Consider the following 144,179-nt stretch of genomic DNA (forward strand, 5'->3'; position numbering starts at 1 on the left):
TTTCCAATCTCTCTTGAGAATCCTCCCAATCAACCTTAAAATAACACTTCAAAATGAATAGTGGGGTGACTGAATGAACAAGAGGATAGAATGAAGCAATTTTGGAGACAAAGAGTAAACCACAAATTCAGAAGGGAGTTTGTGATAAAAGATAACAATGAGTTCAAAATAGCCACATGAAAATATTCCCCAAAAATGTGAATTAGACTCAGGCTCTGGAAGAGCTCAAAAAGAATTTTAAAAATCAAATAAGAGAAAAACGGAGAAGAGAAATGATGCAAAAAATAACACTTTAAAAACAGAATTGGCTAAATGGAAAGGGAGATTCAAAAGTTCATTGAAGAAAATAATCTCAAAATTAGAATTAGGCAAGTAGAAAGTGATGACTTCATGAGACAACAAGAAGCAATAAAACACCAAAGAATGAAAAAATAAAGAAAATGTGACATATCTTATTGAAAAAATTAATTGGCCTGGAAAATAGATCCAGGTGATAAAATTTAAGAAGTATTGAACTCTGAGAAAGCCATGATGAAACAAAAACATAAAAACATACAAACATAAAAAAACAACTTGGGCATCACTTTACAATGTTATCAACAAAATCTTTCCTAAAATTCTTGAATAAGAGGGCAAAATGTAAATTGAAAAAATTCACTAATCACCTTCTGAAATAAATCCTCAAATGACAAATATTTTAGCCAAATCAAAGTGCTTCCAGGCCAAAGAGAAAATACTTCAACCAGCCAGAAAGAAACAATTCAAATATGTTTCAAACAATTCATAGAACCAGTCAGGATAACACAGGACTTAGAAGCTTCTACATTCGAGGATCAGAAGTCTCATAATATGATATTTTGGAAGGTAAAGGAACTAGGTTTATATCCCAGAATTGCCTACCAGAAAAACTAAGTATATTTTTTGAGGGGAAAAGTTGACAGTCAATAAAATTAAAAATTTGCAAACAATCCTAATGAAAATACCAAACCTAAATAGAAGGCTTGATATTCAAATACAAAACTCAACAGAAGCATAAAAAGTAAACCAGAAAAAAGAAAATGTAAGTGATTTAGTATATTCAAATGTTTATATTGCTATATGGGAAGATATTTGTAATTCTTAAAATTTAAGATTATTTTAACTGAGAAGAGTGTATATAGACAGAGGTTATAGGACTAAGACTATTAGGATTACATGGCATCTCCCCCCCCCAAAAAAAATCAAGAGGTCAAAAACAGGATTGCACTGAGAGAAAAGGGAAGGGAGAGGTAGAATTGGGTAAATATCTCATCTAAAGAGATGCAAAAGAAACTATTATAGTGGAGGGAAGGATGAGAGTGGTAATGAGTGATGCTTAAACCTTATTTTCATTGGAATTAGCTCAGAGAGGGAATAATAAACATACCAATTAGGATAGATAGAACCTGTTCTTATCCTAGAGAGAAGTAGAAGGGGAATAAGACAAAGAGATGGGGATACAGAAGAGAAGGCCAAGTGGAGGGCATTATTAAAAGCAAAAACTTGTGAGAAGGGACAGAGTGAAGGAAGGGAGAAAGAGCAGGAACAGATGAGGAAAATAAGATCAAATGAATAAACAGTTTGTAATAATAACTGTGAATATGAATGAGTTGAAATTCCAGGAAGATGGAAGCATAAAGCAGAGTGGATTAAAAAGCCAAATCCTACAATATATTGTTTAGAAGAAAAACATCTGAAGCAGAGAGACACACATGGAGGAAACCTAAGGGGTTGAAGCAGAATTTATTGTACTTCAGCTGAAGTAGAAAAGGTAGGAGTAGCAATCATGATCTTAGACATCGCTAACACAAAATAGATCTATTTAAAAGAGATAAGGAAATAAATTGCATCTTGATAAACAGTATCATCAAAATGAAGCAATATCAATTTCAAACATGCATATACCAAATGGTATACCCTCCAGATTTTTAAAGGAGAAATTAAGTGAGCTACATAAGGGAGTAGTAAAATTATACTTTAGGGGGTGGAGTGGGAGGAGACATCAGTTTTCCCCTCTCAGAACTAGATAAATCTAACCCAAAAAGTAAACAGGAAAGTAGTTAAGGAGGGGGGTGAAATTATAGAAAAGTTAGATTTAATAGATTGCTAAAGAAATCTGAATTGGAATAAGAAGGAATAAACCTCCTCTCAGTAATATATGGCGCCTACACAAAAATTAACTTCATATTAGGGCATAAATAATTCACAACTAAATGCAGAAAAACAAATAATAAGTGAATTATTTTCAGATCATAATGTAATAAAATTATAAACAATAAGGGTTCATGTAAAGACAAATCAAATATTAATTGGAAAATACATAATGAATTATAAAAATGGGCTTAGTCAAGAAACAAATAACAGAAACAATAATTTCACTAAGGAGAATAACATTGAGGAGAAAATATATCAAAATGTATGAGATATAGCCAAAGCATTACTTAGGGTAAAATGTGTATCTCTAAACACTTAGTTCAATAAAATAGAGAAAGAGTAGATCAATGAACTGGGCAGGCAACTAAAAAAAAAAACAAGAAAAAAAAAACAAATCAAAAACCCCCAATTAAAGCCTAACTTCAAAATCAAGTTGAAATACCTCTAGACCATATAAAATACCTGGGAATCTACTTGCCAAGACAAACAGAGGAATTATATGAACAGAATTACAAAACATTTCTTTTTTTTTTAAATATATTTTATTTGATCATTTCCAAGCATTATTCGTTAAAGACATAGATCATTTTCTTTTCCTCCCCCCCACCCCCCATAGCCGACGCATAAGTCCACTGGGCATTAGATGTTTTCTTGATTTGAACCCATTGCTTTGTTGATAGTATTTGCATTAGAGTGTTCATTTAGAGTCTATCCTCTGTCATGTCCCCTCAACCTCTGTATTCAGGCAGTTGCTTTTCCTCAGTGTTTCCACTCCCATAGTTTATCCTTTCCTTATGAATGGTGTTTTTTTCTCCTGGATTCCTGCAAGTTGTTCAGGGACATTACACCGCCACTAATGGAGAAGTCCATTACGTTCGATTATACCACAGTGTATTAGTCTCTGTGTACAATGTTCTCCTGGTTCTGCTCCTCTCACTCTGCATCACTTCCTGGAGGTTGTTCCAGTCTCCATGGAACTCCTCCACTTTATTATTCCTTTTAGCACAATAGTATTCCATCACCAACATATACCACAGTTTGTTCAGCCATTCCCCAATTGATGGGCATCCCCTTGTTTTCCAGCAAAACCTTTCTTACACAAAAAAGTCAGATTCAAAATATTGGGAAAATATTAATTGCTCATATATAGACCAAACTAATATAAATTAGGATTAGATAGAAATTAGGGGAAAAATTAGGATTCTACCCAAATCAATTTGCTTATTCAGTGCCATAGCAATCAAACTAACAAAAAAATATTTCATAAAGTCAGAAAAATAACAAAATTCATCTGAAAGAAAAAAGGTAAAGAATATAAAAATAATTACTTAATAAAATTAAAGAAGGTGGTCCAGCAGTACCAAATTGAAAACTATACTATACAGTAGTATACAAAAGTCTAGTACTGGCTAAGAAATAGAATGGTGGATCAATGGAATACACTAGTTATTCGACATACTGGAGTAAATGACCTTAGCAATCTATTGCTTGATAAAGCCAAAGATCACAGATTTTGGTATATAAAGTCACTATTTCACAAGAAGAACTGGGATAACTAGAAAATAGTATGGCATAAAGTAGGTATAGACCAATATCTCACACCCTATTCAAAGATAAGGTCAAAATAGGTATAGGGTGTTAACATAAGTTGTATTACTCCAAGCAAATTAGGGGAAATATAGAACAATTTACCTGCCAGACCTATAGAGAAGGGAATAATTAATGATAAAACAAAAGATAGAAAACATTAAAAGATGTAAAATGAATAATTTTGATTATATTAAGTTTAAAATGTTCTTTACAAATAAAACCACTGTCACCAAGATTAGAATGTAAAAAAATGAAAAGGGAACAACTTTTTGCAGCAAATTTCTCTGATCTTTTAGATCTAATTTCTCAGATATATAGAGAGATGACTAAAATAAGAATGCAAGTCATTCCCAATTGACTAATGGTCAAATAATATGAAGAAGCAATGTTCAGATGAAGAAATCAAAGCTATCAATAATCATTGAAAAAAATCTGTCATTCTTGGTTAGAGAAATGGAAATTAAGACAACTATGTGGTATGAGGTACCACCTTGCACCTATCAGATTGGCCAATATGATGGTAATGAAAAATGATAAATATTGGTGGTGATGTGGCAAAATTGGTACACTAATGCATTGTTGGTAGAATTATGAACTGATCCAACTATTCTGGAGGCCAATTTGGAACTAGCCTAAAGGGTTATAAATCTATGCATATGCTTTCATCCTGAAATACTGCTATTAGGTCTGTATCCCAGAGACAAAAAAGGGAATGGGAGATGACTAATTTTCATAAAAATATTTATAACAGCTCTTTTTGTGGTGTCAAAGAATTAGAAATGGAAAGGTGTCTATCAATTGACTAATGACTGAATAAATTGTGGTATATGATGGTGATGGAATTCTATTGTGCTATAAGAAATGATGAATAGAATAATTTCAGAAAAAGCTGGAAAGACCTACATGAAGTCATGAACAGTGACATAATCAGAACCAATAGAATATTGTACACAATAACAGCAGTGTTATATGATAATCAACTATGAAAGACTTAACTATTTTGAGCAGTGCAATGATCCAGGACAATTCTGAAGAATTTATGACAAACAATGCTATCCACCTCTAGAGAAAGAACTCTTCAAACTGGTATAAAAATCAAAGAATAATATTTTTCTTTTTATCTTGTTATTTTGGGGTTTTGATTTTGTATCAGTATTCTTTTACAATACTGACCAATATGGAAATAAGTTTTGCATGACAATACATGTATAGCACAGATCAAATTGTTTACCATTTTTGAGAACAGAGAACAAAGAGAGAAAGGGATATAATTTGTATCTAATAATTTCAGAAAGCATATATTGAAAATTATTGCATGAAATTGGGAAAAATAAAATATATCTTTAAAATGCTATATCATTTGATTTCTAATATAAATCTGTAACATTGATTTTCCTCACTAAGTTCAAAAGATCTTTTGTTCAGTCCAAGGTCTGTATTCTATGACCCAGAGAAACTTCTAAAATTGGGATAATTGGGATTAAGATATGTTTTACTGTCTTTGTAAATAGAATATAATTAAATATAATTTGAGCTTTCCAACTAGGTCAGCAAGAGCTATCAGAAACTTGTGATCATGCATATTAGTCCCCATCACCACTATATAATGGATTGGGTTTGGGCTAGAAAATACTAGCTCACCTCCTCTTTCAGTATCTATCAATTAAAGATGTCTGTCTAGGAAGAGTTAAATCACTTTCAGGAAAAGGGGATCAGGGCCCTGAAGAGCAGTATCACTTCTAGTATCCTATTTAAATGATTCAAGACTTTATTTTTCTCTGATCACCAAGAGAGATTATTGACCATTAATTTATGATTATAGCTACTGTAACTAATAAATTGATTTTTCATGCTTAGAAAGGAATCAGTCAGCATTTTCTTCACAACATAGAAAGTTAATATTAATCTGTACCCCATCTTGCCCCCCAAAACAAAGTATTTTATTTTAAATCTGTTTGATCTTGACTGATGATGTGGATTGGCTTCTCCCTCCTAGATAGACTGGAGACAAGATCTTTGTTTATCCCAGTTACTTGGATTGCAAAATAACTAAATAAGCTAGGACAAAAAGGGACATCAAGAAAAGACTAAATTGATAGAGGGAACAGGCCATCAGACCCATTTTCCTGGAACCAGGAACTTAGGAAGGTATGCAGTCTGGCTCTGGACTGGCTTGAACTACTTACAGAGGATGTGGCTGAAAGAGATAACCAGCAACATATGACTTGTGCTTCTCTCTCTCTGTCTCTCTCTGTCTCTCTCTGTCTCTCTCTGTCTCTCTCTCTCTCTCTCTCTCTCTCTCTCTCTGTCTCTCTGTCTGTCTGTCTGTCTATCTCTCTGTCTCTCTGTATGTCTCTGTCTCTTCTCTTTCTATTCCTCTTTTTCTATCTCTGTCTCTTCTCCCTCTGTCTCTTCTCTCTGTCTCTTCTCTTACTATCTCTGTCTCTCTCTTTCTCTCTGTCTCTCTCTTTTCTCTCTTTCTGTCTCTCTTCTCTCTGTCTCTGTGTCTCTCTTCTCTCTGTCTCACTCTTCTCTCTGCCTCTATCTCTGTCCCTCTCTCTCCTCTTTCATAAATAATAATAAATTTAAGATATGGTCTCCACAAATTTTTAATTATAACAGTCACAGGAGCAATATCACTTTTAGTGACAATGGGGCAGGGACCCTGAAGAGCAGTATCACATTTGGTCTCAAGGGATTAGTGACCAACCACAATTTCCTTAGAATCATACCACCTTGAAAGCACTAAAACTTGCAAACCCCCAGAACTGTCATTGAACACCGCAGTGCAAAACAAAAACAAAAATAAACAAACAAACAAAAAACCCTGAAGCTTAGGAGAGTTCTCTCTCAGCCCTCAACCCAGAAAGGGACCACAAATTTAACATTAAGTTCAAAGTTAAGGAATGGGATGGGGGAAATGAGAAGAACAAATTTGCCCCTAAAAAGTTGCTATGATGAAAGAGAAGATAAAAAAAAACAAACAGAAGACAACATTTCAAAATCACTACCAACAATCTTCAAAGACAAATATTAATTTCACACAAGCCCAACAAGAATTCCTTAGAGACAAAAACATTTTGAAACTCAACTGAGAGTGGTAAAAAAAAATAGGTAAAGAAATTAGACTGACAAAAATGAAAATACAATTAACAGCTTTGTAAAAAAAAGGCACAAAAATGTTGAAGAAAATAAAACCTTAAAAGAGAATCACCTAAATTGGTGGGGGAGGGGAAAGGAACAAAACTTTAATAATTAAAGAAACACTTCTTCAAAGTTAATTTAGCCATTTAGAAATACAAAAAAAAAATCAATGAAGAAAATATTTTTTAAATTAGAATTTGACAAGTTGAAACTATAATTCCATGAGACATCAAGAAATGATTAAAAAAAGTCAAATAGAAGCATATTTCAAATGGCTTTCTCAAAAAATAACTGCTTAGGAAAATAAATCAAGGAAATTTAATTTAAGAATTCTTAGAGTGACTGAAAGTCATGATCCAAGAATAGCATACATGTATTTCAATAAATTACAAAGAAATATTTCCTCAAAATCCTTGAACAAGAAGACAAAATAGACTTTGAACGAATCTACACATTAATTCCTGAAAGAGATTGCAAAATCAAAATTCTCAGGAACATTTTAACCAAATTCCAGAGCTCCCAGGCAATGAGAAAATACTTAAAGCATTCAGAAAAAAACTATATGAATAATATGGATCTCACAAGATTTAGTAGCTACCACATTAAAAGTACAGAGGGTTTGGAATATGATTCTTTAGAAGACAAAGGGATTAAGATTGCAAGAAAGAATAAACTACCCAGAAAAATAAATATAATTATTCAAAGAGAAAAATGAATATTTAGTGAAATGGAAAACATTTAAGCATTCTTTATTCCAAAATAAACAAACAAAGATAGATAGAAATTTTGATTTTCAAATTCAAGATCCAAGAGAAGGACAAAAAGGTAAATATGAAGGAGAACTTGATGGGAATTAATAAGGATACATTGTTTGTATACCTATATGGGATGATCATATATGTAACTCTTGAGAAATTTATCATTACTCAAGCAATGAGAAGGATTCTACATGGACTGAGGGCACTGAAGTATCAATTATGTTAAGATGATCTATAAAAAATGTATGGATGAGAAAGAGGGAAGAAGTGGGAGGAGTAAGAAGGGAAAGGAAGGAGAGGAATCTTATCTTATCTCATATAAAAGAGGTATAGAAGGAAGAATTTTAAGAGTGCAGGGAAAAATAGGGTGCAGGCAATATTTGAACCTCACTCTCATCTCAACTGGTTTAAAGAGAAAAGAATATATATCCAAAGACACATGCTCAATTGAGTATGAAAATCTATCTTAACCAATAAAATTGGGAAAGGAAGAGTATAAATAAAGGGGTGGGGTAATAAAAGAGGAATCAGATTAAGAAGGACAGTGGTGAGAAGCAAAATAAGGCTTTTGAGAAGGGACAGAGTCAAAAGAGAAAGAGAAGGATAAAACAGAAGAAAACATAATGGAGGAAAATATACATTTAGAAAAATAACAACTATGAATGTGAATGGAATAAATTCAATCATAAAATGGAAGCTGTAGCAGAATGGATTAGAAACCTGAATCATTACACTTGAAACAAAAATACACAAAGAATAAGGTGCTAGAGAAGAATCTATTATGCTTCAGCTGATGTAAAAGAGACAGAAGTATCATGATCTTAGACAAAGGAAAAGGGAAATATAGACCTAATTAAAGGAATTAAACAGAAATAATACATTTTGCTAAAAGGCACCATAGAAAATGAAGTAATATCAATACTAAATATACATATATATGCACCAAACATAACATTAAAGTTCTTAAAGGAAAAGTTAAATGGGTTAAATTTAAAATAACTGCAGATATAAAATATTTGGTAGTTTGTCTGAACTAAATTAATATAATGACAAAAAATGTTTCACATGAAAAAAAATTTAAAGCTCTAAAGACCTGGAGGCTACATAGTATAAAAGAAAATAGTATTTAACTGAAGGAAGTACTTTTTTGCCAATAAAATATAGGTAATGGATGCTTTTTTCTGAAAACATACCAGGATAATATTTTTAACGCAACCAAAATTTGGTGAAAAACAATAGAAATATTATTTTTGTGGTCAATTGAGAAATAATTGCAAAGTGCTTATCATGTATTAGGGGCAGCTGGGTGATAGAGTATATAAAACACCAAGCTTGGAGTCAGTAAGATTCATCTTCATGAGTTCAGAATTGGCCTCAGACACTGGCAGTCACTTAACTCTGTTTGCCCCAGTTATTCAACTGCAAAATGAGCTAGAAAGGGAAATGACATACATATCCAGTATCTATGCCATGAAAATTCTCAAATGGGGTCAGAAAGATTCAAACATGACTGAAATGCCTGGACAACTACAAAATTATATACTAGGCATTGGAAATACAAAATCAAAGTTAGACAAATCTTGTCTTCAAATTGCTTTCATGCTACTGGGTGATTCTTCAAATGATTCTTCAAATCACTTCTGGTTTCATATAAACTAGCAAAAATTTAGGTTCCAAGTAAACTGTTTTTAGATTTAACATAGAAGAGAGAACCATAAAGAATGATGTGGTATGGGATTGGAATAAAAGGAGATTGTAGAGTTTCTCACTGAGAATGATGTGTATTTATTTGAGTATTATTGGGAAGGGAAGAGCAACTTGCCAGATAAAGAACTAATCTTAGAGTCAGGAAGATTTATGGTGAAAGTCATCTGATTACACTTGTTGGCTGTGAGTACTTGGACAAGTTATGGAACCTCTCAGTATCCCATGCAACTCTCTAACACTTAAGTTGAAGAACCATTAATGAGCAACCTTCATGGAAGGAATTTCTGCACTGGGAATTCTAAAATCCAGGGGCTCTATGATAAAATATAAACTATGTTTTTCATTAAATCTCTTAACAATCTTGCCCATTTTGATCTTTCCAATCTTCTTTTTATATGTAATTCCATATTTCTTTCCAGAATGGTTTTATTTATGTTGAGGTTCATAGAGAGAATATCGAAGTGCCTTTTTTCCCCACAGCCCCTCCAGTATTTGCCATTTTCATTCTTTAACACTTTTGCCAATCTCATGGTTATGAAATAGAACCCCAGAACTACTGTAATTTTTATTTATCTTATTATAAGTCATTTGTAGCATTTTTTCACATAACTATAGTCCACTTTGGTTCTTCTCTTCAGAATTATCAGTTCATATCTTTATTCATTTGTCAAATTGGGAATTATTCTTAATCTCATAAATTTATTTGCTGTCTCCATTAATAAGATATAACTTGGACTATGCCCAAAGGGTGATAAAAGACTGTCTGCCCTTTGATCCAGCTATAGCACTGCTGGGTTTGTACCCCAAAGAGACAATAAGTAAAAAGACTTGTTCAAGAATATTCATAGCTGTGCTCTTTGTGGTGGCCAAAAATTGGAAAATGAGGGAATCCCCTTCAATTGGAGAATGGCTGAACAAATTGTGGCATATGTTGGTGATGGAATACTATTGTGCTAAAAGGAATAATAAAGTAGAGGAATTCCATGGAGACTGGAACAACCTCCAAGAAGTGATGCAGAGCAAAAGAAGCAGAACCAGGAAAACATTATACACAGAGACATTATACACTGTGGTACAATCGAAGGTAATGGACTTCTCCATTAGTGTCAATGCAATGTCCCTGAACAATCTGCAGGGATCTAAAAAACACTATCCATAAGCAGAGGATAAACTATGGGAGTAAAAACACTGAGGAAAAGCAACTGCTTGACTACAGGGGGGAAGGGGATACGACTGAGGAGAGACTCTAAATGAACACTCTAGTGCAAATACCAACAACATGGAAATGGGTTCGAACCAAGAACACATGTGATACCCAGTGGAATCATGTGTTGGCTATGGGAGAGGTGGTGTGAATGGGGTGGGGGGGAGGAAATGAAAATGATCTTTGTTTCCAACGAATAATGTTTGGAAATGACCAAATAAAATAATGTTTAAAGTGGAAGAAAAAAAAAGCAAAGTTAAAAAAAAAAGATATAACTTGGAAAATATGGACGATTTCATTTTTGTCTTTTTATTGCCAGTGCTTGACACATCTGGCAGACAGTAGGCAGTTAGTATATACTTGTTGATTGATTTCCCAAGTTGAGAAGGAACAAGAGGACAGAAACAAGTGGATACAGCAAAAATATCCTCATTTCTCCATATACAGAAAAGAATGAATTCAACAGATGGCCAGGCGTGGTATTGTGAGATGCTACTGGAATACTTAAGTTGAAATTAAAGAAGGGCTTTGAATCAGAGAAAAAGGTTATGGATGCTGACAATGCTATTAGTAAAAATGGTAAAAATGGATACATAAGTCGGGATGGCAAAGATATAATGTCTTTCATTTTTAATATTGTATTTGGGACTAGCAGCAACTTTTGCTACCATGGGACTGTGAATTGTTCAATATTTACTTAACCCTCTGCTAATGAAAGAAGACATAAGTAAGATTTGTTTCTATTGTTCCTTAATAACAAATGTTAAGCTTCCTATAAGTATTCATTAAGAGATTCTACCTTTTGCTTTAACAAATTGGATTTGATTGGAGATGCTAATGAGAAGCAAAAGTACCACAATGTTTGGGGAAAGAAGGAAGATTCTGGACAAATCCAATGGATAAAAGACTACTCAGTTATCAAAAGGTTAGTCAGTCATGACACCCATTTCACTAAAAAAGTGAAATGCTTTATGTTTTTTAGGGATTTGTTCACATGCACCTTAAATTCACCTATCACTACTGAAAATCACACCCACACCGAGGAAAAGAATTATATTATCCAGGAGGGGAGAATTTAATCTTTTCTTTATGATAAACTTTTTTAAAATTGTCACTAAACTATTGCCTGAGTAAGTATGTTGCAAGAACTTGGATATCTCAAGGATGATCATTACCTTTGTATACGCAGTACACAATTTTTCACAACTTTTTGCAAAACCTCTGTCACCACCAGGACTATCTTCTTCACAAATCAAGAATCTATGTCTTATCTACCTGAGATTGGACATTAAGTAAAATGAACTACTTAGGTTAAACACAAGACCATGCTGTAAGGACACACAACAGAGCCATTTCATTAAAATGGTAGTGAATGGGCCCAAAATACTTGTTTGCTGGGTTTTCTTTTGGAATGGAAATTATGATTTAATTTCTTAGCACTAGACAATTTTCTCTCCCTGAGGTTCAATGTACCAGCAAACCCAAACAGAGTTCCTGGAGTGACAGATGTTGATTCTCTAGCTCCCAGGAGAGAATAAACGCCAGTGCCCTCAGCTCTACTACTGCAGAAGATCAGGGTCCTTCCCCTCCTTTTCTGGGAGTAGTAGATTTCTTGACGTCAAGCCTCAGAAATGCTGTAAAGCGCTTTGGCATCGCTAGAGCTGTGGAGAGCTGAGGGAGAGGGAAGCTGTGAGAAGAGGAAGGAGCCATTGCAGCAACAGCTTTGGGGGTTGGGTGAGTGGTGAGGAGGAGGTCTCTGGAGGAGAGGAAAGGGAGTACAGATCTTTGGGAAAGAGAGAAAGGGTCAGAAAGGACCCTGTAGATCGAGATTGACAACTCAGAGCCCCTGTGGCAGCAGTGCTGCAAAGAGGGGGTGGGGAGAGGCAGGAGGACGCTGCTGCATGCATGCAGCGCACTGACTCCCAAAGAGTCCAGGGGGAATGTGACATCAGCGCCGGGCGCTGGCGGCTGAAGGAGGCAGCAGCAGCAGCAGCAATCCTCGGAAGTGCCTCGAGTTCGGCGCCCCCTGGAGAAGACCCCCGACCCTTGCCTAGCGCAGGCATGTCGGCCAAGGAGAGGCCAAAGAGCAAAGTGACCAAGGACAGCGTCACCTTACTGCCTTGCTTTTATTTCGTAGAGGTAAGTGAAGGGCCGCAAACTGTGGCCATTTCTCTAGTCCTCGGGTCCAGCATATTGCAGATTTCTTCCTCCCTGAACTGCCCAGAGAATTCAGCACTTGGACAGCGCAGCGCTAAGTACACTGGTGGCAAGCCAGCTGTCCAGAGATACCTGCCTAGCAAGGGAGATTTTCCCTCCGTTTTATTCCTGAGTGAGAATGACTGGGTGTCTTAAGTATATGCACACTCTCTAGTGTTCGGTTCCATGCTTGTATGAGCTGAGGTGGCTTGTATAGATGGGATACCTGTGTGAGTGGAGAGTTCTCTGGGCCTTGAGAGAGGCTAAGTCAGTTGGTGATCATTTCTGTTGAGAGTGTTGTCTGTGCTTCATAGTTATTAGTGTTCCAGTGTTTCAAGTGGGTTCTGACCATTCACTGGGCATCTAGATCTCTAGAAGACCCCATTTTCTTCTTTTCAGGTTAGCTATGTCTCATTTGGGCACAGTAGTTGAATAGTGCACATTATATGATTTATTCAGATGGTGCGTTTTTTTTTTTTAAGCTTTCCTTATATCCTGATTAAGATGGTGCTCACGTCTACTTCTAAAATTGGGTCTGCACCATCTGGATAATAACCCACTGCCCCTTTCCAATGGAGAAAATTGTGCTAATAATTTACATCAGCTGACTTTTGAATGATTGATATATGCATATTTATTCCATAGAGAGTAAAATCTATGTGGGAGAGCAGATGACATATAGAAGAATATGGAATTAACTTTTAACTTGGAAAAAATGCTGAATTTAGAGGAAGAACAATTTATGAAAGGTTTTCAGAGACTGACAGCTAAGGGGATTCCATGCACTGTGGTTCATTGCAATAGGAAGACATATTTGATCAAAAGGTTTATTAAATGAGAGCTAAGGGTTGATGTAGGAGAAAAGACTTGTTGGATTAACTATTTGGATAGAAATTGATAAGGCATGGAAAATATTTTCTATGTGATTCAAGCTCCAGTCATTTAAAGAATTTCTAGTAAATATTTTTGTATTATTAATTCCTTTCTTTGGAAATCTAGCCCAATATGGAGGCTTTATGCTTAAAAAGATACTGAGAATAATCACTACCCTAAAATTTAAGAATGAATTTGGACTTTTTTGCAACTGACAGTATACACTGAAGTTTTTTTAGGGAGAAGTGACAAAAAATATGATTTTGGTGTCTTGTATAATTTTCACCTAATAAAAGAGTGAATCATTCAACATACAATCCCCTTACTCTCCTCTGTTCCACTTCAGCACCATCTACTCTCCCCACCACAAACAAAACCCTGTTCGTCCTATTTATTTGGTTTACTTGAAGAGTTTACTAAGGAGTCTTGTCAAAGAAAATGTATATAGAGGCAGCTGAGAGGAATCATAGATGTCATCTAGTCCAATCCCCTCATTTCACAGGCCAGAATGCTGAGGCCTAGAAGACAACTGACTTAGCCTAAGTTATACAGGTGGCAAAAGTAGGATTTAAACCCAGATCCTCAGATTCCAAATGCTATACTTTTTCTACTAAACCTCACAAGTTTCATAGTATAATACATAATGGGGAAAATAAGATTTTTTAAACACTCAGGTACTATGAAAATATACCATATTATCCCTTAGCTTGGATTCCAAAGGCCCTAAGAATGCACTAACAGTTTTTTTTCTTACATCAAGGGTTGATGGTTTTTTCCTTAATATTTATTATATTTTGTCTCAGGTTAAGAAACAATAGGATGATTCTGAGACTCCTATAAGGAAGTATATCTGAAGCCAATTTGGAATAGTGGATTCACACTTTAGTGTGGATTTATGAGCTGAATAGTTCAGGAAGGTACTGATGTTAGAAAAAGAGAGATGTGTAAATGGGGAATTAGGAAAATATCTTTAAATTGTTTTTATGCACTTTCCAATTACCTCTAAGAAGTGTCTATTCCCAATGAATGCATATCAACAGTGAAAATATTTTGTGGTAATTAACCACAAACTCTAAACTTTACCTATGATCTGTGCCTATAATTTGTGGCATGTACATCAATTAAAATTAGTGCAATGAGCATCAAGTTAGTACCTCACATGTGCAAGGAGCTATTTTGCTAACACTATCAACAACAATTTCTTAAAATATCCATCTTTCCTCACATAGTTGAAGATGTTTAGGAAGGTCCAAAAAAGACAAAAAAGTTCTAGTGTTCAATATATTCACTATGGTCTCTTCAGGTGACTTCTGTTTGTTCTATAATGTGCAATACTGCTCAATGCTAGGAGTTGTTTTATTTTAAGACCATTCAGATACAGAGAAATATGGAAGTCACTGCTTCGTATTATACATATACCAAGCCTATATTGAGCTGATGCTCAGAAATGTGGCAGTCTCATATACAAACACTATAAAACCTGTGTATCTGGTGGAATTCTACATATGGTAACAGAACATACCATCTCATATAGGATTAGAAAGCATGCAGAAGAATACTCCTTTGGAGTTGTGCTGAAACATAATGAGTCTAATGTTTGAAGTCAGGAAACTTGGCTTCAAGCCTTGGCTCTAATACTTATTAACTGAACTTTTTGGATGGTCCATTTCACTGTTCTGTACCTCAGGTTGCTTCTATCTAAAATTGGGAACATAATGTTGATAAATTCTATCTCAGAGTTATTGTAAAGAAAGAGTTTTATAGAGTGTACAATGCTAAGGTAAGGTGTTTTGGAATATTATTAAATTTGTATACATTTAAAATATGTTTCATTTTTTTTTCCTTTTGGGGGCAAATGATCTTAGATTAAACAGCCAGGTAAATATTTGAGAGTAATAATACCTTGACTTAAAGTTAATATCCCCAAGTTTAATTATTAAGAAATTAAAAAACAATAGTGACTTCTTTTTCCTATGATACAATGAAAAGAAGACTGACTCTGGAACAACTACCCAGATTACTATCTTGTGACTTTGGACAGATAAAGCTCATTTTTAAACCCTTATCTTCCATCTTAGAATCAATACTATGCATTGATTCCAAGGAAGAAGAGTGGTAAGGGATAGGCAATGTGGGTTAAGTGACTTGTCCAGGGGTGACCCAGCTGGGAAGTGTCTGAGGCGAGATTTGAACCTAAGACCTCCCATATCTAGGCCTGAATCTCAATCCACTGAGCTACCCAGCTGCCCCAGATCATTTAAACTCCTTCAGTCTGTTTTCTTCTCTCTAAAATGAGGGAAGTAGAACTATGTGGTTTTTGAAGTCCCTTCTAGCTCTACATCCTTGATCCTATAATCATCTAATCCCTATAGAAAAGGTCATTAATTTTTTCTAAAGCCCTTGATCAAAATTTAAGAGGAAAAAAACATAACCTACAGAAAACAGGAAAAGAGGAATTTCATTTGAAAGTTGGGGAAAAGGTTGTTAACTTAACTCCTCACCTTCCTCCTAGTACCTTATGTTGTTTGAAATTATTTACATGGTACCTTAACATAAAGAACTGGTATGATGGTGTCTCAAACTTTGGACCAAAAGAAGCATAGATTAAGTTTGAACAAAATATGGCAAGAGAGAGCAACTCTATTTTCTCTCCGCAGAGGTTGGTGTAGTGTTTATCTAATCTGAGAGAATCAAATCAAATAGGATATTCTCTGAGTTTGTTCTTAGTATACAAGACTCCTTGGAAGTTGAGTAGATTCTTAACCTTACTTATAGTAGACATGGAAATGGCTCTAGGAGTAGAGTTTATGGGTCACCTCTCTGAAAAGATGCAAGTTACTCCTAGTGTGTAAGCCTAGTGTAGGGATTAAAAAGATCAAAGATTTTGGGTAGGGCTAGAAGGGATCTCAATAGACATTGAATCCAACTCACCACCTGAGGAAATCTCAGCATAGGAGAGTGAAGTGACTTTATCAATGTCATAAGATAATATGTCATAATGAGGATTTGAATTCATGTCCTCAGAGTCTAGGACATACTTTGGTATAACAAAAGGAATGCTATATTTAGAATCAGAAGCCATAGGTATGAACCTTTGGCTGCTTCTTACAGCATGTTTGAGCTTGGACAATCATTTTAACACTGATCCTTAGTTACTTTAACTAAAAAATATGGGGCAGGATGGTAGGGGAAGGGTTGGATTATGTGATTTCTATGGTTCTTCCTCCACCCATCTCTGTCTATCTCTATCTGTCTGTCTCTGTTTCTTTCTTTAAAAGAGTAAAGTCCATCAGATTATTGAGTTAGTGGACTTGGTGTGTTTCCCTCCCTAAAAGATGTGAAAGCAACTTATTGTGCATTGATTGTTTTGTATACTATAAAATTATAAAGTCCAAGTTAGTCCCTAAGAAGAGATATGTAAACTTCTCCCTGCTCCTTTGAAGAGGCACAATTTATAAATGTGGAAGATAGCATATAAAATAGCATTGTGTGTTGATGAGTTTTATTGATTGCTCTTTTCCTTTTTGGAAAAAAATATGTTATAAGAAATATTTTCTGGGAAGGGAGAGTGGAGAGATGTAGGAGAAATGTAGGTGATATGAGACAAGAAGATATCAATAAGAATCAATTTTTTCAAATATCTTAAAAACAAAGTAGCTAATGTTTCTTAGCACTGTCATAATGAAGAGTCAATAGGAAAGAGTTTAGGACTTTGATATACTTATATTGAATGGCATCTAACTTATGGTTCATTGTGATGTGTTTTCCGTTTGTGTTGTCTTTGATCCTATGTTAATTCTGACATCATGGGAAAAAGAATCATATCATTAAATAAAACAAATAGCCAAGTCTAAGATATCTGAGCAGAAATGCAAGTTATCCTTCCACTAATGAAATATTTCTCAGACATTTATTGCACATTATTTTCCAAATGATGGCTATTATGGTTAATGTAATGAATGGCACTACTCATTTTTAAAATCTATCAAGCTTAATATCTTAATATTAAGCTTGAGATATCTGGAGGTTTCTGTGAATTTAGGCATTTCCTTTATGGAAAGCTAAGTAATCCACTAGGGGTCAGCTTCTTGGTCTTGGTCTTTTTCTATAACCTTCTTAGCAACTGTACTAATTGTTTCAGCCACTAAATTTATACATTTATTGTGAAAAACAAATGAATGAAAACCTGCTTTTTTGAAGCAGAAAGTTATATACTCTTAATATGAAGTTGTAGAGAAGTAGGTAAAGAATATGTGTTCTCACATAAAAGTTGTGTATAATAGTAATGCAATGACATTTAGATAAGAGTTTTATGTAATTCATTTATGTTGCTCCTTAATATTCTTAATAAAGTCCTTAATATCAATAAAGCATCTCTTCCTTTGTGATTCTGACTTCTCAGTTGACTATGACATCTCTATATGACTTCAAAAGATAACTCTTAAAAAATCAGTGCCTTTTGTTTTTTTTACACTGTATCAAATTCCAAATATAACCCTTCCCTCTTTGCTTACCTAGCATGTCTTGTCTTGAGACAGATTTTAAAAACAAGGAAAAGAAAAAAAAGTTCCTTAAAGCTAAGCAGTACATCAAACTCTAACAGCACTTTTATCTGCCCTACCTTTAATGATTTTGGGGGGGATTATTGCTCTCTATCTCTCTGTCTCTGTCTTTGCGCTTGTTTTTCTCCTCAAGAGCCATATGGTATTTTGCCCCTTCATTAGAATCATCACCATAATCTTCTTAGAACTCTATTTATTGATATATTTCCTTTATGCATCTACTAGGCTGTAATTTCCTGGAGATTCAGGAAGATAACAGTTAGATTGCGTAGTGGGTAGAGCCCTGGTTCTAGAATCAAGAAGACCTGAAATCAAATTCAGCTTTAGACACCATTTTTGTGACTGCATGCAAGACACTTATCAATGTGTGTCTCAGTTTCCCCATATGTAAAATGAGGATAGCATCTACATCATAGAATTGTGAGATCAAATGAGATATTTGCAAAAGGGCTTAACACAGTACCTGGAACATAGTAGGTTCTTTATAAGTGCTTCCTTCCCATATCATCTTATGCATTTAGCATGATCTTGAACATGATACAAGTTCAAAAATCCTTTTTGTATGAATACATAGAAATGTTTATCCACCAGAAAATGCTCATAGACATTACCAGTAATAACTCTTATAGAAGCTTCTATTTTAAAAGTCAAGCATCTATGTGGTAGAGGAAAAGAATGGTGGATTTGGGAGTTAAGAGTTTGGTGCAAGTCTAGAATCTGATGTTTATTAGTCATATGTTGATGGGTAAGGCATTAGAACTCTGACCTTGAATGAACTTTTCTGTAAAATAGGGATTATAATTATATTGTGTTGATAAAATTTAATAATGTAGATGGTGCTTTACAAACCTTATGGTGTTCCAAAAATTTACAGTGACATTTTAAGCCATTATACTTATCTGTACAATTAAAGTGTTAATAGTAACTATTAAAATTTAAAAATTCACTAGTACTTTATTGTATCTGAGTATGTATATACATATATGCCACATTAAATATATAAGGATATCAATATGCACAAATATGTATATGTTACTATACATGCATGTGTACATATGTACAGCATATATGTATTCCCCAAATCATATGTGTATGTGTGTGTTATTTTTGTGGGAACCTATAATTTCAATGCTATAGGAATTGCTGAGTGAAGAAATTTGTTCTGAGTATAGATTGCCAGTTGTTATAATTAGTAGTAGTATCTTGGAAGCTGAGAATAACGATCAATGATACTTGTGTGTGAAAGAGATTTAAGTGGAAAAGTTGATGCACAGAGACAGTCCCACTCTCTCGGCGTTTGGAAGCCTGGGTCCAGTGGCAAGAAAAATATAAAATACTATAGTCTTAAAGCGTTGCTATGTGATCCTAAAAGGTTAAGTGATTTGCCCAAGTTCACAAATATAGTATGTTTCAGAGACAAGTCTTAAATCAAGTGTTCATCTTCCCAGCTGGTCAATCTATCCACAATGTAACATCATCTCTCTTTTTTTTTCTTAGATTGTCCCATTTTCCACTATCTGTATGAAGATTAAGTCCAAAATGCCTTTTCTTTTCTTTTTTTAAAAGTATTTTTAAATCTCTTTTTTCTCTCGCCCACCTCCTCATCCACAATTGGAAAGGGGAAAAAAAGAACAAATCCTTTGAAACAAGTATGTATAGTTAAGAAAACAAATTTCTTCATTGGCCATATCCAAAAAAAATATATCTCATTCTATGACTTGAATCCATCATCCTTATTCTGGAGGTGGAAAGTATGTTTCATTATGGGTCCTGTGGAATCTTGGTTAGCCATTGCATTGATCAGAGCTCTTAAGTCTTTGAAAGTTTTTACTGTTGTATTTTTTATCATGTTTCTACTGATTTCACTCAACATCAGTTCATGGAAATTTTCTGAGGTTCCTCTGAAATCACCCCTTTATCTTATAGAGCAACAGCAGCAGTAGCAACAATTATAAAAGAGCTAGCACTTGTTTAGTATTTTAAAGTTCTCAAATCACTTTATAAATTTTATCTTTTTAGCTTCACAAAACCCTAGGATTGGGGTTCTATTAACATTCCAACATTTTAGAGATGAAATAACTAAAGAAAACAGAAGTTAAACAATAACAATAATTAATAATCATAATCATAGTAACTAATATTTATAGAGACTCTACCATGTGCAAAGTACTGTGCTAAGTACCTTACAAATATCATCTCATTTGATCATCAAAACAATCCTCTGATGTAAGTATATCATTATCTCATTTCTTGCCCAGGTTCACACAGGTAGTTTCTGAGGCTAGATTTGAACTCAGGTTATCTTGGTTCCAGGTCCTCTCCAAGGCTACTTCCTGACTCCATATGCCTTTGTTATCTACTGTAACATGTTTGGTTATTGTCGTCACTGTTGAGTCATCCAGTCATGTCAGACTCTTCATAACCCCATAGATCTTACTGGATTTTCTTGCAAAAGTCATGGGAATGGTTCGCCATTTCCTTCTCCAGTAGATTAAGGCAAAAAGGGGTGAAGTGATTTGCCTAGGTTCACATAGCTAGCAAGTGTCTACAGCCCTATTAGAACTCAGGGCTTACTGACTCCAGATAGCTTAGTTGACTCTATAACACATAGCTACCTATAATAGAATTGTTTTCCATTTTATTGATACATCATAAATTTTTCATTCTCCATTTGAAAAGTAGACCCCTAATTTCCAAGTCTGACACTAGAAAAAGAGATTTTATAAATACTTTTGTATACAAGAGTCTTTATCCTCTTTTTAAATCTCTTTCATAGATTATAGAACTACAATATTGGATCAAAGGGTCTATACATTATAGAGAATTGTTCTGTGTAGTTTCAAATTTCTTTCTATAATGGTTGGACTAATTCACAGCTCCATGGATTAAAATGACTATTTCCTCATGTTTTGCCATATTTTTATTCAATTTTACCAATCTTATGAATATGAGGCAGAACTTTAACATTTCTTTAATTTGCATTTCTGTAATCAGTAAGGATTTGTAGCACTTTTTTCCACATCGCATTTGGTAAGATGATGTTTAAAAAAACTGGTGAAGTAATAATGGAAAGAGTTTTGAATGCCAAGTCTGAAGATGAAGATACTAACCCTAGTCCTATCACCAACTTATTGACTTCCTTTATGAGCAAGAACATTTAATTACAGGATGGCTAGTTGGAGGTACAGTGTGTGGGCAGTGGAATAGTTATTTGCTCAATGAAGCTAAACATCTCTTATGGGAATTTGACCTGTGAATTTGACTTTATTGGTAGCATGATCTAATTAAGTTAACTGGTTTCACTCTGTACTGTTTGCAAAATGCATAATGGCTATACACTTAAAAAGATACTGGATTTTGAAGGGCACTGATTATACCCCAAAGTGTACTATGGAATTGAGGTGGGTGCAGTGAGTGGGTGAGATGGGAAATAAAGCAAAGAGAAGGGAAATAGAGGGATGCAAAGAGAAGCTACAAGAACGGGTTTTCATGGTTTCAGAAGGAAAATGAGAGAATGCAGCCAAGATTAAAGAAATGGGGAAAAGGCAGACTCAGTGCAATTAGGAGATGACTCAGTCTTGGAAAAGAAAGTTTGAGAAAACAAAAAATGAACATAGGATAGTTGCTGATATCCTTAGGTATTTGATAGACTTCTTATCCAAGAATTATCAGAAGTATTTTGGGTGATAATTATGCTATCTCCAGCATAAAGTATTTAAAATGTTGATCTCCAAAAATAGGGTTTTTTTCTCAGCCTCAGATACCAATATATATCAAATCATTCAAGTATGCAGCCATGGTATGATTCTATATTCCTCCTTTTCATCAAATCCATATAGCCAATGCTGTCATATCTTATTTTTTCTAATCCAAACAATATATCTTACATTTCAGTCTTTTTTTTTTTACAACACAGCCAGTCTTAGTGCAAGTCTTCATAGCCTGCCATAATCCAATATTATTATAAGACTTTTGTAATAACTTTATCACTGGGTTTCCTGATTCAAACCTTGCCCAATTCCAACCCAACCAACCAACATATTTTTCTAAAATTAAAATCTGATCATATTACCTTGCTGCTCATTAAATTCTAATAGCTTCCTATAACTTTTAAGAATAAATATAAACTCTTTGGGGAATTTAAAGCATTTTAAGCTACCTTGTGATCTCAACTCCTTTGGACTTATCATCTCTATACATATGACTCACAGATCTATATATCTAGTCTGCCTTCCCCAGTCTCTTCCTTAATCTCTGGTCACTCACAATAAATAAATGACTATTTCAAGCTGGATGTATCAGAGATATGTTAAATACAACATATCCAAATAGAACTCAATTCCTCTCTCCACCTCAAATATAACACATTCCTAAATTTTTCTATTTATATTGATGGCATCCCATTTTTTCAGTCCCCTGGGTTTGTAATGTCAGTATTACCCTCTCCTCTCCTTTACCCCATATTCCAGTCCCTAGACAAATCTTTTTTTTTTATTTTTTTAAACCCTTACCTTCCGTCTTGGAGTTAATACTGTGTATTGGCTCCAAGGAAGAAGAGTGGTAAGGGCTAGGCAATGGGGATCAAGTGACTTGCCCAGGGTCACACAACTAGGAAGTGGCTGAGGCCAGATTTGAACCTAGGACCTCCTGTCTCTAGGCCTGGTCCTCAATCCACTGAGCTACCCAGCTGTCCCCTCCCTAGACAAATCTTACAGTTTCTACCTCTACAATATACCTTATGTGCTAATCATCTCTATTCACATAGCCATTATATTAGGTCATTATCACCTCTCACTTGGATTTTTTTCAATGGCCTTCTAATTGGTCTCCTTGACTTGTGTCTCCCCCTTCCAGTTCATACTCTACAGTTTCCAAAGCAATTTTCCCTCATTATATCTTTGGTGAAAAGACCCAGAAGAAAGTTATGCCTAAACCTCCACTAGAATCATCTTATTTTGAAGACATTTTTTGTAAGTACTCTAGGGAAAAGGACATTTGGATATGTTTGCCCCTTCTTCACAGAAACACACACACATATACTTTCAGGTGAATGCTCTTTTATTTTAATGAGTATAATAAAAGAATTTCAATTCAGGAAGGTGTGTTCCTTTTCTGGAGGTTGACAGGTGACTACAAATTAACACAAATCCCTAAAGGGAGAACCTCACATGACTTTTAAGTTCTATAAAGATTAGACTTTTCCATTGAGGAAAAAGATTTGATATTCTTTTCCTTTTTCAGTTCTTTGTTGCCTTTGGGCTAAGGAAGGTCTTTAGCAAACATCAAGATATATATTTATGTTTAGCTATGGCTACTCTGTAAAATTTCATTTCTTTTTCAATTTAGCCACCATGCCTTTGGAAGTAAAGAAGAAGGTAAATTTCTGCATTTGTTTTTTAATTGTGTGACATGGATGTTTTCTAACATTCTGTAGTATATGACACTGGAAAAAGCACTTGTAAAGGAAAATCCTTGAACCTCCCTAAGACCATGAAATCTATCCAAAATTGGGGATCATAAACTATGCCCAAAACCTACTAGTTCATGTTTTGGGGATAGTAGTTATTTAAGTGAGGTGAGGGGGACTATTGGTGGAGCTTTAACCTCATTTTAATTAATCACAGAAGGCCTAGACAGCTTATTTATGTCAATAAATCAAAACTGGTTATCTTACAAATACTTTGTATAGAGTTTGCATATGTCTATATATGTTGTTATTTCTCTGAATAGAATATAAGGTTCCTATGTCAGGGATTATTTTTTAACTGGTTTCCCCAGAGTCTAGCACAGTCTTGGTATATACAAAGATATTCAAGAAAACTATAAGAAGAGAAAATGATTTTCTGGAAAGAAAGTTCAGAATTAAAAGAAAGAAAAAATATAAATGTAATAGCAAATAACCATTAACTACTTATTATTGGCCAATTATTGGACTTGGGGTAGGTCAAGTGGAGAAACAAAGTTTAGATAAGTATAATACAGTTGGTCAAGGAGATCACAGTCTTATGGGAGGAAAAAAAGACACTTGAATATCCCCCCTCAACACTATGAACACCTTGAGGTCAATAACTGTATTTTATCTAGTTCTTTACTGAATAAGAACTACCTGAGAACCTTTCCAGAATATAAATCCATTCTTGGTGTCACTGTGATTAAACTATGCATAGGGGAGATCACTTTTTAATAAGGTCCTGCTGGTACTTCAAAACCTAAGTATCCTTGGATATAGTCCAAGACAGACCTATTTCATAATGAATTTCTGCTTTCTAGTGAAGGGTGAGATATAGTTGAGGTCTCACTGTCACTTTAAACTCTTTTGCATTTACATTTCTATTACTCAATTAATGGAAGCCAGATGGAAACATTACCTGCAAGAAGACCATTACTAATAATCATGGACATTTTTCTTTTTTAAAAGATGATGATATTTTCAAGCATGCTGGCATTCTGATGGATGTTCTATGAAGCACTTTATTTTGTTTGCTGGGTCACTGAGCAATTGAAGGTTTCATCAATCCCTTCGCCTTATTTCTTAAACATGCTAGTACCATTTCTAACATCCATTAAGTTCTTACATCATTGGAGAATTTCAGCTTCAGAGTGAAGCACTTATAATGAATAAATGTCCCTTAGAAATAAATAGATACAGAGGGGGAAGAGGACAGAGAGAATATGGCATTAACCTCCTAGAAAATTATGTTGTTTATGTTTACATTGAATTGTCAGGTTAATGTTTTATATTTGTTTCTCCCTCCAAAAAATAAGAATTGTTACCAGTATTTATCTTCTGTTAGCTGTTTATTTCAGTGAAATACTGGTTGTTGGTATTGTCCTAGAGACTTTCTTTCCTGTCTGTTTTATTTTCCCAACTTTCACTTTTCAGAAGTTGTGTGGGGAAAACATCCAACTTGTATTCAGGATGGGAACTATTCTTGTGATTTCATTAGAATAGGGAAATATCAAATGAGAAATTCCCTCATCTAATGCAAGTTAATCCCTTCTCTTTGATTTCAAATCTTACTTTGACCCAGCAATACTTCTAGTGGATCTGTATCCCAAAGAGATCAAAGATAGTGGAAAAGGACTTCCTTCAACAAAAATATTTATAGCAGGTCTTTTTGTGTTGGCAAAGAATCGGAAACCAAAGGGTTGCACATCATTTGGAGATTGACTGAACAAGTTTGGTATATTATTGTAATAGAATGAGATTATATCATAAGAAATAACAAACAGGATGATTCTGAAACACATTTGAGAGACTTATTTGAAGTGATGCAAAGGGAAGTGAGTAGAACCAAGAGAATGTTGGACACAGTAACAGCAATAATGTAGGATGATTAACTGTGAATGACTTAACTGTTACCAGCAATGTAAGGATCCAGAGCAACTCCCAGGGACTCCTGAGGGAAAAGGTTAGCCACTGCCATAGGAGGAACTGATGGTGTCTGAATTCAGATGGAAACAAACCATTTTACTTTATTTCCTCCAGTTATCTTCTTATATGAGCAATATATGTCTTCTTTCACAACATGATCAGCATTGAAATAGGTATTGCACAAATAACACATGTATAAACTATATCATATTACCTTCTGTCTAAGGGATGGACAGAGAAAGAAGGAATATGGATTGCTAATTATCTGAAAAAGGTTATTAAATTTGTATCTACATGTGATTGGAAAGACCCTAAATAAATAGCAAATATTAATAATATGGAAATAGCTCTTGATCAATGACACATGTAAAACCCAGTGGAATTGCATGTTGGCTATGGGAGGGGGTAGGTGGAAGGAAGGGAAAGAATATGAATCATTTAACCATAGAAAAATATTCTAAATCAATTAATTAAATAAAAATTTTTAAATAAAAAAGTCATGTAAAAACTTATTCTTGAAGAGAGCCTTATAGCACTGAGAAACTAGAGGACTTGTGCAGTCACACAGACAGTTTGTTTAGAGTTAGGACTCTGAAATCAGGTCTTCCTCATTCCTAAATTCACTATCTACTGTACAATATTGCCTTGAAAGATACATTGGGTGTTCAGGACATGCTGTAAAAAAACATGTTGGGGGCATCTGGGTGGTTCAGTGGATTCAGGGCCAGGTCTAGTGATGGGAAGTCCTAGGTTCAAATCTGGCCTCAGACATTTCCTAGCTGTGTGAACCTGGGCAAGTCACTTAACCCCTATTGCCTATCCCTTACCACTTCTCTGCTTTGGGATCAATACACAGTATTGATTCTAAGGTAGAAGGTAATTTTTAAAAAAAAAATGCTAAGGGGGCTTCAAAGAAAAGTTGATTTATCATTTAAAATAGCTTCTCTGTTTCAGAAAAATCTATTTTGAAGAAACCATTCAAGATGGTCAAAAGCATGATATTTCATGTTTAGGCCAAATATTTGAAGTCTGGCCTTATTTTAATAAGCAAAACTTTCAGTCAAAATACTCAAATTTGAATTATGTTTCTGTGCCCTTGATTAAGTGATTTAAACTCTCAGTATTTCAGGTAACTCTCTAAGACAATAAATTGCACAATAATTGTCTATCTATCTTAGTAGAGGGAATTTTCAAACAAGATATTCCCAACATATGAACAGAGAAAAGTAGAGAAAACATAGGACAAAGAATTAGAAGATCTTAAGAGTTTCCATTTTGCAAATTCACTTTACCTGAGTTTCAAGGTCTCACCTATAAACTTCCTTGATAATATCTGTTTTACTCATTCACAGGGAGGTTACAGAGTTCCAAGAAGAAACTTCTACTCCTAAGTTACTGAAAATGACCATAATCTGATGGCATTTATGCCATATGACCTCTCCTAGGCTTGCGGTCCTGCACAGAAATCCTTCTATTGGTATCTTATGTGCTCTCTATCACATCTGACTCAGTGGTTATTATGCAATTACTTCTCTTGACAAGGAAGATAACTTTTTAATATACCTCTCTGATCATGATATTTCTCTCCTCAAAAGTCATTAATTGTTAATTTGTTAATTTGCAAGTAAAATTTTAACTTCCAATTTTTATATTAAAGACCTTCTAAAATCTGAGTCCATAATACATGTCTTTATATCTCATTTCCTCTTCCCATATCCTACATTACAGTCAAACTAATTTTCTTACTAGTATTTGATCTCATTTAGTCCTTTATTATTTCTGTGCCTTTGTTTTGCCTATCTCCTATACCTTCTATCCTTCTCCTGCCCACTTAGTGCATGCCTATCTATTCCTATCTGATGAGTCATCTGATATATCTTTGGGGGAAGGTAGGTGGCATAGTGAATGGAGTGCTGAACCTGTGTCAGGAAGACTCAGCTTCCTGAGTTCAAATCTGGTCTCAGACACTTTATAGTTGTATAACATTGGGAAAGTCACTTAAACTTGTTTGCCTTAGTTTACCTATCAGTAAAAAGAGCTGGAGAAATAAGAAACTACAAACCACTCAAGTATCTTTGCCAAGAAAATCCCAAATGGGGTCACTAAGACTCAGACACAACTGAATCAACACCAATGTGATATATCTTCATCTACATGAAAACATCCATGACCACATCCCCACCTTCTTCAAATTTCTCATAGCAATTCACCTTTGCTCACATCTCACTCTCCCTTATGTCACCATTACTTATGTTCCTGTGCTTCATTAGACTGTAAGCTCATTAACAGGGAAGCATTGTGAGAACTTATCTGGGTATCTCCAATGTATAGCTTTAATGCCTTTATCATAGTAGTCACTTAATAGATGAATTAAATGTAAAATGGTTTTAAAACTTCTTAAAGACAGAACTTTACACAGTGTAGGTGCTTAATAAATGATTTTTACTTGATTACATACTGGAATATGAGAAGAAATGGTTGCCACTTAGAGCACAAATTGAAGGGGGGATAGATGTAGTTCAAGCTAATTTGAGCAGCTCTATTCAACTGAGTTTGGAATTTGAAGGCAGAGGAATTGGCACCAAATTCCTACTATGGCATTCCAACATTTGGTCTGTATGTCTTTTGGCTTGTCATTGAACCTCTCTCAATCACAATTCTTTATGTGTGCAATGGGGTTGAAGAAAAAGGATTGGCCTGTACTACTTCTAAGATCCCTTCCAGCTGGAATTTGTTGTGGGTGTAATCTTGTAAATATAACCTTTTTATGCTACCTATAATCTTTGGTTAATGTTTGATAAGACTTAATGCTAAATGAGGGAAGGGAGGGGCTGAGATATCTGAGAATAAATTATCTTAAATATTATTTAGTTAGTTCATTAAAAAGAAATAATTCTGAAACTGAACACAAATTAAGCTGTTACTCATATTATCCATGCACCTCATCACCATGGTTATTGTGAGTCAACTCCACATTTCAGATAAAGGTAGAATTTTAGGATTTGCTAGCACTGACAAATTAAATAAACAATGTATCTCAAGCTGTATTCCCAATAGAATCAGCCAACTAGAATTGTTGAAGTGCCTACTATGTGCCCAGTACAGTGCTATACTCTGGAGTTATAAAGAAAGGCAAAAACAGTCCTTTTTCTTATAATAAAGATAATTTCTATTTTTAAAAGAAAGCATCTATTTTAGTGTCTGATATTCATCCATTCCACAAATTATTTATAAAACACCCATTATGTGCAAGGCACAAGGCTAGGGAACAAGGATCCAAAAGAAAAAAGAAATGGTACAGTCTTTGCTCTCAAAAATGTATTCTACAGGGGAAGAGTCAGAAGGATTCGGTATAAACACAAATAAGTATAAAAGAAAAGGACAAATAATGGGTACCAAAAGGATCTCCAAAAAGGGCTTTACAAATATGAGAAGGTGAGAACATTTTAGTTAGGGTGGAAAAATATCAAGGAAGGAATCAGAGAACTTAGATCAGAAAACACTTAAGAACCATCTTTGCCATTCCCTTACTTAATGAAGGAATCATGTTTCACAACATACTTGAAATGTGTAGCTATCTTTTACTTGAACACCTCCAGCGACAGGAAACTTACTACCTAATGCGGTAGCTGGTTCATTTTCTTTTTTAAACCCTTAGCTTCTGTCTTAGAATCACTAATAAGTACAGATTCCAAGGCAGGATAGCTGTAAGGGCTAGACAATTTGGATTAAGTGATTTGCCCAGGGTTATACAGTTAACAAATATCTGAGACCAGATTTTAACCCAGGACCTCCTGTCTCCCTATATAATTAGTTTTCTTTATAATCCTATATATTTTGTTTTATGCATTTAAACACTTTCTAAAGGTTTATCGAGATTTCACCAGAATGCCAAAGAGGGTACATGACACCCCAAGAAGATTGGCTGACTCCCTATCCAGTGAGATAATCAGCTGCCTTGATGTTATTTTCAATCTCCAAATTAATCAAGCATTTTATAAAGTGTCTACTAGGTGAGTTAGGAATTGTTGATACAATGACAAACGAAAAATATTCCTTGTTCTACTTACATTGTAACAGGAAACTTATTGTCAAAAAGGTGTATATACTGAGTTGAAATCCACTTTCTTGTGTAGGTTTTTCTTTCTGCTCTCTGGAGCCACACAAAATAAGTCTAGCTCTCCTTTCATATGATATTCATCTAAATACTTGATAAAAGCTGTCATATTAGACACATTTATAATAATTGAAGTTATGGTTGATAATTAGAAAGCTATTACTCTAAGCTAAGAGTTTTTAACCTTCTTGTGGTATCATGTACCCACTTTGACAGTCTGGTGATACCTATATGACTCTTCAGAAAGTTTTTAAATGCAGAAAACAAAATATATAGGATCATAATGAAAACCAATTATACTGAAATAGAATTATCAAAAAGAAAATCATTTAGTGTTCTAGGTAAAGAAACTCTGCTCTAAGCAAAATGATAAATAATAATTTTTTTTAAAAAATCCAACCTCTGACTTAGAGTAACTCATGACTGAAAGCAAATTATTGAAGTTCTCTGAGTCTCCATTTCTTTATCTGTAAAATATGCATGCTAATACCTGGATTACTTACTTCACATGTCTGTTGTAAGAATCCAAATGAGGTAGCATTGAGAAAGTTTTTGCAAAACTCAAAGCAATACATATGTCAAGTATTGTTACATGTACTCTTTATTCTATTAGAATCATCTAAAGCAACATCTTAAAATTTTAAATTTCATTATTAGATCATTGTTTGATTTTTCTTTAGTCCTTTTGATGTAGAAAATGTAATTCAAATTCCTGGCACAAAGAGATAAGAGCACAAATTTTTCTTCCCCCATTAGACCTAACATACATATTATGCCTACTAGCTATTACCTATTAATTACCATTGCTATTTTTAGGACCAATTAGAGTCTTTTGTGTTCTCTAATGTTAACAAGAATCATGCGAACGCTAGGAACCCAAATTAGGAAACATCTTGCTTGTGGAAGAAATGTATAATGAAGCTTGCACAGTGGGGTTTTATTTTAAAAAGTTAACTGTGAATAATGTTAATTACAGAAATACATAAAAAAATGGCATTTCTGCCAAGGCTTTTACAATGGAAACCTCCATATGAGGCCTCGAAGCTTCCTACATTTCGATTTTTTTTTTAGGGTTAGAAGTTAGTCATTAGCCAGGATAGGAGTGAGTTGAAAATGAAAAATAAACACAAGACCAAAGTATCTTCCTGTCTAAAAAAGAACCTCAGCATGGTGCAGGAAACAGCATTACTTACCTTTGAAATTTTTTAAAATTATTTTACATGTTGAAAAAAATTTAATAGACTTGGACATTTTGTGATCCATGTCCTCTCCCTCCTTCCCATCCCTCTCTCTCTAAGATGGCAGATAATATGATAGAGGTTGTAAATGTGTTATAATACAATACATATTTCCATGTCCATTATGGAAAAGATTATCCACTTTTTTGATATATCCAGGCAGCAAGTTAGGGTAGTTGATAACACTTTGAGGTAGAAAGACCTAAATTAATATTCTCCTTCAGAATTTGCCTAGCTGTATGAACCTGGGGAAGTCATTTAACCTCTCTCACCCTCAATTAACTCATCTGTAAAATGGTTATAATAATAGCACCAAGCTCAAAGGTTTGTTGAGAGGATTAAAGGAAAAACACATATATGTGTGTGTGTGTGTGTGTGTGTGTGTGTATCACTTTGCAAATCTTAAAGAGGGGTAAAATATTAGTTATTATTCTTAGTAGATACTTAAAGACAATTAAAACTAATGCCTGTGTGGCAAAATTGTACTTTACTCTCTTTTTCTTTGCCAGTTCAATCTCCTAAGAAGCTATTTTTTCCCTTCACCTCTTAAATGGACCTTCCTTTTCTTTTTTATTTGGGATATTTATTATCAACAAACTTAGCCATTTTACATGAAAAATGTGACTCAAAAATAAAATCTATCATCTTCAATTGAACCAAATGACCCCTTTTATGTATTTTACCTTACAGAGATTAGATTTTAGCATATATTGTAAGAAACTGTAATTCATGTAGAAAACACACTAGAGTCATAAATGTAGGAAATTCAAAATAAACGATAGCTTCAAATAATAAATCAAAGTCTCTATTTACTATCCTCAATTAATTACTAACCATTTAGTCTTGGAAGAATGACGTATTCCTGAATTCATTCTGGAAAGTAGTTCCTTTTTTCTGTTCTATTTCAACAGTCAGGAAAGCTCTGAGAATTAGTAACATGTCAGAAATGCTTACTGTTGATGTGTATATACATACACATACACACATAGGTAATCAGCTCTGTAAGTATCTTTATATCTACATATAGATATTATATCTATAGGTCATTGTGGGGGTTGTTTGTTTTAGATTTCAGAAGTTTTAATGATATGGTATGTTCATTCTCATTGAGCATCCCGATAAATATCATTATTATATCAGTCCCTATTACCAAGATATACTGTGATATACATATTATATAGAATGTGATATTTATTACATATACCCACAAAATGCATAGGATAGATTCATAATCTGAAATATGTACATATTAAACCATATATGAATATGCAATTATTTATGGGCATTTTATCTTCACTCCAGGAAATGAACTGCTAAAAGGTAGAGAATATTTTATTTTTATCCTTGTTTAAACAGGACATTTGGGACAGAATGATAGAGAGTGGATAGACAGCTAGCTTCACACTCAGAAATTCCTTGGTTCAAGTCCTGCCTCTGATATATAGTTGCTGTGTTATTCTAAGCAAGTTATTTTTTCTCTCTGTGCCCCAGATGACTCTCTGAGACTATCACTTAGAAGGTGCTGACTTGTCTTTTGTTTATTTGGGGTCATTAAAGTCATCACGAGATACCCTCCACCTGACTACTGTTACAAGGGAATCACTTTAAAAGACTGATATATATTAATTTAAGGTCGCCAAGGAATCAGCTATGTAATTCCTAAATGAAAAACTCAAGTCAGCCGTCAGCCTTTTTTGGAGTTTAATTACAATAGGAGCAAGAAAGGAATTAGAGATATATAGAGAGAGAGAAAGGGGAGAGAAGGGAATAGGGCTTAAATACCCCTTCTGTTTAGGCTGGGCCAAAAGGCCCAAGCCCTTAGATAGCTGGGGCAAAGAAAAGAGATCAGTCCCTATTACTCACGTGTCCAAAATGGAGAAACAGTCTCAGAGGCCCCCACCTTCAGCTTCCTTCAGAGCAAGCTTCCTCCGAGCCCAGGAACCACACCGCTCAAAAACTCAACCCTCTTTCCGTCTCCAGACCCTCCTATCTTTAAGGACACCATCCAAGTTGCCTCCCCTCAGTCCTCACATCTACCAATCACTCTTCATCAATTTCCCTGTCAATGGAGGCTCTCGCTTAACCCAGGACCGCCCAGAGGTTTCTGGCTTTTTGCACATGTCTGTTGAAGGTCATATTTTCAAATGATTAAATCTATACTCCTTTGCTACAGCCCTTTCTAAATCCTGATAACTTGAGTATGGTAGAGATTGGAATAATTAAATTTTGATCTAGGCTGCAGCCCTTACTCAATCCTATTAGGACTGAATAGGGTGGAGATTGATTCCAAGTATCTCCATTGTATCAATTCTAAATCAATCAAGACTCAAAGAAATTCCTGTTCTATGCTTAAGCATAGGTCAAAGTCCTTTCCATTGTTCAGCAAAGGGTTTCTGTCCTAAAGTAATCTTAAGAAGGGAAGAGAAGGAACCTCCCATGCCAATGGAGTTCCCATTCCAATAGACTATCAGTAAGAAATTTTCCAAGTATGAAATATCCCAATGGTGAAATTTCCAACATTTATAAGTCTAAGGAATTTTGAGGTTTACACTACTTCTATAGCTAGAAGTGCACTCAAGCATAACACTTATTCTCCCAGACAACTAAAGGAACTGATTTTGCACTACTTGAGAGAAAACACCTATGTTTTCTAGGGATAGTTGATATATTTGGAGAAACGAATATATGCTGAGAACTGAAGATTTCTTGTACTTTGGTTATTTATATATCTTTGTTGTTGCTAATTCATATTTAGTTGTGCTCAACTATTCATGACCCTATTTCGGGATTTCTTGGCAAAGCTACTGGAGTAGCCTGCCATTTCCCTTTCCAGTTGTAAGATTAAGAATTAATATCCGAATACTTCAAGTATTATATTCTGATAAGAATTTATTAATTAATAACTTGAAAAAAGGAAAATGATAGCATTAACAAAGAGAGAGTTGCCTGGACCACCAAAAGCAGGAGGAGAGTGCAGGAAGAAGAGTTAAAAGGTGGGGTTACAGCAAACTTTTATGTATAAAATGTAAAGATGCTATGTAGATAAAGGGAAAAGGATTCTGGAGGATGAAGTCCAAGGGATCAAGATTTCTAATTACACACAGTTAATTTTATAGATGGGGGAACTGAGGCAAATAGTGTTAACTGTGCCCAGCATCCCACAGCTAGTAAGTGTCTAAGGACACATTTGAACTCATATTTTCCTGGCTCCAAGCCTGGCACTCTCTCCACTATGCTACCTAACTATCCATATATCTCCATTCAGTAGTCCATTTTGTAGCAGGTGAACAAGATCCCTTTTGTTTTTGATGTCAATTATTTTGAAAGTTATTCTCAATTCCTGAGGTATTAATTATTTAGTATTTTCATTGCCAGTTACCATTTTTATAAGCATTGTATCTCATTAGTCCATATTAGCAAGTTATAATGTAATAAATATAAATAAATGCATTCAGTCAATCCATATATGTTTATTGTCAAATGTGTATAAAGCAGTGAAACAGAAAGCTCCACCAGCTCTAATATTTGTACTCAAATGATCTTAAAGATCACTTCACTGATTATGCTTTTAATCCTAGTCCTTCTGTCCTTTTTAGAAACCTTTGTTCAGCAATCATGTCCTATTTCATACATTTGGAATGTCCCCTTCACTTCTTTCCAACATGCTCAGAAATATGGTCAGAAATCCTAAATACTAAAATAATTGTCAATCCTTTGCAGGAACTTTATACACTATTTACCAACTGTTTAATTTCTCTCCATTGCTAAAACTTCCAAAAAACTATTTACATCTAAATTTTCTACTTTCTCATAGCCTAGTCTATCTTTAACCCTTGCAATTTAGTTTCTGTCCCCACTTACATGAATCTGTTCTCCCAAAAGATATCAATAATTTCCTGTTCAACAAGTCTTTCATCTTCAAAACCTAGAGACATTTTTCTCTTCTTTTACTCTTGACTTTTCCTATTCAATTAATTATCAAGTTCTTTCAATATACCCTTTATAATCTCTCCCATCTACCATCTTGCCTGATTTTCCCACTGCCATGTTAGTTGCTAGCTCTCCTTACCAGCTGGGATTTCTATAATGGTCTCCCAATATCTATCCCCACCTTTTCATTCTTTTTCCTTCAATCTATCATTCTTCCTTATGCATAAATCTGGTCTTGTCATCATTAAATGCTCCTTTTTGCCTAGCCAGGGAAGTTCCCACTTCATTGCCTGGCTGCCAAGAGTCTTCACAATCTGATCCCCTCACACCTTTTTAGCCTTATCTCATTGTATCCCTTTCCATTTAATGTATTTGGAGAGTTCTAACTGAGCATAGAGAGACTATGGTTTAGATCTATCATTTTTATAATTAAAACTTATAATTATAAATATGAACATTTTCCTCATTTAATAAAAAAGAGAAAAGAGAAAATGGTAATATACACATTCCTTACCTCTAAGTGTTGAGTTAAAACTTAAAAAAATAATGTAAAGAGAAGTTATTAGTATATTCTCCAGTCAAATAGTATTACTCACTGTCAAAAACATACTTTGAGCTATCCCAACTTATACTCCTTAGTCATGTTGGACCTGGAACATCTTTTCTGTCCTATTTATCTTTTGAAGTCCTTTTACCCATCTTTTAAAGCCAATTGAAATGTAATGTGCCATAAAGTCTGTCCTAAGTAATGACTAATTCCAAGAGTTCATGTAATATGGTTGGACATTGTTGTAGACATTGCTAATATACATATCATGTAATTCAGTGCATTATGACTCTCTGAGTTTGTGTTTAATCCTTATTCCAGATTCCTAAATTCCATGAGATTAACTATCATGTTATATTTAAATTTCATCTTCTCCTGTGCCTAGCATAATAGCTTGGTCAATGCTTGTTGTATTTGAGTTTGAATGCCAATGGTCTATAAGAAATATAATAACATATAGAGATATAGATATATATTTACATATATATCCTTCCCCTCTAAGACTATCTTCCATTTTTATGTACCTATTTATTGACATTTTGTCTCCCCATTAGAACGTAAGCTCCTTGAGGTCAGAGGAAGCTTCTGCCTTTATCTACATCCAAGGCTTAGAACAGTGCCTTAAGAAAAACAAGCTAAATAAATGTTATTCAATAGTTTCAATTATGTCCACCTCTATGTGATTCCTAATTTAAGGTTTTGTAGACAAAAATACTGGAGTGGTTTACCATTTTTTCCTCTAGATAATTTTACATCTGAGGAAACTTAGGCAAATGTAGTTAATTGACTTGCCCAGAATCACACAGCTAGTAAGTGTCTGGAGTCAGATTTGAATTCAGAAAGATGAATCTCTCTGACTTTTGGCCCAGCAGTCTACCCACTGTGCCACCTAGCTGACTCAAACTAAATGAAGACTTAATGATTATTAATTGATCATGGGCATCATTATAGGTACATTATAAAAATGAAAAACTTCTTGGACTGATGTGTGGAGTAGTATCTATTTATTTTTATTTTATTTTTTATTTGGTCAATTTCAAACATTATTCCTGGGTTACAAGAATCATGTTCCATCCCTCCCTCTGCTCCCTGAACCTGCCCCGTAGATGAAGCAGAATTCCTCTGGGTATTACATGTGACTTTGATCAGAACCTATTTCCATTGTATTGATGTTTGCACTAGGATGTCCATTTAGAATCTACCTCCCCAACTATATCCCCTCAACCCATGTAATCAAGCCATTGTTTTGATTCGGTGTTTCTACTCCCACAGTTTTTCCTCTGAATGGGGACAGTGTTATTTCTCTTTGATCCCTCCAGGTTGTTCAGGATCACTGCACTGTCACCAATGGAGAAGTCCATTACATTCAATTGTACCACAGTGTGTCAGTCTCTGTGTACAATGTTCTCCTGGTTCTGCTCCTCTCACTCTGCATCACTTCCTGGAGGTTGTTCCAGTTCCCATGGAATTCCTCCACTTTATTATTCCTTTTAGCACAATAGTATTCCATCACCAACATATACCACAATTTGTTCAGCCATTCCCCAATTGAAGGGCATCCCCTAGTTTTCCAATTTTTGGCCACCACAAAGAGCGCAGCTATGAATATTCTTCAACAAGTCTTTTTACTTATTGTCTCTTTGGGGTACAAACCCAGGAGTGCTATAGCTGGATCAAAGGGCAGACAGTCTTTTAGTGCTCTTTGGGCATAGTTCCAAATTGCCCTCCAGAATGGCTGGATCAATTCACAACTCCACCAGCAATGAATTAATCTCCCAACTGTGCCACATCCCCTCCAAAACTCATTACTTTCCTTTGCTGTCATGTTAGCCAATCTGCTAGGTGTGAAGTAATACTTCAGAGTTGTTTTGATTTGTGTATCTCAGATTATAAGAGATTTATAACACTTTTTCATGTGCTTATTAATAGTTTCGATTTCTTTGACTATTGCCTATTCATGTTCCTTGCCCATTTTTCAATTGGAGAATGGCTTGATTTTTTATACAATTGATTTAGCTCTCTGTAAATTTGAGTAATTAGACATTTTTCAGAGGTTTTTGTTATGAAGATTGTTTCCCAATTTGTTACTTCCCTTCTCATTTTGGTTACATTGATTTTGTTTGTACAAAGCTTTTTAATTTGATGTAATCAAAATTATTTATTTTACATTTCGTGATTTTTTTCTAATTCTTGCTTGGTTTTAAAATCTTTCCTTTCCCAAAGGTCTGACATGTATACTATTCTGTGTTTGCCTAATTTACTTATAGTTTCCTTCTTTATGTCCAAGTCATTCACCCATTCTGAGTTCATCTTGGTGTAGAGTGTGAGTTGTTGATCCAAACCTAATCACTCCCACACTTCCAATTTTCCCAGCAGTTTTTATCAAATACTGAATTTTGGTCCCAAAAGCTGGGATCTTTGGCCTTATCATAGACTGTCTTGCTGAGGTCACTAACCCCAATTCTATTCCACTGATTCTCCATTCTGTCTCTTAGCCAGTACCATATTGTTTTGATGACCACTGCTTTATAGTGTAGTTTGAGATCTGGGACTGCAAGGTCACCTTCCTTTGCTTTTTTTCCCCATGGTTTCCTTGGATATCTTTGATCTTTTGTTCTTCCAAATGAACTTTGTTATAGTTTTTTTTTTTCTAATCCAGTAAAAAAGTTTTTTGGCAGTTCAAGGGGTATGGCACTAAATAAGTAAATAAATTTGGGTAGGATGTTCATTTTCATTGTGTTAGCTGGTTCTACCCATGAGCAGTTAATGTTTTTCAAATTGTTTAGATCTAGTTTTAATTGTGTGGAAAGTGTTTTATAGTTGTGTTCATATAGTTCCTGTGTTTGTCTCAGATGATAGATTCCTAAGTATTTTATATTGTCTAGGGTGATTTTAAATGGAATTTCTCTTTAATTCTTGCTGCTGAGATGTGTTGGAGATATATAGAAATGCTGATGACTTATGAGGGTTTATTTTGTATCTGGAAACTTTGCTAAAGTTGCTGATGATTTCCACTAGCTTTTTATTTTATTTTCTAGGATCCTTTAACTAGACCATCATATCATCTGCAAAGAGTGATAGCTTGGTCTCCTCATTGCCAATTTTAATACCTTCAATTTCTTTTTATTCTCTAATTGCTACTGCTAGTATTTCTAGTACAATGTTTAATAATAGCAGTGATAATGGGCATCCTTGTTTCACTCCTGATCTTATTGGGAATGCATCTAGTTTGTCCCTATTGCACATGATGTTGGCTGATGGTTATAGATATATACTGTTTATGATTTTTAGGAAATGCTCTTCTATTCCTTTACTTTCTAGTGTTTTCAGTAGGAATGAGTGTTGTATTGTGTCAAAGGCTTTTTCTGCATCTATTGAGGTAATCATGAGTTTTATTTGGTTTGCTTGTTGATATGGTCAATTATGTGGATGATTTTCCTAATACTGAATCATCCTTGCATTCCTGGTATAAATCCCACCTGATCATAGTGAATAACACTCTTGATGACTTACTGGAGTCTTTTTGCTAATATGCTATTTAAGATTTTTACATCTATGTTTATTAAGGATATTGGTCTATAGTTTTCTTTCTCTGTTTTTGACCTGCCTGGCTTTGGAATCAGTACCACATTTGTGTCATAAAAGTAATTTTGTACAACTCTTTCTTTGCTTATGCTGATAAACAGTTTGTATAGTATTGGAATTAGTTGTTCTTTGAATGTTTTATAGAGCTCACTTGTGTATATATCTTGTCTTGGGAATTTTTTCTTAGTGAGTTCTTTGATGGATTGTTCAATTTTTTTTCTGATATGGGGATATATAAGTATTCTATTTCTTCTTCTGGTAAAATAGGCAATTTATATTTTTGTAAATATTCATCCATATCACCTAGATTGGCATATTTATTACAATATAATTGGGCAAAATAGTTTTTAATGATTGCTTTAATTTTCTCTTCATTAGAAGTGGTCTCCCTTTTTATCTATGATACTGTTGATGTGGTTTTCTTCTTTCCTTTTTTTATTAGATTGACCAGTACTTTTCCTATTTTGTTTGTTTATTTTTCAAAATACCAGCTTCTAGTCTTATTAGTTCAATAGTTCTCTCCATTATTTTTTAGGTTCTCTAATTTAGTTTTCTTCTGGAGATTTTTAATTTGTTTGCTTTCAAGTTTTTTGATTTACATGTCCAATTCATTGAGCTCTGCCCTCCCTAATTGGTTAATATATGAACTCAAGGATATAAATTTCCCCCTCAGTACTGCTTTGGCTGTATCCCATAGGTTTTGAAAAGATGTCTCATCATTGTCATTTTCTTCAATGAAATTATTCATTGTTTCTATGATTTGTTCTCTAACAGATTTTAGAGAATCATATTATTTAATTTCCAATTAATTTTTGATTTGGCTCTCCATGTACCCTTACCAATTATTATTTTATTACATTATGATCTGAAAATGTTGCATTTATTATTTCTGCTTTTCTGCATTTGTTTGCCATGTTTTTATGCCCTAGTACATGATCAATCTTTGTGAATACACCGTGTGCTGCTGAAAAGAAGGTATATTCTTTTTTGTCCCTATTTATTTTTCTCCATGTATCTATGAACTCCAATTTTTCTAAGATTTCATTCACATCTCTTACCTCTTTCATATTTATTTTTTTATTTAATTTTCTAAATTTGATAGTGGTAGGTTCAGGTCTCCCACTAGTATAGTTTTACTATCTATTTCCTCCTTCAATTCCACTAGTTTCTCCTTTATAAATTTGGATTCTATGCCATTTTGTGCATACATGCTGATCACTGACATTTACTCATTGTCTATTATGCCTTTTATCAGGATGTAGTTACCTTCCCTATCCTTTTTAATCAGACCTATTTTTACTTTGGCTTTCTCAGATATCATGATTGTAGCTCCTGCCTTCTTTCTATCAGTTGAGGTCCAATATGTTTTGATCCAACCTTTAATTCTAACCGTGTGAGTATCTACCTGCCTCAGGTATGTTTCTTGTAGACAACATATGGTAGGATTTTGGTTTCTAATCCACTCTTCTATTCATTTTCATTTTATGGGTGATTTCATCCCATTCATGTTCAAAGTTATGATTATCATTTGTGTATTCCCCAGCATTTTGATATCCTCTCCTAGTTCTGTCCTTTCTTCTTTTGCTATATCCTTTTAAACCAGTGGTTTGCTTTTAATCAATCCCCCTAATCGCCACCCATAATAGGCTTCACTTTCTGCCCCTTCCATTTCTATTCCCTTCTTATTTTTTAGGGTCTGTTAAATTCCCTCCCCCCTCTCTTTCCCTCCCTTTTTGTATTCCCTTTTCCCCATACCCACCTGGTTTTCCCTTCTTACTTTCCCTGTAGGGTAAGATAGAATTCAAGACCCTAATGGATCTGGATGCTCTTCCCTCTCAGAATTGATTACACTGAGAGTAAGGTTTAAGTATTTTAAGTATTACCTATTAGCATTCTCTTCCTCTTCTTGTTATAAAAGTATTCTTTCCCTCCCCTTCCCATGTGTACCTTTGGTGATAAAGATTATCCCATTAATTTTTATTCTTCAAGTGTCTCTTGGTGCTATCTTTGATTTCCCCCTCCCTTTTTCTTTTTTTTCATATCATCTTATATCACTTATTACCTCAAACACTTCCTGTGAAGGATTCTTCTAATTATTATAATAGTGAATATAATTTTTGAGAGTTACAAATAACATTTTGCCCATATATTATTATAAATAATTTAATCTTATTGAAGCTCTTAAAGAAGAAAGTTTGAATAAAAACATTTTTTCCTTTTCCCTCTCTTTCTTATTTACCTTTTCATGCTTCTCTTGATATTTGAATATCGAACTTTCCACTTAGTTCTTGTCATTTCTTTACAAATACTTGGAAATCTTCTATTTTCTTGATTGCCCATACTTTCCCCTGGAAGTATATAGCCAATTTTGATGGATAGGTGATCTTTGGTTTTTGACCCGAATTCTCTTCCCTTTCTGAATATCATATACCCAGCCTGGAGGTCCTTTAGTGTGGAAGCTGCAAGATCTTATGTAATCCTAATTGGCGCTCCTTGGTATCTGAATTGTCTATTTTTGGCTACTTGTAGAATTTTCTCCTTAGCTTGAAGGCTTTGGAATTTGGCAATTAAATTCCTGGGAGTTGTCTTTTGGGAATTTAGTGTAGAGGGTGTACTATGGACTCTTTCAATGTCTATTTTGCTCCCTTGTTCAAGAATATCAGGGCAGTTTTCTTGGATAATTTCTTGTAGTATGATGTCAAGATTTCTGTTTATTTCTGGATTTTCAGGTAGACCAATGATTCTCAAATTGTCTCTCTGTGATCATCTATTTTCCTGATCTGCCATCTTGTCAGTGAGATATTTTATGTTTTCTTCGATTTTGTCAGTTTTTTGACTTTGCTTTATTAATTCTTGCTGTTTTTCAAGATCATTGCCTTCCAATTGCCTAATTCTAGTCTTTAAAGTCTGGTTTTCCTTTTCAGTTTGGTCTAGCCTGCTTTTTGTGGCTTCCAGCTGTTTCTCCAATTGGGAGTTCTTGTCCTTTAAACTGTTGTTTTCTCTTTGAACTATTTCCTAATTTTCTTGCCAGGAGGCTTCCGTCTTTCTGATAGCTCCAATTTAAATTCTTTCAAGAGTTTGTGGGCAATTTCCATTATTTTAAGGTTTTGGTGCATTTATTTGGATTTCCTCTCCTATTCCCTCTGTAGCCTGGGTTTTTCCTCTGTAAAAATTATCCAAAGTCAACCTCTTCATGTTTTTCTTGGTGTTGGGAAGTTGTTTGTCCAGGGCACTATTTGCAATCAGTGTGGTGGTTTTTACTTCCCTTTTCAGTCAGAAATCTGTTTGAGATGGGCAGGCTCTCTCTGTATGAAGCTAAGGAGCAAGGATTTTGCTTGAGGGCAACCCTCAAATCTCTGCAGCTTCTGCTATTTGCTGCCCTTCTCTGTGCTATCTTCTTGAGAGAGTCCATGGTCTGTGCTCTTCAGCCTGCTAGGGTTTCAGGTCTAGCTTCTCCCATGGGTAGGTCTTTGGTGGTCTTAGTCAGCTGCCCAGGACTTAAAGGTACCCCTCGTTCACTCACTGATCTAGCACTTTCTGGTTCTGATTCTGGCTCTGTAGGCACAGTGGGGGAGGGTAAATCAGCTTGCCTTTTGGTGGGAGCTTTTTCACCCCCTTATAGTGTGGAAATGCCCAAATTCCATGTACTTTGAATTCTGTGCTCTACTATAGAGTCCCTTTGTTCATATGAATTTGTTTTTTTTTTTTTTTTGGTCTCAAGGTAGTCTATATTGGAGGGTGCTGAGGAAAGGAAGAGTCCTGCATCTAGACTGCTGCCATGTTTACCCAGAAGTCCCCAGTACTATCTATTTCTTAAGTATAGTGGCTCAGTTTGTAGAACATCAGATATTTAATTAGGCTGATAGTTCACACCCATCAGGTGAAACTGTTTCTGAGACACATAGTAGAGATGGACAAATCATTTATTGTCTCCAGACTTCTATTTTCTCACCTGTAAATGGAGCTGGTTGAACTAGAAAGTGTTTAAATTCTCTTTCAGCTAATAGATCTATGGTTCTGAACTCTGTCTGACTTAGTGAACATTGTCAGGAGGGTTTAAGGATATAATGGAGATGGGAAATTGAGATGAGGCAATAAGGAAGACCTGGTAATGGGACAGAGTTCCTGCCACCAAAGGTGGATCACCAGTTATTATTTTAATATCTGTGGCCCTTAATGTGTTCCAGAAAGGCTAGGTTTCATATAACCTACTTGATCCTTCCCATTATAATCTTATTTTGAAATATTTTCTTGATATTTTGTCTCAAAATTTTATATTTTTGTTTATAGTATAGCATTTATTAATTTATTTCCATATCCTGGATGAATTTCTTTGGCAGATTTCACAATTTCCTTCCTCCTTGGTGACCCTGACAGTACTGTGCCAATCCCTTTTATACAGTCATTGTGTTTATGCCACTTTTGCTTGCTTAGATAGCACTGTATGTCTAACAGGATTATGTCAACACCAAGGTAATTTAATTGTGAAATTTCATTAAAATGTATCATACTTCTCTTCTAAAGGAAGAGACTTCATGGTGAGCAGAAAAAAAATTGGACTTTTTATGTCAAAAGAGGTTTGATTCTACCACTTCAGTTTCATAAGATATTTTCCTGAGTACCTACTATGCATAAAGCCCTGTGTTAGACATCAGGGGTGATATGTATTTGGGTGAGAAATACTTTATAATAGATGAGATAGTTTGTTGTAATGGAAATAATCATTAGTATTATTTTTGAGAAGCAATGTGGCATAATAATGTAAAAATCAATCTGGGAACCACGAAGACCTGAGGTCGAGTTCCCCCCACTGATCCATAATCACTAGTTGATCCTGAACAAGTCACTCATTTTACTGGTGCTGTAGGTAATTCTATGACTATAAATTATTAAGCGACAACCTTCATTGGTGGAGGGAATTCCTCATCTAGTAGCTCCCTATCTATAGATGATGCCATTTGTGCTCCAATACAACTTTATAACGTTGGTATTCCTTGAATTATTGTCCTTGTTTTCCAGATGAGAAAATCAAAGCTCAAAGGAATGAGATTTCTTCATGGTTAGTCACAAAACTAAAAAGGGGCAGATGCATTTTTTTAATCAACTGCACTCAAGCCTTTTCTTGTATGACTTGTTATTCCCATGCTCTCATGGGAACTAAGAACCCTTTATTTTTATGAGGAGATAAAGACTCAAATCAGATTCAGGCTTTCCCTGGGGGTACCCTGCATAGAACAAAACAGGTAAAATTTTGATTTTCTCATGCTGTTAAGGTAGGAGACAAAACAAGATTCATGTGAAAAGTTCCTAAAATATAACCCAGTCCATGTAAACACTAAGCTTCCATGTTAGGTCACAATTTATATACCTTATTGCAATTAAGACCAAAAGAAGACAACCAACAACATTTTAGAAGGGTTATATTGGAGTTCTTAGGTGGTTCACTGGATAGAGCACCAGCCCTGGAGATGGGAGGTCCTGGGTTCATATTTGACTTCATACATATTCTAGCTATGTGACCCTGAGCAAGTCACTTAATCTCAATTGCCCAACTTTTGCCACTTGTCTGTCCTGGAACTGATACTTAGTATCAATTCTAAGACAGAGGGTAAGGATTTTTTTTTGTTTAAAAGTTAAATTAACAATTAATTTTATCTTTCATCCCATTCTGTTGATCGTTCAACAAGTATTTCATGAAAGTCTATTATGGCTAAGGGATTGGTTATTCCAATTAAACAAGGTATCTTTTACTGAACATACAACCCAATTTCATAGATATGCTGAAATGGAATTTAAAATATTTTATTACTTTCTTTATCGATATTTCCTGTGAAATCCAGAATTCCTGAGAACTATTACTGCACCTTCTTCAAGATGAGGTTGAGAATAGTAATAAGTAACATTTATATAATGCTTTAAATTTTGCAAAGCACTTTGCATATATTTAACTATTTAAGAGTCATAACCACCATTTGAAATGAATACTACAATTATAGTTTTCCCTATTTTTCAGGATAAGGAAATTGAAATCAAATGTGATTTAGTGACTTGCCTGCTATAACAGTGCCAGAGGAAGAATCTGAGCCCAGGTCTCCCTGACTCCAAGTCTAGCGTGCTATCCATCATGTCATTCTGCCACTCATGAGAAAGAAAATGACATCCTAAAGTCTAATTTTTCAAATTTCCAACTGAGTGAATTGTAACAACTCTCCAAAAAAATAGTATGTCTTATGATTTAAAAGTAGAATGAAAATCCTAGATTACAACATTAATCCTCCTCTCAATTCTACATAGTTCTTAAGAAAATGTTTACTGACTTGATAAGAAGCACAAAAACTCATATTTTCCCAAAATCATTAGGATAATCAAAATTTAATTTTGCTCTTAGAAATTATGTACTAAAAAAGAAATAAATTGCTTATTGATTACTGTATCCACTACCCACCATTGCTAAATACATTCTTCCCAACTCTTTCCCATCTCTAATTTCCCTCACTTCAAATGATAATAGAATCTAGCCATAACATCTATGCTTTGAATCATGGAGAATTCTCCGAGGAGAGACAATCAACACAATTTAACAAATATTTATTACATAGTACAGTGTAAAAAGAAAAAGTGAATAGTTGTGGTGTTTTTTAGATCCAAAATTAAAAAAAAAATGTTTGGAAAGAAATAGCTGTCCAAACAGCAAGCAGGGAGTGTTATCTGGTCTTCAAGGAGAGGAAGAGAGTAGCTGAAGCTGTTTCATTGGTAAATGCCATGGCATTTTTGCCTATGTCAGAGTTGCATTCAATTAAGATACCTTCAAAAGGTTTCTCACAGTTAAATTTGATGATTTAATGATAGTTTTATAGCATGTTGTTGGTCCCAAGACATTATTGGGAGAATAGAATAAGATAGATGCCCTAAAGGTACTGACTTAAGATAGAGAGGTAGGACAACAGTTGTCTTGAATACCTAGATATTTTCATTTGCTTTGTGTCTAAAGCCTTGTTTTACTGGGGAAAACCCTCAAGGGAGCAGAAGTAATGAATGAATGATGTGTGTATTTCATCCTTTTTCCATATGATTATACTATCTCCTACTCAATATCTTGTCTGTAGAAGACATGTTTTCCTATTCCCTTCAAGTTTGGAGATAACTGAGCCACAAAGGAGAATCTGTGATGAATGCCTGTATCAGATTCAACAGAAGTCATGTATCTGATTGAGGAGCCTTAAATATCACTCTTTTCCCCTGGAAGCCTGATCAAGTTTCGGGCTCCTAGGAGACACGTGTATATATGATTGTGACTGTGTCTGTGTATAAATAAGATTTAACTTGCTATCCAATTTTTGTTTGATTCGTTTCTATTTCTTATACTCTCTATGTATACAGACTAACACATTTTCATAATTGGAATGGTATATTGCCATGCATCTCATAGCTTCTTGATACCTGCTAATTGAGCTTAATCATATTTTCGACATTTGGTGAGGTAATTCAAATTAACCTATTAAAAAAAGAATCACTCGCCTGAATATTACGGTTCAATCTTTTCGTAATTGCTCAGATAAATTCAGCCAGCTTCTGTTGTTTTAAGTCCTTCTTAGAAAAGAATACCCCCCCACTCATTTTGTAGGATACTTTTCCCACACTCTGTGTTTCCCTGGTAAGAAATGAAGAGAGGTCTAAAAGAAAAGTAAATGGAAAGACAGGGGAATAACACCCCCTCCCCAGATATCTTAAATGAGGAGGAACTTTTCCTAAGAAAGCAGGGAAATTCTTTTGGACACAATACATGGGAATTTTCATGAGAACTGATGTGGTGCAGGGAACCTTCAAGATTTTTGCAAAGAGCCAGGAATTTGAATTTCCTTCTCTTGGTAGAATTTTCACTTCCAACAGTGAGTTGACACAAAAAGAAGCCAAAAATATCCTGTTTGGTTATATAAAAGCTACTGCCCTCCACATATGACAATACCTTAAATCAATCTTTTCACTTTATATAATTCAGCAATTCCCAGATATGGAAGGAATCAAAACGTGACATTTACAAAATTATGCTTTTAGAGAATATCTTCTTCCTCTGAAAGCAGTCACCTAAGATTGTAACCTCAGGATTCATCCTCAACTCCTCATACTCTCCTACTGCCCGTATTTAAACTATTGCAAGGCTCGTACGAAGGGAGAAAGGGAGGGAGGAAGGAAGGAAAGATAAAAAGGAAGGAAATAAGAGAGGGGAAGGGAAGAATGAAGGAAAGAAGAGAGGGAGGAAAGGGAGGACAGAGGGAGAGAAGGAAGGAAAGAAAAATAAAAGGAAGAAAAGAGAGAAAAGGAAGGAAGGAAGGAAGGAAGGAAGGAAGGAAGGAAGGAAGGAAGGAAGGAAGGAAGGAGGGAGGGAGGGAGGGAAGGAATGAAGGAAGGAAGGAGGGAAGGAGGGAAGGAGAAAAGGAGGGAAGGAGAGAAGGAGGGAAGGAAGGAAGGAAGGAAGGAAGGAAAGAAGGAAGGAAGGAAGGAAGGAAGGAAGGAAGGAAGGAAGGAAGGAAGGAAGGAAGGAAGAAAGGAAGGAAGGAAGGAAGAAAGGAAGGAAGGAAGGAAAAAAGCATTTAGTTTATGGTGTATTCAGCATTATGCCAAGAATTTTATAAATATTATCTCTTTTAATCCATACAACAACCTTGCTATTATTATATCCATTTTATAATTGAGAAGACTGAGACAGGAAGAGGGTGTGATTTGTCCAGGATCATATAGCTAGTGAGTATCTGTGGCTGGATTTGAACTCATATCTTCCTGACTCTTGTACCCCCTAGCTAGATCTACTGACTTGGGGGTGGGGGAGAATACACTGAGACCAGGTCACACTGCAAAGCTCTCTGCAGATGAATAAAGAAAGGTATCTCCATATACATTTTCCCTATTTTATGACTTTTCATGTTCTCTGTATTAAAAGAAAAATTTAATTGAATTAAATGATTTTTTTTCCTCCCCTTCCCAGCTGCCTATCTTGGCTTCCTCTGTTGTTAGCCTCTACTTCCTGGAACTCACTGATGTCTTCAAGCCAGTGCACTCTGGATTCAGCTGCTATGACCGAAGTCTCAGCATGCCCTACATTGAGCCCACCCAGGAAGCTATTCCATTCCTCATGTTGCTTAGCTTAGCATTTGCTGGACCAGCAATTACGGTAAAAAGATGCAATGCTTTTCTTGTCACCTTCAACCTATCTTTCCTTGGTTCTTCAAAATGAAACAATATCAGGAACAGTATCCTAATAATATCTAGCATTTATCTAGTACTTTAAGGTTTGCAAGGTTTGTTCCATGTTACCTCATTTGATCATTTTATCCTCACAACAACCCTGTGATATATAGTCTGTAGACGAGGAAACTGAGGCAAGAATAGATGATTTTCCTGGGATCACAGTTTAAGATAGAATTTTAACTTAGGTTTTTCTGATTCCAAGTCCCACAGTCTATCCACAAAACCACCTACCTGCCTTTATGGCATTAACTTTTTTTTTCATACTTACCTTCTTTATTAGTAACAACTCTAAGACAAAAGGCCAAGGGATAGCAAAGGGGGCTAAACGTGACTTGACCAGGGTCATACAGCTAGGAAATGTCTGAGGCTAAAGTTTCCTCCAGGACTGATACTCTGGCCACTGAGTCACTTAGCTGCCCCATTTTTTTTCTTAAGAGGAAGCTTGATGTTGCCGTATTTTTGGTTTGAGAACCAGCCTCAGAATTAGGAAGTCCAGAATTTAAGTCTTCACTCTTGAAACATTCTGCTTGTGTAACCCTGGGCAAGTCATTTCACTGACTTCTCAATGCCCTGGCAAGTACTTTCTCAGGCTATAAATTGCAGCACACTTGCTGATATACACTGGTATGTGTCACTGGAAATCTGTTGCCCTAAAAACTATATTTATTAATTTTAATTTTTACAGGTAGAGGGACTTTCCTCGACCTAGGGAACTATCTACAACAATAAAAACAGGTCTAGACAAAAGTGCTTTTAAAAAGTGACTACAGACCCCTACATCATGAGTCTTGTCATTCTACATAATGTTTAGCATAGCATCAAACATGGAAAGGTTAAGTAACTTCTAATGGTGTTACCAAATAGACTTTGCTGGAAGGGAAAAAAAATTAGAATTTGCTTTCACAAGAACTTCCTAATCATACATTCTGAAAACAGTTCAGCAAATTCATTGTTCTCCTTTTGTGAAAATGTGTCTGAATTTCATTAGATGGGGTAGCTTTTAGTTCACAGTTAAGCAATTCATTTTAGAAAATGTTTCCCTGTCTTTCAAAGCCTACTTCGTGCTAGTCTGATAATAACAGCTCATATTTTTAATAGCATTTTGAGATTTGCCAAACCCTTTCTTATAGTGACACTGACATAGGTGCTCTAGTTGTCATCATCTGCATTTTACAAATAAGCAAACTGAGATAGAGTGGAGGTGAATTTTCCATGATCACATGAAAGTGCCTGAGGCTTAGATCCAAACCCAGGGCTCTTTGCTCTAAGCTCAGAACTTTACAAACCATACCACATTACTTCCTAGAATGTTGTATCATTCCTTTTTAAAGCCTGAAGCCAAGAAGATATCAGGTAACAAAACATTATAGAACTGGGATTTAGATCTTTTCATTAAATAGTATCTTGAAAGGACTTGCAATGACATTTCACTTGGGGACCAGAATTTCTGGGTTGGAAAAGAGACCTCTGAGAACTTGAAAAGCACAGATTCTATCAGATGTGTTTATCCAACCCACAATAGCCCCAAAGAGTGTTCCATTTAGTCTCTGTCTGAAGAACTCCAGTAAAAAATAACTCACCAGAGCAATTTACTTTATTTTTAGACAACTATAACTTCAGGACTTCATCACCTTGGGTTAAGTACAAATCTACCTCTTCACAGGATCTTCACATTATTTCTCTGTCTTCTTGGATCAGGCAGAACAAGTCTAACTCTTATCTGATATAAGAACCCTTATTTGTATTTGAAAACTATTATTGTAGCCAGAATATATTCTATCAAAATCTTTCCTTCTTCTGGATAAATATGTCCAGATTCCATCAATTTAAATTCTTTTGGCATGGTTTTGAATCTCCTCATCCCCCTGATTACTCTTTTGTGGACATGATCTCTGAGATCCTGTGTAGTGTTAAATCTTTTATCCTAAGGTATGGTTAGTTTTTACCAATGCATTATATAAAATATGGTCCCCAGAAAATTAAAACAAGCCATGTCTCTATAGTAACTGATGAGAATTTAAGTTTTCATTGATAATAAATATTCTAGGGCAAACATTAAAAGGTGATGGTGAAGGGGGCAGCTGAGTGGCTCAGTAGATTGAGAGCCAGGACTAGAAGTAAGAGGGTTCAAACATGAACTCGTAGCTATATGACTTTGGGCAAGTCATTTCACCCCCATTGCCTAGCCCTTATTGCTCTTTTGCCTTGGAACAAGTATGCAGTATTGATTATAGGACAAAAGGTAAGGGTTAAAAACAAAAGAAGACCTACCCAAAATGTAATATTAGGGCCTTCCACCCCACCCCATCACTATGAAAACATATGCTGCACTCATCTTGGCTATGAAAATAGAAAAAAATATTCAGGGTTTTTAAATCAGAGAATGTATTTGCATATCATTTATGTTGCATATATTTGTAAAGTAATTTTGGGAAGCACTAATTTTAAGTATGTGAAATTAAAAAATTGTGACATTGTTCATGGTTTTCCAACCTAACATAGGAGCAGACTTGTAAATCAATCAGTTTAATTGCATCTCAGATGAGGAAAGACAGGGCAGAGCTTACAGTGACTCTTCCTCAGTAGCTTCTATAAAGAATGGCCAAGCATTAATTTGTACCTTATCCCACTTGAAGTTACTTAGCTAACAGTAAAGAAATTTGAGTTTCAAGGATAAATAATTTACATTCCCACCATGGAACACTTCCTTGTTGGCCTCCTTAGTTCTCATTATAGTCACTAAAAGTTGCCTCAGTAAATTAAAGTTATATTTAAACCAGGTTTTTAATAAAAGTCACTTATGAATTGACTTACTCTGGTTTCCATTTTTGAAACAGCTTCCTCCTAGGGGAAAGTGGTATTTATTGTCAGCAGGGTATTCTTTTTCCCTAAGAAAAAGAGAGACATTATGCACCTAACTGCCTTTGCTTCTGTGTGGATGAAATAATAAGTATTAAGAAAATTAGTAAATATGAATGGGTACAGACAAAATAATGGCACAGGATTTCTAAAGAAGATCATGGTGGGCCAAAGTAACTGGGAAAGACTTTAAGAGAAGAGATAGAATCTAAACTAGACCTTAAAAATGGAAAGAATTTAGATAGATGGAAAGAGAATATTATTTAACTATCTTCAAATATTTACGGGAATGCCTTGCAGAAGAAGCATTAAACTTATTTTAAATAGCTACAAAGAGTAGATACATAGGTAGATAGACAGACAGACAGACAGACAGACAGATAGATAGATAGATAGATACATAGATAGATAGATAGATAGATAGATAGATAGATAGATAGATGGATGGATAGATGGAAAGATGGATGGATAGATAGATAGATAGATAGATAGATAGATAGATAGATAGATAGATAGATAGATGGATAGATGGATGGATGGATGGATGGATGGATGGATGGATGGATATAGATAGATAGATAGATAGATAGATAGATAGATAGATAGATAGATAGACAGTCAGATTATTAATTAAGGTCTTAGTGTGTTTCAGGTAGCTAGATGGCACAGTAGATATACACTGGGTTTGAAATTAGGAAGAGTCATTGTCATGAGTTCAAATGTGGCCTCAGATATCAACTGTGTTACTCTTGGCAAGTCTCTTAACCCTGTTTGCCTCAATGTCCTCATCTGTAAAATGAACTGGAGAAGGTAATGGCAAACCACTCCAGTGTCTTTGCCCAGAAAACCCAAAATAGAGACATAAAAGAGTTGGACAGAATTCAAAACGACTGAACAACAAATAACAATGTCATAAAAGTTCCATCAAAAAAAGTTCCAAGGTAGTGTGCTAAACCTTGGAAACATAAATATAAGCACATAAGATTAATCTCTCTATTCAAGGAACTTATTTTCTAATAGGGGAAGCCATGCAAAGGAGTGGAGGAAGGGAAGGGAATTGGATATACATTCTGAAGGTACAAAAAATCAAATTTCATCTCAAAATATAAACTTTGTAATAACTAGAATTATTCAAAAATGAAATGGAATATTTTCAATTCCATTCAATTTAATTCAAAAGTATGTCTTACACGAAAGAGGAAAGTAAGTATAATAAAGTAAATAGAGATCCAGGGTTCCTTGAGGACAGAAATACTTGGGTTCAATTCCTAACCAACACCTTAAGTGTGGCCAAAGTGTGTGTGACAATGACCAAGTTACTCAAGTTCTCAGTCTCCAAGGAAACTAAGACCATAGAATTGCAAAAAGCTACCAATCTATCTTGGATGAGAAAATTTCCTCACCAAGACCTCTCCATGGAAGTAAAAATTCATGTCTGGAGATACTATGCTATATATTTGGGATAAAAAGAGAAAGAAAAAAATGGTTCTTGCCCTCAAGGAGCTTACAATAAAATGGCCTTCATTTAGTGTTTGGAAAATGCCCTAAAATTATGTCATTTGATTGTCTCATTAACCTTTGGGAACCAGTGAATTCCTTGTTAATGAATGTTTTCAAGCTAATAGGTTGAAAACTAGTGGGTTGCTTGTTAATGAAAGTTTTCAAACAGATAGCTTGGACTGGGTAGCCTCTATGGCTTTGGAGTCTATGGATAAGAAGCCTGTATTTTTTAGAAAATGATTCTACAACAGGATATTTCTGTAGTCAGTGCTTAGAATACACATTTCTTCATATTATTTTCTTTTTCATTAAATAGATATAGTACTTTTTAGGTATTGAAAATCCATCATACGGAGCCTTCTGGAGTTGACTAACAGAATCAGAAGCTGAAATAGAAATTTAATTTTCCATTGCATTTTTCATATTCAAAAGACCTCAAAAGGATTCAGAAATTAATGCTACTCCCACTGCAGTGACTGAAGGTGATTGAAGCAGTAATGTTGTACATAAAAGTAGGTCACCAAAAGTTTAATGAAATACATGCATGCATAGATGCCACATAGATATATGGGTGTGCTTATATGCACCCATATGCATATGCACACTTTTTAAAAGATCCCTGTGACTTGAAATAATAGAACATTCTTACCTTTTATTTATTTTTTTTTTGGGAAACTGGGACTGTCTCACAGGTACTAGAATCACAGCTGTTCACAAGTCAGTTCTTCTAATGATCAGCATAGAAACTGGAAACTACTGTTTTTCTAACCTGGACCAGTGTGCCCCTCCATAGGCAGCTTGGTAGACTCTCTTTATATGTCCTCCACAAACCCCCACATGTGGACTCTATGCCCTTGCAAGCTTCTTCCATCTGTATATTTTATGTATGAATGTTTGGTTGCATGATTCTACGAAACTGAAATATTATGAATCTTTTATGTTGGTCTTTCAAGAGCTAAATCCAACATATTCCCCAGGAATGTAGAGAGCTTTCAAAGCTTCTCTGAAAGAGTAAATATTCTCCACATTCGTAATTTTCTGCTCTTAATTGAGCAAAAGATTCAGTTACTAGGATTTTCTCTAAGATGTAAGAATAAGCCACAACAGAGTATTAATTTTTCCCACTTTCTTCTGAAGTGTTGCTATGGGAGACTCTAGAATAAGTTGAAGTATTAGATTCCACACAAAGTCATTTTCCTCAAATCAGTTTTAAAGACATCCAGTGTAGAGAAATTGGATCTTATTTTGAGAATGTGAAGGTAACTCAGAGGGTATTAAGTGCAACTGCCTCATTTTTTAGATGTGGATACTGAAAACTGAAGAGGTTATGGGACCTGAGTTAGCTCACACAGATAGTAAGCATCAGAAGTGGTGCATGAACCACTCACTCTAAATACAATGCTTTTACTGCTCTGCATCCCTAAACTTGATGATGAAGCCACAGGGGCCATCATCAACAATCTTTTACCTAAATGGCATAAAAATTCATCCTGCTAAGCTGTCATATACCCTCCTTAGTCTATTTCCCTCCTCTCACCATCACTTAGAATCTTTCTTCCTATTTATTTCCATTCTTAGCACAGGAATGCACTTGAGTGTCTAACCATTCACTGAAGTGTGAAATCCCTACACATTAGCACTAGCATATGTTCTTCCATTCTCCACTTGAAGAAATCTAATGACATGAGCTTTCATGGCAGCCCTCTTAATTCTGGGGCCATTCTGATTGTTAGTTCCATCAATGGGTTCAAAATCAGCTCTCTAGAGTCATGCACCATAAATATAATCCCTACTTCCCAGGGAAAAACTCAAAATATTTGAAATTAGCAATCAATAAACTATTATTTCTTGGCCCTACATCTATTTCTGCAACTGCTTCTATATAACTCAGCAAATATTTATTAAACAATGATCTGCAAGGTACTATGGTGAAGTCTATTTCACATAGTTTTTTAAGATTTACAAAGGACTCCTTTACGATAGTCCTATCAGGTTTGTCATGCAAGTATGATTGCCCCCATTTCACTCATGGAAGAACTGAGAATCAGGGAGTTTGTGGCTTTTTCTAGGTCACATAAATAGTAGGTTAGATCCTAGCTAGTAGGTTAATTCAGGTGATTCTTATTCCATAGTTCTGATTAATAGTTTAGCATACATTGCAAGAATTTGTGGAAACCACAGAAGAAATATATATATATATATACCTACCTTTGTACCCCAGGATTCCTGGCTGTGGGAGACATAAGTAGGATTATCCAAACTGGAAGTCAAAAATTGTAGCCCAGCCTTTGTTTTGTTATCAATACCTTATATAATCTCATAGAAAAATGAGATAGACTTAACAGTAGTTCTGGTTGGATGAGATCATTTGTTTCAGTGGTGACTGGTCCTCTGCAGGACCCCTACATTGATTTTACATTAAATAATTCTGCTTCAAAAACCTAATCAAAATAACTTGTGGTTGTGGTAACTATCTTATAAAGCTGATGTGAGAGTCTCGTGAGACAATGTATATGAAGAGCTTTGCAATTTTTTTTAAGAAGAGACTTGTGACTTAATTTGATTTAGGGAACACCCAGTGGGGAAATTCCCTCTATCAATACAAATTAGAGGTAGCTCTTCAATTTATAGGTAAGATCTGCTTGAAGCCCAGATATTTAAATGATTCCCCATGTTTACAGAGCAATTGTGTGACATACAATATGGTTGCAGACATATCTTTCTGATTTGGAGGAATGCCATGAGCTATGCTATTCAGTCATGTAGAAAAAACTTAAAGTGTTATAAGAATATCATTTACTACTTATTACCATCAGTATTGCATAGATAAGGAAACTGAGAAGTTAAATAAGAGAAATAGAGCAGTGTAGTGTATATAGAGCTAGACCTAAAATCAGGAAATTATGATTTCAAATCCTGCCTTGGATACTTAATCGCTATATAACCATAGAAAAGTCATTTACTCTCTCTATGAATCAGATTCCTAACTATAAAATTTCAGGGTTGGACTTAAAGGCATCTAGAATTGCTTCCAGCTGCAAATGCATGAATTTATGATTTGACCAATGACAGGCAGTTCTTTAGTAACAGAACTAGTAATCAGACTCAGGTATTATGGCTTCCCCCTAAACCTTGTTGCTCTCAATGATTGGCTTCCCCCAAACATACTCCCAATGGAAGAAAAATAAGCTCTCATTAAAGCATGGGATGGGGAGGGAAGAGGGAGGAGATGCATTGTTTACACCCAGGGAAGAGAGTCATCTTAGAGAAAACATTTCAGCAAAGATGTGCTCAAAATTTAATTTTTCAGATTTCATATAAGGAGAAACACTTTTACATTCTTGAGCAAATCCATTTTATTGCAGATCTCAGCAGAATTAGTCCATTTAATTTTATGAGAAAGGAAAACTTCATCTGGATTTGTCTGTAGCTCCTGTGGTGATAATCTTAGCTTTGGAAGCTTACGTAACTAGAATGTCGGACCATAAGTAGGTTCAAGTTTGCTGAGACCTCCCTGCAATTTGAGGTCCAGGAGACATTATAATAATTGTTCTGAAAGCTTTTGGAAAGAGGATGTCCTCCCCACTGTGACAGTAACAGGAACCATTTTAAATTATTGTAGCCTTGCTTTGCAGAAAAATTCAACAAAATGACCCCTTTAAAGCTGGTCACTATTTACTACCCCCACCAAATAGAACACACAGATATTTTCCATGACAGCAATAATGTTTTCCATATTGGACATAAAATGCATTCTATTTTCAGGTGGCAAGTGGCAACCAATCATTTTATTATTAAAGCATGATCCTGGAAACTGTAATAGATAATATTGAGGGGATATATTTGATGGGTAAATGATAACTAATGGATCATGTAGTTATCTTCTTTTGCCTACCCTCCTCCCTCTATACCTCCCTTCCTCCTTTTTCCAGCCTCCCTTCATCCCCTCTTCTTCCCTTCAGTTTCCCCTTCCCCTGTTCTTCTTCTGGTTTCTAAATCAGTCAGGGTGAGTTAATAATGTTTAAAATGAAAATACTTTCTCTCTTCTTTTATCTCAAGTAAGGGTTTATTTGGGGAAGACAGGAAAGATGGAGGATGGAGGTAAGAGAGTTGGGAGTTTCTCTAATTCTATAAATAGCTTTAGGTTCGAGGATATTGAGAGAAATGTTTGATAGGTCTAGTATTTCAGTCATTATCACCACCAGAGCAAGCCACAGAGATATATGGACTATTGTCCTCCTCCTCCTCCTCCTCCTCCTTCCTTCTTCCTTCTTCTTTCTTCCTTCTTCCTCCTTCCTTCTTCTTCTCCTTCTCCTCCTTTCTTCTTCTTCTTCTCCTCCTCCTCCTCCTCCTTCTCCTCCTTCTCCTTCTTCTTCTTTTTCTTTCTTTTGCCTTCAAAGTCACCAGGCCACCTCCACTTTGATATCCCAAGTCCAAGAGATAAACCCAGCTTCTTCCTTCCCTGATTCAAAGGCAACCAGGAAATCAGTCAGAACCCTGATTCAAAAGCAACCACCATCAGCTAAGTCCCTCATTCAGTCAGCAGTTGGTTTGGCTCCAAACTGCCTTTCCCAGTAACATTCCAAATCAAAATCTTCATTTGATTGACAGTCAGGTCACCACTCATCCAATGCTTCTGTCCTTTTGCATGCCTTATAATTTCTCTCTTCCACAAAACACAATATAATCCTATTATATTTCAATGAGGGGAAAATAACAGTAGCATCAGACAAATTAGCAAACACTGCTCCTTCCCAAAGGAGAGGTCTATACCTAAGGCAACTAAAATAATTTGAGAAATTCATGCCATAGCTTCTAGATCAAGATAAAATGAGCAGATATGGGGAAAGGAAAACAATGTAGGTCTTCAAAAAATTAGTTTACTAAGGACAAGATAGTAATCAATCTGTTTTAGGACCAAGCAAAGCTTAAGAGTACAAAACTCTTATCCTTATATACCTACTGGTTCTTGGTATGTTTGTATTGGAATCTACAGCACTTTTAGACCCCAAACTTTGGGGTCCTAATGGCTTAATATATATATATATATATGCTTTACTTTATGATATATGTGTGTGTAGATAGTATATATATATATATATATATGTATTTATGTATATACATATGTATTTATATAGCTATATATATTTATCATAGATATGTATAAATAACAAATAATATATTTAAAATTTTTGTCTGTGACCAAAGTGGGAGGTGTCTGAGTAATATTATGTAATAAATAAAAGGAAGTCAAATGTGCAAAAAGTTGCTTTTGGATAATTGAAAATAGTAGTAGGAATGGGTATTTACATAGTACATTGAGATTTTCCAGGTTGCACAATCAATAGAATATATGACTTGGAGTCAAGACCTGAGTTCTCAATTTACCTCTCAATTTACTTCTCAATTTACCTCTCAATTTACCTTTAGATACTTGGTAGTTGTGTGACCCTGTGCAAGTCATTTAGTACATCTATTTCACTTTCATAAACTGTATAATGGAATTAATAATAGCACCTACCTCGCAGGCTCATTGCAAAGAACAAATGAATTAGCATAGGTAAGTATGATGCTTTTCAAAGCTTAAAGCCATATATTAATGCTAGTTAATGTTGTTATTAATTATTCACTGACTTAGTGATATAGGTCTAATATTCTTCTGATTTTATCAGAATCAGAATCAGAATCAGAATATTCTTCTGATTTTATAGATGAGGAAACAGGTTGAGAAAATGGAAGCAACTAACCCAAGATCATACATCAAATAAGTCCCTGCAGTGGCATTCAAGTTTAAATCTTTTTACTACATGTCCTATATTCTATCTAAAACATCACCTAGATGTCCTCAAGTGCTTATTTTGGCCAAACATAGCAGTTTCTTTGAAATAATGAGTTAGCGTTCTTAAGCTGTCTGAGCTTAGATCATTTTACTTCCATGGGTCTCATAAATCTTAGGTCCCTGAGAAGGGATCGTGGAAACTGTATATTCTAATGTCATTCCCCCCACTCCCATCTTTCTTTTTACATATGCAGAAGGTAAGGTCTAGAGAGATGAAGTGATTGACCTGAGGTCTACTTAGAAGTAGAAGAGCCAAGATAGGAATCCAGGTTCTCTTCATCTCAGTCCAAGACACTTACAATTAGAACAGAGCTGCTTAGTTTTCATTTCTGAGAAAGGTAGACCTGTGGATAAAAGAACCATTCCAGCTCAGAAATTCTATAATAGTTCATAGATTTAATGAGGAATATTGAATTGTCAAGATGTCGACTTCAGCTTAAATAATGCACAACATATGAGACACCACATTACCGTCAGAAAGAAAGCTTCAAGTATTGTTATGGTAAAGCAAGTGAATGGACAAGTTATCTTTATTTTAATGAATCAAAAATGTTTCTTTCATTTTTCAAGTTAATCTTAAAATCAGACTTGTTTTCTTTTAATCATCAGTGCCCACACAATGTTTTCTACCATTTATATTTTTTAAAGTTTATTTTTTATTTTTTTCTTCTATTTGTTCACCTCCAAAAAATTATCCCTATTTTTTTACAGAAGCAAAATTCTTTTCTCTCTCTCTTATTTTCCATCCTTAAAACACTGAGAAATTAAAAGGTCTCACCCATAGCCACAAACCTATTATGTATAAGAGGCAGAACATGAACCTAGGTATCTAAGACCAACCTTCTTTCCATTACTATAATCATGTTGTCTTTCTCTAAGGCAAGAAGTTGTGGGCTAGTTGTTGAACTGAATCAGTGGAGGTGCTTTCAGCTGTAGTAGCTCTCCATGCTGCTACAATCACAGGTACAGATGAAATTATTTAATAAAGAGGAAGTTCCCAGACAAAATTGATTATACCCTATCAACACTGATGGATTTCCTTTTCTCCTAGGAGAATATCACAGATCTAACAAGCAAACATATTATCATTTTCTCTCTTTTTTTCTTCATTCCTATGCACATTCATACATACATCATTTTTAAGTAATTTGTTGTGTAAAACTAGGCACAAATTATAGATAATTACTGTAAGATAGGCAAAGAGGACTGTAAGACAGGCAAAGAGTACTTTGCACTAGTATGGTAATATTGAGGGGATCATGAATCCCTGTGCCTTATGTCTAAAAAAATGCTCCTAGGTCTCAACTTGGTACCACTTAGATTGGGTGCCTGTCCTCTAACCCTTGGGAAAGGGCATATTTTGGTGAATACAGGCCACCCCTTCTACCTGTAAAATTAAAAATTATATCTTAATAGTAAAAATATTATATTTTAGGAGGTTTATTAAATGGTCATTAGAAATCAAGGAATAAAGAGGATACAAAATAAAACACCACATGCCCATGGCTGATTAGCCATTTCAAAACCCTCACCTTACCACCATCACTGCTGGTTATAAGCCAAAAGAGAGGCAAAGCCTCAATGCCCACTCACTTTATCCTCTGTCTACAGGAAGTACGTAATGACAGGAAGTCAGTGGGCTCTTGGGATATGTAGTTCTTTTTTTAGAGTAACAGATTTTCAATTATACATACCACATCACCACATCTTCTCCTTTCCAATTAAGTAAAAGAATTCCTGATTACAGATATATAGGAAAAATCTTTAAATATAACTCGGCTCCAAATATTGTTGCATCAGTGTCACAGTTAGATCCTCAGTTAGGAAGCAGGCATTACTGACCTTAACTTAACTCTCCCATCATGGTAAAAGTGGAAAAGGCCAGGGGTGAAAAGACAAGACAAAGACTTCAAGTGTTACTAAGAGGTAGATTGACTATCTGATTTCATTGCATTAGCTATTTTATAAAATGTCCCCAATCAAGCTAATTGGGCACTTGCTGAATCCAGTTCCCACTCATCTTGTTTTCATAGTAATAGTGATAAAAATGCCAAGACTCTGACAGTTGTAGGTCAGGTTGGATCACCATGTGATTTATCAATTAGACACCACAGGGTGTTGCTGGGCAAGAGGCCAAAGGCTGAGTACTACCACCTTGGAAAGTGCCAAGATGTACTTTAAACCCCCAACCATTAAGTAGGAGTCCAAAATCTCCTAATGTTCTTGTGATAACCCCAATTACCCTCTCCTCTCTCCCTGGGTTCAGATACTCAGGAAAAACTGCTTATTCATTGAAAATTTTAAAATGCAAGTGCATTTAGACCTGTAACATTTTGCATTTTAGCCTGTTAAATTATATCAATTCCCTTCATGCCCAATGAAATTCATTTGTAACTGTTAAATTCACTATGAATACCCTTTTGTCATTGCAGATAATGGTGGGAGAAGGAATTCTCTACTGTTGCCTGTCCAAAAGAAGAAATGGGATTGGAATGGAGCCCAATATAAATGCAGGAGGCTGTAACTTCAACTCTTTCCTTAGAAGAGCCGTCAGATTTGTTGGTGGGTTGGAGAACCATTTACAGAAAAGAAATGCCTTTTCAAGTAGAAATGTTGTATTTAATTACAGATACTAAGCTTTTGAAGCTATAATTTAGTTGTATAGTTTCAAGTCAAGTTGGGTCTTTTGCAAGAAGCCATTGATTAACCCAAAATCCTAAAATTGGACTTTAAAAATGTGGTATTTACAGTTTCCATTTTCCCTGTTGTCAGGATTCAAAACTTTGGAGTACTTTTTCCCTTAACCTTGTTTGCTATGTGGCTAGGCTCATTGGAGAGGTGGGCCTATCATGTGGATTTTCTACTGTCTCTTGGTATGCCTTAACCATTATGGCCTGGGTAAAGAAGCAATGAAATTACATCAGAATCAAAACCCTTAGGTAGTAAGAAGCCACTAATTTGGTACAGCTAGCATTTTTGTATAACAGGACTGTGTAGACAAGGGACAGTATGGATATAGCTGAAGACAGCATAAAATGTTGTATTTTGATCAATAAACATTTAATCAAGTAAGGTAACATATAAAAAACATTTTTCAAGCCTTAAACACTATGTAAAGATGATGATGATAATGATTGTCAAGTCACCTATTTTATATATAAAATAGTAAGGAAAAATATCCTTTTCTACAAAATACCAAACTGAATATATCATTTTATGCTACATAAGGCATCCTACTTAATACATTACTTATTCAATATGACTCATTTCCACCCTCTTCTACCTTCCAAATAAAGAAAAATAAGAACTTAGATATTCATTGTGACAGAGGCTGTCCTGAATAAGCCATTTAAGCTAGTGGGAAGAGGACAGAAGGATTGCTAAAAAGGTCAGAAACTAAGAACAGATAAGATATCTAGGCTTCAGTTGTTTTTTTTCTAAGAGAAAAATATCTCTTAATGACAGTGCTCAATACCCTTCCAGGCATATAGTAGGTATTAGCAGGTTCATCGTAAGCATTAATAAGTGTTTGTTGACTTGACTTGGCATAGCTATAAAATATAAAAAATCAGTAATTTATATGGGAATGACCTAGAAATAAGATGAATAACTTGGAAATTTCTTGCTCTATGGAGAGTCTTCCTAGAGAGCACAATTACCCAGGAGTTCCTAGAGACTCTTTACTTAGTATTCCATCAATACTCGGATATTGACAGCCATAGGAAATGGACTCTACAAAGAGGGACAGAGTCCAGATCTAAGCTAGGCAAGTGGGGTGAAATTTAGAAGTCATGACCTGGGGTACTGTTGTCATAGAAAGGAGTCATGTAGGAAAGACATGAAAGGTTAAAAGTTTCAGAGTCAATAACTGTGAGAGCTAGAGCTAGAAAGAGACAGTAAAGGCTATATGGTCCAACTCCCTTATTTTATAGATTGTTGATTTGATTTGCCAGAGGTTTAAAATACTATACAAAAGTGGAGAAATAATATGGGAATTACTTAAAGATGAAATAACTCAGGAATGCCTCAATCTAGGAAGAGTTTTCCTAGAAAGTCAACTCAGTAAAGACTTGATTCCCAGAGATTATTAAGAAGGGTATTGCAGTCTTCCAGGAGTGAGGTAATGAGGACCTGCACCAGGATGGCAGAAGTGTTAGAAAAGAGAAAGCAGTATTTATGAAAGATAGTGTAAAGGTAAACTTGACAGGATTTTGGAACTGTTTGGTTATGAGAAGTAAGAGAGGAGTCGAGAATGTTGCCTAGATTGAGAAATAGGATGACTAGGAGGATGGTGATGCCCTCAATAGTAATAGGGAAATTAGGAAGAGGTTTTGGGGAAAAGTTAATGAGTTTGGTTTTGGACGTGTTGAGTTTAGGATGTCTATAGGATATCTACTTTGAAATGTTCAGTAGGCAGTTTGAGATGCAAGACTCAAGGTCAAGAAAGGGGTTAAGGCTGAATAAGTAGACCCTGAATAATCACCAGCATGCAATGATCATCGAATCCCTGTTACTTGCTGGGATCCCCAAACAAAATTCTATAGAATTAGAAGAGAAGATGGACCAAAAAGACTCTCATGGTTATTAGAAGGGAACTGGATAAAGATCCAGTAAAGGAAACTAAGAAGTCTGATAGGAGAATCAGGAGAGAGCAGTATCATAAAATCCTAGAGAGAAGAAGAAACATCAGAGAAAAGGATAATAAACAATGTTAAAGACAACAGAGAGGTCAAGAAGGTTGAATATTAGATAAAGGCCATGAGATCTGAAAATTAAAAGATGAGTGATAACTGAGGAATGATGAGGTCAGAAGCTAGATTGCATAGAGTTAAGAAAAGAATCAGAGGAAAGAAAATGAGGAAATCAAATCAATAGCCTTCTCAAAGTGTTTAGCCATTAAAGGCAGAAAAGTTATAAAACAATAGTGAAGATAAATGGATCACATGAGAGTGTTTTTGAGAATGAGAGATACATTGGTAGTCAGCAACAGGGAAGTCACCAGTAGACAGGAAATGATTGAAGGGCAGTGGGAGAATGGGAATTATGGGAGGGGCCATTAACTAAGATGGAGTTAGATTAAGATCATTTCTGCACATAGAAGCATTTTCCTTAACAAGATGGACTACCTCTTCATATGAGACAGGGTTGAAGGGGGAGAAAACATCTTATTAATGTGAAAAAATTAGGAAAATGAGGAAAAAAAAAGAGAGTTTTTAATGAATGGCATCAGATTTTCCAGTGAAACATGACCATGGTTCTTAGCTATTAGGGAAGAGGAAGGAAAAGAGAGTCATAAAAGGGCTGAGTAGAAATTAAAAGATTTGGAAAAGATATTGAGGTAAGTAGTATAGCAAAATGATTGATAAAATGTAACTGGATTGCCTTGCCACAGTGAGGACCCAGGTGTATAGCATAAATTTGTAGTATACCCAGACAGCACATCTTCATGATTTTCTCCAGTTTGATTCAGTAGCACATGAGTAGTAGTGAAGGCAGTAGATATTGGGATAATCTAAGATGAATGATTGGCAGAGAAAAATTGGTGATAAACAAAGGAGACAGGGGACTAAAGAATAGAGGATAGAATAGGGCTGAACTGGTTCATCAAGAGATTCAGGTGAGGGAAGAGAACATAGTATAGGGATGATGATGGTCTGGGAGGGAACTTTGGGGTGAAGAAATTTTTTTGAGACATATCAAGTATTTGTTGAATAGTTTATCATTTATGAATTAGTATTTTTATAAATTAGTCTTTTTAACCTTCATGCTATGGTTTGAGGAAGGGTTGATATTTCTCAGTTCAAATTCATATTTATTTATTTAACAATGGAACAGCTGAATTAGGGTAGCAGGTATGTCATATACAGACTCAGGATTGTAAATGTCCAAAAAAGCCAGACTGGTAGAAAAGATTGGTCAAAGAGAACTTCTGTGGCCTCAGACCCCTGGCAGTGAAGATAAAGAACAAGGCAGAAGAAGTAGAATGACAACAGATTATTATCAAATAAAGCTATTTCAGAATTCATGAATATGGAAGAGGAACAGTTGCAAGTGACAGCAAGATCAAAGGTATTACCCAAACAGCCCAGCTATCAGTCTGTAATCCCTTGTTTGTACTAAATAACCTGATAACCCTCTTTTCTGGCTATACACATCCTTGAGGCGATTTTTATGCTACTTTTTAAGTGATAGTCTGCATCGGAAATATGCTGGAAACTCTACAAACCCCTTGATATTATAGTAAAAATCATTAATATTGATGGATTTTAAGGGGATTAATTGGGCTCCCTTTAGTTATCACTAGTTATATTGTAAGATTAAGAATTCTCTAAAGAGGACAGTTAATGAAATAAATAATCTCAATATAAATGATCACATTAGAGTAAATGTTCACATTATATGTTACAAGCAATTGGGGATTATGCTTTAAATGTTATTAAATGGGATAAATAATAACGTGGCAACAACCAAAAAAAAAACACCAAGAAGATAATAGTCTCTGTTTTGTGCTTCTTTTCACTTTCAGGAGTTCATGTATTTGGACTTTGTTCTACTGCTCTCATCACTGATATCATACAACTGTCAACAGGGTACCAAGCACCATACTTTCTGACTGTATGCAAGCCAAACTACACATCTCTGAATGTATCATGCAAAGAAAATTCCTACATTGTAGAAGATATTTGCTCTGGATCTGACCTCACAGTCATTAACAGTGGAAGGTTAGAGACTTTGAGATCTAAAGAAAAGCCATATGCCAATCAGTTTAAAATGAGTTTAAGGTTTTATTTCAGATTAACTTCATAGTTATTGCTTTGTTTTGTTGTCACTCAGAGATCCCAGTAGTCATTGCTTTACTAGGACTCAGCAATCAAAAAGTACCTACAGTTTCTTGTGGTTCGTTCCAGTTTGATGTGTCCAGTTTTCACTGAGTCACATCACCCTGCTTCAAGCTTTGATTTGACTCTTATGATTTGGGATCCTAATTGGTGTCCTAGTTGGGATCATTTACAATTCTTGGCAGCTCCTACCCAGGAAAGTCTATGTTCCACTTCCCTTTCCATGATGTAAGTTTGTCTTATAAGGCAATCCTATCTATTTTCACAAAGTGACTGAACCTCTATGGAGCTTTTAAGTAATATAACTCTGATATTACATAAATTATGTCCAACATTGCTAAGATGTAAAGTCAGTAGGAAAGCATCTCCATGGGTTGGTTAATTAGTATTTTAGTCCCCCTGGAAGATACCTAGATAGTAAAACTTAATGCAGCTCATTCTTTAATACTTATGTTACATACGTAGCTATTTACCCTTGGTGACTATTTCACAGGATCATGGAATTTCTGGGCTGAAAAGAGTCCTCAGTGACTACCTAATCCAATCAATACCTGAAAACAATTCCCTCTACATCAGCCAACATTGGACTAAAAACATCCAGTTAGCGGGAAATTTACTACCCACACAGATGGTCCATTCCACTTGGGGAAACCTCTAGTTTATTTGCGAGGCTGTTTTTGTTTTGAATTTTTAGAAACCAACTTTATGTATGGTATTCTTACTGGTACCACTGTGCAATAGCCTTCCTGTCATTCCTCTCCTATTTAACTTGTAATATTTTTGTATTTATGAGCCTCTGTTGGCTAGACTCATTTCCAAAATCTGAAGCAACCCATGATTCCTATTTCGTCCTTTCCTAACTTTTAAGTTATCGTCTCTGAACAGTCTAAACACGTTTTTTGGTTCAGATTTCTTTTTTATTGAACCATGGTCTCATGAAATTTTATTTGCTGCTATTTCTTTAGACTTTTATGATGTTTATGTCTCTGGGGTAAGGTAGTGGGCCACTAGGGTCAAGTATGACCACTCATCTCTTCTGTTATAAAAGCTAGGGAATATGTTTTTTATTTCCATTGTTTTTTCTAAAGTCCCTGTCAGAAATCTCTGTTGCTACTCAATTACTTTTGGAGTCATGTTCAGGATTCTAGGGTAGGTCCTCTGGAACCTAAATAATGTACTGATTGTCAGATTTATTCTGATGCAATTGCTAATGACCTTCATTTTACATTCATCTTGTCCCAGAAGTTGTTTTACTATTTCTGGCATCTCATCCACAAATTTCCCCTAGAGCAATAAACAGGAGCTCACTGAGTTTGCTAGTTCCTCTATTGTTAACATAGTATTTTATTTCTTCCCCTAAAGTTAATATTTCAAAGACTTCCTTTAATCAAGCATATTATTCAAAGACCTACATTATTTATGTTTGTTCCAAATTACTTTTCTCTCCCTATTTAATCATTTTATGTCATGTTTATTTCCCTCTAAGACCATATTTCTCTCTTATTCATTCCCAGTTCTTATAAAATCAATAGCACAGTTATTGTTTTCTTCAGAAAGTTTATTTTAAAATAATTCTTAGTGATTCACACATTTCTGTTCAGTAAAACATTCTGAGCAATAAATTTGTTTTCAAAACTTTTATATTTTTCTGTTAAGTCTCCATCACCCTCACTCTTCATTTTATCATCATCTTATATTAGAAATGTCAATGAACATTACTATTATCTTAGTGTAGCTATCTCTAATTTTAAAAAAAGATACTTCTCATCATTTTCCATTCAAGCATTGTGTGTAATCAACCCATGTGTCTGGTATATTCACAAAAAAATAATATTACATTTCCATTTGCTTTTTTAAACCCTAAAAGCAGGTCTAGGTATCTTTGATCAGCTTAGATATTTATGAATGCCTATACTGAACAAAAAACCCTCAGATGATACATGGCATTATTTACTTTTAACACATTTTTAATTTCAATTCTTTTCCAATAACATGGAGAAACAATTTTTAACAACTTTTATCTAATATTTTGTGATCCAGATTGTCTTCTTCCCTCCTCCCTAAAATGGTCAATAAAGAGATACTGGTTATACCATGTATATATACATATGCATGTGTATATATATATATATACATATATACCAATATATATTGTCATGCAAGATATATTTCTATATTTGTCATATCAGGAAAAAAACATAAACACATACCAAAAAATTCATAAAGGAAATAAAGAGAAAATGGTATGTTTTGATCTTCATCCAGAATCTGACACTTCCTTCTATGCCTGTAAATAGCATTTTTCATCTTGAGTGCCTTGGGGTTATTTTGGAACCTTACATTATTGATAATAATTTTAGTCTTTCACACTGATAATTGTACAATATTTCTGTTACCATATACAGTATTTTCTTGGTTTTGCTCCCTTCATTTTACATCTGTTCTTCTAAGTCTTTCCTGTTTGTATTTTTTTTTATGAACTCATCCTATTCATCATTTCCTATGGTGCAATAGTATCTAATTACAACTATATACCATAACTTATTCATCTATTCCCCAAATTGGTGGAAATCCTCTTGATTTCCCTTTCTTGCCTCTTCGAAAAGAGCTACTAAAATATTTTTGTCCATATAGATCCTTTTCCTTTGATATTTTTGGGGTACAGAGTAGTCATGGTATTACTGAGTCAAAAGGAAAACATAATTTTATGTCTTTGGGGGCATGATTCTAGGTTGTTCTCCAGAATTATTATATCAATTCATGATTCTACATCATATTATTTTAGATAATTTCTCTAAAATCCTTATGTAGAAATATGAAGATAGAGATTCCTCTTAGGCCCTGACCTATCTGTTTCCTCCAGGAAAATGCTTAGAAGATCATACCCAGAGGCCCTTTTGTACTTATATATTCATGTATGAATCTGAACTACTTTGAGATTTGCCAGCCCTCAATTTATTCTCACAGAACAGTATAGATATTTTTTTTAATGTTTCACCATTCTCAGAATTTTAGAGTTGAAAAATACTACAGCAGCCAGCTATTCCAAGTTGTCCAAGAAAAAAATATCCCCATTATAACATTCCCAATTCTCTCCTTGAGGATTTTCAGTGAAGGTGAACTCACTTAAGCCCCGAGACATCTCATTCTATTTTCAGGAAGTGGCTTTGTATAGTAGATAGAAGGTTAGTCTTGGAACCAAGAAGACCAAGGTTGGCATGCCACCTCTGAAATGTACAGATAGGGTGACCCTGGGCATGTCACTTAATATAAGTCACTCTTAGTGACTTATGCAACTCCAAGACCAAGGCAATCTTAGGACTCATATCTATCACTACTGAATTAATTCTAAATTTGTCCTTTCTGAAATTTTCACTTTCACTCCATGCTCCTGATTCTGTCATCTGAAGTTGAACAGAGTGAGCCTTCTACAACTTTTCCAGATGCAAATTTCCACATATTTAAATAAAAACAGAGAAAACAGAGGGTAGGGAACTGATTCCCAAGGATCAATTTCCATACTAGCATCTCAAACATATCACAAGTGTAATGGATAGAGTCCCTTATAAAAGGATTAGGTAGAAGAAGCAGAGGAACCTAGGAAAGAACATAGAGCAATCTCTCTCCTCATCATTCCTCCACACCCTCCACACATACATATGTATATATGTACAAACACACATTGGTGTATGTATTACCACATATAGACTACACATAGAGCTCTCCTAGGTATAGATACAGACTACATATTTAGTTTTTTTCTATATCTTCATGTAGATATGTGTAGTCTAGAAAAATGATGGTTTAGCTTATGGATCACCCACTCTACTTTCTCTCCGTTTTTCTTTTACCTGGCTTAGAAAACAGTCTCAGCAATCTCCACAAGTTAAGTTTCCATGGGGAGAATCCATTCCTCAGATACTACAACTAAGATTTTCAGTCAGGGCTGGTGGGTGGGTGGGTGGGTGGGTGGGTGGGAGAACAGATAATGAGGTCAAGATCTTCAAATGATTTCTAAATAAAATATTTAGGGGAGAATCTTAGGCACCATCACCTCCCCATATGTTCTCAAGATGAAACACAAGCCACTGTGTTAACTATTTCCTTCTTCTCTCTCTGCCCTCATTGCCTCTCTGTGAACAATTCCAGAAGCCACCATATTTGTTCATGACCCAAGGAACCAGTAGAATTCTTGAGAAACACTTTGCCTCTCCATGACAGAGTTGAGGTGGGGGAAAAGAAAATCAGGTTTCATTGCAAAGTTACAAACAGCATCATCCCACCTTGAGATGTTTCTCCTTCATTTCCTTTATTCATTCCTCTTATGACATGCATTTAGGGGCCTTGATCAATCTAATTGCTCTCCTCAAGATGCTCTCTAGTTTGTTGTCTTTCTTAAATGGAAACATCCTGAACTGAATTCCAAAAATCTAGATGAGGTCTGACAAGAAAAAAATACAAAGAGCCCATCACCACCACATATCTGATAACTCCATCTCAGTGAAAAATCACATTGGTTTTTTTTTAGCTGCAACATCACATTATTGAGTTATTCTGAGAATATAACCCACGAAGGCCCTCAGATCTTTTTCAGGTAAACTGCAGTGGAGGAGAGTTCAGTATCCTGGAAATTCATAGATTTCATTTGAAAAAATTTAAGGGACCTTTAGGATTTCAGAATCGTGTCTTGTAGAACCATACACTAAAATCATTGTTGACAACAAATCATTACCATTTTCAGATAAAGATTTCTTAAAAAGCAAAATCAGATAGAATTTCTAGTATATAACATATGAAATGTATATATGTATAGATATATACTTAATTTTACATTACATTACATTTATATCATACATTACATATATATTATATAATAAATGTAATATAAAGAATGAAATGAAAGAAATGGACCTCAGTATAGGAACAACTAACAACAGAGATCCTGGCCAGTTTTGCCATACAATGATATTAAAAGGTAAACTTAAGAATAAAATGTATGCTAAAAGTTATGCCAACAATCTAGTTTATGCTAGTATAAGCATTGTGTGTGTGTCTGTGTGTGTGCCCTGTACAAAGTAGGTGCTTACTAAATACTTATTTGAATGGATTGGATATATTAGTTTCCATTAAATTGTATATATTTTCTTTTAAGGTTTTTGCCCATTTCATAGAACTTAGCTCTTTCTGTTTTCCTTAATTTAATGGTAGATTTTTTCAGTCACCTTACAAATCTGCTCATACATGAGAATTCCTTTCATAATCCCAAAGATCCAGGGAAATGCTTTAATTCCATGATCCAGCTTGTCTATCTATTTTAAATCCAATTTTTAAAATCCCCTTTTTTTGTTTACCTCATCATTTCTCCTGAGGTGATTTTCAAAAAATCTTTCCTTACATTGAAATGTTCCAAGATTGTTGAGATAGCAAATTGAGAAACAAGATAATAAAACTCAGTCTTCCCATGTTGATAAATTTGTGGATACCTGGGGAATAAAATTCTGTCACTTAAATCTAGAGTTCCAAGGGGGGAGTCTTTTTAAAATTTCATAGAAAAAATTATTGTTTAATTGGAGGATATGGTATAAAATATCATTTAAAAGAACATTTATTTAAAATGAAAATAACTTCAGTCTGTTCTCAGTATCATCAGCTTCAATTTTCTAATTATTAACTAATTGTATTTAAGATAGTCTACATAACATTTTTCAATAAATCTATTAGTTACTCAGTACTTCCAAACTTTCCTTAACAAAAAGAAAACCACAATTTCTCTTTTGAAACAATAGTTTATTTTTATTGGCACAATTTTTACTTATTTCTTCCATCAGGGAACAGAACCAAAACTGAAGTTATTGATTATTTGCTTGAGGATTTTAATACTGACTCTCAGCAACTTGTGTCTTTTTAGATAAATACTAATGGTACACTTGAACCAAAGGGCATAATTTAACTATCTTTCTTTCGCAGGAAGTCATTCCCTTCTCAACATGCCACCCTAGCAGCCTTTGCAGCTGTGTACATTTCAGTAAGTAACTAAATCTTTCCTTTAGCATGTGTATGGCACAAAAGTGAGAGATGTTCACTGTCTATAAGGGACTTATTGCATTTTACGATAATAAAATGAAGGCACACAATACATTTTGGCAATTAATGCCAGATCATCAGTGCCATGAAATGTAAGGGCTTTAAATCATTTTCTTTTATTATAAGAGATATGGTAGTAATGTAATCATTCCACATATTCAGTGGTAATGTTTCCTTTTTGTCGTTCAGTCATTTTCAGTCACATCCAACTCTTTGTGACTCCATTTGGGGTGTCTTGGCAAAGATCCAGGAATGGTTTGCCATTTCCCTCTAAGCTCATTTCACTGATGAGGAAACTGAGACAAACAAGGTTAAGTGATTTGCCCGGGGTCACATAGCTAGTAAATAACTGAGACCAGATTTGAAATTAGGAAGATAAATCTTTCTGATTCCCTGCCCAGACTTTATCTACTGAGTCATCTAGCTGGCCCTATATGCCTATAAAACTGAATTCCTTTTTGATGGCTTAGTCTATTCAGTGTGTTTAAAAATCTATAATTTCCTTTCATTATATTATGCAGTAGAGAAATAACAAGGCGTTATGGGGAGAGATCTACCTTGAAGACAGAAACAACTGAGTTCAAATCATACCTTTAGTACATATTGGCTATGTGACCCAAGGCAATTCATTTAATTTCTCATTACTGTAATCTAGGAGAAGCTTCAAAACTATTAAGTTGCAATGAAGGTACAAACCTACATTGGTGGAAGCATTTCCCACTTCACTGAAATCAGATACAGTCTCACCATTCTATGTTATATAGTATACAATATTCTTAAGAATGTCTATGGGATTCGTGTTGCTATTTATAAAATGAAGCCTATATAATAACCTATATAATGAACATAATTACTGACATATTAGTAGCTGACAATAGGAGGGTCCTTTAAAAGACTATGGGCATAATGAAGTGGTGATTGAAGCTATTGGTTAATTGAATTGCATCCACCCCTATCCAAAAAAAGTAAAATGTCCAGATAATTAGGACAAATAATTATTTTCTTCTTTCACTTGGAATTCATATGGTATTTTATAGCATATAGACCACTTTATATAGATTATCCTATTTGAGCCTCCATCTATGTGAGATAGTTAAAATAAAATAAAATAAAGATCATTTGATAGTTAAAATAAAATAATTAAATAGCTATTTGCTATTTTTGCTATATTTGCTAATTGCTAGTTTTAAGTAATGTTCTGCAGAAAAGGAAACTGAGGCTGAGCAGTTCAATAATTTGCATAAGGAAATTCTTATCAGAGTCAAGATTTGAACCCAGATCTTCTGGGCTTAAGTCCAGTTCTCTCTCAACTATGATACACTGTCTCAGCTCTACAGACAACTATCTCAATTCTCTATTTCATATATTGTTTTCTCCAGAGGTTCAAAATAGTTACAATGGTTATCACAAGTAATAGTTTTGGTTTCTGACTTTGAAAAAATAAGAATTTTTTAAAAAATAAAATAAAATCATCACGTTCAGTAAGCTGCATCCAATCACTTTCTCTCCTCCAAGATGTACTTCAATTCTACACTAACGGATTCTTCTAAGCTCCTGAAACCTCTCCTGGTGTTTGCATTTATCATCTGTGGCATCATCTGTGGCCTCACGCGGATAACACAGTATAAGAACCATCCCGTCGATGTCTATTGTGGGTTTTTAATAGGAGGAGGAATTGCTCTATACTTGGTAAATAATCCACTATTATATGATTTGTTTATGCTGTTTGACTTATAGGAAATGTTTAATAAATGCTTCATCCATCTCTTTAAAATCTTTGACAATAGTAGGGAAAATATGAGAGAGTTTCGCCAGTGCCCAGTTACTTATGAGTTATGATTTAATTGAATTTTAAGAAGACTATGCAAGTCTTTGGCTGCATCTTCTTGATCAGCAGACATATTACAGAAATACAACAACCATAACTTTTAGACTAATCTATCAGCGATAGTTCATCCACAGGGTAAAACGTTTGGCAAGCATCCAGTAGTCTCCATTGCTTCAATTACCATGTAAGTGAATATATATATAATATGATGAGACAAGTTCATCAGGCCAACCAAAATTTATCATTCCAGGTTTCTGTAATGATTATACCATTAACCATGGTTTCAAACCATCTATTAATGTAATTGACATAAAGAGAACATATTAATTCATGTAATTTCTCCGAGTTTAACATATTTTACTGCCATGTTTGAGAAATAGGAAGAAATAAATTGTTAAGAAATAAATTATGTAGAAATCTCAGTCTATGAGTTTCTGAATTGTGTTGTTAGAAATGCAAGCTAGAGTCTATCCAGCCTTGAGTACTTAGGGCGCTGAAGGTGATTAGGACCTGTTAATAGAGACAAATGTGAAATAAAATAAAATTCCAGCTTATCAAAAAGATCACAGGATCACATAGCTAGGAAATATGACTAAACATGGACTCATTTCTTGATTTTTCAAGTTGTTGTTTTTTCAAGATTCGAGAGTCTTGACTTGAAATCTAGTATGCTACATATTTTGTCATCCAGTTGCCTTCGGGAAACAATTCAGACAAATACAATGAATTTGATTCCAAATATGAGTTTTAGACATTTGTATGACTATTTGTGAATTGTGAAAATGTATAGGAATTATGCTTGTGCCTACGGATTCATAAACTTATGGAACAACCAAATGGAAAACCATCCCTAACTTTGCTGTTCAGAACCTTCTTAGCAAATTATAGACTTAGAGTTAGTTATCTTGGACAATGAAAGGTTAGGTGGCTTTACTACTATCATGGGAAGGTATGATGTGAAGCCAGGTCTGAGAGCAATGGTTAATACATTTTGTTTACAATAAAAAGCAACAACAGCAACAACAAAAAATATAGGGAGAGGCCATGACTAATGAAGATATACTAACAATTAGCAAAAATGTGTAGATACCAAAGAGTCCATTTAAAATTTTTTATGAAGAGAAGGACTTCATCTAAGCACTGTGAACTTTCTTAGATAACTATATTTAAATACAATTTGTTTCCTTTGTGATCATATGTATTTTGTTTTTATCAAGTTAAAAATATTACTATAGAGGGCAGCTAGGTGGATCATTGGATTGAGAGCCAGGCTTAGAGACAGGAGGTTCTGGATTCAAATGTGACCTCAGACACTTCCAAGATGTATGTCTTTGGGCAAGTCACTTCATCCCCACTGCCTAGCCCTTACTGCTCTTGGAACTAATACACAATATTGATCCTAAGACAGAAAGTAAAGATTTTATAAAATCCATTAAACTTGAAGAGATCATTGTCCTATACCAGACTACCAAAGGAGTCCAAGATACAGACACCCACACAAAACATTTTAAGAAACTATAGGGTGATAAGTATGCATATTTTCTCTCTTTTCTTTTTCTTAAATGAAACTAAAATTATGGATTCTGTTTAAAATGAGAATAGCCATTCAGGATACTTTAATAATAAACTTCACTGATTACCACTCCAAAATACTGGATATTTTTGAAGATTTTCAAAGGTTCTAAAGTATATTTCTATAAATGAAATAATTGTTCCATATATATTTCAGGACTGTGTCCCTCCAATCTTTAATGGCAAAGCTTTACTTTGTTTTCTTTTATATCATCCCTATCTATAGATAAGATCACTCCATTTGGAGAACATTTGATTAGAAGTTTTCATTATCAGTATGTTGACAGAAACTATTCCTCGCCAAAGGCAGGAAACAATCTCTAACATTAGAGGATTATACCTAACCCACATCTAAGAAAATACCTTTAATTTTTCTTTTTTTTTTAAGTATTTATTAACTATTTGTGGTATTACGTGTTGGAGATAAATAGAAAAGCAAGACAGTTTCTATTCTTAAGGTTTTAACATTTTATTGAGGACAACAACATGTGGAAAATTTCATTTGGAGAATTGTCTTTGGGTTTAATGAATGTTTGCATTAATTCAGCTTCAGATGATTTATCAGTAGTCTTCCCTCACTTTGTACTTTCTGAATTCATGGTCCTTCAAACCTAGCCCATTCCTACTTTTCTAGTATTCTTATACCTTATTCCCCTGTTCTTCATTCATGGCACTCCAATTCCCAACTTCATGAACTTTTCACTGGCTCTCCCCAGTGCCTTGCATGTTCTCCCTACTCATCTTCACCTTCTGGCTTCTAACAGAAGTGTTTCTGAGGTGGTAGAGTAGGTGGAGTGCTGGGCCTGAAATCAGAAAGATCTGAATTCAAATCTGACCTCAAATGCTTGCTAGCTGTGTAATCTTGGGAAAGTCACTTAATCTCTGGTTTCCTCAGTTCCTACAACATCTACTTTCCAGGCTTGTTGTGAGGATAAAATGCAATATCATTTGTAAAGTGCCCAGGACATCATAGGCAGTATAAAATGCTTATTGTTATAATTATCCCCTTTAATGTCTTTGTTGATCATCTCCAATTTATCCTGTCTATATCTTGAACATAGCTATTTGTATGTTGTTTTCCTTCATTAGATTAAAATCTCCTTGAGAGCAGGAAATGTCTTTTATCATTCTTTGTACCCACATCATTTAGCACCGTACTTGGTACATAGTAGCTACTTAATAAATGTTTAATGACCAACTTATTTACTTATGGAGCCATCATTTTGATGACTTTTCTTTAAGGCAGTGTCAGGGAATCTGTTTATTTTATTTGAATTAAGTTTCAAACAATATTTAAAGATTAAATTGTTAAGCTTAAGTGGTCTGAAAAACCTATAAAATTGTATATTTAAAAAACCATAAACCATTCTTTTACAATGATGTCATATAAGTAGGGAGATAGAGTTTGTCAAACCAAAAATTCAAGAGTCAACTCTTATCATACTATCTCTACCTAGAAAAAATCTCAAAGATCATTAGGTCTACCAATCATCTAGCAAGACAAAGAAGTCAAGGTGGCAGGGAGGGTTTAAGAAATTTGACCAAAATCATAATAAAGGTAGAATTTGAAAAGTCTCATTTCACGGTCAACATGCTTTCTCCCATGCCATATAACATAGCACCTGAGGGCTGTTTTTCCTCTAAGATCAAATTCGTTTTGGGGTCTTTATAGTCTGAATCAAAAAAGAAATTGTTTAGTCATTGTCCTTTTAGTATCTTAAAAACATTATTTCAGAGAAGAAACATAAATCTCAACTCTTATTACATTTGCCAAATTCTTAGGGAACCCCTGTGTGTTCCAAGATTGTTTAAAAAATTGTCTCTTTGAAGGGGAAGTCATATAAACTAGATGCCAAGCAAGCAATGTCCAAATTATGCATTTTAGTTCTACATCCCCAGAACACCCAGTTCAGTTCTGTGCACATAGTATGAAAATAATAATAACAATGTGTCACAATTCAAAATAAATCTATGAGGAGCTCTTTTAAAGCCATATGCTACATGTTGGGCATATAAGCTAAACTGTGGATTCTAAAGCTAAGTTGATCAGATTCTTTATGATCCATTATATTTCCAAATCTCTTCATTATAATATTATAGTTGGAAGTGAATTTGCAGAAAATTATTTCTGTCATTTGAAGAACAGTTTGGCAAAATAGTCCCCCTTCTAATTCAAATAAATCTAATGAACTATTAAATGTTTATTAAGTTGGACAAAGAACTCGATATGAAAACCCCAAAACAGAAAAGTTCTTGCCCTTAAGGAGATTGCATTTTGCCAAGAGGTGGGGATAATACATATACCCAATCAATTTCAACAAGGTAATTTTAAGAGGGAACAGATGCTATGACTTCGGTTCAGATAAAATTTCATGTAGAAGATGGAGCTTGAAAAAAGCCAAGAGTTCAGATGAGTAAAGGAGAGAGAGTAGATGGGAGGATGAGGTATATACATTCTAGGGATGAGAAATAGCATAAGAATGCACAGCAATGGAATATAGAATGTTGGGTTCAAGGCAACAACTGGTTGGCAAGGAAGTCTAGAGGAAGCTAATACTTAAATAGGATGTTAGTGTTTGCAAAGAATTTTATACATATATAGTATCTTGTTTGATCCACATAACAATCCTCCGAAGTATATGTTATTATTTACCTCATTTCACCCATGAGGAACCTGAGGCATAGACCAAGTAAATGACTTTCTTAGGATCACATGGATATTAAGTATCTGAAACAGGATTGAAATTCAGATGGTCTAGACAGCAAAGATTTTTTATAGAATAAACCGCTTCTCTATGCAGAGAATGTGAAAAGGAGCAATGTGATATAAGACTGTCAAGTTGGAGGCAGATTGTGCAGTCTTTAAATTCCAAGCTAAAGATCTGGTATTTTGACCCTGATCTGTAAGACGAAACTCTCAAGGTTTTAGAGTTGGATAATGCTATGGTCAAATTAAGAATAGTATTTTGGTCATTGTGTAAATAATGGACTAGAGAGGTGAGGGACAGGATCAGGCAAAGTGGCTAGAAAAACAGAAAAAAAAATTTAAAGTAGCAGATACAAGAATATTGTACATACTTTCCCCAACCCCACTGCTATAAATGACTTTCCCATTCATAGAATTTGTTTTCTTGCTTCTAGCTCTTCAAATCTTTAATTTCCTACAAGTTTCAGCTCCAATGCTACCTCTTACAGTGGTGTTAGGAAAAGGATTTTCCTGATACCCCTCCCAGGTGTTAGTCCCTCTCTCCAAATATTCCAAATATTCTCATAATTATTTCATCGATATTTCAAGTATACATGTAATAGCAATCATAGTAGTACCTACCATTTATATAGCGTGATATATGTTTAGACCCTATGTGTATATGTACTTACATATACTTATATATTTAAAATATTTAGAAAAAAATTTACATATGTTAGCAATATAGTAGATGTTATCTCCTCCAATCAAATGCAAGTTTCTTAAGGGTCAGGATGGTTTAATTTTTTTTAATCCCCAGAGCCTAATGATATCGGACACAAGGTAGATGATTTATAAAGGCTTATTGATTCATTTATTTTCAGAACAAAAGAGAAAGAACTTTAACAATAAATTCCTGCATAGTTCCAAAAGAGTAGCTGAGCAATGTATCAACTTATTTAGTGATATTCTTTTGACAATGAATTTGCCTTGGTTTTGACATTAGTAGTATTTGTCTATGAAGTACCACTATTTACTTTAGTAGAAGCAATACAGTATCTAAAACAATTGTATTTTTCCACTGCCTGACTGGTTATTTTGTCCTGACTTTAGGGACTGTATGCTGTGGGAAACTTTCTACCTAGTGAAGAGAGTATGTATCCGCATAGAGATGCCCTCAGAGCTCTGACTGATCTCAACCAAGACCCCAGTAGAGCTTTATCTGGTAAAAATGGCAGTGGTAGTGACGGGATTGCTCATACCGAAGCATTACTTAACCGAAACCCAAGAGATGCAAGCTCATTGACAAACCTCAAAAGGGCAAATGCTGACGTGGAAATCATCACTCCACGGAGCCCAATGGGAAAGGAGAATATGGTCACATTTAGTAACACATTACCCAGGGCCAACACCCCATCAGTGGAAGATCCTGTGAGAAGAAATGCATCAATTCATGCCTCCATGGATTCTGCTCGCTCAAAGCAACTTCTCACCCAGTGGAAAAGCAAGAATGAAAGTCGAAAATTATCCTTACAAGTCATAGAGACTGAGCCTAGCCAGTCACCACCAAGATCCATAGAAATGAGGTCAAGCTCTGAACCATCAAGGGTAGGGGTTAATGGAGACCACCATGGACCTGGAAATCAGTACCTGAAAATCCAGCCTGGAAATGTCCCAGGATGTAACAATAGTATGCCTGGTGGACCAAGGGTGTCTATTCAGTCTCGTCCAGGTTCATCACAGCTGGTGCATATTCCTGAAGAAACCCAAGAAAACATAAACACTTCTCCAAAAAGTAGCTCTGCTAGAGCCAAATGGCTGAAGGCTGCAGAGAAGAGTGTTGCTTGTAGTCGGAGCAATAGCCAACCTAGGATTATGCAGGTCATTGCCATGTCAAAACAACAAGGAGTCCTGCAGAGCAGTCCAAAGAACACTGAAGGGAGCACAGTCACCTGCACCGGATCTATCCGGTACAAAACCTTGACGGATCATGAACCTGGTGGGATCGTGAGAGTTGAGGCTCATCCTGAAAATAATCGACCAATCATACAGATCCCGTCCTCGGAAGGGGAAGGGAGTGGATCTTGGAAATGGAAAGCCCCTGAAAAAGGTAGTCTTCGTCAAACCTATGAGCTCAATGACCTCAATAGAGACTCAGAGAGTTGTGAGTCCCTCAAAGACAGTTTTGGGTCTGGAGATCGGAAGAGAAGCAACATCGACAGTAATGAGCACCATCATCATGGAATCACAACCATTCGTGTAACTCCTGTAGAAGGAAGCGAAATTGGATCAGAGACGTTATCCATCTCCTCAAGCCGTGACTCCACATTGAGGAGAAAAGGTAACATCATCTTAATTCCGGAAAGAAGCAACAGCCCAGAAAACACTCGGAACATCTTCTATAAAGGAACCTCCCCAACACGAGCTTACAAAGACTGAGCCATGACCATGGCTGTGGACAGGTCCACCCCAGGAAGATCATATGTCGATGTCACTATTGTTCTATATGTATTTTTGAAGCTGGTACAGAAAAAAAAAACACTATGCCAAGTCATTCATCATCGGTCCAACTGTTGATGAAGGGCAAGGAAATGTCATTTGCATGGGCTTTTGGATTTCTTTTTAGGGGGGAACAAAGCACAATGCAAGAACCTAACCAATGTGAAGCATTTTCCTATAACCTATTTCTCTAGACCCAGAAACAACAAATAATAATTTTTAAAAAGACATTTTATCCTGTGAATGTGCCAACTTTGGGGAGGGCTTTATATTTACACCTGGGATCAAAAAATATATGTACATGTATATGTATATATAAAGAGATAGATGTATACTTCATTATATATTGACTTCACCTTTTTTCACCCCACATTTGATACCAGGTGGTGCTGTTCTAATGTTAACATATTTGACCATTTAAACTCTTATTGACCTGTGACATGTTGGTGTGCAGTTCCATGTAGAGAAATGCTGCTATATGATGAGGATGCTAGCTGCATTGTCATAGAATAGGAAATCCTTTTGCTTCCTTGTGGTGGTTCTGTCACATTAAATGGTCGAGAAAGTTGTGTGTATCTTTCTTTGACATTGTGCTTTTCTGCAAAGGCCCTTGGTGGCATTTCACTGAGATGTCATGAACAACCCTTCCTCTGCACAGTTTCATTGCTGCTCAACTTCACCTAAGTACGGGTGCTACTAATGAAGACCCTGCTTCTTAGTGGGTAAACTTGTATGATTGTTTTTAACATCTTTCTCCCAGGTTTTATTTGAGTGACACAATCCCATTTGACTTCTTTACGGCTTTTTCCTCATCTTGTCATTTTTACTGTTCTTTTCATCATTTCTTCTGAAAACTAGAGAATTGTTAATATTGTCCTGAACAAAATATGCTGATATATACTTGGAAACCCAAAGTTGGCCCTTATTATTTTCCAAGAGCTGAAGTAGTAATAGCTCAAGAAAACTGTTAGACGTAACTACCCTACCTGCTTTGCTTGGTATCCAGTCCACATAGTTCTCCCCACTAAAATACGACTTAGGTCCAAACTCATCAACTTAGAACACACTGGGATTTTGCAAGAAATGAGCTTATGCCACAATAGTTAATTTTTTTTATCTCTTCCTTAAAATAATTTTTTTTTCTTTATACACCAAAAGATCAGGAACTGAGATAACAGAAATGAATTGGTCAACTGAATGTATTTGGCAATGCTTCTTTAGATTGGTGCATCTAAGAATATGAGTGGACATAGCATATGTGGGGGCTGCTTTTAAGAAAACAACCCACCAATGATCCTTTTTCCAACTATGAAGCTGTGAGCCTGCATCCAGGGATATTAATTCCAGCCACAGAGATATATCTTAAAGTAACAAACGGATTTTTACAATTTTCCAAATAAAAAGAATTTACAAGTTTTTAAAATGTGAGTGACCATTTGGTTCTCAGTGCTTAATATTGAATGTTTTTTTACTTATGTCATAAGGATTCAAAATGATGATTTGGTGATGGTCTCTGGAAAAAGGCCCATTGGCTTTGTCTTGGTTCATTGTCCTAGGGAAGTGGGCAGGCAAGGTTTGTTTGTTTTAGGAGAATGACATGTTCAGTCATTAGCAGCCTAAAAAAGAGAAAAGTGGGGGTGTAATCTGAGAAACTCGAACACCCAGAGACAGTGATGCTATGATAAAGAGGGCAGAATTGGAAAAATGGCAATAAAACAAAGACTAAACAAGGTCCCTTCTGATAATTTAGTTCTCAGAGTGGGAGTGAAATGTTGCCTTCCTCCCTTCCTTCTCCCACGCCACCCAGCTTCTGACAGCTTGTAAAAGGGTGGAAGGTGGGTTGGTTTTAGTACTCTGAAAAATAGCTGCATTATTTCACGTGCAGCATAATATTTCCTAAACTTTCCTATTTCTTAATAGAAGATTTTAAAGTACTTATGTAGTCATTGGAGAGGGTTTTTTTTTTCCTTTAAATAAATATTGATATATTATTTTGTACTCAAAGTGCCAAAGGCTACATTTTTTAATAATAATTTATCAAATTATATGGCAGTATTATATATAAGATATTCATTAGAATTCAGACCTCTGCATGTATATTTGATAAGATGTCTTTTGTATAAAATAAAATAATCTTTGTTTACATTCCACTGGGACCTTAATTTAAATGATTCAAACCAACAGGTGGCATCTCTTCTCAGTGTTCAATTTGTCTTATTTGCTGAAGGGAGTGTGTCTTCCTTCATTAGGTTGTGCTTTAATAAGAAAAAAAGTATTGAATAAAGAAAAGTAATTATGTTTTTAAATGAAATATATATATATACATATAGTATTGTGTTTAATAAAATGTTATGCAATGTTTTCCAGACTGAAAAGAAGTTTGTAAATTGCTATAAATGTATTTTGTTAAGTACAAATTGATGCTATTGTGAGTTTATTGTGCTGATATCATAGAAATAAATATTTAAATTCCTCACTGAAATTAAGTCATTTTATTTTAAATTAAAAAATAGAGTGTATCAGGTAATAGGATAAAAATTGAATAGATTTTAAGCAACTAAGACTAAAGCTCGTAATTTGGAGCTAAAGGAAACTTTAGAGATTATCTAGTCATTTTACAGATCAGAAAACAGATCTAGGTATTATGTGATTTACAAAAGGTGAGGCAAGGGTTAGGTGCTTACAATTAGACTTCTGTTCTCCAGTCTGTGACCTGATTCAAATCTGGATTCTGCTACTTATTTTCTATGTTACATTGGGCAATTCACTTATTTTTTTCTGGGCCCTCAGATCTTTTTATTTCAGTACTTCAAGTTCCATGATTTAATCAATGAGGACACTCCCCCCGTCTGTGCAGAACATCACTCTTCTCTGACTTAGTTCTTAGTAGATGGTCTTTGAAAATTGCTTTGGCAAAAAATGTCATTACTTTGTGGACAACCTGTCACAAAGATTAGTCTATCTAGTCTTGGGATAACAAATGCACAATATGCCTTAGTAAATTCAATTCAATTCCATAGAATCTAAAATCATGCCCAAGACATAGTAGGCTAAAAATGAAGTTTTGAAAATTGATTTCTTGATTAAGAGTAAGAGTTAAAGGAAGGCTTGCTGGACTTTGATGAAGGTAGGGGAGAAGGATTTCTTTTGTTTCCTCATCTGCAATAAAAAATGACAATAACAACAAGAGATTGGACTTGATTATCTCAAATTTCTATTCAAGACTAAAAATCTTAAGGGCATTCTTGATTCTTATAAAAAGTAAACATACATATTTCAAAAATATTTCCAAAGGGAATGTTTTTCCAATATAAACCCTAAATATACATTCATGGCAATGTATATGCAAAAAAAGGAGCTAAAAGCTCCTTATTCCTTTCCAAGAGGTCTACCGGAGTACTATAATGCCTGGTGAAAAAGTCTAGAAACCACAAGACTCTAAAGCAGCTACATATTAGAAGCCATTTCCAAAGACTCCTTATCTTCTCTCTTCATTACCTCTCATTTACTGTCCATTAAGGGCTTAATATTCCAATTAATGATAACCTCAAACACACTCACTTCACAACCCTAAAAAAATTGGAGGAACATAGACCTTCCTTCCATGTAATAACAAAGGTTTGAGCTCAGTTTTTTTCTCTCCTTTCCTTCTCCTAACCTTTTAAGAAAAATACTCAGAAAAGATCCTTGAAAACTATGACTAGAACCTAAAATATCTTCATAGGCATGCTTGTAGTCCAAAGTCTGGATATACTGCTTCTGGTTTGGGAAATCAGTTGGTTAGCCAGTCAGTCAACAAGCATGTTGACTGATGGAAACTAATGGAGATTGTTGTTTATGAGGAATTCTTGAAGAGGTCTAATGAGAATACTCACTCAAGATGTTCAGGAGCATCTGGCTCCATGGTTATGCATGACAATGACAATAAAGAAGAATCTGAGAAGTAACCCTCTCTGTTAAAAAAGAGAGACTATCCTCAAATCACTTCTTTTAGGAAGAAGCAGAATGAATGACAAATAAGATGATAACACTGGAAGAAATGCAGCTGGGGATGAGTCTGAGAAAATAGGAAATTGTCATAAAGCTGGAAAGAAAGCAATTCTTCCATCTATTCCTGAGTGAAAAGAATGTCTTCAGAAAAATTCTGAGTGGAAAACATCCCAAAAAAGTGTCCAGAAGTTCCACTAATTTGCTGTATATCTTCACTCAGTGTTGCATTCATATCATCATCAGTTTTAAAAATAGACTTCATGTTCCTTTGTGAATTAGAGCTCAGAGATGTTCTAACAAGGCCATTCTATAAAGAAGTGTAATTATGGGCTTTTATTGGATATTGACAGGCAAAAATCCCCAATACTAGGAATACTAGTAAAGGAAAAACCTTTACCAAGAGGTATTAGATATGAAAGAGCTATTTCATTGTCCTAGTACATACAGAGTAGCAAATTTGCTTTGTTGTTCTACCTTGAACTAAAATTGTCTAAAATAAGGACAAGGTGTGCCTTCTTTTTCTCTATCTGTATAATTGTCCCTCTTTCTGAAAAATGTGCCTGTTTGTATGCTGTGTCCCTGAAGAAAGACATGAATTAAATATGGCAGTATAGTGAAGTTCAAGTGGGGTTTAAGTGTGGTCCATGACCCCTAAATAACGAAAAGGACTACCCCTTTTAGCAGATCCAGAAGGTCAAAGCTAGTTTTAGAATTTTACTGAGACATTATTTGCCAACTGAAATACCATTCCCTTGTCACCTATACCTCTGTGTGTGGCTCAATTTATTTCATATACTTCAATCAAAATTACATATCACAATAGATTAAATATAGAAGCAAATACAAGAAGTCAGCTGTCTTCTATTAAGTCAGACATTAAAGAAATCTACAAAAACAATGCTATAATTCTCACTATTATTTCTTTTGGAAAATATAATTTCAATAAGGTAGATATATTAACAAGAAATGGATTTAAATTCTTGTTTTTAATTAATATGTTTAATTTTGTATAATTTTAATACAACAAATATCAATAGATACAACCCACATAACCTAAAGTTCTGCAGAGTCCTCAAAACTTTTTACAACTGCATAAGGAGTGTTAGACCACATTTGGTCCAGTCTTATAATTTTAGAGATAAGGGAACTGAGGCCAATAAAGGCTATATGACTTGCCCAGAGTCATACTATTAGTAAATATCTTAGAAAGAATTTTAATTCAAGCCTTCTTGACCCCAACTCCAATATTCTATATAATTCACCACTGAACTGCCTCTAAGTGATGTGATTAAGATATTTTGAATCAACATTTGAGGGTTTCTAACGAAAGTTGATGTTAAAACTCAAAGAAGAATCACTACTAGTTAGGGTTATTGTCTTTCTGAGGTCAAATAAGGGATTCTGTGAAAAATACATCCAGGTAGCCCCTATTTGGTATATACTTAATAGTTTTAATGGGAGTTTTTTAGAAACTTAAAACAAAGTAGGATAAATATATCTTAACCTTTACATAGTGCATCAGAGTAACTGTAAATATAGCAATTCAGGGTACCAAAAGTGTTTTTCTAAATAAAAAATGTAATTATATAAGGAAACAAACTTTCTGGAGATGGATATTGATGAAAGTCAAAAATTTAGGGAAAAAACTGAGATATGTGGGGGAAATATGAAAAGTAAAGAGCAACTATTAATGGTTCAAACTTAGCATGGTCTTCATGTGGAGTGCTCTTGGATTCTACATTTGCTATTGTGTATTGTGTATATTTTATCAGTGTCATAGATGGAAGCATAGATATTTTGTTCATAAATTTTGCAAGTGATACAAATCTGAGAAATACATAAAACACAATAGATAAAAGAATCAAGATTGGAGAAAACTTATTACTTAATGTTTCAGATCTGCATTAGGGGTTGACAGAGTTGGTGAGAATTAAAGAAAAGAGAGATCCAGATTGTTTTGGTTTCCAGAATTGAGAGTTAAGATACAGCATCTCAATCTCTCTTGAGGTTTATAGAAGGAAAAAGACTATGGGGAAAGATTAATATATAGAGGAGTTAATAATCTCTATACTATCCCTATCCTATACTTGAGACATCAGAGAATCTGACATTAGGTAAGATTGGGGACTCTCTCTCTTTTTTTTAATTTAGAATATTTTCCATTGTTATATGATTATTGATCCCTTTTCCTCCCTCCTCATGGAGCTGAAAAGCCATTCCATTGGGTTATACATGTATTATTGTTCAAAACCTATTTCCATGTTATTCATATTTGCAGGAGAGTGATCTTTTAACATCAAAACCCCAATCATATCCCCATTAAAACATGTGATCAATTATATGTTTTCTCTTCTGCATTTCTACTTCTACAGTTCTTTCTCTGGATGTGTATAGGGTTCTTTCCCATAAATTCCTCTAGATTATCCTGGGTCATTTTGCATTGCTGCTAGTAGAAAAGTCTGTTACATTTGATTATGTCATAATGTATCAGTCTCTCTGTACAGTGTCCTCTTGGTTCTTCTCCTTTTGCTCTGCAACAATTATTGGAGGTCTTTCCAGTTCAAATGGAATTCCTCCAGTTCATTATTCCTTCCAGCATAATAATACTCCATCACTATAAGATACCACAATTTGTTCAGCCACTTCCCATTGTTGGCACCCCCTCATTTTTCAATATTTTTTGCCATCACAAAAAGCACGACTATAAATATTTTGAATAAGTCTTTTTGGAGTACAAACCATGAAGTGGTGGTATGGCTGAATCAAAGGGCAGGCATTCTTTTAAGCCCTTTGTGTATAGTTCCAAATTAACCCTCCAGAATGGTTGGACCAATTCACAACTCCACCAGCAATGTATTAGTGTCCCATTTTGCCACTGGACTCTCTTGATTGAGTTGATTTAACTCACTCCCAAAGGGAGAATTTATTGAATTTGTATTGTCTGATATATATTCTCACATGTACACTTTTTTTGTTTTCTATTTCCTATCAACTATGATAAATGAAATTACTTATTACTTATTTGCTATGTGTATTCATTGTGGAACTGGTATTTGGCAGGAAGGAAGTCAAATCTTGGATATATAGCTTGGGTTCCTCCTTTTCCTTTAGGGGATTGAGATCAGGAGTGTAGCTTGAATCTAAAAAGGAGCATAGAGATCTAATTCCAATGTCTTTTCCCTTCTATCTGAGGATAAAAAAGTGAAAAAGCTCCTGTTCTAACCTTCTATTTTCCTTCCTGGACGGAATTAAAGAATCCTTTTGATACTTTGGAGGTAAATGGCTGGACAAGATACTGAAAATATCTATCCTTGCCTCCCTTCAAGTCTCATCTAGATAGACCCATATAGGCACATATAATCTATATGGACAAAAACAGACACTTTACATTAATTTCGCACTTTGGAAAAGCTGATTAACCCCAAAGACTGAATTCTCTTACATTTAATTAATGAATCAATCAATATTTCTTACATGCCTACTATGTGGGAGAAAATAGAGCTGTGAGTACAAAAGAATGAAATCATTACTCACAGAGAATTTACTTTCTAATGTGGAAGAAAATAATCACTAACATAAATATATTGAGCATATATACTAATAATTAAAGTAATTAAATAGAAAGTAACTGAGAAATGGAGATACAAACAGTTGGGGATATTACGAAGGCTTTATGTAAAAGAGCTGTGTCACAAAGTAAGAAGAATTCTATGAAATGGAATTAAGAAAGAAATGCATTACAAGCCTGGGGAAAACCAATGCAAAAAATGGAAGTAATATCTTGGATATATAAGAAATAGAGAAGGCAGTTTGGCCAGATCTCAGAATGAGAGAGAAATTAATATGTAATTAGGCCATAAACATGGATTAGGGCCAGGTTATTTAGAGCTTTAAAAACTAAACAGAGGAGTTTATACTTTATCCTAGAAGCAATTAGAAGCCACTGGAGTTGCTTGAACAAAAGAGTCATGTGGTCAGATATGTGTTTAAAGAAAATTACTTTTGGTGGCAGGAGGTAGGATGGACTGGAGTGGGAAGAGATTTGGGGGAGGGAGACCAATTAGGAAACAATCACAATAAACTAAATGAGAGGTAATAAGTGTCCAGACTAAGGTGAGAGCTATGTGAGTAGGAGGAAAAAATCATATGTGAGAAAAGCTATAAAGGTAAAACCAGCAAGATATAGCAATTGATTGGATATGTGTGGTTGGTGAGAGTGGAGAATTGAAAATGACACTGAGATTGTAAACATGAGTGACTGGAAGGATGTATTAGCCTCCAACAGTAATAGGAAAGTTAGGGGAAAGTACAAGTTTGGGAGAAAAGATAAGGTCAGTTCTCTACATGTTGCATTTCAGATGTTTCTAGAACCCTCAGTTTAATATGTCTGACATCTTCTATGTACTGATTCTGGAATTATGAAAATGGAGATTGCAAATAAATTCCTGCTTCAAATTAGTTGCTATGGGAATGTAATAGTTTATGGAAGCCAGCCCAAGAAATCACTTCATTGTATTTGAACCTACAATTCTCCAAACTTAGGGAAAAGCTTAGTTTGTTTAAATTGTCTGATTTTCTTATAAATTAAACAATGAGAATTGAAGATTTTTGACACTTCATTAAAATCACCAAACCAAAGAAAACTGCATATATCACATCTTTGAAAACATGGATGGAAATTGTAGTCTTTTTATGGGGAAAACACATAGAAACACTTTAATAATATTTTTACTGACTTAAGCAAATTAAGTTCCTACAAAACTTTATTAGCACCATAAAAAGAAGAAAAATCATGACTAGAGAGTTTGCAAACAGCAGCTTCTACTTCTGAAGTCATTAAATCTTCAAATGAAGGGAAATTATCTTTGTTATACTTGTTTTATTTTTTGTTTGTTTTTCCTTTTGTTCTGACTGCTGGAAAAACCTACCTGGTTAATTCCATTTCACTATCACTGTGATTCTGTAGCTAATTTTCACATTTGAAATAATATGCACACTAAAGTAAATGAATGACTTATAAAATCCATCAACAGAGTACTGACAAGCCTAACTACAGAGAAAAATTCCCTACTCATCTGCAAAAAGTGATATTCTGATTTGGAGACATCTGAGTCCAACAAACTTTAATTATAAAAGAAGTATTCACTCTCTTTGTTAGTGGGGTTAAAGGAGAAAATAGCAATTATTGCACTGTGTGACAGATTCATAAACCAAAAAGTCTTTAATATGCTAGAATATTAGTTTTAATCAAATAATATGAAATTGTAAAAGGGATCAATGCAAAGTGTTATACTGTAACTCAAAAATCAACTTCACTGCATAAAATGAAAAAAAATTCTCTATATAGCAGTTTCTTTCAATGACCTGAGAGTTTTAGTAGTCTCCAAGTTCAAGATGAATTAATGCTATAATACATCAGTCTAAAAGTCTAATGAGATCTGAGACTACATTAAATAAAACAGATTCCAGGAATCAGGTATTAGTACCAATATTTAGAATGTACATTCTGTATACATAGAGCAATACATTAATGAAATGCAGAGCCTGGACAGAGAAAGTAGTCAGGTTGATGACGAGTCTTGAGGCCATGTTATTTGAGAATCTATTGAAAGAACTGAGAATTTGTAGCCTGAAAAAAAGAGAAGGCTTGGAGCTGGGAGGTCCTAGATTCACATCTGTCCTCAGACCTTTTATAGCAGTGTGACCCTGGTCAAGTCACTTAACTTCAATTGCCTAATCCTCTCCTGCTTTTCTTCCTTGGAATTGATATTTGGTATTGATTCTCAGACAGAAAGTAAGATTTATTTTTAGAGCCATTATGTCTGATTGATAAGTGACAGTACTGAAATTCCCCAGTTACTCTCTAGAATCCTGACAAGAGAAGTAGGGAATATCCTCAATGGATACAGCCTGCTGATGTGATTGTAGGTTTAAGGAGTGAGCTCTTGAGAAGGTATTATAAGAGCATATGAGGCAGATATCCTAGAAGAGCTAAGCTCACAACTTCCCCTTGATTAAAGTCACTAACTAGGTCATGAGTGAGGTATAACTTAATAAACTCAGGATCAAGTGAGCCACATAATCATCTCTTTAGCATGACTAGGTGCACAATCTTAAGCTCTGATGGCTTAATTGGCACACAAACACTTGCTTTCATCAGTTGGTCCTGTGCCAAATGACTATAGTCTACTAATTGGACCAGGTTCATTGTGCTGGCAGCTTCACACAAGGTTAAGGCAGACAGGAATTAGGTAATAGACACAGTATCCAAATCATATTTCATTTAAATCTGCCCCCCGACATGAAAAGTCAGATAAATTGAGCTTACTCTGTAATCTCTCAATAGTAAATCTGGGAAGATATTTTACTGATGCTGACACAAATCTTTCACTAAAAGTTACATGACACTTCCAAATCATTAAATATATAAATATAAATAAAGTATATCCAGCACCCAAAAGAGACTTTTAAAAATAGGTTAGGTCTAAATAAAATTAAGCCTACAGAAAATGTTCATTGCCCCTGCTTCCATTATCTTTAGTTGACCACTTGAAAAAGATATCGAAACAACACTGTTTTCACTCTGGCCTTTTCTTTCTAATCCTCCTACCAGACTTGGACTTCAACATATGGGAATCACTAACACACACACACACACACACACACACACACACACACACACACACACATACACACACACAATTATCTATTCTCTCTTTTCCAAATCTTGGTCCCCTAGATGTATCATTTTATACAACACAGAGTGACCTATCAATTTAGTCGAAAAGAATGTGTATCTAAGAGAAATATAACATGAGATTTTGGGGCTGAAAGTGTTAGGAGAAGCATGTGTGGATAGAATTTTCCTCCCCAGGGACTCTCTTTCCCAACATCCCACTTACACATCTATATTACGTAGTAGGAAAGATACACATTTTGTGTAGCTCAGCCCTCTCTCTCTCTCTCTCTCTCTCCCCCCCCCCCCCTCTCTCTCTCCTCCTGGAAATGTGGCTATGGAGATTGGGTGAGAGTCAGGCAAGAGAATTTTTATGCACATGTTCTTTACTTAGGCTTTTGTAAAGATTAAAATTAATATTCAATAGATTAAATGTTATATTTTGAAAGTTTTATCAATAATAACTAAAGTAAAAGAACTCCCTCAACCACCCAGTCCACTCGTGAAAGAAGAGAAAGTGGGCATGGCTTAAACCAAACTATATACAAACATGACCATGTAAATGTGGTGGAGAGAGGAGAGGAATTATGGGAAATACTGAAAGGCTTCTGGGGGATGAAGTCCAAGAGTTCAAGATTCTAATTAATACACTTTCTAATTTTTATCTTTTATTTCTTCTACTTCAAGATATTATTAATAAATTTTATGAAATATAATACTTGGAGTTATTGGATATTATTTTAAATTTTACATGGAGAATGTGTTGAACTGCATTCAGAACACTGAAAGACTCATCCATCAAGTTTTAAAAGGTATTGTCTAAGAGGCAGCAATAATTTTCAAAGGAAAAGTCATGGCAAAATAATTTATTTAATAGATATGTTGCAATCTGTATACATCAGGGAACTGCCTGATGTAGAGTATACCTTGAATTCAGCAAATCATTTGACAAAGTCTCAGACTGTTCTTCTGTACAAGATGGAGGGATATGTACTAAATGATAATGCAGTTTTGTGAATTTAGAACAAGATGGATGATGAGACTCATCTATTATCAAATTAATGAATATATGTCTTAAAGGGACATAGATTCAAATCAAACTTTAATCAAACTTAAAGGGACATAGATTTCCAAATGATTTGTCTTTGGCAGTATGGTGTTCAATATTTTTCATCAATTACTTGGATGAAGGTACAGATGGTATGTTTATCATATTTGCATGTGAGAAAATCTGGGAGGAATAGATAATACTTTGGATAAAATAAACAGGATTTCTTTTTAAATATTTTAGAGTATTTTTAGACTTGAGTATAAGCCCTAATATCTGTTCAGCAAAAGTTAAAATATATTGGATAATTTTTCACCAGACTAGAATTATAGGTTAAGTGTAGTAATTTGAAAATAGCAAGAGTAAATATAATGTCATATGGTGGGATTTTTAAAAAATCAGTGGTAAAGTACACAATGGGAGACATTGCTGCCACCTAAGGAGAAAACAATCGTGGTAAAGATAAGTGATATACCAAGGAATTGTTGGAATAAAGTAAAAGAATAATTTTAAAAGGAGGGAATAAGAGGAAAGCAGAGAGACAGAAAGTTGATGAATGAACAATGGATTTAGCGGATTTTGGTTTAAATACCACTTCTGACTGTTACTACCTGGGTCTGAATCTCAATTTTCTCATCTAATAGATGAGCAGGCAGGAGGAGATGATCTCTAAGCTACCTTCTATCTCTAAATCTTTGATCTATCTATGAAAGAATGACTCATGAGAAAAATTTCCCAGAGGAACAACAGAAAGATGGAAAATAAACAAATAAAAAAGCAAAAACAACAGAAATCTCTGCAATTATCCAATATTATGTAGAATAGGAAAATGATCCAAAACCACCCAGAAGAGAAAATAATACTCCTGTACATCTAACTTTCCCCACTCCACAAAATCTTAAGGAAATAACTGATAGGATCACTAAAGTAATTTAAAAGCTAATGAGATTATTAAAGGAAAAAAATAAGAATGAAAAGTTTAAAAATTTTTGTAAACATGCAAAAGAAAGTTTAGTACAAACGCTGACAAATCTCAGTAACTACACTAAAAATGTTATAGCCTCAGAACTCAGAGATGAGAAACATATGAGGACAAAATCAAAAGATAGAAATGTTGAAAAATACTAAGACTTCTTAAGAGCCAGAGCAATTAACCTTGAAAATAGAAAGTGTTAAGGTAATCATGACAATTGTTTTCCCAGGAAAATAATGAAACAAAGTCTGAATGCCATACTTTAAAAAATAATACATGAAAATTGTCTAGAAATAACAGAAACAGAACAAAGTATAAATCAATAAAATCTATATCTGTTAGTAAAAAAGATGTCCCAAGTAAAAATTATTTAGAAATGTAATCACCAAGATGTTGCTCTTCAGTGTAATATTAATTTTTGCAGTCAAGAAAAGGATACTGTTCCTATGCCCAGAAAAACAATTTTTCTGTGAAAGATTATTCATTGGCCATTATAAATGAAAGAAAAAACTGGAATGACATTTTGTAAAGCAAAAAAAAATGGTTTGTGACTCAAATAGCATATCTTGTAATCAATGAAAAGATAGATTTTCAGCAGGGGGGAGAACTTTGAATCATTTCTCTTTAGAAACCAAAAAAAAGCAATATCCTCAATAAATGGATTCATTTTTTAAAAGAAATATAAAATGGGTAAATTAATTCATATAATATAAAAGCAATTGAGTCAATGTTTACATGATATATGGTGATGAAAAACTTTTTAAAATGTATATCAACTGACTTTAAACATTTCATTTATGTGTTAAATACACAATAAGGAAATATACTAAAGGAAGAAGGGAATAAGAAAAAAAAATCAGTTCATAGTTTCATTAACTTGGAGGGGACCATGTAAAATTTCTAGTACAATTCCTTCACTTTGTACACAGTGGGACTGTAGAAGTCAAAGGAAAGAGATTTTAGCAAGTGTGATCAAACCTCAATTTGAACTGAATCTACTGTCTCCACGTTCAAAACTTCTCACAATGCGATTTGCCTCTTTCACGAATTAATAGGGATTTGCAGATCAAAAGTCTATAAAAATAAATATGTTAGGGAAGGGGACTATCAAGGATCTAAAACCATATTCTTTTATAAGCTAGACAGGACCCCAAAACAGATACAGATAAAAACTCTAAGCAAAATTCTCATATATAGATAGCACTATCTCTACATCCTGTATCACTATATGAGCACTCATCTTTCTTTTTCAAAGAAAGCACAGGAACTGGATTTGGAAGTCAGAATTGGCTCATACTCGTAGATGCATTATAAATTCACCTAAAATTATGGTAAGAGCAATAATATTTCAGCACTTGATAGCCATTGAATGGTCATAGGATAGCTCCCTTTTCAATAGAATATTATTCAACATAAGGATGCTAATAGGTTCAATCAAGAATTAAATGCATGTTACATTGTTCAGGGAATCTTCTATTTCACCACCACCATTGCCACTTTTGTCTGACTTTTATACCAAATTTCCATTTCTCGTGTCAATGAAATACATATTCTCCTGTGGAGGAGAATCTTCCCCATTGACCCTAATAACATGATATTTAATAATTATAGGCGTAATGTCTTATACTTAGGTTTTTCTCTTTTTAAATGTCAGTTTAAGACGTCTGTAGTATAGGAATGAGGGTTAGATATCAATTTGTGGGAAAAAAATCCTGGGCTTCTTAAGAATACAGATTCAGTGTGAGTTGAGAGTAGAATAGAACAATCAAGAAAGTTGATATAATCTCAGCATGAAATAAATCCAGGCCTGGAGGTGGGGGAGGGGGTGATAGTATTACTGTATTCCATCTCAGGCAGATCACAACTATATGTTGAATTATGAGTGCTACATATTGGGAATGGCTTTAGTAGGTAGAAGGACTTTCTTATGACGGCAAAGAAGATAGTGAAGGAGCACAGGTTATCAAATATTATGACTAATTGAAAATTTGGGGGACTTAAGAGAAGACTCAGAATAGGACAAATATGTCATAGAGGAGCTGTCCAAAGTCCTTAAAAGCCCGCATTCATAATCATCCTATCTAGGGCTTTACAGAGAACATGCATAATATTTTCTCCTAGCTTTAAATTATCAATTCAAATGTGGAAGTTCAAAAGCCAGTTTCCAGCCCAGACTTCCGGTTAAGATGGCGGCTTAGAGAAAGCTAAAGTTCAGATCTCCGGAAAACCCTTCCCGACCGATCTCAAACTATAAGCTCCTAAGGCGCCGAAATTCAAAACGATCAACAGCACAGACCCTGGGAACCCTCCTCCTGGACCTGGACCCGGTTCAAAAGGTACGGCTCCCCTCAAAAGCCAGAACCCAAGATCACTTGGACCTCAGGGGTAGGAGCTCAGAGTCCAAGGCTCCCGGAAGCCGCAGCCCAGCCGGGCTCAGAGAGCAGGGTCCTCGGAACAACAACCCTCAGGGCCTTCTACCCGAGTCCCGGTGAAAGTTACTGCCTGGGGCTTCTGCAGAGAGCTGGTCGAAACAACAACAACCCTCAGGGCGGGCAAGACAGCCTCAGGGGCTGGATCCTGCTATCCAAGTCTCAGTGAAAGTCCCTGCCCTCGGAGCTTGGGGAAAGCTGCAGCCCATCCCCCCGCAGGCCGACGAAACAGCCTCACGGCCAGCGATTCTGAAGGCAACTTCCTGAAAGCGAGCCGGGGGGAGAGTGTGGCCTCGTGGTCTGACCCTTCCATTCCAGTTCCAGTGAGGCATATTCAGTTTAACCCAGGGAAAGCTCATAGAACCAACATCTGCCCAGGACTAAAGCCTCTGATCACCAGACAGAGATAAGAAAAGCTAATCCTCCACATTCAGAGATGACAAACTCCACAGAAGCACAGAAGCCCCAAAATACCAAGAAAAATGAGAAGAAAGGGGCGACTTTGGACACATTCTATGGAGCCAAAAAACAAAATACAGAGCAGATAGAAGAAGATATACAAGAAAATTCTCCAAAATCTTCCAAAGGAAATAGAAACTCTCCACAAACCCATGAAGAATTTGAATCAGAAATGACCAAAAAGATGGAAGCCCTCTGGGAGGAAAAGAGGGAAATAATGCAAAAGAAATTCATGCATCTACAAAACCAGTTTGACCAAACTGTAAAAGAAAACCAGGCTTTAAAGCAAGAACTAATAAAGCAAAGCCAAAACACCAAGAAATTAGAAGAGAACATAAAATATCTCACCAACAAGGTGATAGATCTGGAAAATAGAGGGAGAAGAGAAAATTTAAGAATAATTGGACTCCCAGAAAAGCCAGAAATAAACACCAAACTGGACATGGTGATACAAGATATAATCAAAGAAAATTGCCCAGAGATTCTAGAACAAGGGGGCAATACAGCCACTGACAGAGCTCACAGAACACCTTCTACACTAAACCCCCGAAAGACAACTCCCAGGAATGTAATTGCCAAATTCCAAAGCTATCAAACAAAAGAAAAAATCCTACAGGAAGCCAGAAAAAGACAATTTACATATAAAGGAATGCCAATCAGGGTCACACAAGACCTTGCAAGTTCTACTCTGAATGATCGTAAGGCATGGAACATGATCTTCAGAAAGGCAAGAGAGCTGGGTCTCCAACCAAGAATCAGCTACCCAGCAAAACTGACTATATACTTCCAGGGGAAAGTATGGGCATTCAACAAAATAGAAGACTTCCAACTTTTTGCAAAGAAAAGACCAGAGCTCTGTGGAAAGTTTGATACCGAAAATCAAAGAGCAAGGAATACCTGAAAAGGTAAATATTAAGGAAAGGGGAAAAATGTTATCTTCTTCTTTTACTCAAACTCTCTTCTATAAGGACTACATTTATATCAATCTATGTATACTAACATGTGGGGAAAATGTAATGTATAAATAGGGGGTAAAGAAAGACCAAATAGAATATTCGTTCTCACACAAAGATTCACATGGGAAGGGGAGGGGAAGAAAACTCCTATAAGAAGGAGAGGAAGAGGGGGGGGGGGGTTACTTAAACCTCAATCTCAGGAAAATCAACTCTGAGAGGGAAAAACATCCAGATCCATTGGGATCTTGAATTCTATCTTACCCAACAAGGGTAAGGAGAAGGGAAAACCAAGGGGGGGAGGGGGAGAGGGAGAATAAAAAGGGAGGGAAAGAGAGGGGGGAGGGGGAGGGAAGAAAAAGGGAGGGACTAAAAAGGGAAACATCAAGGAAGGGGACAAGGGGCACTGATTCAAAGTAAATCACTGGACTAAAAGGTAGAGCCGAAGAAGAAAAGGTTAGAATTAGGGAAGGCAATCAAAATGCCAGGGAGTCCACAAATGACAATCATAACTTTGAACGTGAATGGGATGAGCTCACCCATAAAACGTAGACGAATAGCAGAATGGATTAGAATCCAAAACCCTACCATATGTTGTCTTCAAGAAACACACATGAGGCGGGTTGACACCCACAAGGTCAGAATTAAAGGATGGAGTAAGACCTTCTGGGCCTCAACTGATAGAAAGAAGGCAGGAGTGGTAATCATGATATCTGATAAAGCCAATGCAAAAATAGACCTGATCAAAAGGGATAGGGAAGGTAATTATATTTTGTTAAAAGGGACTCTAGACAACGAGGAAATATCATTAATCAACATGTATGCACCAAATAATATAGCACCCAAATTTCTAATGGAGAAACTAGGAGAATTGAAGGAAGAAATAGACAATAAAACCATACTAGTGGGAGACTTAAACCAACCATTATCAAATTTAGATAAATCAAATCAAAAAATAAATAAGAAAGAGGTAAAAGACGTGAATGAAATCTTAGAAAAATTAGAATTAATAGACATATGGAGAAAAATAAATAGGGATAAAAAGGAATACACCTTCTTCTCAGCACCACATGGCACATTCACAAAAATTGACCATACATTAGGTCACAGAAACATAGCACACAAATGCAAAAAAGCAGAAATAATGAATGCAGCCTTCTCAGATCACAAGGCAATAAAAATAATGATTAGTAATGGTACATGGAAAACCAAATCTAAAACCAATTGGAAATTAAACAATATGATACTCCAAAACCGTTTAGTTAAAGAAGAAATCATAGAAACAATTAATAATTTCATCAAGGAAAATGACAATGGCGAAACATCCTTTCAAACCTTTTGGGATGCAGCCAAAGCGGTAATCAGAGGCAAATTCATATCCCTGAAAGCTTATATTAACAAACAAGGGAGAGCAGAGATCAATCAATTGGAAATGCAATTGAAAAAACTCAAAAGCGATCAAATTAAAAACCCCCAGCAGAAAACCAAATTAGAAATCCTAAAAATTAAGGGAGAAATTAATAAAATCGAAAGTGATAGAACTATTGATTTAATAAATAAGACAAGAAGCTGGTACTTTGAAAAAACAAACAAAATAGACAAAGTACTGGTCAATCTAATTAAAAAAAGGAAGGAAGAAAAGCAAATTCACAGCATTAAAGATGAAAAGGGGGACAGCACCTCCAATGAGGAGGAAATTAAGGCAATCATTAGAAATTACTTTGCCCAATTATATGGCAATAAATACACCAATTTAGGAGAAATGGATGAATATATACAAAAATACAAACTGCCTAGACTAACAGAAGAGGAAATAGAATTCTTAAATAATCCCATATCAGAAATTGAAATCCATCAAGCCATCAAAGAACTTCCTAAGAAAAAATCCCCAGGGCCTGATGGATTCACCTGTGAATTCTATCAAACATTCAGAGAACAGTTAATCCCAATACTATACAAACTATTTGACATAATAAGCAAAGAGGGAGTTCTACCAAACTCCTTTTACGACACAAACATGGTACTGATTCCAAAACCAGGCAGGTCAAAAACAGAGAAAGAAAACTATAGTCCAATCTCCCTAATGAATATAGATGCAAAAATCTTAAATAGGATACTAGCAAAAAAACTCCAGCAAGTGATCAGAAGGATCATTCACCATGATCAAGTAGGATTCATACCAGGGATGCAGGGCTGGTTCAACATTAGGAAAACCATCCACATAATTGACCACATCAACAAGCAAACTAGCAAGAACCACATGATTATCTCAATAGATGCAGAAAAAGCCTTTGATAAAATACAACACCCATTTCTATTAAAAACACTAGAAAGCATAGGAATAGAAGGGTCATTCCTAAAAATAATAAACAGTATATATCTAAAACCAACAGCTAATATCATCTGCAATGGGGATAAACTAGATGCATTCCCAATAAGATCAGGAGTGAAACAAGGATGCCCATTATCACCTCTGCTATTTGACATTGTACTAGAAACACTAGCAGTAGCAATTAGAGAAGATAAAGGAATTGAAGGCATCAAAATAGGCAAGGAGGAGACCAAGTTATCACTCTTTGCGGATGACATGATGGTCTACTTAAAGAATCCTAGAGATGCAACCAAAAAGCTAATTGAAATAATCAACAACTTTAGCAAAGTTTCAGGATACAAAATAAACCCACATAAATCATCAGCTTTTCTATATATCTCCAACACAGCTCAGCAGCAAGAACTAGAAAGAGAAATCCCATTCAAAATCACCTTAGACAAAATAAAATACCTAGGAATCTATCTCCCAAGACAAACACAGGAACTATATGAACACAACTACAAAACACTCGCCACACAACTAAAACTAGACCTGAACAAATGGAAAAACATTAACTGCTCATGGATAGGATGAGCCAATATAATAAAAATGACCATCCTACCCAAACTTATTTATCTATTTAGTGCCATACCCATTGAACTACCAAAATACTTCTTCACTGATTTAGAAAAAACCATAACAAAGTTCATTTGGAAGAACAAAAGATCAAGGATATCCAGGGAAATAATGAAAAAAAACACATACGATGGGGGCCTTGCAGTCCCTGACCTAAAACTATATTACAAAGCAGCAGTCATCAAAACAATTTGGTACTGGCTAAGAAACAGAAAGGAAGATCAGTGGAATAGACTGGGGGAAAGCGACCTCAGCAAGACAGTATACGATAAACCCAAAGATCCCAGCTTTTGGGACAAAAATCCACTATTCGATAAAAACTGCTGGGAAAATTGGAAGACAGTGTGGGAGAGACTAGGAATAGATCAACACCTCACACCCTACACCAAGATAAATTCAAAATGGGTGAGTGAATTAAACATAAAGAAGGAAACCATAAGTAAATTGGGTAAACACAGAATAGTATACATGTCAGACCTTTGGGAGGGGAAAGGCTTTAAAACCAAGCAAGATATAGAAAGAATCACAAAATGTAAAATAAATAATTTTGACTACATCAAACTAAAAAGCTTTTGTACAAACAAAACCAATATAACTAAAATCAGAAGGGAAACAACAAATTGGGAAAAAATCTTCATAGAAACCTCTGACAAAGGTTTAATTACTCATATTTATAATGAGCTAAATCAATTGTACAAAAAATCAAGCCATTCTCCAATTGATAAATGGGCAAGGGAAATGGATAGGCAGTTCTCAGATAAAGAAATCAAAACTATTAACAAGCACATGAAGAAGTGTTCTAAATCTCTTATAATCAGAGAGATGCAAATCAAAACAACTCTGAGGTATCACCTCACACTAAGCAGATTGGCTAACATTACAGCAAAGGAAAGTAATGAATGCTGGAGGGGATGTGGCAAAGTAGGGACATTAATTCATTGCTGGTGGAGTTGTGAATTGATCCAACCATTCTGGAGGGCAATTTGGAACTATGCCCAAAGGGCGACAAAAGAATATCTACCCTTTGACCCAGCCATAGCACTGCTGGGTCTGTACCCCAAAGAGATAATGGACACAAAGACTTGTACAAAAATATTCATAGCTGCTCTCTTTGTGGTGGCCCAAAACTGGAAAACGAGGGGATGCCCATCAATTGGGGAATGGCTGAACAAACTGTGGTATATGTTGGTGATGGAGTACTATTGTGCTAAAAGGAATAATAAAGTGGAGAAGTTCCATGGAGACTGGAACAACCTCCAGGAAGTGATGCAGAGCAAGAGGAGCAGAACCAGGAGAACATTGTACACAGAGACTAATACACTGTGGTATAATCGAACGTAATGGACTTCTCCATTAGTGGCGGTGTAATGTCCCTGAACAACTTGCAGGGATCCAGGAGAAAAAAACACCATTCATAAGCAAAGGATAAACTATGGGAGTGGAAACACCGAGAAAAAGCAACTGCCTGAATACAGAGGTTGAGGGGACATGACAGAGGAGAGACTCTAAATGAACACTCTAATGCAAATACTATCAACAAAGCAATGGGTTCAAATCAAGAAAACATCTAATGCCCAGTGGACTTACGCATCGGCTATGGGGGGTGGGGGGGAGGAAAAGAAAATGATCTATGTCTTTAACGAATAATGCTTGGAAATGATCAAATAAAATATATTTAAAAAAAATTTAAAAAAGCCAGTTTCCAACCCTGAGTGACTGAAATAGAACTAAACAACGATCAGAAATCTGCTGGTTAGCTGAAGAACTAGAAGGACTCTGTAGAAGGTCAGCTAGAACTGAATGTGATAGAAAAGGTTTGAGTGGATGATTACTCTTTAATCCCTACAGGCTCTTTTATGGTGAAAGTCTATTTTGAACTGCTAAGTGGGGGAGAGAATTGGCAATCCATGTTCTTCCACTGAGCTGGCATGTATGTATAAATGCATGGCATCCCTCCCTCTCCCTCCTTCCCTCCCTCCTTCCCTCCTTCTCTCTCTCTCTCTCTCTCTCTCTCTCTCTCTCTCTCTCTCTCTCTCTCTCTCTCTCTCTCTCTCTCTCTCTCACATAGGTGAATGAATATCTGGAGACAAAATCTACTAAGTTATGACTTTGTGAAATTTTCTAATTCAAAAGAACCATAGTAAGACAATGAGGAAAAAGTAAGTCACCCCCAGTGCTCAGTGGAGATAACCACATCCTAGAAAGCACCAGATCAGTTGAGCAAGGGAATAATTTGTCCATGCAAAACTCTAACCTTGATATTAATTTGGTAGGGACTCTTTAAAGGGATAAAAGCACTCCCAGTGGCAGGAAGGCCATAGTATTCCATTAATCTCAAATGTTCCCTATATATTTACCTCTGTTTTAGTTAGAATCCACTTTTCCTAGGCATGTTGTATGTGCAGAGTTGAAAAAATACTCTCTACTTGGGGGATGTTTTGTCACTTCTTTTTTTTTGTTATCCTTTCTAAACAAATGCGTTCTTGGGAAGACATATTCATGTTAACTAGATGATTAATAAGAGGGAGAGCATATAAGATAGTGGCTTAGGAGTGCTAATAAAAGAAATGTCATCCCCTTCATGATTACCCAATAATGCCATCCTGAAGAGAGGAGTAACCAACTGCCCTATAAGAATCCACCCTACCTTTATAATTGGGAATTGAGAAAAGAGCTCAGAGGGGTCTTACAAAGATTTCTTCCTGGACTTCGAGTGATGTCACATGGAAAAGGAAGTAGACCCATTTTTTTACTTTAAAGTACTTATCTAGGAGCAATATGTGGAAGTTACATTACAAAGGGATAAATTTAGACTTAAAATAATGAAATACCTCCCAACAATTAGAACTATACAGAAATATAATGCATTTATTCGGGAGTCAGTTTTCTTCTCATAAAGCTTCAATGAGCAAAAATAAAGCATGCTATTGGAAGGGTTCAATTCTAAGGTATACAAAGGATACATGGCCAATTCTAAGATGCTGTACTTTCTATTCTAAATGTTAGACTCTTCTATGTGTATGTGGTATTCTCTGAATTATTTGTATGCCAATTGTATCCTATTTTCAAAATTTCTGGTATATATTCTTGACTGATTTTTTTTATTCTGTTGAAACTTTTTATCACATTTTGGAGTAGTTGTTTAAGTACCCTTTTAAGAATTTTGAGGCATTTGGTTATTTTTTTCAAATTGGTATTATTATTTTTAGATGTAATATAGAGAGTCTTCTCTATATTACATCTAAAAACAATTTCCAAAGTCCTAATAGTCTCAGTAAAAAGCTGATTTGATTTGAGTTGAAAATTGATGATCAAACTAAATGAGTAATATATAAAATAATTAAATCAAATTTACCAAAAAGAATAAAACTATAAATGCCTATGTGCAATTTTTATTAGAATTGGTAATTCTAACAGCAAATTTTTCCCCTGATCTCAGTTTAGTCAACCAAAAGTTTTTCACTTTCTTATTGACAGAAACTCTGACATTCAACTCATAAGCACCATAATAGCCTTCAGAATGTTGACTGTTCATATTAGCACTAGAACACTTAATTTAGAAACTGTCCTAATTTAAGAAAGTTCCACTTTTACCTAAACTAATGTAATCAAATAAGGTCTAAATGCCTTATTTGAATCAATCTATGAAGACAGTAGTAAATATTACAGAATCTTCTTTAAATCACACAATATAATCACACATAATTAGGTTAATATGTAGGAACAAGATCTTTAATTATTCTACATGGTGTTAAATTCCTTCTAATTTGGCCAAGAAAAGTATACTGTGATTGACAGAAAGATGCAGTCATTCCTCTTGAGGCTATGCATATATATATATAAGCATAAGCCATTTCAGGAGTTCTCTGGTCCAGCAGTGAAAACTCCGAAGCTTGCATTGAAAAGCTAGACCTTTATACTTCCCCTAGAAAGCATTAAGTTTGGAGATCAGAGGAAGTATATTTGAGATAGATAAATGAAGAGAAACAGTCATTTGAAGAGGGGGCAGCTTAAGACAGTGTGACTCCTGAAGGAAAAATGTGAGCCATATAATCAGCAGGACCTTCAATACCAGGAGTTGTGATTTGTCCTTTGTTAAGTTATATATATCCTAATTTGTAAAATGAGTTAGAGAAGGAAATGGAAAACCACCCTAATACCTTTGCTAAGAAAACCCCAAATTGGGTCACAAAGAGTCAGATATAACCAGAAATTACTGAACAGCTGGGAGTTTATATGTGTTTCCCTATTACCATACTCTAAGTTTAATTCCACTCTCTCTACACATCTGGGTGTATTTGTGGGAGAGTATGCCCCAAAACTAGAGAGGCCAATGTTTCATACCAACTGCTATTATACTATCTTATTAAATGCCTTTGTAAAAAAAAAAGCTAACTAATCTACTAACTGTCAGTGGAAAGTGTACTGGGAGAGGAGGAGTGTTTCTGAGTTCCCATGTCATAAAGAAAATCAGTCACAAGGTTAGCCCTAGAATCCCTGATATTAAGTTATATTTTGGGGAAAGCAATAGCAAATAAGAATGCAAACAGGAGGATACAGAGCACATTGTCTTAAGTCCTTCAAAGATTCTCTCTCTCTCTCTCTCTCTCTCTCTCTCTCTCTCTCTCTCTCTCTCTCTCTCTCTCTCTCTCTCTCTCTCTCTCTCTCTCTCTCTCTCTCTCCTTTCCTCTTTCTCTGATAATATATTATCCTCCCTCTCTCTGATAGAATATTATGGATAGAGAAGTCTTATCTTATCCTTTAATTGAAATTTCTTTTTAAAAATCTCAAATAAAATTCCCCTTTCTCTCTCCAAACTATTCTTTGCACCATAGAAATTGGCTTTGTATCCTAAATAAAAATTCTTTCAAAAAACTACGCACATTTGGCATCAAGCTATCTATTGATCACTACAGTAATCTCGTTATGCTCATAGGAAAACAATTTCAAGAGAAGTAAGAAATCTCATCTATTTTTCAGATATTTAATAGTTAGAATATTCACATTCATTTTCAAATGCACAAAGATTATGTTGTGTTATGATAGGCAGTATAACATTTTCTAGAAGCAATTTGCCTACTACATGTTTACCAGGGAAGTAATAACAAAAATGTGACAGTACTTTATTTATTAGCCAATTCACTTCTTCATCTTGAAAATGAAAATAATTAGATAAACAGAGTTGTATACATTCAAAGTCAGATGCTTTGCATACAAACAACATATAACCAATGAAGTCAGATCAATTTATAATTCAAAGATAAATAAAAATCAGAAATACAAGTTTCTTTGTCTCCTTGCCACAAACTGTCTTAAAACAAATTCTGCCTTCCATTCTTGACTTGAGGGTACACTGCAACTGTTCCCCAGCCTAATAATTAGGTGTGGAGATGTTTCAACGGGAATGGTGAATGCCTTGATTAAAAATACAAGATGCATAATTACTGTGAAATTCTCTCACAAAGGTATAAAATATAGATCTAAGGTAAGGAAAAGGGACTCACTTTAATTGTAATTGTGTAGGAACACCACAGATTAATTGTTTTGCAGTTTCAAAAATTCATGAGAAATAGGAAAGTCCACAATTACAAGACTAATCATATTGAAGTCAAAGTATTATATCTCTCAAAATAATGCCTTGTTATTTTGTCACCTTTGATGTGCTGAGAACTTTTTGTGTGTCTTTCTCCTTTCTTAATTCCTCCCATTATGTCAAGAATTGCTATAGAAATTTAAAGCCATATTAATCTGGAATGATGATAGCCCATATATGCAAGGATATGAATAAAATCCAGAAAAAGGAAGCACAGAAAGAGTTCTGCCTTCAGAATCTAAAAATTGTGTTCAAATCTCATCTCTGACATTCAGTGTGAGCACCAACCTAGACAAGTCACTTAAACTCTTCAAGACTCAACTTCCTTATGTGTCAAGGAGATTAGATGATTTTTGAAGTCTTCCATTTCTACATTTATGATCTTAAATATTCCAACAGCTACTTTTATTGTTAAATACCATATCCAATGGAGCTATTATCTCAACTCCCATTTGTATTGTTGAGTTGGAACCCGGATGCATAGCTACTATATCCTTGAAGGGTACTATGGAGCCCTGAGGAGTTGAGGATTGTTCAATCACTGGTGTGACTTACCTCTCTGGATCATCAGTCAGCTCAACTTAATTGGCTTTTAGAAAGAGATATTGACTAAAATGATATAGTAAGAACAGTTGATGCAAAATATCCTCCTACAATTCTATGATACTTCCAACCAATAGAAACAGAGACAGGGGGAAGTGGGATCAAACATGGAGACCATTATGCAACAAAGAATTTACACATTTTCTGGAAGATACATTTGTTGATGTCTTCAAGATATTCCTCTTAGGTATGGGGTAGCTTTTCTGCTGGGCTCTTTGTCATGAATTGAATTTTCCTTTTTCATAACTTCATTCTGTACTTATCTTATGATGTAAACATGACCACTAGTTTCTGCTGTCCCAGGAATAATGCTGGAATTTTAATGGAAAGATGAGAAGGGGAAATTCTTACTGCTCTTTTGAAGATCAGAAAGTCTTTCTCCATCTAAAGAGTGCAGTGAGTGTTGTAGTAGGTAGGGTAGAGAAGCTCTAGGCTGAAGTCAAGGTGTACCCTTCCCCACATTCTCAATGATTCCTTCTTAGGATTATTTCCCTCTCTCCCATCTTTCTCCTTTACATTCTATTGTTCCTCTCTACTTCCAGATAAAAGAATTCTTATTCCATATAGCTTATTAGAGGCCAAGAGAACATGATCAAATATGTTGGTCAATCAAGAGACTTTTTCTTCACATCTATGGAAGAGTCCAAGTCTTTGTTTAATGTGTATACACACACACACACACATATATATATATATATATATATATATATATAGTGAATAATCAAGCTGTGTTCTTACCTCAAAAAATGTATCAGGATTAAGTAGAGTGAGGAGATGGGCGTGGACCAGGATTAACTTCAAATGCCCCCTTCGAATTGTTTCAGTAAGACAAGAGAAGTTAATAATGGTAATAGCGGGAGAAGAAGTAGTAATAGTAGTAACTAGCATTTATATGATGCTTTGCATTTTGAAAATTGTACATTTGAACTTCCTGACAGTTCTGTGAGACAGTATTAGTATTACTCCATTTTACAGTAAGGTAAATGAGTTTGAGAGAGGTTAAATGACTTTCCCATAATAAGAGTTAGTGAGTTTCTAAGTCAATATTAAAACTCAGATCTTTCTGATTCCAAGTGTGCAGGTGGAAAATTTGCCACACCTGAGCTACATTCCCAGTGTCCTATTAAGTTACATCCTCATTTTACATAAGGAGGCTTGGGAGATAAATTAGGCTGAGACCCATGCTGTGGGGCTTTGTTGGGGGGGAGCTTGTGCTTTTGGTAAAGTGCTGCAGGTGTGAGTCTCTGGCTCTCTTTGCTCTGCTCACTTAACTGAAAGAATCCTTTTCCTTTTCCTTATCCTTTTGATTATTATTAAAATCCTATATATTAATAAATACTAGGAGTATTTATTCATTTTTATTCCAACAGGAATACATATAAATATACATATAGTATACATTATATATGTATATATATAAATAACATATATATATATATATATATAACTTAAAAGGATGCTAGGAATGTACCTCAGGTGTGGCAAATTTTCTCCCTGCACATAAATCTAATACTTCATCCACTGATCAACCTAATTTCTGACATAAATAATAGAGACTTCATTCACATTAACACATAACTGAGATTTAAATAAAAAATGAGTTTTTTTCATTTTGTTTATGTTTATTTTTTTCCTTCTGCTAAGACCTCCCATTATAGTCCACAAATCTTAATTTCATGTTATGATCTCTGCCTCTACATTAGCTTTTTTCTGAGTCTGACCATGGCTACTGGAAAGAATGCATGTTTTTGATTGGATATATGTTGGAGTAGAGGGTCAAAGCAAAGGTATATCCCCTCCTTAGCTATTTTACCTCCCATGGACAGCTATCTAACCCTTCTGCTTACTTCCCATCCCTCAGCTGGAGCTTATTCAATAACTGGCCATCTTCCTAGTTCAATAGCCTTGATTTTTTCCCCCAGTGCCCTACAAGATATCAAAAATTCATTAAACATTCCAGTGCTTTGGATCATTACTATTTATAATATGCTGACAATTCACTGGATAAATCACAGAAAAATATCGTCTTGCCCCAATGTCTGCAAAATCCCCACCCCACACTTAGAATGTGTATTAAGTGGAAATATTTCTTTCATAATCATTTTACAAAGAAATATGGATTTAAATTAATAAAGTACTTGGAGCTACTTTTAAGTAAGAAATCTATGAATATTTCATTTGTTTCCTCATGGCCTGGGGATCTATAACCTACTGTTAGAATGATAAAAAAAAAAGAGACTAGTTGCCATAGAAACATATCTAACAATGGTAAAACCTATTAGAACTAGAGTATCTTCTTCATTTGAATGGAATTCACAACACTATGTCAAGAACATCATATTAACCTTATAATTATATTTTTGAAATTCAGCTCTAAAATATCTCTGGTCAATAGTTATTTATAGTTTACATGAAAATTATGAACTCTTAAAGATGGTTCATCTATGGAAATATGGGTTGTTGTTTTTTAATCAAGTAAGTAACCTAATTTTAAAAATTATATTTGGAATCATTTTGCTTGAATATAGGAAAAATATGTAGGAAAATATTTATGGAATAAATAAGATATGGCAAAAATCATTGCATTAAAAACAAGATTCTTCAAAATTGCAAAGGGCCTTCTTTAGTAAGAAATTCTCTAAATGTTGTCTTATGAAGCATTAACTACTTGACAAAGAACCTGGAAAGATGAAGGTTACAAAAAAATAAAATAATAGGAACTATTAACAATTGAATATGAATCACGTATGTCAATAAAATATTATATTATGCCAATAAACCAATGAGAAAGCATCTTTCAACCTGTAAAAATTAGAATTATAGACAAAATTTCAGAAACATAACAATTATGTAAATTGAAGCACATTGACATGGCATTTTAAGACTAGAAATAATGGTTACAAATTTGGAAACATAATTTTTTATTCCAACTGAAAAAGTAAGCAAAGATATGAGACACTGAATGCCCCAATATATAAATATTCATGTTGACCTTGTAAGTACTTATACTTCAATCCTTTAATGAAAATCTGATCTCAAAAATGAGAGTTATCTTTCCACCATTAAAGATTGCAATTGATCAACTTTCTTTGCCTTTGAAATTTTTAACCATGTCTGTTGTAGGAACTCTATTATCATAACATAGAGGACTGCCTTTGTTATTTATTTTATTCTTTTTTAATATTTTATAATATTTTGATAGTTTCCCCAATTTCACTTACAATTTTTAACATTTGCTTTTTGTAAAATTTTGAATCTTGAATTCTCACCTTCCCTCCTACCTCCTCCTCCCCAACTTGAGATTGGTAAGTACCATTCCAAGCTTCAGGTTCTTTTTGCAGTTGCCTTCAGATCTAGCTTTGGGGATCTATAAGTTTTCAGTTCTTCTGTAGCAATATTATCTAAGGAGAGGTCAATTTAATCATGTCCTGGGCTGTGCTCTGACTTATGAATGACCACAAGTATCCTTTTTCACTTTGGAACTGTAAGCAGGATTGCCTGCTCCCTTGTGGCTGCAAGCAGTCTTGGGTATTAGTAGTCCTTCTCCCTCTGGGACTTTGACCTAGCACTATAATCTGGATCTATATATAGATCATGCAACAGAGCCCTACATCCACTATCAGCAAAGGGATCCCTATAATTTCCTTTTGACCAGTTGTCCTATCAACTTATCATCTGTATTTGAGTGTTCCAGAAGCTGTTGCTGCTCATTCAGCTACCTCCAAGGCTTGCAAAGGCTTGTTGAGGTAGGGTCTGCCTTTGTGCAAAGTTCTGTACTCTACTTCCATCCTAACCCCAATGCAGTAGGTCTTTTAAGCCAACTTTTAAATTATCTTAGGTTGAAAAAATCCTTTTGCCCTGTTCTTTTGTTCTGCCACTCCAGAATTCATTTTGACTTGTTATATTAAAGTTGTTTGGAGGGTAATTTGGTAGAGATCATCCCTGGTCTGTATACTTTATCCACCATCTTGACTCTACTCTATCCCTTGTTATTTTTAATATATCATATTTTATATGTGTATATATTATAAACATTTATATATAATCATTTGCTCTTATTACTTTCCATCCTTTTCCATTCATATACGATTTTATGATGCCTGATATGTTATTTCTCATTTGTAAGACATTATTGGTAATGGGCATCAGTCTATTTGAACCAAGAATGCATTTTTTAAAAATTTTCCAATGTTTAATTTGCCTTAAATTTGTATTCATCTAAAATCATGGTAGTCTATTATTAAAAGACATGGTATTCCAGGAGAAGGAAGTAGAGCAAAAAAAGGTTCTAGATTTACAGTCAGAAATAACCTGGATTTGTATCCAACTTCTGAGAATTACTAATTGTGTGACCTTAAGAAAGTCACTTAAACTCAATGGGTTTCAGTTTTCTCATCAATAAAATAAGGGTGATAATAAGCTTAGATATTTTAGTATCTGTCTCATAATGCTAATCTGATGAAAAAATAAGATAATATATGTAAATGGATTTGCAAAAATGAAAACACCATCTAAATGCCCAATACTATCATTAAATAAAAATTGAAATTTTGTAGTTTGGAGTAGCTTGGAATCACTAAAAAGTAACTGTATTATCAACCCTCAACTGGTGTTTATCTGAAGATAGTCTTTTGGATACTACCATGCCTGGAACATAATATAATTAGGCCATGTTTATACTTGCTATGAGGTGTAGCTCCCAAATTCTTTGGGACACAACCCCAGACAGCACTACTTATATTTGCCCTTCTGTCACTCCCAAAGCATCTGAAAAAAGTTTGCCTGAAAGACTGTCATTGTCTTTGTGATCTTAGCACTTAATGCAGTATCTGACACCTTTTTGTTATTGTTTAATCATTTTCAGCTCTTTATGACTTTGTGGACCATATGGTCCATGCGATTTTCTTGGCAAAAATATTGGAGTGGCTTGCCATTTCCTTCTCAGGTGGATTAAGGCAGAGATTTTAAAACTAGCCTAAGCTATATGACTTTTAAAATTTCTATATCTGAGATTGCTTAGATGTCACATCACTTAATCTCCTTCCCTCTCCCACGATTTCCTTCTTCACTCCTGTCTCACATGAGTAAGTGGCCATTCTCTTTAACATGTCAAACAACTTTCCATGCCCAACTGATTCCATTTCATCCCATCTTCTTTAACAGATTGCTCAATCTACCATCCATATTCATTTTTTTCCTTTTCTTAAATGATATTTTTCCCAAATGCGTGTAAAAAAACAATCTGTAACATTTTTTTTTAATTTTGAGTTTCAAATCTGTTCTTCCTTCCCACTTCTGACCCACCCTGAGATAATAACCAATCTGATACAGAATTTACATTCCAATCATATAAATTATTTTTCCATATCAGTCATTTTGTTTCACTCATCTTCAGCCTCTTCATGGCTACAGGTTATAGGTGATCAGTCCATCTCCACTAACTAATATCCTTTAATCTCCTTTAGAAAAATATTTATTTTTGGTACCTAAATTTCTTTCTTTTGCTCTTCCTGACCCTCCAATCTGTTTTTGCTCAATTCAACTGAAACTATTATCTCCAAAATAATCATTCATCACTTAACTATTAAATTAAATGACCTTTTCTCAATTGTTATACTTCTTGACCTCTCTGAACTATGATGCTATTATTTTCTGTTTCATATTTTCTCTCTAAATATCTGAGAAAACATTTTCTCTATATTCTCTTCTTACTTGTCACTTGCTCTTATTCAAGCTACCTTTGCTTTTGTCACACCCAATAATTGCTGGTCTCCTGGACCCTCTTCTCTATTCCTACTATACTATTTCTTTGGAAGACCTCTTTATTTCCCATTATTTAATCATCATCTCTATGCAGAATATTGCCATCTATTTATTGAGCCCTGACCTCTCATTTCCCCATCTATTGAATTGAATGTTCTATAGACATCCTAAATTCAATAGTACTGAATTCATTATCTTCTCCCATAAAACTTCATTTTTTTTCTAACTTCCCTATCATTGTTAAGCGCACCACTATCTTCCCAGTCACCAAAGTTAATAACATGGGATCATCTTCAACTTCCCATTTTGCCAACCCCCATAAACCAACTGATTCCCAAGTCCTACCAATCCTCACAACAATATACATTTTTAACTCTTACTTCGTTAGAAATTATGATTAAGATTTTTTTTCCTCCTTACCCCTTTAGGCAAGGCAAAATAAATTTTAATCCAAAGTCTTCATTATAACTCTGGACCAATTTTTATGTTTTAAATATATTTCTTCTGAAGTAATAATCATTTTGATTTGCTCTTATATTAATTCTGCCTCCCTTTGTTTTAAAAGTATACTTTTGCCAAGAACGGGTTATACCAAATTCTTTTTACAATGCGAACATGGTACTGATCCCACAGCCAGTCAGGTTAAAAACAGAGAAAGAAAACTATAGGCCAATCTCCCTAATGAATATAGATGCAAAAAATCTTAAATAGGATACTAGCAAGGAGACTCCAGCAAGTCATCACAAGGATTATCCACTATAATCAGGTAGGATTCATACCAGGAAGGCAAGGATGGTTCAATATTAGGAAAACTATCCACATAATTGACCATATTAACAAACAAACTGCCAAAATAACATAATTATCTCAATAGATGCAGAAAAAGCCCTTGTTAAATACAACACTCATTCCTATTGAAAACACTAGAAAGTATAGAAATAGAAAGGTCTTTCCGAAAAATAATAAACAGTTTATATCTAAAACCATCAGTAAACATCATCTGCAATGGGGATAAACTAGATGCATTCCCAATAAGAACAGGAGTGAAACAAGGATGCTCATTATCACCTTTATTATTTAATATTGTACTAGAAATACTAGAAGTAGCAATTAGAGAAGAAAAAGAAATTGAAGGCATCAAAATAGCCAAGGAGGAGACCAAGTTATCACTCTTTGCAGATGACATGATGGTCTACTTAAAGAATCCAAGAGAATCAACCAAAAAGCTAGTCAAAATAATCAACAACTTTAGCAAAGTTGCAAGATACAAAATAAATTTTCTTAACTCATCAGCATTTCTATATATCTTCAACCCAGTTCAGCAGGAAGAATTAGAAAGAGAAATCCCATTTAAAGTCACCAGAGACAATATAAAATACTTAGGAATCTATCTGCCCAGACAAACACAGGAACTATATGAATACAACTACAATTGTTTGTTGAACACACAATTAAAACTAGATCTAAACAATTGGAAAAACATTGATTGTTCATGGGTGGGATGAGCTAACATAATAAAAATGACCATCCTACCCAAACTCATCTATCTATGTAGTACCATACCCATTGAACTTCCAAAACACTTTTTTACTGAATTAGAGAAAACCATAACAAAGTTCATTTGGAAGAACAAAGGATCAAGGATATCCAGGGAAATAATGAAAAAAAATACAAAGGAAACTTCACTGAATTGTGGAATTGGGTAGAGAACCTTATTCTATTATTTAAATCAATCCCTTCATGGCTGGGAAGCTATTTCTGAGAGACCCTTAACTAAGGAACTAGGATGTGCTGACCAGAAACCCATTCAGACCCAAAGATTGATGCAACAATTGATGCAAGGAGTTTCTTCAAAATTGGACAACTCACACATCTTATCTAAAAATTAGCTCCATACTGATCAGTTATTGTTTCCATATTTTCCTTTGATTGTTCATAGACACTTGAGGGGAGTTGTTTTTTCTAAATACAGGGAATAGTACTTATTTACATTCCCCTTCCCAACTTTGAAATTTCCTATATTTATTCCAATTAGAAGTAAATCATCTAATGTATTGCTTTATTTAATTGGTCTTGATTAAAAAAAAGTCTTTCTCTCCCTGTATTTGGGGTTCATTTCTAAGCTGAGGAAGGAGCCTGGTCCTGATTTGTTAGATAATTGCCATGTATAGCTCAATAAAGTGAAATGCACAGAAGATTGGCCTTTGTTTCCTCAGTAATTTCATCTTTCTCCAAAAGCAGTAGTCAGAATAATAAAAAAGCATATGAAGATAGTAATAATGAAAATAACTAAAATTTACTTAATATTTTAAGATGTGCAGGAAGCTTTGCATGATCCTTCAACTGCTTTTGATCCCTGAGAGATGTAGTTACTTTAAAAATCATAAGCAGAAAAGCAGAGTCAATATGGCGCCATGGAGGCAGCAAATGTTCAGACCTCTGAAAACCCTTCCTTACAAACTAAATACTCCTAGGGGACTGAAAATCAAACTTAACAACAATACAGAGCCAAGGAACCCTCCTGCTGCACTCAACTTAAAAGTTCCAGAGGGCAGAGAAGCTCAAGCTCCAGCACCCCTCTCTCACAGACTGCACTGAGAGATTTACTGACAAAACTCCAAGAGTGAAGGCAAAAAAGGACAGCCCAACACCACAAAAAATGAGAGGAGCAAGAGCTCAGGTAACAGAAGGAAGTAAAGAAGGGGTAAATATGAGAAAACAACAGAAAAAGAAAAAAGAAATTACAATCAACAGCTTCTATACTGGCAATAGCAGACAGAACAGAGAAGGATGAGGGAACTCCAAGCAAAAAACAAAAACAAAAAACAAAACAAACAAAAACAAACAAAAAAAAACAGAAAACCCAGTAAATTGGATACAGGCTCTGGATGAACTCAAAATACAATTCAAAACACAATTAATAGAGACTAAAGATAACTTTAAAAGCAAGATAAGTCATCTGGAAACAGAAAACAGTATCTTGAAAGCCAAAATTAATCAGCTTGAAAATAAGGCAAAGGAGATGAAAGATGACCTCCAAAGAAAATCAGACCAGAAGGAGAAGGATGACCAAAAATCCAGGTATGAAATTCAATCTTTAAGAACCAGAATACAACAATTAGAAGGAAGTGACATCACAAGGCAGCAGGACACTATAAAATAAAATCAAAAGAATGAAAAAAATGAGGAAAATGTGAAGCATCTCATTCACAAAACAGAAGATTAAAAAATCATTCCAGGAGAGACAATTTAAGAATCATTGGTCTACCAGAAGACCATGACAACAGAAAAAGCCTGGACATCATATTACAGGAAATTATCCAAGAAAACTGCCCCGATATTCTAGAACAAAAGGGAAAAGTGGAGATTGAAAGAATGCACAGATCACTTCCTATACTTAATCCCCAACTGACAATACCCAGGTATGTTATAATAAATACAAGAACTATTAAACCAAGGAAAAAATATTACAAGCTGCTAAGAAGAAGTCATTCAGATAACATGGAACCACAGTGAGGATAACACAGGATCTGGCTGCACCTACACTTAAGGACTGAAAGGCATGGAATATGATATTCTGGAAAGCAAGGGAACTAGGTATACAATCAAAAATCAACTACCCAGCAAAACTAATTATATTATTACAGGGGAAAGTATGGTCATTTACGAAAATAGAAGAATTCCAAGCATTTGTAAAGAAAAGAGCAGACCTGAACAAAAAATGTGATGCCCAAGCACAGAACTCAGAGAATCATCAAAAGGTAATTTAAAAAGAGGGAAAAAAGAAAAAACAAACAAACAAACAAAAAACTTTTTTTAAGAGTTCCATGCACGGTGGTACAATTGAATGTAATGGACTTCTCCATTAGTGGCAATGCAGTGATCATGAACCTGGAGGAATCTATGGGAAGGAACACTATCCACATTCAGAGGAAAAACTGTGGGAGTAAAAACACTGAAGAAAAACAACTGCTTGAATACATGGGTTGAGAGGATATGGCTGGGGATGTAGACTCTAAATGAACATCCTAATGCAAACACCAACAACATGGAAATAGGTTCTGATCAAGGACACATGTAATACCCAATGAAATTGCTTGTTGGCTGTGGGAAGGGTGGGAGAAGGGGAGGGAGGGAAATAATGTGATATTTGTAACCAAGGAATAATGTTCTAAAATGATTAAATAAATTAATTTAAATGAATCAAAAATCATAAGCATATTTTATAGGTGAGAAACTTGGAACTCTAAAAAAACAGTTGCTCATGATCACTTAGCTCATAAGTATTTGAGGTGTTTGATATCCGGGCACCATTTGGCAGACCAGTCTGCCTCAGAAATTCTGAGCTCATTAGACCATGACTGAAAGTAGTGGCTAGACCTTGAAATAGCCTCCTATCCCATTCCCAGTCTTCAACACAATAATAAAAGCAGGCAATAAGGGGAAGTCTAGTTCTTCATGTTATTACTAGATCTGGAAAAAATATCAGAGGGAAAAACTCTGCTTCCCTCCCCAACCTAATAACAAAATGAACTCCATCATTTTACAAAGACTATAAAATGGCACTTTGGACTAGACTGGCTACCTCTTTGATGCTACAGAAATTCAATCAAACTGCCTCCTGACAAAAATAATGAAATAAAATAAAAGTTTTGAATATTTAAAAAGGTTTAGAAGGTGAAAAATTATGGGTGGGTTGAGATTGATACAAGAACTATTATTGTTCAACTCAATGAAATTTGAGGAAACGAAGTATTGTTCTTAGGGGTTATATGGGAATGTATAATAGGGACAACCTACAAAAGACCTGAAGTTGTCATCTGACATTGGTATATATCTACCCTATCTGGCCAAAGAAGTTATCTTTGCACTGCCAGGAATTCATTCACATCATTTGATGGTTCTTGGCAGGAAGGCAGGACTAAAATATTTATTTTACCTCTGCTATAAGAGGAATAATTAATGACATCATATTTTATTTTTAGAGTCTATATCTTTATATTATTACCAGAATTATTTTTGAAAAGAGAATTTTTAACTCAATAGAAAATGTCATCCTCTATTTTGGATTCTAAAGATATTTTGTGGTTCCTATTATTTCACTTATGTCTGACTCTTTGCAACCCCATTGGGGTTATCTTAAAAATATACTGGAGAGATTTGCCATTTCCTTCTCCAACTCATTTTACAGATGAGGAAACTGAAGCAAACAAGATTAAGTAAATTGCCCAGAGTATCACAGTTAGAAACAGGGTAATAGAAACCAGATCTGAACTAAGGAAGATAAGTCTCTGACTTTAGGTCTGACCCCCTTTGTCCTGTGCCACCTAGCTGACCCTAAGTATACATACAATGGCTTCATTACTAGGACAGTTTGTGTTGGAGTCATCAGCCACCATTTTTACATTTAATTTCTTATAGCTAAAATCCCTTATATCATGTTATTTCCCCATGTATTCACTATGTACAACACAAATATTCAAAAGAAGGAATGGCCCTTAAAATTATGGGAAAAAATCATATATTATTTTAAAGGATATAAATATTTTTAGACTAGAGAATATTGATCACTTTACCACCATGGAAAATTTTTTCTGAGAACTGTGGATGAACTAAAGTATTAAATAGAGGACTACTGAAGCGATCGAACCTGTGCCTTTCATAGATGGAAACCTTTTCTTCATGCTTCAGAACAAGCCTTGTGCTTGGTTAGGCACATGGAGAAAACCATTTTAAGCAAATATATTGACACTACACTCTAGTCATTCATTCTTTTTCCTAGAAGTTGATATGGGAAATCACCCTTGATTAAAGTTTTCTATCAAGCTAATTTTCAGAATTCTACAATTTAACAAAATATTCTTGACAATTTCAGTTGTCATGCTCCTCAGTGTGATAATTTTGCAGTTTCTAAAAAAATGTCAATTACTTACATTAATCCATGAGAAGTCATACAACAAGCTGATATAAAAACATTTTTGCCCTCTTTGAATTAATTTAGTGCTTGGGGTAGCAAGATTCCAGACATCTTATCTCAAGTGTAAATTTTAGAAAACAAATTAATAGAAGTTCTCAGTTTCCTATGTGTTGATTTCTGATTTTCTTCAGAGATTTCACTGTTCATATTTGTTAAATTCATTAAAAATAAATATTTATTTGAAAAAGTTGGAAAATATTCGTTTCTTTTTGAAACTAACACATTTTTGAAGTAGAATTTAAATCACACACAATAATATCATGGAATACTGTAACACACTACTTAATTTTTAAAATCAATAAACCACAGCCACAACAAAATCGTGTTACATCCCTCAATGGAAATCTAAAGCCCAAAATCTGCATGGGGGCCCGAAATCTTGGAAGCTGGAAATATTTATAAGGTTAACTGGCAAGACACTCTTTGAGGTTTATCCAGTGTTATCTGAGCTTTCTCCTCAAGACCACCATTGGATTATTCAGCACCTAATAATATGACTGAACCAGAATCAGAGGATTGAGTGTCTGAAGAAGAAATGTTGTCTAACTGCCACTTTTAAATGATACGGATGGGGAAGGGATATAACCCTTTCTTTCTCTCTTGCTATATTATCCATCCAACTTTCTAAGAGTAGTAATCAAGGATTCATTTTAGCATCTGTACATTGTAATCATCACTCCAGTGCAAGAGATGGACCAAAATGTAGAGAGTCTATTTAATAGCTGATCCTTGTCACCTACAAGTAACCAGGGCAGTTTTGCATTTTCTCAATTGTTATAAAATGCCTGATCTTATGAAAGTATTTTAAAGTCAATGCTTACTTATTATAGTTTCAAAAATTTAATTGGTTGACAAACCATAAGAGAAGTTATCAACCTAATGTGATAGAAGTGATGTTCCCATTTAATGGTGTCTTGGGGGGGAAACATATTTTTCTTTACTCCTAATCATTTTCATAGTTTTTTTCCTTTAATTTCTTGTGTTCATAATACTCAGATCTCTTTGCTCACACTTCCATGGTTTCCAAATTGATTGCTGTCTTAGTTTCTATGGTAACCATGCCAGTTTTCCGACTATAAATATCTACTTTATAACAACAACCTTATAAAAGTTCAATTTTTGAACACCCTATGAGATGAGAAAAAAATTTAAGTATTATATGAATCTAGGGTTCATAATAACAGAGATTTTACTCATATCAGAGAATAAAAATAGCATTAAAATAAAGGGACAAAATAGTGAAAATTTTGTCAACACAAGCTAGCATAAACATAGTGAAAAAGATAAAACATTAATATACAAAAATGAAAAATAACATAGGATAATGCTTACTTTGCATAGTCAATGAAAATAAAGAGGGCCTGAGAGATAGCAAATGTTTTATAAATATTAGCTATTATTATAATTAAGAACTCAACTTTCTTGAAGGCAATGTAAGCGGAATTCAAGCCTTGGGAGGCTCTACCAAACCTAAGAGGGTTTGATTATGAACTACATAACAGAATGAGGGTCCACTTAGCTAAATTATGTGTTATTTCTTCAATGCTACCAGCAGGTTGAGTACTGAGTGAAATCCATAAAACAGACATACATATGATCAAATAAATTCCAAATGGCCACATTTTTAACAAATGCTTTTAGGTTTGAGCTTTTGTCCCCCCATGGAAAAGTATCATGAATTTCCAGGTGCCATGAGCAACTCTCAATAGAGTATGTATTCACATTTTGTCAGGAGCCCTGTAAAAAGTCACTGAGTTTGAGGACTGCAAAGCTTAATGCTCCATGAAGACAGTTTTATTTGTTATCACTTTGATCTTCCTATTTCTAAACACTTTTGAATACAGACTGATTTTTCAGTCAGCCAAAATGGGCTTCTTCACTTAATCAGAGTTGGAGTGCTGCCTGGTAGACCATGGGAAAAAATGCACAGAGATAGATGGAGGGACCAAAATGATGGAATAAAAAATTGCTGTCACTTGAGAAAAAATTAAGGTGAAACATTAATGTCACATAGTCAATTTTGGAGGCCAGGATGCTAGTCAGATTCTCTTTTTTTCATAGAATTTGATTACTTCCAACATCATTAGGATCAGAATTTTCAGGTAGTCTCAGCAGATATCTGCAAACTACATTACTTGTATATTTTTAATGTAGGAAATTTAAGTCACATATTTTCTACAATGCTTTGATATGGAGGACTAGCAAAAAATTAGTGATTTAATTGCATGCTAATCTTTTCTTTTGAGGAAAGTCCTCATAACTTGAAAATGAATGCCAGAGGAACTAACTTGATTTTCTTCCATTCAATAAAATGTTTCATTTAAATTCTTTCCAAAATTTGATTCATTTGGGATGATGTTTAATGGTACAATGTGTCAGCAAGTTAGATATGCATGCCATTTCTAGTTTAAAAGCATGAGATGACTTTATCAGATTTCTATAAGCTACCATAATTGTGTCTTCCATTAATGAAAACATCTTCCATCTTCATAGAAATGAGATTCAATTACATTGAGTATTCATTCAGAAATTCAGTTGTTTGTGCTGTTTGTGTATTTCTGGTGCTAAAGATGGAAGATATGTTCTTTGAGCAGCTGTGTTTAGCATTTTGAGAGTAAAGAGTGTTTTCATTATTATTATTTTTTAAGTCCAAGCGAAAGACTATATAGTATGGATTGGATGAGGAAGGAATGAAATGTCATGAGAAATCTCTTCCAGTATGTGAGCAGTACAACCAAATATCCATATAGAATAACCCAAATCTGAAATCATCCCATCAATATTCTCAGGAATATTTTTTTCTAAAAAGTGAGAGGCCTGGATTATTTATTAATTAATCATTTTAAAAATATAAGAAATACTAGCTTGTAATTTGCGGAATCTAAAAGTTAGAAAATATAATGGAGTGCTAACAACACAAACTAGATAGCTTCCTTGTACAAGCCATTTAAATGGGATCTCAATGTCCAGGTTGGCAATGAAATTACTGTAGCATTGTAAAGGGAATAAAAGACTTGGAGTTAGAAAATTTGGATTCAATTTCTATCTTCAATATCTATGTGCTGAGAGAAGATGGATTGACAAGTTTCTTAGTGTCTATAAAGTCTGATTCCTAGATCTCTAAGCTGGTAAATGCAAGAGTGTTAGTGATATTTATAGTAAAGGCCAAATAAAAAATATGTACAAAGTCTTTAAAAATCTTAACGTGGTTATCACAAGAATTATTCATTATGATGAGGTGGGATTTATGCCAGGAATGCAAGGATGGTTTAATATTAGGAAAACCATCCACATATTTGACCATATCAAACAACCAAACCAACAGAAATTACATGATTATCTCAATAGATGCAGAAAAAGCCTTTGGCAAAATATAAAGTCATTCCTATTGAAAACACTAAAAATTAAAGGAATAGATGGGCCTTTCCTAAAAATAATAAACAGATGTATTTAAAAGCATCAGCAAGCATCATCGACAATGGGGATAAATTAGAAGCCTTCTCAATAAGATCAGGAATGAAACAAGGATGCCCATTATCACCTCTATTATTTAACATTGTACTAGAAACACTAGAAGTAGCAATTAGAGAAGAAAAAGAAATTGAAAGGACTAAAGTAGGCAATGAGGAAACTAAACTATCACTCTTTGCAGATGATATGATGGTATTCTCAAAAAATCCTAGGTAATCAACTAAAAAAACTACTCAAAATAATCAACAACTTTAGCAAAGTTGCAGGATACAAAATAAACCCACATGAATCATCAGCATTTCTAAATATTTCCAATACAACTCACCAGCAAGAGTTATAGAAATTCCATTTAAAATTATCCTAGGCAATATAAAATATTTAGGAATCTATTTACCAAGACAAACATAGAAATTATATGAACACAATTACAAAACACTTTCCACACAATTAAAACTAAATCTAAATAATTAGAAAAACATTAATTGCTCATGGGTAGGATAAGCTAATATAATAAAAATGATAATCCTACCCAAATCAATTTACTTATTCAGTGTCATACCTGTCAAACTACCAAGAAACTTTTTTACTGAATTAGAAAAAATATAACAAAGTTCATTTGGAAGAACAAAAGATCAAGTACAACAAGGGAACTAATTAAAAAATGTGAAAAATGGGGGCCTAGTAGTACCATATCTTACACTGTACTATAAAGCAGTGTTCATTAAAACAACATGGTGGCTTCCAGGTAAACATGGCGGCAGTCTAGATGCAGGACTTTCCCTCTCCTCACCACCTACCAATACAGACTACCTCAAAAAGCCCCCCAAAAAAAACAAATTCATACAAATGAAGGGACTCTATAGTAGGGTGCAGCACTGAAAGTATGTGGGATTTGGGCATTTCCACACCATAAAGGGGTGAAAAAGCTCCCACCAAAATGCAAGCTGATACACCCTCCCCCACCCCATCTATCGAGTAAGAGCCAGAGCCAGAGAATCAGTGAGTGAGCAAGGGGCAACTCTGGAGCAAGTGAGGGGCACCTCTGGGACTTTGACAGCTGACTGAGACCACCAAGGACCTACCCCTGAGAGCAGCTAGACTTGAGGCCCCAGCAGGCTAAGGAGAACAGACCGTGGGCACCAGAGCAGGTAGATAGCACAGAGAGGGGCAGCAAACAGAAGAAGCGGCAGAGACTCCAGAGCTGGCCTTAACCAAAATCTTTGCTCCTTAGTTCCATACACAGACAGCCTGCCCATATCACTCAGATTTCTGACTGAAAAGGGAAGGAAAAAACACCACAGTGATGGCAAATAGTGCCCAGGAGCAACAACTTCCCAACACCAAGAAAAACAAGAAAAATGGGGTTGACCCTGGATAATTTTTACAGAGGAAAAATGCAGGCTACAGAGGAAATAGGAGAGGAAATCCAAATAAATGCACCAAAACCTTCCAAAAAATGGAAATTGTCCACAAGCTCTTGAAGAATTTAAATTGGAGCTTATCAAAGGATGGAAGCCTTCTGGCAAGAAAAGTGGGAAATAGTTCAAAAAGAAAATAACAGTTTAAAGGACAAGAACTCCCAATTGGAGAAACAGCTGGAAGCCACAAAAACAACATGGTACTAGCTAAGAGACAGAAGGAGGATCAGTGGAATAGTCTTGGGGTAAGTGACCTGAGCAAGATAGTATAAGATAAACCCAAAGATCCCAGCTTTTGAGACAAAAACCCACTATTTGACAAAAATTTCTGGGAAAACTGGAAAACAGAATGGGAAAGTTTAGGTTTGGATCAGTATCTCACACCCTACATCAAGATAAATTCAGAATCAGTGAAAGACTTAAATATGAAAAAGGAAGCTATAAGTAAATTAGGTGAACATAGAATAGTATTCCTGTCATGTCTATGGGAAAGGAATGATTTGAATACCAAGCAAGAGATAGAGAATATTACAAAATGTAAAATCAATAATTTTGATTACATTAAATTAAAAAGGTTTTGTACAAAGCTAATGCAACTAAAATTAGAAGGGAAGCAACAGATTGGGGAAAATCTTAATGATAAAAACCTCTGATAAAGGTCTAATTATTCAAATATATAAGGAGCTAAGTAAATTGTACAAAAAATCAATCCATTCCCCAATTGATAATTGGGCAAGGGACATGAATAAGCAATTTTCAGATAAAGAAATCAAATCTATCAATAAGCACATGAAAAAGTGTTCTAAATCTCCTATAATTAGAGATTATAATTGGAGAAATTATAATTAGAGAAATGCAAATCAAAACAACTCTGAGATACCACCTCATACCCAGTAGATTGGCTAATATGACAGCAATGGAAAGTAATGAATTCTAGAGGGGATGTGGCAAAATTGGGACACTAATGCATTGTTGGTGGAGTTGTGAATTGATCCAACTATTCTGGAAAGCAATTTAGAACTATGCTCAAAGAACTTTAAAAGTTTTTCTGCCCTTTGATCCAGACATACCACTGCTAGGTTTATACCCCAAAGAAATCATAGGGAAAAAATATTTGTACAAAAATATTTATAGCCATACTCTTTGTGGTGGCAAAAAATTGAAACATAAGGGGATGCCCTTTGATTGGGGAATGGCTGAACAAATTCTGGTATCTGCTGGTGAAGGAATACTATTGTGCTCAAATGAACAATGAACTGGAGGAATTCCATATGAACTGGAACAACCTCCAGGAATTGATGCAGAGTGAAAGGAGCAGAACCAGGAGAACATACACAGAGGCCGATACACTGTGGTACAATCGAATTTAATAGAATACTCTACTAGCAGCAATACAATGACCCAGGACAATCCTGAGGAACTTGTGAAAAAGAACACAATCCACATTCAGAGAAAAAACTGTGGGAGCAGAAACACAAAAGAAAAACAACTTCTCAATCACATATAGATGGGGATATGATTTGGGATGTAGACTCCAAACGATCACTCTATTAAAAATATTAATAATATGGAAATAGGTTTTGATCAATGATCTATGTAAAACCCAGTGAAATTGCTCATTGGCTATTGGAGGGGATCATGATGAGGGAGGAAAAGAACATGAATCATGTAACCATGGAAAAATATTCTAAATTAATTAATTACACTTGATTTAAAAAAACAAAGACATAGGAAAAAACCTTAAAGTGCTATATAAATATCAGCTATTACTGTTATTCCAGACATCTCAAAAAGATATCTTGAATGGCTATATATCATTCCAGGGTAGTGTCCCCAATATAAAGCATATGATTCCTATACTAAATAGATTTTCTTTTTGAACAGTAAAGAAATCACTTTTGTGTTAGATTTCATCAGAAGTACGCTATTCTCCTGACAGAAAGGTAGGCTAAATATAGCCATTTCCTAAATAATAAGGCAAAAAAAATCATCATAAGATAACATGTACTCATATATCAAAACAACACTATAAATAATCACATCTGCTTTTACAAAGTAAAACACAAATATTTGTGCATGAAGCTGCAAATTCCATAAGATAGTAACTTTCAAGATCGTTTGTCTATGTTTCTTTCTGATCTTTTTTCTGTTCTCTTTGTGCATTTATTAACAAATATTTTAACCATCCTCTTTGTTTTCTTTTTCTTTTTAATTGGAAACCTGTAGCTAGTCCCATTTGCCTTTCTCTATTCCCTCAATTGAAAAGAAAAACAAGAAAAAACAAAATCTTAGTTACAAATGCCCATATTGACCATTGCAGAACATATGTTTTATTTTGCACCTTGAGATCAGCTTATGCTTTTAAATTGGAAATGGCATTTATATCTAACTTGCTCACCCACTGTACCATTAAATATCATGCCCACTGAAGCAATTTCTAGAAAGCATTTAAATGAAACATTTTATTGAATGGAAGAAAATCAAGTTGGTTTCTCTGGCATTCTCTTTGTGTTATGAAGATTTTCCCATGAAATCTCAAAAGAGTAGCATGCAACTAAAATACTAAGATGTGTTTCTATTCCTATGTTTCAAAGCACTAAAGGAAACATGATTTAAATTTCCTACATTAAAAATGTTCACTTTAATTATTATTTATTCATAATTAGTATTCTACTAATATAATAGTTCAGAACAGAACATAATATTTTATATTTGGTCTCAATCTTAATTTCAAAGAGATTTTTGGATCATTGAATTTAAAGGAAAGCAACAACTTTTTTGATATGGAATTCCTTTACTTTAGGAATTCTCCCTATAAAAATGTCTAAATAATTTGCATGTCCCTAATCTGAGAACTGTAGTCAAATTCTTTGTATCATTGTGACTAAAATGACTGCCCAATTATTCTACACATCACCTTCTTGATTTTCTCAACCATAACCCCCTTTCCTGGCTATCTTCCTCCATGTGTATTGTCTTCCTCCATCAGAACACAAGCTAATTAAGAGCATGTCTCACTTTTACATTTATATCCATAGCACTTTTCAGAATACTTAGCCTCAAGCAAGTGCTTTATAAATGCTTTTCATTCTTTCACACTATCTCTCAGAAAACTTGCTCACTCAAATATGCCCTTATGCAGGAATGTTCCAGTTCAGAATATAAAGGCCCTCTTAACACTCAGTTGCATTCAAATTTTCCTTGAGTTCTAACAGTAACCCAGTCTTAGAAGAATATATTTTCCCTATTCACTACATTAATTCAAACTCCTATTCATGCTTTTCCATTTATACCAAATAAGCTACTCACAATTATGAGGCTTATAGATGTTAAACTTACTTAAAAATAGCCATTTACTTAAAAATAAAGCAAAAGAAAGCATCCCAAGATAACAGGTACTCATGTATCAAAGCATCATTGAAAATAATAAACACATCAAAAAATAAAGAACCAACATCACAATCCACTAATAAATGTATATCACATTTACTCACCAATGCATTTAAAATCTCTGTGGGAAAATGGGCACACGCTAACTGAAACCTGACTTAGAGGCACATGAGGAAGAAATGGTCAGGATGACACAAAACTTTGAACTTATGCTCATCATTGCCTCCTGAAATGTCCCTTCCATTGTTCCATGTTGTGCTTGCTTATTACCTCCCTGAGCACAAGGTCCCAGCCATGCTAGTTCATTCACTAGATGAGGTTTTTGATTCTTTATTTCCAAATTGTTCCTCTGCCCTCCTGGATTTACTCTTAAAAAACAACTGTGGTACTTCTGGGTAAGCATGGCTGCAGAGTAGATGCAGCTGGCTTCCTCTTCTCAGACCCAATGACACAGACTACCTCAAAAGACCCCCCAAAAAAACAAAAACAACCATCCTCATAAGAACAGAGAGACCCCACACTAAGGCACAGCACTGAAGGTAGGTGGAACTTGGGCATTTCCACAATATAAGGGAATGAAAAGCTGACCCACCCTCCCCCTACCCACCACACTGATGTAGCCAGAGTTTAAGTTGGCACTGGCCAGAATCAACAAGTGAGGGAGGGGTACCCCAGGACTGAACTATGGGCAGCCCCAGGTCTGGGGACCTGAGCAAGACCACCAATAACCCCCTCCTGTAAGTAGTAAAACCCTAAACCCTGGCAGGTGGGCAAGGGGTACTCATATCGTGGGCTCCCAGAACTAGTGCACTATAATCAACAAGTGAGCAAAGGGATCCCCTGAAGTGAGCAAGGGACACCCACAGGTCTTGGGAGTTAACTAAAAACACCAAAGACCCACACCTGAGAGCAATAAGACCCTAAACACTGGCAGGCAGGAGAGGGCAGACCCTGGCCTTCCCCGGGAAGACAGCTCAGATGCGGAGAACAGAGAATTTGCCTGGGGCTAAAGCCTCGATCATTAGACACATACACTGAGAACCAGCCCTCTTCACTCAGATTTCTGACTGGAAAGGGGAGAAAAAACCATAGAGATGGCAAACAGTGCACAGGAGCAACAGCCTCCAAACACCAAGAAAAGCAAGAAGGGGCTGACTTTGGACACATTTTATGGAGCGAAAATACAAAATACAGAGGAAATAAAGGAGGAAACACAAACAAATGCTACAAAACCTTCCAAAAGAAATGGAAATTCTCCACTAGCTCTTGAAGAATTTAAATTGGAAATTATCAAAAAGATGGAATCTTTCTGGCAGGAAAAATGGGAAATAATGCAAAAGGAACTCAGCAATCTGAGGTACCAAAATATGCAAATGCAGAAACAGCTAGACTCCTCAAAAAACAGGTCAGAACAGACTGAAAAGGAAAATCAGTCCTTAAAGGTCAGAATCAGGCAACTGGAAGACAACAGTCTTGCAAAAGAGCAAAAATTAATAAAGCAAAGACAAAAGACTAAGGAATTAGAAGATAACATAAAATATCTCACGGACAAGGTGACAGACCTGGAAAACAGAGGAAGGATAGACAATCTGAGAATCACTGGCCTACCAGAAAAGCCGTAAATAAACAGTAATCTTGACATTATAATACAAGATATCATCAAATAAAACTGCCCGGAGATTCTAGAGCAAGGGGACAAAATATGCATCAAAAGAGTTCTCAGAAAACCCTCTACACTAAATCCCCAAAAGACAACTCCCAGGAATGTAATTGCCAAATTCCAAAGCTTTCAATCAAAAGAAAAAAATCTTACAAGAAGCCAGAAAAAGACAATTTAGATATAAAGGAATACCAATCAGGGTCACACAGGACCTAGCAATTTTCACTCTGAATGACCTTAAGGCCTGGAACATGATATTCTGAAAGGCAAGGGGTCTTCAACCAAGAATCAGCTATCCATCAAAACTGACTATATACTTCCAGGGGAAAGTATGGGCATTCAACAAAATACAAGATTTCCAAGTATTCGTGAAGAAAAAACCAGAGATCTGTGGAAAGTCTGACATCCAAACACAAAGAGCAAGAGAAACATGAAAAGGTAAATATGAAGGAAAGGGAAAAGGAGAAAAATGTTATTTTTTCTTTTATTCAAACTCTCTTCTATAAGGACTACATTTATATCAAATAATATATATTAATATGTGGGGAAAATGTAATGTGTAACTCAAAAATTGTATGCATCATTAGAATAGTAAGAAGAATCACGCATAGGGAAAGTTTGGGGCATCAAGACAATATGGAGAAAGGGGGTGGGGGAGAAAGAAAAATGGATGGGAGGAACTGTCAATGGTACTAAGATATACTCCAAGAAAAAGAAAAAAAACTAAATAGAATAATCTTTCTCACACAAAGATACACATGGGGAGGGGAGGGGAAGAATTCTCTTATAAGAAGGAGAGGAAGAGAGTTTTTACTTAAACCTTACTCTCAGTGAAATCAACTCTGAGGGGGAAGACCATCTAGATCCACTGGGATCTTGAATTCTATCTTATCCAACAGGGTAACGGAGAAGGGAAAACGAATGGGGTAGGGGGGAAAGGAACACAAAAAGGGAGGGAACGAGAGGGGGGAGGGGAAGGGAACAAAAAGAGAGGGGCTAGAAAGGGAAGCATATCAAGGGAGGGGAGTAGGGGACAGATTTAAAGTAAATCACTGGTTTAAAAAGTTATAGCTAAAGAAGAAAGATCAGAAATAGGGGAGTATATCAAAATGCCAGGGAATCCACAAGTGACAATCATAACTTTGAATGTGAATTGGATGAACTCACCCATAAAACGTAGACGAATAACAGAATGGATTAAAATCCAAAACCCTACCATTTGTTGTCTTCAAGAAACACACCTGAGGCAGGTAGACACTCACAAGGTCAGAATTAAAGAATGGAATAAGACTTTTGGGCCTCAACTGATAGAAAGAAGGCAGGAGTTGCAATCATGATATCTGACAAAGCCAAAGCATAAATAGACATGATTAAAAGGGATAGGGAAGTTAAATATATTCTGTTAAAAGGGAGTATAGACAATGAGGAAATATCACTATGCAACATGTATGTACCAAATGGTACAGCACCCAAATTTCTAATGGAGAAACTAGGAGAATTAAAGGAGGAAATAGACAGTAAAACCATATTAGTGGGAGATCTGAACCAACCACTATCAAATTTAGATAAATCAAATCAAAAAAGAAATAAGAAAGAGGTAAAAGAAGTGAATGAAATCTTAGAAAAATTAGAGTTAATAGACATATGGAGAAAAATAAATAGGGACACAAAGGAATACACCTTCTTCTCAGCACCACATGGTACATTCACAAAGATTGGTCATATACTAGATCACAGAAACATGGCATACAAATGCAGAAAAGCAGAAATAATAAATGCAGCCTTTTCAGATCATAAGGCAAAAAAATAATGATCAGTAAGGGTACATGGAGAGTCAAATCAAAAATCAATTAATTGGAAATTAAATAATATGACAGTCCAAAATTGGTTGATTAGAGAACAAATCATAGAAACAATAATTTCATTGAGGAAAATGACAATGGTGAGACATCCTTTCAAACCTTATGGGATGCAGCCAAAGCAGTAATCAGAGGAAAATTCATATCCCTGAGTGCATATATTAACAAATTCGGGAGTTCAGAGGTCAATGAATTGGACATGCAAATCAAAAACCTTGAAAGCAAACAAATTAAAAACCAAACTAGAGATCCTAAAAACTAAGGGAGAAATTAATAAAATCAAAAATGATAGAACTATTGAACTTATGAATAAGACTAGAAACTGGTACTTTGAGAAACAAACAAAATAGACAAAGTACTGGTCAATCTGATTTAAAAAAGGAAAGAAGAAAAGCAAATTAACAGCATCAAAGATGAATAAGGGGAACTCACCTCCAATGAAGAAAAATTTAAGGTAATCATTAAAAACTACTTTGCCCAACTATATGGCAATAAATATACCAATCTAGGTGATATGGATGAATATTTACAAAAAAATATAAATTGCCTAGACTAACAGAAGAAGAAATAGAATTCTTAAATAATCCCATATCAGAAAAAGAAATCCAACAGGCCATCAAAGAACTCCCTAAGAAAAAATCTCCAGGGCCTGATGGATTCACAAGTGAATTCTATCAAACATTCAAAGAACAGCTAATCCCAATAGTATACAAACATTTCAACCTAATAAGTAAAGACGGAGTTCAACCAAATTCCTTTTATGACACAAACACAGTACTGATTCCAAAGCTAGGCAGGTCAAAAACGGAGAAAGAAAACTATAGACCAATCTCCCTAATGAATATAGATGCAAAAATCTTAAATAGGATACTGCCGCGGTCAGGGTCCAGCCCCACTTGCGACTCCAGGGTTCCCGACTGGTGACAAACGATCAGTCAAAATAAATAACATAAAATAAGTAACAAATGGAAGGCAGCTTAATCATTATGGACATGGAGCTGCTTTGCATCTGATAGCTGCTCCACTTTCCCAATGTCTGATCTTTATTTTTATACCCATTCTCTTGGCATGCATATATACAAAATCAAAGAGAGATAATTGGAAAAGTGATTGTCAAGGCATCGTAGACTGATGGCCCCAAGCAGTATACTAGCAAAAAGACTCCAGCAAGTGGTCAGGAGGGTCATTCACTATGATCAAGTAGGATTTATACCAGGAATGCAGGTCTGGTTCAATATTAGAATATTTCCTATCCTATAGGATTGGAATCATATCCACATACCCACATAATTGACCATATCAATAAGCAAGCCAACAAAAATCACATGATTATCTCAGTAGACACAGAAAAAGCCTTTGATAAAATACAACACCCATTCCTATTAAAAACACTAGAAAGCATAGGAATAGAAGGTTCATTCCTAAAAATAATAAATAGTATATATCTAAAACCATCAGCTAACATCATCTGCAATGGGGATAAACTAGATGCATTCCCAATAAGATCAGGAGTGAAACAAGGATGCCCATTATCACCTCTATTGTTTAACATTGTACTAGAAACACTAGCAGTAGCAATTAGAGAAGAAAAAGAAATTGAAGGCATTAAAATAGGCAAGGAGGAGACCAAGTTATCGCTCTTTGAGGATGATATGATGGTGTACTTAAAGAATCTTAGAGATTCAACCAAAAAGCTAGTCAAAATAATCAACAACTTTAGCAAAGTTGCAGGAGACAAAATAAACCGGCATAAGTCATCAGGATTTCTATATATTTACAACACAGCTCAGCAGCAAAAACTAGAAAGAGAAAACCCATTCAAAATCACCTTAGACAAAATAAAATACTTAGGAATCTATCTCCTGAGACAAACACAGGAACTATATGAACACAACTACAAAACACTCTTCACACAATTAAAACTAGACTTGAGCAACTGGAAAAACATTAACTGCTCATGAGTAGGATGAGCCAATATAATAAAAATGACCATCCTACCCAAACTTATCTATCCATTTAGTGCCATACCCATTGAACTTTCAAATTTTATTTTTTACTGATTTGGAAAAAACCATAACAAAGTTTGTTTGGAAGAATAAAGGATCAAGGATACCCAAGGAAATAATGAAAAAAATACAAAGGAAGGGGGGCTTTGCAGTCCCAGACCTTAAATTATATTACAAAGCAGCAGTCATCAAAATAATTGGGTACTGGCTAAGAGACAGAAAGTAGGATCAATGGAATATACTTGGGGTAAGTGACCTCAGCAAGACAGTCTATGACAAACCCAAAGACCCCAGCTTCTTGGACAAAAACCCACTATTTGACAAAAACTGCTGGGAAAACTGGAAGATTGTGTGGGAGAGATTAGGTTTGGATCAACACCTCACACCCTAGACAAAGATAAACTCAGAATGGGTGAATGACTTGAACATAAAGAAGGAAAGTATAAGTAAATTAGGTGAACACAGAATAGTATACATGTCAGACCTGTGGGAAGGAAAACACTTTAAAACCAAGCAAGACTTAGAAAGAGTCACAAAATGTAAAATAAACAATTTTGATTACATCAAATTTAAAAGTTTCTGTACAAACAAAACCAATGTAACCAAAATGAGAAAGGAAGCAACAAATTGGGAAGCAATCTTCATAACAAAAACCTCAGACAAAGGTCTAATTACTCAAATTTATAAAGAGCTAAATAAATTGTACAAAAAATCAAGCCATTCTCCAATTGAAAAATGGGCAAGGGACATGAACAGGCAGTTTTCAGCCAAAGGAATCAAAACTATTAATAAGCACATGAAGAAGGGCTCTAAATGTCTTATAATCAGAGAGATGCAAATCAAAACAACCCTGAGGTATCGTCTCACACCTAGCAGATTGGCTAACATAACAGCAAAGGAAAGTAATGAATGCTGGAGGGGATGTGGCAAAGTGGGGACATTAATTCATTGCTTGTGGAGTTGTGAATTGATCCAACCATTCTGGAGAGCAATTTGGAACTGTGCCCAAAGGGTGATAAAAGACTGTCTGCCCTTTGATTCAGCCATAACACTGCTGGGTTTGTACCCCAAAGAGATAATAAGGAAAAAGACTTGTACAAGAATATTCATAGCTGCGCTCTTTGTGGTAGCCAAAAATTGGAAAATGAGGGGATGCCCTTCAATTGGGGAATGGCTGAACAAATTGTGGTATATGTTGGTGATGGAATACTACTGTGCTCAAAGGAATAATAAAGTGGAGGAATTACATGGAGACTGGAACAACCTCCAGGAAGTGATGCAGAGCGAAAGGAGCAGAATCAGGAAAACATTATACACAGAGACTGATACACTGTGGTACAATTGAACATAATAGACTTCTTCATTAGTGTCAATGCAATGTCCCTGAACATTCTGCAGGGTCCTAGAAGAAAAAACACTAGTCACAAGCAGAGGACAAATTGAGGGAGTAAAAACACTGAAGAAAAACAACTGCTTGACTACAGGGGTGGAGGGGATATGACTGAGGAGAGACTCTAAATGAACACCCTTATGCAAATACCAACAACATGAAAATGGATTCAAATCAAGGACACATGTGATACCCAGTGGAATCATGCATCAGCTATGGGAGGGGTTGTGGGAGGGAGTGGGAGGAAAAGAAAATGATCATTGTTTCCAATGAATAATGTGTGAATATGACCAAATAAAATAATGTTTAAAAAAATTGTAGTATATAAAATGCCTATCTTAAACTTCATTTGATATAGCTCTGAAATCTCTTCTTTCACTTCTCACACCTCTCATTTTTAGGTTTAGACTCTGCAAATGACTCCACCTTATCTTATAGTTAGGAACCAATTTCTCATCTTCTGTCTTTAATCAGATAAATTACCTTAGTCTCCTAATTTAATAAAAAGCAGTTCTAGTTTCTAAACTTGTCACATTCAAAATAAATAATATCTCAGAACCCTGAGCCTGGGTAAATGTCTTAGAAATCAGGGAAGAATTTAATTCAACAAAAACTGTTCCATATGAAAGGGTAGGAACTAAAAGGGATAGTGCCTTATGTATCTATGGATGTTAAGTTTCGTTGTCAGATTGTGCATTTCTCAAGACTCCATATTTTGTATTTCCCCCATCTCTTCTCTCTCAAAGTCCCTTCTCTCACTGGCTTTTTGCTCCCTTCAAATTAACCAATATTCACTATCTACTAGGTGCAAGGAATTTTGAAAGATACAAAATTGTGTAACCTGAACCCCAAGACTCTGGGCTCAAATAGACAGTCTCAATATTGAGACTGACTCACTTTCTTCTTTAACCTCCCTATTTTTAAACGATGGGATGAAGCCCAATTTCTATGACTGAGAACAGTAATAGAGGGTGAAAGAGAGGAGGCAGGAGCTATTATTTTTTCATTAAGGAATGGAAGAAAATAGGAAGATGAAATATTTGAAGAACAAAAACCAACATTAGTAAATCTTCTCTAAGTCAAAAAATCATTTCTTGGGGAACAGAATGTTCTGTTTATTTGTAGAGAGGAGGTAGAAGTAGTACTTTTGAGGAAAATTTCTGTCCACATACTTAAAGTCTCCACCTTCATTTTTTGTTTTGTTTTGTTTTTAATGTATTGCTGCTTTCTGTGAGCCTGCTTATTCTCTAAGCCACAGGGATCACAAAGCTGATTAAGTCAAAATGAATATCAGGAAACAACCTGAACTTGTCTGCAATAGAAAGTTCAGTAATAATTACAATTTATAAGGAGGCTCCAGGGGCTCTGGAGGCAGTACAAATTGCTAGCCCAAGAACTGGGTGAAATGCCCAGAGACAGGCAAACAAAATGAGGCAAACATATTTCCAACTTGCAGGAAGGTAGGAGGTGTGAAAATCTAAAATTATTGTGTAATAATTATTGAATGAGAGCATTCAAGGTACATGCAGGCTACTTAAATCATAGAATTAAAAAGAAATTGTAATTAATATCACTTTGAATTGCTGTAGCAACTACATTTTTAAAAGAATCTGAATTTTGTCATTTTATCCTCATAATAAACAAACATCCTAAAGGTATAAAGTTGGGAAAATATTACAATACACATTTTGCAAATGGAGAAACTGAGAAATGGAGGGGATGGGGTAGATACCAGGGATTTCTCATCTTTTTCTCTGTATTAGAGACAAGTAAGATGATCTGGTATTCCCATCTCATTACAGACTTGTCATAATTTGTGGTGATCCACACAGTCAAATGATAGTCCCATATGACCAACTTCTTATTGGAATTCTTTCTCCAATTGGAGAAATTCTTTCTCCAATTAAGAAAGCACTTATTAACCAAGAAGCATTTATTCAATGGCTTCTATGTGTGACGTACCATATCACAAAGCTACCACTCTTTCTAACTTGCCTCTATCCTTTTATGTGTGTAAGCAATCCTTAATTACTCATTCTTCCTCCCTCTACATATTTAATTAGTTACTAATTCTTCCTTATGCTACCTCAACAGCTTCTTTTGTATCTGACCTTTTCTATACTCTTGCATGGCCATCACATTACCTTCTGACCTAGACTACTGTGATAACCTTTTGAATTTTCTTGGATCACTTTTTTTTCTCCTCTCCAGAGATCAATCCTCCAACACTGTTGCCAGAGTGATATTTTTAAACCACAGGTCTGACTTCTCAAAAAGCTCCAGTGATCGATCCCCTATTATCTTTAGAATAATCTTCTTTGTCTGACTGTCCTTAAAAATATTTCTCCAACCTATCTTTTCAAATTTACTAAAACTCCTCCACTTCACATATCACCCAGGTCCAGCCAAACTGACTAATCCTTGCCGTTCTTCATAGACAACCTTCAACAGTCTCTTTGCTTTTATATAATCTGTTCCTAGTTCTAGAAATTTGCCTCATAGCAACCCTAGTTTCCTTCAGATCTCATGAGGCTCAAGTGCTTCCTCTTCAATGAGGATTTTTTGGGTCTTGTCAGATGCTAATATCTTCCTTCCACACCATTCAATATTGATAATTTTACATACTTTGTAAAATTTCATGTTTCATGTTTTGAGTTACAAATATGTATTATTTATCTAACCATCTATTTATCTACCTATTCATTATTCATTAATTTCCCTAGAATCATCTAGAATCAAAACTATGCCAAAGAAGAGGTGGTTTTTTTGCTCAGAAGAGAGATGATGGTTGGGGGAGAAGTAGGCTAACAAATCGTTCTGCAGAAATTGAAAGTGGCTAGAAAGAAAGCAAAGGGATCTAGAAGAAAGCCTTGCCTTTGGGTTATACTGTAATCATGGAAAATATATTTACTTGAACTATTAAATCAAAATTTTATCAGATAAATATTCCCAGTGACATATGGCACAATCCATTTCATGAGACTACATACGCTAAGATTTTAAACTGAATTGTCAATGATTCCTTTCCTACAGCCTAGAATCATAGATTTAAGTAGTTAAGAGGGATATTTGTGGTAATTTCATCCAATATCTATGAACTTATTGATGCAAAACTAATTCCTCCAGCATCTTACCACAGAAGCTATTTAATAAATGTTATTCAATTAAATGAGGAAAGAAGTTGTGTCTAGACTAAGATCATACACCAGCAGATAACCAAATTGGGACTCTCTTCCTATGTTGCCCCATTACTTTTCAAAGGAGGAACTTTCCACTTCCTGTTCCACAGAAATCATATACTGTCCAAGAAGGGAAGATTCAAAGTGTTAGAATTAGAAAAAAATTAATGATTCTTTATTAAGATCATTATTGTATGACCATATATTATAAGTTTTACTCAAATGCTAAATTTAGGGGGGCAAAAAGGTTGGTGGATGATAGAATGATGATTATGAATTTAAACACCAGGGGATAATGCTGGACACCTCCAAAACTATTTTATAATAAGGCATGAGTATAAGCACTCTCCAATAGTTATGCATTCTACCCAAAATAAGGAAGTATCCATTTCTCCAGAGTTCTGAGAGAATTGGTATCCCTATCCTCTAGCTCTTTTCCTTTCTGAGAGATAATAAATGATCATCTTAGAAATCTGAGGGTTCTGTGGATTCATTCAATTATTCTCTTGACTAAGCTGCCACCTATAGAGAGACTTCTCCCCTTTTCTGTGAGTCTTTATATATCACTATGACATGAGGTCAATGATATCATGACTTGCTATGGCTAGACAGTCCTTCATATAAACAAATAAAATAATTGAGGCCCAAAGGCATCAAGTGACTTGCCCAAGGTATAGAGGAATCGCCACTATTTGTACCCAAATTAGCTCTGTTTCCTGTTTATCACACTTGCTCACAGATGGCCAATTTGGTGGTGATGAACATTCCCAAACTTAGCTCAACTAGTTCTTAAGCAACAGACACACAGGTTATCACCATAGCCATATTGAATAGGACCTTTCCAGAATTTATATTTTATTGACCTAAACTTTCAGAACACAGGTTTGCCTTCAATATAGCAGAAAAGAATTAGTTCTTAGTGCTTTAAGGTTTGCAAAGTGAGTTGTATATATTCTCATTTGATCTTCACTCTGTGAGGTAGGTGCACTTATTCCCATTTTACAAACAAGGCAACTGAGGAACAGAGAAGTTAAATGATTTACCCAAAGTCAACCAATCAATATATATTTAAGGCAAGATTCAATTCAGGTCTTCCTAACTTGAGAATGAGTACTTTATCCATTGCATCGCATGGAGGAGAATTTTAGAGGAGACTAGAGAAAATAGTGATAGTTGCTGATATTTTTAAAGCACTTTATAGACATTCATTTGATTCTTATAATAAACCCAAAGCAATTGCTGAATGTATATTCACAGTACCTGGACATAGCAAGTGATGTAATTCTCTTGGCTGATTTTATAGATGAAGAACCTGACTCTCAGAGAGCCTCAGTGATTTGCTCAGGGACCCATAGCTTGTAAGTGTCTGAGGCAAGATTTGAAACCAGTTCCTCTTGATTCTGAGTACAGCACTCTAGCCACTAGGGCATGCTGAATCTAATAACAAGCTTTTCATCAATGGAGAATGATGAGTAAAAAAAAGGGGACAAAAAGGAAAGAATGGAGATAATCAGAAAGAAATAACAGCTGGAAGCAAAACAAAGCAAGAAATGAATAAAAGGAAGCAGGGCACCCTGATAATCTGTGAAGAACAAGTAAGAGCTACTGGGAAAATCTAATTTATAGTGATATAGCAATAAAATTCTTGGAGGCACATTACTGTGTGCTAACTCTTGAATGGGAAGCACTACTCGAAAACTATTAAAATAGGAAGAATTCCATTTGGGGATTGAATATAAGCCATCTGACTCCAGTGCTCTCCCTATCAAGTTGCTAGCTATATTTGAATTCCAAACCTGGGATCAGGAAGGTTTGTATTCAAATTCTGACTTGAAAACTTGCTAGTTTGGTGACCATGGATAGTAGATTTGGAATCAGAAGACCAACATCTGAAACCTAACTGTTTTTTACTACCTCTGTGTAATCTAAAGGTAGCCACTTAACTTCTCTGAGATTTGATCTCCTCATCTGTAAAATAAGGGACTTGTACTATATCACTCTTAAATGGATCTTTAAATCTGTAATTCTATGAAGTCAAAGATAAAAAATACCTGCAATGCCCCAGTTGTTGTCCAAAGGCACTGAAAAATGTTACAGAATGAAAATGATCTCTGGGTTATTTGAACTTACTCCAGAGCCACATGTTTTTTGATAATGGATATGATCAAGAAATACCACTCCTGAGCAATATATCCTCAGGCAAACAATTTTTGCACCAGGACAATTTAAAGGCTGCACAGGATCTCTGAAATCAAGGACGACACATACCTGCAACATTCAGAAATATCATTTCAGAAGCAGTGGTACTAACATAATACATTGTATCTGATTAGTTAACTATAAAATTTCTGTTTTAGATGATACAGAATGACCTGAAATTAGTACAACACTCTTTCTTCTTCATTAAAGTTTGTGGCATTTACTGTATTATTTCATTCACTTTCTTGATTTTTTATACTTCTTTAAATTAGAGATGAAGAGGAATTATATTAGTATTTGAATCCTACTTCATTGCCTCCCTCTTCAACATTCATCAGTCTCTGATCTTTTAACCCTTAGTTTCCAAATAGCATTGACTCAGCCAAAATTTCACAGCCATCAAGGTTGATTTTGTTGTTGTTTAGTCCTTTTACTCATGTATGATCCTCTGTGACCCTATATTGGGGTTTTCTTGGCAAAGATACCATACTCATTTGTCATTTCCTTCCCTATTTTGTTTTAGAGTTGAGTAAACTGAGGCAAACCAGGTTAATTGGCTTGCTTAAGGTCACACAACTAGTGTCTGAGGCTAGATTTGAATTCATGAAGATGGGTATTCCTGATTTCAAGCCCAATACTTTATTCACTTTACAGTCTAGCTGCCAATTTTTGAGAATTAAAATTAATATACAACTCAAATATTATATTTATAAAATTGTTAAAAATAAAAACTAGAGTTAAAAAGGAGCTAAATAACTCAAGCTACAATCTCCATGAGGAAGAAGAGAAAAGGAAGAAGGAGGAGGCTCTGAAAGTTATAAACAATCAAGTAACAATGCAAACGAGAATGCAGGGAAAGGGATGCTGGGAGATCAAAAAGGAATTCTGGAGAATGTAGTCAAAAGTTAGAAAATTTCCACTTATACACTATCAAAGTTAATTAGAATAGATTTTTGAAACTTGTCTGAAAGGAATATATCCTGGGAAATTGCCTAAACAATTTGATGACCTTTCCATGGCTTGTAAGATCATAGAACATACATTGGGAATGAGAATGGACATTAGAGATTATTTAGTCCAACCCTGACATTTCAAAAAGTTAAGTGACTTGCCCAAAGTAGCTATTTGGGAATGACAGTTAGAATTTAAACCCTTGACCTTTAACTCTAAATAAAGAACTCTTTCCAAGAATGCAAGTTAACCCTTTGTTTGGAATCTTTGTCCATACATATCCTCATAGAAGGCATTTGGGCATGCCCATTGGCATCTTAGCAAGGCCATAAAAGACACCTGATTAAATTTTTCTGAATTGAGGATGGCCCAGGATGAACTGGTTAATCCGTCATGAGAGATGGCTTTTAGTGTTGGTTGCCTCCAAAATGAATAAATTAGCTTGGAATGGGGAAGTTTGACTTGATTGAAAGCTCAGCCCTACTTCTCTCCCCTGCCTTGAACATTTAGAATGCACAGCTAGAATGGACCTTAGAGATCACTTCTAGACCAATCCGCTCATTTTATAGATGGGATCTGAAATCTAGAGTTTAAATAAATTGGTCAAGGTCACATAGGAAATAAGAAACAAAGATGGTATTCAAACTTTGATCTTTAAACTCTACATCCAGTTTCTAGAATCACATAGCTAGGAAATGTCAAAGATAGGCTCTGAATCCAGATCCTCTTGAATCCATCTCTAGGACTATGCACTAAACTATTAGTAGAAAGAACACTAGTGTCAGAGAGCCTGGGTTCCAAGTCTAACTGTTACATATACCAATTGTGTAACAAGGGACAAATAAATTCATTTTCTCTGAGCTTCTTCCTCATTTGTAAAATATAATTGACAAGTCTACTACCTTTCTCATAGAATTACTGTGAGGAAAACACTATGAACCATAAAGCTTCTACTATGCCTCCACCATAAAAGACTACATCTCTACTTCTACCCCATTAGAATATTGGCCTCCTCTTCTAGAACCCTATTGACCTCTTATTGGTGACTCTAATCTTGGCTACTTCTAGGTTTCCACTTCCTACTCCTCTCCTAGCATTTTTTCACCTCCCCTTTTTCTCCCCCCCCCCATATTAGAATATAAGTTCTTTGAGGACCAGGACCATCCCTTTTTATTTTATCTGTACCGCTAGTGCCTGTCACAGTGCCAGGCACATAATAAGTACTTAATAAATCCTTTCTTTGTATCTACCTACCTATTTCTGCTTTGTTTGTTCATTTTAGTATAGTTTTTGTTCCAATTTTTCCATCTTTGCAATTACCAAAAAAAAAAAATTAAGGAAATATTTGTCATAGAGATGATTTGGAAAGATATATTTAAAATCTGTTAAAACTCAATTTAAAGTGTATTAAATTCAGTTTTAGGTTTCAGGCTTCATCACTTTTGGCCAAAAGAAAGAAGGAAGTGGCAGCTACTACATCCCCAGGTCACTACTTGTCTCTCTCCTTATCAGTGTTTTTTAGTGCCAACAGCTGAATCTCCCTCCTAGAGTAAGTAGACAGCTGGAGGGTGAATAGAGAATGTTATTTTCTCCTCACTCATTGAAACTAATGACATGCTTTCTTCTTATTTAATAATTTAACCTATCGTCTTCCCTGGGGAAGAAAAATCAAATTTCACTTAAAGAAGCTTCTGTCATCATCACTGGCAGGATAAAGAATAAAAGAAAGTCAAGATCAGGTAAGGAAAATGTATTGATGTTAGGGGTCAATAAAGATATTTTCAAAAATTGTAGGTCGGGGGAGGTCAGGGATCAGGCTTGTTCAGAGAAAGGATATTATACAAAATAGATATAGAGCCTGGCCAGTCTTCATATAGTCTATCCCTCCACCTACTCTGCAATCCAGTGCTCAAGCATGATCTTGAACCTCTGTTACCCTCCATGCCTGAAGCATTCTAAGTCCTCACCTCTACTTAATTATGTCTCATAAGACTCTACTCAAATCCAACACTGTAAGAGGATTTTCATGGTGCCCTTCCCCCTTCTCTTCCTTCAGTACCTTTGATCTAAAATTAACTTCTCCTTAGTTGTATAGACCTTGTATATGTATAGTTATATGCATGTTGTCTCCACTAAAATGTGAGTCTCTTAAAAACCAGGACAAGGTTTTTTGTCTTTCTTTGTATTCTCAAAATTTACCATTATTCCTAGAAAATAGCAAGAATTTAAATGTATATTGATTATTTACCTAGTAGTATTTTACTAAGCTTTGTACTACTTGCATTTTTGTCATAAACTTTTTTAACACTTCATTTATTTAATTAATTATATAGAAATGCTGATGACTTATGTGGGTTTATTTTGTATCCTGCAATTCTGCTAAAGTTGTTGATTATTTCGACTAGCTTTTTTAGTTGATTCTCTAGGATTCTTGGAGTAGACCATCATATCATCTGCAAAGAGTGATAGTTTAGTCCCCTCATTGCCTATTTTAATCCCTTTAATTTCTTTTTCTTCCCTAATTGCTACTGCTAGTGTTTCTAGTACAATGTTACATAATAGAGCTGATGATGGGCATTCTTGTTTCACTCCTGATCTTATTGGGAATGCATCTAGTTTATCTCCATTGCAGATGATGTTAGCTGATGGTTTTAGATACATACTGTTTATTATTTTTAGGAAAGGCCCATCTATTCCTATAATTTTTAGTGTTTTCAGTAGTAATGAATATTGTATTTTGTGAAAGACTTTTTCTGTATCTATTGAGATAATCATGTGATTTCTGTTGCTTTGGTTGTTGATATGGTCAATTATGTGGATAGTTTTCCAAATATTAAACCATCCTTGCATTCCTGGTATAAATCCCACCTGATTATAGTGAATAACCCTTTTGATCACTTGCTGGAGTCTTTTTGCTAGTATCCTGTTTAAAATTTTTGCATCTATGTTCATTAAGGAGATTAGTCTGTAGTTTTCTTTCTTTGTTTTAGGTCTGTCAGAATCTTTATTACAACACCTGTGTTCTATCCTAAATGTAGGAATGAGTCTCTGGGAAAAATTGTTTTGATTTGGTTTTGGTTGGGTTTGTGGTTTTATTTTGCCTTTACAAAAATGATTTCAGAAGCTCCACCAATATACCAGGAGCACTAACCTCAAGGTCCCATTTCTTTTATGAATCTCTATTACACATATGTGACTTTGGCCTTTAGACAGATGCAATTAGGTTCCTCCTGAATGAAAAGTCTGACCCAATGGGACATGTGAACTTATTCTAACTAATCAAGATCCTTAAAGAACCAGAGTTCTGCTCCTAACTTCATTCTAACCAGTTCTCTATGAGTTCACCAATGATCCTTTTTTAATTAGCATTTATAAAATAAGATTTTCTTTGTCTTTTTTTCTATCACCATAGTTTCCTTCTGAGACTCTCCCCTCCTAGAGGACTATTCCTTATAACAATTTTATAGAAAAACGGAAAAATGGAAAAAGCAGTCTGATTAATGCATTGAAAACATCTGAAAATATGTGCAAGTACAATACTTGTGGTCCTTCCATCTCTGCAGAGGGTTAGGGTGGCAGTATCTTATTATGTTTGCTTTCTCAAGCCTCTTTTGATTTTTATGAGGTTCTTTCCATTTTATTGTTGTAGTAGTCATTGTTCATATTGGTTTTTTGGTTCTTGTTAGTTCTTTAAGCATCAGTTCCTATAAATCTGTCCATGTTTCTCTGTAATTATCACATTTGTCATTTCTTACAACATAGATGCAGGAGTAATTAGAGCAGAAGGTCTGTGTCACCGTAAGTACTAGGGCATTTAGTTACTTGGGGAATATGACACCTAAGTTCTCATACTTATGAAACATTATCCACAATGACCACAGCAATGTCCACAAAATAATTTTTAACATAATATTATTGGCAAAGTGCAAAGAACAGGCATGATCCCAAAGATGAAATATGAGAAGAAATCTCCTCCTACTCCTTTTCGAGGGTGGCAGGTATCAGTGTGAAATATTGCACATAATATTCAGATTTGGGGGGATATACTTATCATTTTTGCTTGTTTTTCCACTTCTTTCTCTTTGTGTTTTAAAAATTCTCATTTTATATGATTGCTACCTAGGAGAAAAAAAGAGGGGGGGAATACAAAGATAATCTTAGTGATATAATAACAAATGATGTAAATAATTTTTTAAAAAAATTTCCCAGTTATATGTTGATATAATTTTAATAATTATTTTCTGACATTTTCTGATCCATGTTCTCCCAAAACACATGGCAGTTAATATGATATAGGTTATTAATGTTATTATACAATATGTGTTTCATTGTTTATTATGTTGTGGAAAATAAAATTAAAAAAAAGAAAATGTGATGGAAGAATGTGATAACTGAAGGCCAATTCAAACAAAAAGTCTGCCCTTTCCTGGTTAATAAAATCGTGAATTTCAAGCTAGTAGAGACATACAAGATCATCTGATTGTAAGGGGTAAATTTAGGGGTTTGAATAAAAGCCTAAGACCAGCCAAGCTGCTAAAACAGAGAAACAGTCAGTGACATGCATGTCTATATGAATCAAGTTAATTACATAGGTTTCTAGTAAATGTGGAATCTGTTAGAGGGGAAGTATTGCTTAACACTCTCTAGAACAGAGAAGATAGCTTTCTTGATTTTCAAAGGATTTAGTTATCAGTCTTTTCTATATTATTTTAGAGCTAAATAGATCCTTCTCTGTATTTAAAATCTTGTTAGCCAGAGTACTTAGAAGGGAGATTAGAGTCTTTGGAAGAGAGCAAAGAAATCAAATATGAATATTTCCAAAGATACATTGTGCTGGGGTATAAATGAAATGGCCTCTTGAAAGTCATCAAGTAAACATGCATTCATTAAGCACTTAAGTATGTACCCTGTTGCTGGACTAAGTTTTCAGGATACCAAAAAAAATGGACAAAAACAATACTAGCTTTCAGAACTCACATCTTAATGAGGAAAACAACATACAAATAAATATGTATAAAGGTGTTAGAGAGTAAATTGGATGTAAAATAGATAAATAGATCTGAGAATCCTCTGAATTAAGAGGATCATTTAATCCATAGTAGCTAATGAGGTCACCAAATGTAAATGAATAGAATCAAAAGAGGCTGTAGTCAAGAAGGATGAGCACTGAGAATGCCATTAAATTTGGCAACTTATAAATCATTGGTAAATTTGGATAAAAAAGATCAGAAGCCATATATCCAACAAGATGGTGCTCAGGCTTCTTGAGGATGAGATTCAAATCTTATTTTCCTG

The 144,179-nt window shown here is 35.0% G+C and overlaps 1 protein-coding gene across 1 annotated transcript; it reads left to right on the plus strand.

The window, feature by feature from the left end:
• The first annotated feature begins 11,892 nt into the window (after positions 1 to 11,892).
• On the plus strand, positions 11,893 to 82,432 carry PLPPR4 (phospholipid phosphatase related 4). The gene is made up of 7 exons (XM_001381816.5): positions 11,893 to 12,714; positions 47,982 to 48,167; positions 60,875 to 61,004; positions 64,969 to 65,164; positions 71,249 to 71,306; positions 72,881 to 73,054; positions 78,565 to 82,432. Exons 1-7 carry the CDS (start codon positions 12,481 to 12,483, stop codon positions 79,888 to 79,890), a joined length of 2,304 nt encoding a protein of 767 aa, XP_001381853.4. The 5' UTR covers positions 11,893 to 12,480; the 3' UTR covers positions 79,891 to 82,432.
• Positions 82,433 to 144,179: the final 61,747 nt, after the last annotated feature.

The sequence above is a fragment of the Monodelphis domestica genome, chromosome 2, assembly GCF_027887165.1.
Source record: "Monodelphis domestica isolate mMonDom1 chromosome 2, mMonDom1.pri, whole genome shotgun sequence".
NCBI lineage: Eukaryota > Metazoa > Chordata > Mammalia > Didelphimorphia > Didelphidae > Monodelphis > Monodelphis domestica.

What these genes read in the sequence shown, in the direction of transcription:
- PLPPR4 (XM_001381816.5), top strand. Translation starts at nt 12,481, where the DNA reads ATGCAGCGCACTGACTCCCAAAGAGTCCAGGGGGAATGTGACATCAGC. An exon ending in TTGCTGGACCAGCAATTACG is followed by an intron (nt 48,168 to 60,874) that starts GTAAAAAGATGC and finishes TTGTCATTGCAG; the next exon opens with ATAATGGTGGGAGAAGGAAT. An exon ending in TTGCAGCTGTGTACATTTCA is followed by an intron (nt 71,307 to 72,880) that starts GTAAGTAACTAA and finishes CTCTCCTCCAAG; the next exon opens with ATGTACTTCAATTCTACACT.